This window comes from Culex pipiens, chromosome 1 (genome assembly GCF_016801865.2).
Source record: "Culex pipiens pallens isolate TS chromosome 1, TS_CPP_V2, whole genome shotgun sequence".
NCBI lineage: Eukaryota > Metazoa > Arthropoda > Insecta > Diptera > Culicidae > Culex > Culex pipiens.
The window spans coordinates 69,464,002-69,608,180 of record NC_068937.1 but is presented as its reverse complement, the minus strand read 5'-3'; the positions used below and the strand labels follow the sequence as shown (position 1 = coordinate 69,608,180).

The 144,179-nt window shown below is 38.2% G+C and overlaps 1 protein-coding gene, 3 long non-coding RNA genes and 1 pseudogene across 4 annotated transcripts; 3 read left to right on the top strand and 2 right to left on the bottom strand.

Moving 5' to 3' along the window:
• The first annotated feature begins 30,312 nt into the window (after positions 1–30,312).
• Positions 30,313–30,935, top strand: LOC120426957 (uncharacterized). The gene is made up of 3 exons (XR_005606783.2): positions 30,313–30,443; positions 30,505–30,576; positions 30,637–30,935. It is a non-coding gene; the product is annotated as an uncharacterized LOC120426957 (long non-coding RNA).
• Positions 30,936–37,811: 6,876 nt separating this feature from the next.
• Positions 37,812–55,708, bottom strand: LOC120426956 (receptor-mediated endocytosis protein 6 homolog). Its single transcript, XM_039591780.2, has 8 exons — positions 55,410–55,708; positions 52,107–55,350; positions 43,851–44,217; positions 43,612–43,729; positions 42,980–43,551; positions 38,284–38,451; positions 38,129–38,225; positions 37,812–38,064 (listed from the first exon to the last, which is right to left on the bottom strand). The coding sequence occupies exons 1-8, from the start codon at positions 55,554–55,556 to the stop codon at positions 37,924–37,926; spliced, it is 4,854 nt and encodes a 1,617-aa protein (XP_039447714.1). The 5' UTR covers positions 55,557–55,708; the 3' UTR covers positions 37,812–37,923.
• Positions 55,709–67,947: 12,239 nt separating this feature from the next.
• On the bottom strand, positions 67,948–68,346 carry LOC128093561 (uncharacterized). Its single transcript, XR_008212589.1, has 2 exons — positions 68,206–68,346; positions 67,948–68,099 (listed from the first exon to the last, which is right to left on the bottom strand). It is a non-coding gene; the product is annotated as an uncharacterized LOC128093561 (long non-coding RNA).
• A 1,186-nt stretch (positions 68,347–69,532) lies between these two features.
• Positions 69,533–71,468, top strand: LOC120426973 (uncharacterized). Its single transcript, XR_005606792.2, has 4 exons — positions 69,533–69,657; positions 69,968–70,377; positions 70,451–70,829; positions 70,895–71,468. It is a non-coding gene; the product is annotated as an uncharacterized LOC120426973 (long non-coding RNA).
• Positions 71,469–90,008: 18,540 nt separating this feature from the next.
• Positions 90,009–97,183, top strand: LOC120426953 (uncharacterized; annotated as a pseudogene).
• Positions 97,184–144,179: the final 46,996 nt, after the last annotated feature.

The following is a 144,179-nucleotide window of genomic DNA, read 5'->3' as shown; positions in this document are numbered from 1 at the left end:
GGATTTTCCCAATGGAATATCAAATTAATAACAGTACCTGTTATTATACAATTAAATGGAAAACATAACTTAAACTGTTATTATCATCTTATTTCACATTTCCAATGGAATATCAAACCAATAACAGTTCCTGTTATTATGAAATTAAATGGAAAAACATAACTTAAACAATTATTATTATCTTATTCCACATTTCCAATTGAATATTATCCCAATAACATTATTTGTTAAAATAACAGAAACTGTTATTATTTTTTCTTTCAAAATTTATTTTCAAGAATATTCAATAACAGTTTCTGTTATTTTAACAAAATCTGTTATTGAAATGACATGAATTTTGTTATTACCGTCTGCCCGGGGTACTTCGTTTTAAAGATATTTTAGTAAATTTAATTTGAAAAATATCAGTAATATTGGGATGGTTGAATCGTAAAATCCTGTAATAAAAAGTTTGCAAAATTTTACGAAATTGAGCTCACAATTTTTTTACTGTCTAAAATACTTTGTGTCAGGGAATAATATTTGTATCTTAAACAAATGCTTACTTTTTCAGTAACTTTCCTGTACACAACTACTCGCAAATAACACAATTTTACGTTAATTTTAGGCAGATTTTTGAGTACCGCGAAATTGCCGTAAAATTGCAATGTTTTGAAATTGGCATGCCGCGTAATTTAAATTTTTTCGCCGTGAAAAATCACTAGCCCTAGTTATGTTTTATGGATGGTCTTAAATATTATTTTTTTTGTGAAAATATCAAGTGAATTCAGGTGTTCCAGAATTGTGGGACACACAATTACAATTATGGAAGAGTCTCGCCGTTGCTCTTTGCGAGGCAAAACCTGCTTCGATCGTGTTTGGCCTGCGTCGTTGTTTCGCACGGGAGAAAAAGAAGAAAAAAGTGATTTTGAAAGAAGCTGACCAGTCTCGCCGTTGCTCGTTGCGAGGCAAGGCTTGCTCCGATCGTGTTTGGCCTGCGTCGTTGTTTCGCGCGGGAAAAGAGGAAGAAAAAAAGTGGCATTTGGGCATATACGTGCTGATCCCTGTTTTGCCTGATGGGATTGGAAGTTTAAAGATAGTGCGAGATCCGTCTGGTTCTTGTTCTATGTTTAGGCGGGGCCAGACAATGCCCAATGACCTCGGAATTGGGCCGCTAGGATCTCTGCCATTCTGAAATGGGTCATTGGAAGCAGCGCGAAGGCTGTCACCACCTAATACCCGGGACTGAGAATTTTCGTAATTAAAAGACGCAACTTTTGGTACCCAGATATGTATAGGTCATCGCTGAAATTTTAAAGTTATCGCAGTTTTAGTGAAAAAAGTTGATTTTTTGCCGATTTTGTCATTTTCCGGTTTTTGCGCGCGGCGCGTCGAAAAACACGGATTTTATTTTCAAAAAATCATATCTCGGAACCCTGTTAATGAACTCCTCCCATTTTGTAGTATGTTATGTAAAAATGTCCGGGGAATCCGATAAAAATATTTCCAGACATGATCTCTTTGGTCCAGACACCGTCAAAACGGCATTTTAATGTTTCATACGCCTTTTTCATATGCTAGGCTAGATTTTTGAAACTTCTTATTATTTTTCTTTGAAAGGCCAACTATATACTCAAAAATCTGCCTAAAATTAACGTAAAATTGTGTTATTTGCGAGTAGTTGTGTACAGGAAAGTTACTGAAAAAGTAAGCATTTGTTTAAGATACAAATATTATTCCCTGACACAAAGTATTTTAGACAGTAAAAAAATTGTGAGCTCAATTTCGTAAAATTTTTCAAACTTTTTATTACAGGATTTTACGATTCAACCATCCCAATATTACTGATATTTTTCAAATTAAATTTACTAAAATATCTTTAAAACGAAGTACCCCGGGCAGACGGTAATAACAAAATTCATGTCATTTCAATAACAGATTTTGTTAAAATAACAGAAACTGTTATTGAATATTCTTGAAAATAAATTTTGAAAGAAAAAATAATAACAGTTTCTGTTATTTTAACAAATAATGTTATTGAGATCTTAAACCCGAAAAAAGGGGAATGTAAAGAAAATAGCTTACAGCTAAATTTGGTTTTGATTTTCGTAAAAATAGTAAAAAAAGAAAGAACTGTAGGCTATACGGTATCCTTATGGCCAAAGCTTGATGCGATCTTATCAAGTACGATAAAGATATAACTCGTTAAGTAAACGGCCCACCCCCACAATGATAAATGGTAGGTTCTAGCCAAAGTCAAAGACAATGCAGATATAAACCGAAATGCTAGTGCAACCTGTCCAAGTCTCTTGTGACAAAGGATCTAGGAGATGAACAAGGTCGACGTTTTACTCTTTCAGACATATGATTGGGAAGTTTGTCATACCCCTGAGTTTAAGTTCTGTGCTATCGATGCCACGTATCATCTACATTCCCAGAATGCACCTTCAATACATGCCAACCCTGGTATACCGATATCATATAGGAGCGACACTAACCATGATCTATGTCCGACTGGCAATCTAAGATATGGTGATTATTACTGTGGATTTTGTGTGACATAGATTGTAGATCGTTGTCGATGACTCCTTATGGCTTAAATGCAAAGATGATCATTTGGTATTATGTAATGAAGAAATTATCTGTCTGTAGAAAAAACGAGATGTGGTGATCGAATAGAAGTACAATATTCTGATCGGGTAATCTCTGCAGCATCCTGGTCGGGTAGTCACGGGGATGTCAGTGACGGGTAGTTGGGAGAACGAGAGAGGACTGTCAATCGTGGCAGAAGAGTAGAGTGAGTAGGTAGCAACAGAGTGGAGAAACCGGAACGGACATCCCGGGAGATTCGGTGTGGCTTGGCCCAACAAGGGTGCCACACTCTTTATACCCCAAGGAACCTTCCTGTACTTATGGCACTTAACTGACTTAACGGCCTAACAACAACCAAGGTCGGGACCGACGGTTACTTTCTCATCCGATAGAAGGTTGGAGCAGATGGGAATCGACGCTGTACATCACTGAATCCCAAACTTTTTTGGCCAGGCCCCACCTTCCATACATCAATGGTGGGGCCCACGTCCACTCCAGGAACTTGTCCGGCCTTATTAGTGGGGCCCAGTACCCACTTCGGAAAACACTGCTGTACATCATTGGTTATCGCAAATATGACGAACGTGATTAATTTTCAGCATCACCAAGAACGGGTTGGACTGCGCTAGGTGGCTTGATGATGACACTTTCTATTCCTTAACCACATGCAGTTCTCACATTATTAAAACACTAATCATACGAATTGTCCTCGACAAGACGTACTTCCAGACACGAACGAAACTGATGTGTCGCTGGTTAAGATCTGCTAGTAACACCGTTGTTGCTGCTCCTTTTTTCATCGTTATTACACCGATCATTATAATTGTCCTTTATCACTAAATAATTCAAGCAAAACAATGTGATTGGGCTAATGTGAGTTTTTACATCAGTGAAGTGAGCAGGATACACTGTTTGTTTAAAAACTTACATTGGATTTTCCCAATGGAATATCAAATTAATAACAGTACCTGTTATTATACAATTAAATGGAAAACATAACTTAAACTGTTATTATCATCTTATTTCACATTTCCAATGGAATATCAAACCAATAACAGTTCCTGTTATTATGAAATTAAATGGAAAAACATAACTTAAACAATTATTATTATCTTATTCCACATTTCCAATTGAATATTATCCCAATAACATTATTTGTTAAAATAACAGAAACTGTTATTATTTTTTCTTTCAAAATTTATTTTCAAGAATATTCAATAACAGTTTCTGTTATTTTAACAAAATCTGTTATTGAAATGACATGAATTTTGTTATTACCGTCTGCCCGGGGTACTTCGTTTTAAAGATATTTTAGTAAATTTAATTTGAAAAATATCAGTAATATTGGGATGGTTGAATCGTAAAATCCTGTAATAAAAAGTTTGCAAAATTTTACGAAATTGAGCTCACAATTTTTTTACTGTCTAAAATACTTTGTGTCAGGGAATAATATTTGTATCTTAAACAAATGCTTACTTTTTCAGTAACTTTCCTGTACACAACTACTCGCAAATAACACAATTTTACGTTAATTTTAGGCAGATTTTTGAGTACCGCGAAATTGCCGTAAAATTGCAATGTTTTGAAATTGGCATGCCGCGTAATTTAAATTTTTTCGCCGTGAAAAATCACTAGCCCTAGTTATGTTTTATGGATGGTCTTAAATATTATTTTTTTTGTGAAAATATCAAGTGAATTCAGGTGTTCCAGAATTGTGGGACACACAATTACAATTATGGAAGAGTCTCGCCGTTGCTCTTTGCGAGGCAAAACCTGCTTCGATCGTGTTTGGCCTGCGTCGTTGTTTCGCACGGGAGAAAAAGAAGAAAAAAGTGATTTTGAAAGAAGCTGACCAGTCTCGCCGTTGCTCGTTGCGAGGCAAGGCTTGCTCCGATCGTGTTTGGCCTGCGTCGTTGTTTCGCGCGGGAAAAGAGGAAGAAAAAAAGTGGCATTTGGGCATATACGTGCTGATCCCTGTTTTGCCTGATGGGATTGGAAGTTTAAAGATAGTGCGAGATCCGTCTGGTTCTTGTTCTATGTTTAGGCGGGGCCAGACAATGCCCAATGACCTCGGAATTGGGCCGCTAGGATCTCTGCCATTCTGAAATGGGTCATTGGAAGCAGCGCGAAGGCTGTCACCACCTAATACCCGGGACTGAGAATTTTCGTAATTAAAAGACGCAACTTTTGGTACCCAGATATGTATAGGTCATCGCTGAAATTTTAAAGTTATCGCAGTTTTAGTGAAAAAAGTTGATTTTTTGCCGATTTTGTCATTTTCCGGTTTTTGCGCGCGGCGCGTCGAAAAACACGGATTTTATTTTCAAAAAATCATATCTCGGAACCCTGTTAATGAACTCCTCCCATTTTGTAGTATGTTATGTAAAAATGTCCGGGGAATCCGATAAAAATATTTCCAGACATGGGCTCTTTGGTCCAGACACCGTCAAAACGGCATTTTAATGTTTCATACGCCTTTTTCATATGCTAGGCTAGATTTTTGAAACTTCTTATTATTTTTCTTTGAAAGGCCAACTATATACTCAAAAATCTGCCTAAAATTAACGTAAAATTGTGTTATTTGCGAGTAGTTGTGTACAGGAAAGTTACTGAAAAAGTAAGCATTTGTTTAAGATACAAATATTATTCCCTGACACAAAGTATTTTAGACAGTAAAAAAATTGTGAGCTCAATTTCGTAAAATTTTGCAAACTTTTTATTACAGGATTTTACGATTCAACCATCCCAATATTACTGATATTTTTCAAATTAAATTTACTAAAATATCTTTAAAACGAAGTACCCCGGGCAGACGGTAATAACAAAATTCATGTCATTTCAATAACAGATTTTGTTAAAATAACAGAAACTGTTATTGAATATTCTTGAAAATAAATTTTGAAAGAAAAAATAATAACAGTTTCTGTTATTTTAACAAATAATGTTATTGGGATGATATTCAATTGGAAATGTGGAATAAGATAATAATAATTGTTTAAGTTATGTTTTTCCATTTAATTTCATAATAACAGGAACTGTTATTGGTTTGATATTCCATTGGAAATGTGAAATAAGATGATAATAACAGTTTAAGTTATGTTTTCCATTTAATTGTATAATAACAGGTACTGTTATTAATTTGATATTCCATTGGGAAAATCCAATGTAAGTTTTTAAACAAACAGTGTATCCTGCTCACTTCACTGATGTAAAAACTCACATTAGCCCAATCACATTGTTTTGCTTGAATTTTTTTTTTTTTTTTGTTTTTTTTTTTTTTTTTATTTTTTTTTTTTTTTTTTTTTTTGTCCTTTATCACTAAATAATTCAAGCAAAACAATGTGATTGGGCTAATGTGAGTTTTTACATCAGTGAAGTGAGCAGGATACACTGTTTGTTTAAAAACTTACATTGGATTTTCCCAATGGAATATCAAATTAATAACAGTACCTGTTATTATACAATTAAATGGAAAACATAACTTAAACTGTTATTATCATCTTATTTCACATTTCCAATGGAATATCAAACCAATAACAGTTCCTGTTATTATGAAATTAAATGGAAAAACATAACTTAAACAATTATTATTATCTTATTCCACATTTCCAATTGAATATCATCCCAATAACATTATTTGTTAAAATAACAGAAACTGTTATTATTTTTTCTTTCAAAATTTATTTTCAAGAATATTCAATAACAGTTTCTGTTATTTTAACAAAATCTGTTATTGAAATGACATGAATTTTGTTATTACCGTCTGCCCGGGGTACTTCGTTTTAAAGATATTTTAGTAAATTTAATTTGAAAAATATCAGTAATATTGGGATGGTTGAATCGTAAAATCCTGTAATAAAAAGTTTGCAAAATTTTACGAAATTGAGCTCACAATTTTTTTACTGTCTAAAATACTTTGTGTCAGGGAATAATATTTGTATCTTAAACAAATGCTTACTTTTTCAGTAACTTTCCTGTACACAACTACTCGCAAATAACACAATTTTACGTTAATTTTAGGCAGATTTTTGAGTATATAGTTGGCCTTTCAAAGAAAAATAATAAGAAGTTTCAAAAATCTAGCCTAGCATATGAAAAAGGCGTATGAAACATTAAAATGCCGTTTTGACGGTGTCTGGACCAAAGAGCCCATGTCTGGAAATATTTTTATCGGATTCCCCGGACATTTTTACATAACATACTACAAAATGGGAGGAGTTCATTAACAGGGTTCCGAGATATGATTTTTTGAAAATAAAATCCGTGTTTTTCGACGCGCCGCGCGCAAAAACCGGAAAATGACAAAATCGGCAAAAAATCAACTTTTTTCACTAAAACTGCGATAACTTTAAAATTTCAGCGATGACCTATACATATCTGGGTACCAAAAGTTGCGTCTTTTAATTACGAAAATTCTCAGTCCCGGGTATTAGGTGGTGACAGCCTTCGCGCTGCTTCCAATGACCCATTTCAGAATGGCAGAGATCCTAGCGGCCCAATTCCGAGGTCATTGGGCATTGTCTGGCCCCGCCTAAACATAGAACAAGAACCAGACGGATCTCGCACTATCTTTAAACTTCCAATCCCATCAGGCAAAACAGGGATCAGCACGTATATGCCCAAATGCCACTTTTTTTCTTCCTCTTTTCCCGCGCGAAACAACGACGCAGGCCAAACACGATCGGAGCAAGCCTTGCCTCGCAACGAGCAACGGCGAGACTGGTCAGCTTCTTTCAAAATCACTTTTTTCTTCTTTTTCTCCCGTGCGAAACAACGACGCAGGCCAAACACGATCGAAGCAGGTTTTGCCTCGCAAAGAGCAACGGCGAGACTCTTCCATAATTGTAATTGTGTGTCCCACAATTCTGGAACACCTGAATTCACTTGATATTTTCACAAAAAAAATAATATTTAAGACCATCCATAAAACATAACTAGGGCTAGTGATTTTTCACGGCGAAAAAATTTAAATTACGCGGCATGCCAATTTCAAAACATTGCAATTTTACGGCAATTTCGCGGTACTCAAAAATCTGCCTAAAATTAACGTAAAATTGTGTTATTTGCGAGTAGTTGTGTACAGGAAAGTTACTGAAAAAGTAAGCATTTGTTTAAGATACAAATATTATTCCCTGACACAAAGTATTTTAGACAGTAAAAAAATTGTGAGCTCAATTTCGTAAAATTTTGCAAACTTTTTATTACAGGATTTTACGATTCAACCATCCCAATATTACTGATATTTTTCAAATTAAATTTACTAAAATATCTTTAAAACGAAGTACCCCGGGCAGACGGTAATAACAAAATTCATGTCATTTCAATAACAGATTTTGTTAAAATAACAGAAACTGTTATTGAATATTCTTGAAAATAAATTTTGAAAGAAAAAATAATAACAGTTTCTGTTATTTTAACAAATAATGTTATTGGGATAATATTCAATTGGAAATGTGGAATAAGATAATAATAATTGTTTAAGTTATGTTTTTCCATTTAATTTCATAATAACAGGAACTGTTATTGGTTTGATATTCCATTGGAAATGTGAAATAAGATGATAATAACAGTTTAAGTTATGTTTTCCATTTAATTGTATAATAACAGGTACTGTTATTAATTTGATATTCCATTGGGAAAATCCAATGTAAGTTTTTAAACAAACAGTGTATCCTGCTCACTTCACTGATGTAAAAACTCACATTAGCCCAATCACATTGTTTTGCTTGAATTATTTAGTGATAAAGGACAATTATAATGATCGGTGTAATAACGATGAAAAAAGGAGCAGCAACAACGGTGTTACTAGCAGATCTTAACCAGCGACACATCAGTTTCGTTCGTGTCTGGAAGTACGTCTTGTCGAGGACAATTCGTATGATTAGTGTTTTAATAATGTGAGAACTGCATGTGGTTAAGGAATAGAAAGTGTCATCATCAAGCCACCTAGCGCAGTCCAACCCGTTCTTGGTGATGCTGAAAATTAATCACGTTCGTCATATTTGCGATAACCAATGATGTACAGCAGTGTTTTCCGAAGTGGGTACTGGGCCCCACTAATAAGGCCGGACAAGTTCCTGGAGTGGACGTGGGCCCCACCATTGATGTATGGAAGGTGGGGCCTGGCCAAAAAAGTTTGGGATTCAGTGATGTACAGCGTCGATTCCCATCTGCTCCAACCTTCTATCGGATGAGAAAGTAACCGTCGGTCCCGACCTTGGTTGTTGTTAGGCCGTTAAGTCAGTTAAGTGCCATAAGTACAGGAAGGTTCCTTGGGGTATAAAGAGTGTGGCACCCTTGTTGGGCCAAGCCACACCGAATCTCCCGGGATGTCCGTTCCGGTTTCTCCACTCTGTTGCTACCTACTCACTCTACTCTTCTGCCACGATTGACAGTCCTCTCTCGTTCTCCCAACTACCCGTCACTGACATCCCCGTGACTACCCGACCAGGATGCTGCAGAGATTACCCGATCAGAATATTGTACTTCTATTCGATCACCACATCTCGTTTTTTCTACAGACAGATAATTTCTTCATTACATAATACCAAATGATCATCTTTGCATTTAAGCCATAAGGAGTCATCGACAACGATCTACAATCTATGTCACACAAAATCCACAGTAATAATCACCATATCTTAGATTGCCAGTCGGACATAGATCATGGTTAGTGTCGCTCCTATATGATATCGGTATACCAGGGTTGGCATGTATTGAAGGTGCATTCTGGGAATGTAGATGATACGTGGCATCGATAGCACAGAACTTAAACTCAGGGGTATGACAAACTTCCCAATCATATGTCTGAAAGAGTAAAACGTCGACCTTGTTCATCTCCTAGATCCTTTGTCACAAGAGACTTGGACAGGTTGCACTAGCATTTCGGTTTATATCTGCATTGTCTTTGACTTTGGCTAGAACCTACCATTTATCATTGTGGGGGTGGGCCGTTTACTTAACGAGTTATATCTTTATCGTACTTGATAAGATCGCATCAAGCTTTGGCCATAAGGATACCGTATAGCCTACAGTTCTTTCTTTTTTTACTATTTTTACGAAAATCAAAACCAAATTTAGCTGTAAGCTATTTTCTTTACATTCCCCTTTTTTCGGGTTTAAGACTCAGACGCTTGAAGTCTCTTTTTTTATTTTGACTTTATTTTGAATACTGAAAAGCTCTCTTTTAAATATTTGAATGCGAGCTCTAGGATTGTAGAAAGTTTATCGAGCTTCAAGCTCTGTCCTTTTTAATGAGCTCGAAGCTAAAAGCATGTACAGTTGTATCGAGTTTGGAGCTTATGGTTCCGAGCTCTTGACCCGGAGCATTACGCTTATATCTGAGCTCGTAGCTCAATAAGTTATTTGTTATTTATTGTACTCGCTTCAAACTCGACTTGTTCTCTTTTTTTAGAGGTCTCGTGGCTAAATTTTTTTCGAGCTCGAGGCTCAGTCTCACGGAGAGCTCGAAGCTCGGAGTGTTGTTTTTTTTTAACAAGCTCGATGCTCAGACTCCTGAAGAGCTTGAAGCTCGGAGTTTTGTTTATTTAACGAGCTCGAAGCTCAGACTCCTAAAGAGCTCGAAACTCGGAGCATTGAATTTTTTTACGAGCTCTAAGCTCTGTCTCCTGAAGAGCTCGAAGCTCGGAGATTTGTTTTTTTTAACGAGCTCGAAGCTGGAAGATTTTTTTTAACGAGCTCGAAGCTCAGTCTCCTGAAAAGCTCGAAGCTCGGAGATTTTTTTTTCAACGAGCTCGAAGCTCAGTCTCCTGAAGAGCTCGAAGCTCAGTCTCCTGAAGAGCTCGAAGCTCGGAGATTTGTTTTTTTTTAACGAGCTCGAAGCTCAGTCTCCTGAAGAGCTCGAAGCTCGGAGTTTTTTTTTTAACGAGCTCGAAGCTCTATCCCGAGCTCGAAGCTCTAACCCGAGCTCGAAGCTCTATCCCGAGCTCGAAGCTCTATCCCGAGCTCGAAGCTCTATCCCGAGCTCGAAGCTCATCCCGAGCTCGAAGCTCTATCCCGAGCTCGAAGCTCAACCCCGAGCTCGAAGCTCATCCCCGAGCTCGAAGCTCATCCCCGGGCTCGAAGCCCAATACCCGAGCTCGAAGCTCAATTCCGGGCTCGAAGCCCAATCCCGAGCTCGAAGCTCATCCCCGAGCTCGAAGCTCATCCCCGGGCTCGAAGCCCAATACCCGAGCTCGAAGCTCAATTCCGGGCTCGAAGCCCAATCCCGAGCTCGAAGCTCAGTCCCGAGCTCGAAGCTCCATCTCCGGGCTCGAAGCCCAATACCGAGCTCGAGGCTCTCAGACACGCTATTAGTCCCCCAACTAATTGTGTTGTTTTTGTTTACACTTTCGTCGTCGATGCTGTTCGGCGATCGTCTTAAAACGCCATGGAAGTCACTATTTTTTTTATTTTTCCAATACCAACTAAGACGTAGTGCCGTCATTTTTTTTCACTTCTTTTGTCCTTTCTTTTACTGCGCTATTCTGTTTTTTTTTTTCAAAACACTTTTTGTCACTGATTTGAGGATAACCGGAACGGACCTGATTGATTCGGAACCATTGGAGGATCCCATCCTCGTCGCCACTTGTGGCACCCTTGTTGGGCCAAGCCACACCGAATCTCCCGGGATGTCCGTTCCGGTTTCTCCACTCTGTTGCTACCTACTCACTCTACTCTTCTGCCACGATTGACAGTCCTCTCTCGTTCTCCCAACTACCCGTCACTGACATCCCCGTGACTACCCGACCAGGATGCTGCAGAGATTACCCGATCAGAATATTGTACTTCTATTCGATCACCACAAAGAGGTTTGGGTGCTCTCCCCATTCAAGCCTTCGGACTCCTTGGTTCGAGCAGAAACTTGCAATAGAGACCACGAAAGACCCGGAGCTCCCGCAATCAGAAACGGCTCAGGGCAGCACGCTGTTTCCGGCCGCGGTTGATCTACATCAATTTCCCGAAAAGACCTCAAAGAGTTTGTCAGTTGAACTTTCTTTCTTCACAACCGTATGGAGCTAGTTAAGGATTGACATCAAATTGACCTTTCATCAACGAGCCACAGTCCATGTTCGGCTCAACCGTGCTTTGGGACACCCAATTTTATCAACAGTTTGTCACTAAATTCGGTGCATTATAAATCAGGAGCTGAAAACACTTCTTACTTGTTAGTCCTACCAGTAGTACTGAAACAACTAGCGACTTCCGTTTGCTGCCGGTGGCGGAAGCTGGAAAAACGACACAGCGTCCTGAAGCTAGAGTTTGACGTCCTCATCCATGATTTACGGAACCGTTGTAGGGACTTCAAGCCGTCTAGAAAGAACAAAACGATTTTTGTAATAAACTACGAAAGAGCCTACTCGCCAAACTTACTTTTCTTTTCCTCAGAATCGGCGATCATCAATAGAAAACGATTATTAAATAGAAAACTGCTAGAGAAACGCTTAGAAATTGTTTTTTTTTTCCTATCGCAGGGGCTGGAAATCTACCCGTCGTGATGTAAACAAAGTAGAAAACACTGTGTCGATTTTATGATGATTAATGTCAAGGTCAAGGCACTTTGCATCTGTCAAGTCAGGGCTGACACCGACACAACGGAACTGTCATTATTCCTTTACAGATTTGAGCATTTCTGTACAAATATTTTACAGATTTCGAGTTTTTTACCCAAGAATGAGAAATTTACTCATTTTTGCCTAATGTAATGTAAAGTAAAAAGAGTAGATTTCCATAATCTTATTTTCCGTGTAGTACAATCCAGAGTTCAAACGTCAATAATTTCGCTTTGTTTTCCTTTCGAGTCGAGCACCGCAAGTGAAAGTCGAAATCAATAGAGCTTTATGACGTTTCGCGTACGCACACTAGCGCACCATTTGATTTTGCTGGCTGACAAAATTTAACCTCACTTTCTTTTCGTGTACGTATACGCTATACATACGCACGTAGATTACTCTATCGAGAAATTAAAAGTGAGAGTGTGTGCAACATGGAGTTAAACTTTCTGTAAAGTTGCTGTGAAGATTACCATGGCACTTTGAAAAGTTTAACTCCATGTTGCACGCACACACTCTCACTTTTAATTTCTCGATATTAAATGTTTAAACTTTTGTGGGTTAATCTTCAAACCACAGCGGGTAAACTCATTTCAGAGTGTAATGTTTACATTTCAGTCGGTTCGTCAAGGTTCATTTTGGCTCGCGGAAAAAAAATCGTTTCTGTAAAATTATTAAACTAGGTATAAGTGTGAGAGTGTTTTTATTGCGAAAAAGATAAGAAATCCATGTAAATTCGTTATCAGGTGGTCGTTTGTAGATTGAATGTGATTTTTAATGGTTTTTGCCAATGTTTTTGCTGATTTTTTGAGCGTGTTTGTTTTGATCCACTTTTTAAACATTCGCAGTGGCAACCGCAGGTTTGGCGATTTCAGAACCGCATTTGGAGGTGATAATGACCTCTCAACCGTGGCAAGGAGAAACATTTCGACGAATCTGCGGCTTGGTGGTGAATTTGCTGCGGTAGTTTGTTGGTTAGTGTTGTGTTTGGAGTTGGCGTGAAATCAAAAGCCGGATCGAGTGGCCTTGCAAACCGAAGGCAGCAGGGAACCGGTCTTCCATCGACTCCGACTGCTCCACCAGACACCGCGTTGCGAGGAGCGAGACGCTCGCCGTTCCGTAAGTCACAGTGTTCAGCTCAGACACTCGCAAGCGCTCGTTCGGGTTCTTCCTCCACGTCGGCGGTGGATGCGACCGGATGGCGACGGAAACGTAGAATTATAGAGAACAGGTCGTTCTGAACGGTCGGTCCCACCTTCAACACATCGATCAAGGAGTACTTGCCGGCTTCGGAGTCGCCGCTTTGTGGACGAACTGGAAGGTTTGAGCACAGCGTGATGCGGTAAGTAGTACTTACGCACTTCTGGTGGATCTTCTCGCTCATCAATTTCTTTGCAGTGACCCAGCGCCTCGTTCTCTTTGACTAACTCCGTGTACTGCTCCCGTAATTCCGGGTTGCACGACGGACGGCGCTTCAGACGGTTGAATCTCCTCAACGCTTGGACTCGGTTGTCGCCCAGCTCAAGAACCGCGTCCTTGAACGGCAACTGGAGGAGGAAGCGGCCACTGTCGTCACGGGCGTGGGTGCCGTGAAAGTGCTCTTCCACTTCTTGCTCTTCATTGGTTTGCAGTTGTCTGCTAGTTCTTCAACCAGCCAGAACTTCTCGATGACGTTGTTCAGCTGATCCTTCAGCGTGGTATTCGAGTGGACGACTTGGCTGCTGGAACGGGTCGTACACGCCGGTCACGATACAGCCCAGATCGGTTTAACGCAGAGTCACGGTGCCGTTTGCCAGTTTCACTCGATCCGTTCGCAGCAAGTAGTTCGATGCCATAACCAGGTCGATCTCGTGCGGCTCGCTGAACGTCGGGTCTGCCAGGAACACGTCGCTCGGGATGTGCCAAGCAGCAGTCTCGATTCTTGCCGACGGGATCCGTCCAGTATGCATGTCCGCAAGCTCGTTCAACATTGGTAAAGCTACACAAACGTTCAGATAAGTATTTTTTTAAAGTGTTATATACTTTTGAATAGATACTTTGTTTTTTTCTTTTTATTCCAGAGTTTCTTCAATGGATCCAATTAAATATTTTAGAAACATTTGTGCCATTGATCAGCCACTAAATTTGATAGGCAATGCAATACGTCTATCGGTAAGTCACTTAAAAATTATTCTAAAGTGAAGCTATCACGTGATAACCCGGAAACCATTTGTGGTTACCTGCTTTTTTCCTCAATTTTTGAATTTATATTTACCGTTCAAACATTGATCATTAAATTTATCAAAATGGATAAAAACTTTGGTTTTTAGATAAAGATTATATCGAAAAAACTAGACCTTGCTAAATGTGACTGAATTCAGTTTAGTCCTTGAATAGTTACGATAACAAGCAATTTTGGTGTTGCAATGAATCAATTAATAAGAAAAAGGGACTCTGAAATTTATATCATTTTTATTTTGTCAATTAGGAATTTATTTCATTTGGAAAATTCTCTTAAAAGCACAACTAATCTAATTTTTTAACTTTCACATGTCCTCAAAATACACCGCGCTTTGAAAATTTGCTAAAATTATCAAAAAAGTTGTTTTAATCAGAGAAAAATCTTGTTTTGATACCTATTTATTATTGCGATTTTCTGTAAATATATGGCCCAAAGGAGTGAAAGAGGTGGAAAGAGGGTCCTGAACCGGGAGGGTGTATCTTAAACGAATAACATAATTTTTTGGATCGAAATCTAATTTACGGCCGGGATAGCTTTCCATGTGATAAAATAATAACACTTTTTGTTATGCAATCAATCCATATAAATAACAGTTTTTGTTATTTGGGTGCCCCCCATTCATCGCTCAGAATAACTAACCTTGTTATTCTATTGTTCTGGATTCTATGTTATTAGTATGTTATTGCAATAACAGAGCAATAACAATTTGAGTTATTTTTCGAACAATTTTTTGTTATTGAAATTTGTTATTTTAACAACTAATCCGATCATCCCAATAACGGATTTTGATCTTCTCACAATATCAAAAACTGACCTTCCCAAGTTATTTCCGTCTGCTCGGGACATCCTTCAATATAAATAAAAAATAATCACAACTATAAATCCACCAAAAGTAGAATTAGTAGAATAAGAGATATTACATTTTGTTTGCATATGGTTTTCAGGAATAGTGAAATTTGAGTATTTAGCCAAAATTTCATTTAAAATAGGTTTGTTTTCCATTTCGTCGCTTGTGTGCTATATTGTGACGCGGCTGCTGTAAAAAGATAGGACGTGTCACAAGATAGCACACAAGTGACGATTTGTTATTGATAAGTCCAGATAATTAGAAAATGTTGCAAAGTGCTTAAAACATTTTCTAAAAACATAAACAACTTTATTTTTGTACAAAATTTCCTTTTTACAGAGATTCAAAAATTAATAGCAAAACTGCTCTGCAGTTTCTTTCTTTGCAGTTTTGAAAATCGTCCTTTCACTTTTTTTGTGAAATGTTAAACAAATCCAGAGTTTTTTTTTTGAAAAAAAGGTCCTATAAGCTATTGTCTTTCATATGTTTATAGGACCTATTAAAAAAACTCTATTAACCATGCTTTGAACTAGAGGTGGGCAAAACCGCTCTTTTTAGGAGCCGCTCATTTTCGTTCGCTCATTAAAAAGAGCCGCTCTTTTGAACGGCTCTTTCGCTCTTTTTCAAAATGTTGATGAAAAGATTTTTCTAAAATCGTATGATTTTATAAGTTATTTCACATTGGACTTTTACAAATAATTTGAAACTGAAAACGAGAAGATGCCCTTTAAAACCATAGGTCTTGGCGGTCTCTAGGTCAAGATTTCTTCTCGAACCTAAACATTTAAGTAATTGAATGACATCCAAACTTAAATCTAGGATGTTGGAAAATTGCTTTTAATTCTAAAATTGCGTTTATTTTTGCAAGAATTGAACTAGTGCTGATATTTTATTTGGAGAAAACATTCTGCGAACTCTTTTCTACATTCTTATTTAATCAATAAAGTCTGTAATTGCTAAAAGGATTTTTTTTCCAAAATCTCTAAATTATCCTGGAAATTTTTGGTAATATTTTACAAATTATGCAATTTGAAATTCTCAAATTTGTATTCCGGTAATACTTTAATGTACAATAGTTTTTTTCATAATGTTCAATAACTCATTTACTTTTGGAATTGATTTTCATTAGCATTGAAAAATTTGAAATTTTATTTTCAATTCTCAAAAACAAATTCAATACTATTTTTTTTGAAGTTCAATAAATTATATTTATAACAAAAATCATGCCATTTCGAGCCGGATTTTTCAAAAGACGGAAATTTAAAAAAGAACCGCGGTTCTTTTTTTGTGAGCCACGATTCTTTCGTTCTTTTTAGTGAACTGGCTCTTTGAGCGGCTCGCTCTTTTTTTGCCCACCTCTACTTTGAACGTCAAATTGTATTATCCAAGGCATGTTACAACCAAAGCTTATTTCGCTGGAACTTTTCGTAAAACATTGTTATAAACAATATTTTTGAAAATGAGATTCAAAATGCCTGTTAAAATGTTTGTGGATTGCTTGAATAAAAAAAAAACTCTTGAACAGCGAGGGACAATTGGTTAGATCGTGGAAGTTATCCCGGGGAAGTTATCCTGGACGCCATAATAATGGCGGCCGTAGGCCGTAGGAGAACTTCCCATTTTCTCAAAAAATCAGAGTTAAAAATTTGCACTTTTCCCCAAATTTTCCTTGAAAAAGGGTAATGAAATTCTGATTTTTGATTGATGGAAATTCATACATCAAAAATTTATGCACAATTTAAACAAAAACTAACAAAACAGCCATTAAGGTCAAAACGAGTAGGATCAATAAATGGCTTGACTGCTTGTTAAAAATCATACAACTAAAAAAAATACAACAATTCCATTTGAAAAGAGACTAAACCGAAAAAAAGTTCTCCGATCGGGCTCAATATTTTTCTGGGGGTTCCTTGGTCAAAATAATTAGACTCGTATTTTTTTGTTTGGCTACATCGTGCTAAGGTGGTTTAAAAAATGGCAATTTTCATCATTTTTCGCAAAACCCAAAAAATCATATCTCCGCGTCATTTCATCCGATTTCAGCTGTCTTAGACGCAAAAGAAAGGTGATTAGTTTTGCTATTTGAGAAAAATAGTAAGAAGTTTCAAAAATCGAGTTAAACTTTGGAAAAGTCGTATGAAAACTTAAAAAGGCGTTTTGACCGTGTCTGGGCCAAAGAGCCTATGTCTGAAAATAGTTTTATCGGATTCCTCGGAAAATTTCACATATCGTATCAAAAAATTGGCGATGTCAAACCGTACGTTTCCGAGATATGATTTTTTCAAAATCAAAACTAAGTTTTTCGACGCGCCACGTGCAAAAACAGGAAAATGACGAAATCGGCAAAAAAAAAACAATTTTTTTCCCTAAAACTGCGATAACTTAAAAAGTTCAGCCCATAGGGTAGACCTATAGGGGAGTAATATGATTTTCAAAGTCAAAACATGAAACATTCGTGAAATTTTCCAATCTTTTCGAAAAAACAACATTTTTAAAAAATTTGAGTCAGGACTAACAATTTTAAAAGGCCAATAATTCAATATTAAGCCCCTTTTTTAAAAAAAATACTGTTTTCGAAAAGATCGGAAAATTTCACTAATGTTTCATGTTTTAACATTGAAAATCGGACCATTAGTTGCTGCGATATCGACATTAGAAAATGGTGGGTTGTTTGGGTGAGACTTAGAAAACTTAAATTTTCCTGTTTCTTTTTCTTTAAGCCGCTGTATCTCAGCAACCAGAGGTCCAATCTTCAATGTCTCTTATCATATATCATAGCAAATTTTCTGAACTCTAAATTTTTTTTTTTTTTTGGAAATGATCACTAGTGGTCACTATTTTAAAAAAATCTAAAAACTGTAGGGGAGAGTGGGGAGACTTGATCCCCGGGGACACTTGATCCCAAGCCTGTATCTCGTCAGCATGTGGGTAAAACAATTAGCTTTGTTCTAGAAAGTTGTGCGAAATTAACTAAAACTTATTGTAGAAAACAAAGAAAAACATTAAAAAATGTTTAGATTCAGTTACACACATTTTTCTAAAACGAGCTGCAAAAAACTTCCAAGAGATCTTTTTTTCTTTGTATTGATATGTATAGAAAACACTCAAAAATTATTCAAAAAAATATTTTTTATACATGAATTGTTTGATAAATTTATCAACTCCAAAACCCTTACGCATTTGATGTTAAATTTATCGTCATACTATTTTTACAATCAATTGTTTAAAAAAGTGTGTTTAGGGAGACTTGATCCCTGCATTTTTACAGTCACTGGAATCAGCCTCAAGATTAATTAATTGGGCTGGGTTTTCGTACATAGTTTCCTTTAGTATAGTTGTACATAACTTACTGCAGTTTGAACCATTTTTCAAAAGTTTCGTAAACAAAAATTTCCAGCTTTTGTAAACATGCTTAATTTTGGTCTAAAAAATAATATTTTAAGTTTTTAAATATTTAACATAATAAACTTGTTATATTTTGAACACAAACGTACAGGTTTTATGTGAAATTACTGTAACTAATAGAAAATTAAAAGTTTGGATGAATAAGAAACATTTTGCTTAAGATTTCTTCAAAATGTTGAAAGGGGGATCAAGTTACCCCTAACATTTTTAAAATGCCGGTTTAAAATATTTTTTTAAAACGCTTGGCATGATTCGAAGAGTTTATCTGATGAAATATCCTTATTAGCCAAACACAGATGAATGTTTAAGCTTTCAATTCATGCAAAAAGTTTATAGTTTTGTGAGAAATTGACAGAGTTATGTGCGATACAAAAAAAGGGGATCAAGTCTCCCCACTCTCCCCTATATTTCGATAAAGTCAAACTTTCTGTGGCTCTATCTGAAAACGGAGCCCTTTATCAAAAATTCTGTAAAGTACTTTTCGATAGCAGATTCAATTGAACATAAAAAATAGGTCAAAATTTGTTTTGTTTTTTTTTCCAAAAATCACTATTTAAAAAAATATTATGACTCGGCGGGTTTTTGTTCCCTTGAACACCAAAAAAACTCGAAAATAATAAAAAATGTATTTTGGAAATCTGAGTTTAAAAATAAATAAAAAATCGGCAATTTTTTATCCGTGTACCAATATTTTTTCTCAATAGCCCTCAACAATACCTACAACTTTGCCGAAGACACCAAATTGATCAGAATATTCACTCGAAAGTTACAGCTGTTTCAATATTTCGTCAGTTGTGTGCTATCTTGTGACATAGACCATTTTGGTCTAAAATGAGTTAATGATGACGTTTTTCTGTACTTAACAAACACAACAAGATGCCTTAACCCGATTTTGGAAACTTGCTTCCGTTTCCCGGAAATCGCAATACACAATTTATCATCAAAATGATCGTGCACACTTGTGACACGTCATACATGTTGTTGGAAAATGTTTTTTTGTTGATACACATTTTCTAAAAGCAATGCAATCTTTTGTTTTTGAAAATATGAGCAGTTCTCTAGGATTTCGGTCATTCGATTTTTTTTGTATTTTTTAATCCGAATGAAACTTTTTTGGTGGCTTCGGTATGCCCAAAGAAGCCATTTTGCATCATTAGTTTGTCCATATAATTTTCCATACAAATTTGGCAGCTGTCCATACAAAAATAATGTTTGAAAATTCAAAAATCTGTATCTTTTGAAGGAATTTTTTGATCGATTTGGTGTCTTCGGCAAAGTTGTAGGTATAGATATGGACTACACTGGAAAAAAATGATACACGGTAAAAAAATTTGGTGATTTTTTTATTTAACTTTTTATCACTAAAACTTGATTTGCAAAAAAACACTATTTTTATTTATTTTTTATTATTTGATATGTTTTAGAGGACATAAAATGCCAACTTTTCAAAAATTTCCAGGTTGTGCAAAAAATCTTTGAGCGAGTTATGATTTTGTTAATCAATACTATTTTTTTCAAAAAATCGAAATATTGGTCGCAAAATTTTTTCAACTTCATTTTCCGATGTAAAATTAAATTTGCAATCGAAAAGTACTTTATTAAAATTTTGATAAAGTGCACCGTTTTCAAGATAAATCCATATTTAGGTGACTTTTTTGAAAATAGTCGCAGTTTTTCATTTTTTAAAATTAGTGCACATGTTTGCACACTTTTGAAAAAAAATTTTTTGAAAAGCTGAGAAAATTCTCTATATTTTGCATCTTCGGACTTTGTTGATACGATCTTTATTTGCTGAGATATTTCAATGCAAAGGTTTAAAAACACGAAAATTGATGTTTTCTAAGTCTCACCCAAACAGCCCACCATTTTTAAATGTCGATATGTCAGCAACTAAGAGTCCGATTTTCAATGTTAATATATGAAACATTTGTGAAATTTTTCGATCTTTTCAAAAAAAATATTTTCAAAATTTTTAAACCAAGACTAACATTTTAAAAGGGCGTAATATTGAATGTTTGGCCCTTTTGAAATGTTAGTCTTGGTTTAAAATTTTTGAAAATATTGTTTTCGAAAAGATCGAAAAATTTCACAAATGTTTCATATATTAACATTGGAAATCGAACTTTTAGCTGCTGACATATCGACATTTAAAAATGATGGGCTGTTTGGGTGAGACTTAGAAAACATCAATTTTCGTGTTTTTAAACCTTTGCATTGCAATATCTCAGCAACTAAAGATCGTATCAACAAAGTCCGAAGATGCAAAATATAGAGAATTTTCTCGGCTTTTCAAAAATATTTTTTCCAAAAGTGTGCAAACATGTGCACTAATTTTAAAAAATGAAAAACTGCGGCTATTTTCAAAAAAGTCACCTAAATATGGATTTATCTTGAAAACGGTGCACTTTATCAAAATTTTAATAAAGTACTTTTCGATTGCAAATTTGATTTTACATCGAAAAATGAAGTTGAAAAATTTTTGCGACCAATATTTCGATTTTTTGAAAAAATTAGTATTGATTAAAAAAATCATAACTCGCTCAAAGATTTTTTGCACAACCTGGAAATTTCTGAAAAGTTGGCATTTTATGTCCTCTAAAACATATCAAAAAATAAAAAAAAATAAAAATAGTGTTTTTTTGCAAATCAAGTTTTAGTGATAAAAAGTTAAATAAAAAAATCACCAAATTTTTTTTACCGTGTATCATTTTTTTCCAGTGTAGTCCATATCTATACCTACAACTTTGCCGAAGACACCAAATCGATCAAAAAATTCCTTCAAAAGATACAGATTTTTGAATTTTCAAACATCATTTTTGTATGGACAGCTAACAAATTTGTATGGAAAATTATATGGACAAACTAATGATGCAAAATGGCTTCTTTGGGCATACCGAAGCCACCAAAAAAGTTTCAGTCGGATTAAAAAATACAAAAATTAAAATTGAAGAAAAAAGACCGATTTCGTAGAGAATTGCTCATATACTGATTAAGTCGGTTAAACTATTGATTTATGTCTATTTTAGTTTGTATAGGAATTCTGTGCACACTTGTGACACGTAGTACAATTTTACTTTCGAAACACACTTGTGACACGTGCTTTTCACATTTTTGGTTACATTAATCAGTCCAAAAATGATTGGATGGTTAATTCAATCATAAAATATAAATGCAGTTTTGTTGTGAAAATGCTAGTGGCCAAGGCTGATTTAAGATGTCGAACTCAAAACACTTATTTTGGTAAAAAGGACAATTCAGTGTCAGTCAACATTGTTTTAAATGATGCTGAACATGCCAAATAAAAGATTTGTAGACAACAACACGCTTATAATTGTGATTTTATTGAATTTTTCATTAAAAACCCTTCAGAGGGTCCACTATAGGAAAGGGGTCCACTAATGGATAACGTACCCTATTTAAAGCTACTCGTTTCCGCTACCAGTTGATTCCTTACGATGAGTTCTGGATAGGGCTGGATATTTCTACTGGATAGACGGAAGATCATCATCTTAGTTTTACCGATGTTGAGAGCCAGTAGATTGTTCTGCCAGGGCAGGTAGTCGAGCACCAGTTCCAGGTCCTCCTGCATGCTTGCTACTACCTGAGCAGGTGAAGAGCCAGCGTACGTAATCGCTGTATCTTCAGCAAACAGTCGTGGTTTTCCTCTCAAAGGCAGCTTGGGTAAGTCGTTCACGTACAGCAAAAACAGCAACGGACCAAGAACACTGCCTTGTGGAACCCCACAGATGACAGCGCTGTCGTAGCTACATGTTCCGGCTACAACCAATTCTCGATTTTTCGATTTTCTCGAATAGTACTAAATGGTCGTTGTCACAAGATAGCACACAGCTGACAATTTACGTAACATTTTTGTATGGACAGCTGTCAAAATTGTATGGAGACTTGTATGCTGCTCATCATAGAAATAATGGCTAATATGCCATTTGGCCGAAATTGCGTTTATCACACTAGCTTGTTCTTTGGAGACTAAATAATCCCCTGAAACTTGTTTTTTTTTTCAAAGAAAATGTTTAGAGCGAGTTGTGGCGCTATAATCACGGCAAATAGTGTCCAGGGCATTCGTGGAAATACAATGTCCCATCCCAGAGGGTACCGGAATACCAAACCTTCTTAGCATGGTGCTCCCAACGAATACAACCAAATCTCGGAGCGTATGGTGGTGTGTCCCCACGCTTCTTCCTCTCCTGTCGATTCAGAATTGTGTTGTTGTTCGAACACTCAGTGCTCAAACTCAACCCAATTACGAGTCATCTCTGCGCAGTAGGCTTGGCCGCTTTAACGCTTGTGATGTTTCAATGCATTCCGATGCAATGGCGCACTACAAATGTTAATAAATGACAAGAAGAGTGCTAGGCGACATCTAACCTAAGGCACTCTCCAGGATCCCTTCGAAAGATTGGCTGCGCTAGGGTCTGATTAGATTAGATTAGATGCGGATCAAAAAAACAAAATGGCTATTATGCCAAATAAATGAAAAATTGGCTAGTATCGATTTACTGCAGTTTTTCAATGTTTTGAACCATAATTTCATGTATATTTTGACTTGGGATTGTGAATAATTACTAATTGTCATCTGACACAAATAAGGATACATAGGGCAAATAGCGACAGATGCTTTGGTCATGTTAAAAAACTTTTGCTGGGCAACACAAAACAACATAATAAGTGCACAATCTGATATCACCATTTAAGCTATTGTCCCGATTCACCCCAGTTGAGGTAGTGTTCAAAGCTGAACATCGTTTTTAAGATGCAAATTTTAGTTATAAATAAAATGGTTTAATTAAAAACAAGGTTTCAGTGAAATTGATTATTAAAGCATATTAAGAGTCAAAATACAGTTTTTGTGATTAATTTATTTTAGATGTCATTCCTCGTGTCAATCAGTTTATTTAGTTAACTGTAGTTCGGACAAAATATGTGGAGTTTTTTTGTAAAGGTCCAATAAACCAAATTGTCAGTTTTTGCTTTTTGATTGTTTTTTAATTCCCCTGGCTCAAGGCGGTTTCAAAACACCCAAAAAGCAAAATCTGGAAATTTGGTTTTTTTGACCTTTACAAAAAAAAACTCCAGATATGTATTTTTTGTTGATTGCAGTTGTGTAAATTCGATTCCACAGAGTGTAAAATGGAAAGGAATGTCTCCAAATAAATTCGGTAACGTTGCCGTTCGTTGCTGATTAGGAGCTACCGGTTACAGTGACTTCTGGAAAAGAAGCTCCTCAAAAATCGTCTCCACCGACTCCAACTTCACATCCCTGTTTACAGCTTGAAGTTTTTCTTACGATTCTCAGACAAACTTGGAGCATAAATGTTATGGTGCCAGTGCTATCCGCACGGCAACCGCGTCCTGTTGGGTAATATTGAAGTAAACAAAAATTCCTACATCGCCCTCGTATTCTGAATCTCGATAAGCTTATTCCGCATCCTTGCGGTTCCGTTGTCACCAGGGGGTAGCGAGGAAGACGCCATCTTGTAAGTTCATAAAACAAACACTGAGAATCGGTATTATACATATTAGTTTGGTTACACGAAGTGTGTTATCCTGGTTGAACTCAAAAGTCCCATGCAAATGTGTAAAAGCAAACTGGAAAATGTGTAATGCCGATTCTCAGTATACGGGCGCACTGTTTTGTCGACCAAAAGAAAAAAAAAGCAGATAAAGGTAAACAGAAAAATCACTTTCTTCGATATGAATTTTCAGCCATTATTGGGATGGAATCTACAAGAATATGATAGAATTTGCCATCAGCAACACAATTCACTTGTTTTTTTCAGGAATTTATCGTTTAAATTGCGGAAAATTTGAAAATCAAAAACCCAAACAATGATCTGTTATGGGCTACCATTTGACAGCTAGTGCTTTTGTTGTAGGCTCTCTTTTGACAACCATCGACTGTCGTCAATTTGCTTTGGTCGGAATTCTTTATGTAAACTAATGTCAAATACATAAACAATGACTTTTAAATCCCGCCGTTTGACATGCATGATTTTTAAAACCCGCCAAACAAATCGCAGCAAACCTAGGGGTTGCTGGGGGAAAATCGGAAAAGTACTTGTCAAAAGTTTTCTGTTTACTTTTGAAACGGTGGTGCTTTTTATGGGACCGTTTTTTTTAACAGGATCGGATTAAGCCGGAACAAACTGGCCACGTTATTTTATGAATCCCGATCTCTGATATTTCATCAAGCTCAAAAAATGGATTTCATGGTTCCGGATGTAGATCGGATGATGAAAAAGAAAGTGAACCCGCTAACCGCTTTTCGAGGACCGTGGAGTGTTCGTCAAAATGTTTGAAGTGAAGTTGCAGCAGAAGATTTTTCATGTGTTATTTGTTATTTACAAATTTGCAAGTGAAATAAATATTTTTTAGGGGGGTGCATTTTGTTGTTGAAGGGAGTTTTTGAATACGAAATAGTAGCGAATTTGATTAGCCATATTATTATTTTTTTTTTTTTATTGTCGATCCTGGAAAATTATTATACACGAACTAAAAGGGGTTTGGGATAAAACTTGAAATAAAAGAATAAGAGAACATAGTTGCATTTTTTACTTCCTTAGATTGTCAAAAGCACTTTTTTTGTTGTTCGTTATCATTTTTCGCTCAAATCAAGACAGTAAGCAAAATATTCGCTTGCATTGATATCGTTTACTCCGAGGCAAGAATAACAAAAAACAAACAAGTCATAAGAAAAAACAGTTTTTTTCTGGCGTACAGTCTTTCCTCAACATTTTTTTAAGCAACCCAAACCGCCAACCAGAATTGCCGTCATGTTTTCTAATGAAACGGGGTGCAACATAATTACTGAGAATTTTAGCAACACAAATCACGTGTCCAGAACAACTAAAGATCATTTCAGCCCTCTTATCGGAATTATTGGAACTAGGGATTCGGATTCCTAAAATAATTTGGCCACTTTTCTCCGGACCTCGAAAAAACACCACCGTTTCAAAAGAAAACAGAAAACTTTTGACAAGTACTTTTCCGATTTTTCCCCAGCAACCCCCAGTTTACTGCGATTTGTTTGGCGGGTTTTAAAAATCATGCATGTCAAACAGCGGGATTTAAAAGTCATTGTTTATGTATTTGACATTAGTTTACATAAAGAATAGGGTTGCCATCCCCCGGTTGTCACAGTGTGGCGTTTCAGCTTTCCTTTAGTCAGCTGTCACCTTCGAGAAACCTTTTCTTCAGATTCCGTATCAGATCTGCTGTGTTATCCATTACTCACAAATGTCACACATTAGCCAAAATATTTCGCCAGATTTGAACTGAAAAATAAACGAAAAAATTGCTACTTTGATTAAATAGTGATTTTAACAACGCACACCTCAAACAAACAATTTCTTTGTTATCGGTCGAACATATGAGTAGGAGAAATTCTCGTATGTTTGGAAGCTCTCGCTCCTAGCTCCATCCAATTAGCTGATTTTCACTATTTATACAACTTATTGTGTGAAACTGTTTATAGAAACTTGCTTGCTCACTTCCAATGGAACTATTTATAACTCGATTTCCGTTGAAAACGCGTTTTATGAGCTGTAATTAAACCTCAAAGGGAGCGTTCTTTTATTTAAAAAAAAACTAACTTAATCCACCTATGTGGTTGATGCCTTCCTCACTTTTTACTAACAATGGGTAATATGAGTAGTTTGGACACAAATTTCAGCTATTTTTTTAGATCCAGAAAAATGTACATAGATAAAACTTAAGTGGTAATAACTCAAGACAGGGTTGCCAGATCTTCAATTATTTGGACTAGTTGAAAAGGTCTTTCAATTACCTAACCAACGATGGGTTGGATGATGGATCCGGACATTGATTACTTACATTTAAGTGATATCCGGCATCAAAAAGGTACATAAATATCACTTAAGTGATCATAACTCGAGACAGGGTTGCCAGATCTTCAATGTTTTGGATTCGTTGGAAAGATCTTTCAATTACCTATCCAACGATGAGTTGGATGATGGATCTGGACATCGATTACATACATTTAAGTGAGATCCGGCTTTAGAAAAGTACATAAATACCATAACTCGAGACAGGGTTGCCAGATCTTCAATGTTTTGATCTCATTGGAAAGGTCTTTTGATTACCTAACCAACGATGGGTTGGATGATGGATCCGGACATGGATTTCATACACATAAGTGAGATCCGGCTTTGAAAAAGTACATAAATATCACTTAAGTGGTCATAACTCTAGACAGGGTTGCCAGATCTTCAATGTGTTGTCTTTTGATTACCTAACCAACGATGGGTTAGATTAAGAATCTGGATATCGTTTACATGCATATAATTGAGATCCGGATATGTGTGAAAACACATTTTTATACATAACTTTTGAACTACTTATCGAAACTTCAAACAATTCAATAGCGATGTATGCGACCCTAAAGCAAGTCAAATGCAACTGGTTCGATCAAAATCGGTTCAGCCAGTGCTGAGAAAACTTGGCTAGAATTTTGGACACACACACACACACACACACACACACACACACACACACACACACACACACACACACACACAGCGGAGATGGAGAGACGACCAGAGGAGGAACGACTAGAAGCCTAGTCGAAAACCCACGAGTGTGGCTGTGAAGGAGAGCACGTTATGATGGTCGGCTCTACCAAATCGGTACACGTCTCGATGGTCACAGGAGTTGAGAACCCACGAGTGTGGCTGTGAAGGAGAGCACGTTATGACGGTTGGCTCTACCAAATCGGTACACGTCTCGATGGTCCAAGGAGAGGGCTGCATATGACTAACCGATCAAAAGCAACGCGATTCTTGGGCGCGGTTAAACCCTCGCATGGACTCATATGTATGTGGAACAGGAAATGGTTCTAGCACCCGGCATGGATCCTGTAAGTAGACTAGTGCAGAAAATGCAACGCCTCCCCCCGAAGTTATACCGAAAGGTGGTCCCGGGGGGAAAAGGGCACGGCGTTCAAGGACTGGTTTAGTGGGTCGGGAAAACTCTTTTTGTTTTCCCAACCCCACACTACCTGAGAAATTAATTCTCAGGTGTCTGATAGCAGATTCCGACCTTGTAAAAAAAAAAAAAACACACACACACACACACACACACATACACACACACACGCACACACACACACACACATTTGTTCAGTTTTCGATTCTGAGTCGATATGTATATATGAAGGTGGGTCTTCGAGCTTTTAATAAAAAGTTCATTTTTAGAGCAGGATTATAGCCTTACCTCAGTGAGGAAGGCAAAACGAAGTTGACTTTATAGCTGTCGGCCACCATTGCTAATACCAACCACTAGTGTCTTCCTTTTTATCTACAAGGACTTCGCCGCCCGGGGCTCCTAAGTGTACGAAAGTATGGCACGGAGCGACGGCGCCGAATACCCATAATTACACAAAGAATTTTAGAGCGCGTTCTTTTATTACGTAACGCAAAAAATCGGATTTTTAGACCCTCTCCCCCACCCTCGTAACAAAATTTCCATATAAATTTAAAAAAAATTGCATGGAGCGTAACACGGCCTCCAACCCCCCCTCCCCCCTACTGCGTTACGTAGGAAAAGAACGCTCCCTAAGTGCTGATATGGCAACATTAGAGGCACGCTGGAATAAGATGCTGTTTCCCTACTACAAGAATGGTTTTACGAGTTTACTTTTTATTAAATAAAATTTTTATAGTGAATTTCAAATAACATATAGCCCGGGTAAAAAAAAATAAGGTAGCACAAATCAAAAATTATATGAGATTGCTCAAAAAAGTACTCAAAATGGAGGCTCAGTCCAAAATTTCAGCCCATTTGGTTGAAAACTGGCTTGCCTTGAGCAGGAACAAGTTTAAATGGGAGTTAACCCGTAACACTAAATTATTTAGCTAAATTGCTCTGTACAAGTCAGCCGTTAACAAATTACGACTTTTGCTTACCATGGGGTTCTAGAGGATGGTCTGGGGAACAATTCCCGCGAAGGGTGCAAGACGATCCGAGGCCCCGGATTGAACCGGATTCATTCCGGCGTCGCAGAGATTCTCATGGTCTCAGCAAAATATATAGGGAAAAATCAAAGCACACTAAGAAGGCTGCCTCGATCAGAGGACGCCACATGGCAATCAGCCACCACGTGGCTGGAGAGTATCATCAATTTTTGCTTTTAAAGTGGGTTTATTATTCCTAGGATACTTTATTCAACCAGATATTTGATCAAAACACCTTAACAACATTAAATGTAATTTTGAAGTCGAATTTGAAGTTATTTTCCGGCCAATATATACTTATAAGTCTCCGGCCTGTAAAATAGGGGGATTGCGTCGCTATTTTTAGACCACGTTTTCCACTTTTTCTCATCGAAACCGACTACTTTATCGACTTCATTTTGCTGGGCGAGATAGGACGCCGTCTATTTTTAGACGATGACTCAGCACTGTTACACTCTTGCACTTTAAAAAACCAGATGGCAGCACGATGTAACGCCACGTCCCTATGGGAGAAGCAAAAATATTTTCTCTCTCTCCTTTTCTTCGCTCTATCCGTTCTATTTTGGGTTTGTTTACTACACTCAGAAAAAAGTACTGGCAAAATCCATAAGAACGTCTTATGACCTTTCGACATCAGGATTTTATTCGGATGTCATAAGATTTTCTTATGGCTGGGAGGGGAAATTTGACAAAGCCGTCAATTAAGATTACCATTGAGTTATCTTATGACATTCATAGATGGAATTGTGTACAGAATATATGGCAATGCTCATGGAGATTATATTAATAAACATTGTTTTTTATACCCATTTTTTCTTATTTTTAATTGAATGAAAACAAAAAAAATATTTAAATTTTCAATGTATATATATTTTTAAATTATGGTAATATAACCAAAACTTCATTTCCTTCCGCTGCTCGTCGTCCCGTTGGTTTCCGCAACCTCCGGTTTAATCGTCTTTTGCTGGTGATTCGGCATGTTCTGCCGGATGGCCACCACCTTCGGCATGACCGCGTCAATCAAACTTAAACCTTCGACCGCTGCTCGGAACTGTCCTCACCGATGCTATTCTCCGGATCCTTCTGGAGGATGCTGGGGAGGGCCGTTGGCGGAACCAACGGCCATTGATATTACCTAAAATACCAAAACAAAATATTCAACTTCGAGCCAAAACCCACGGAACACCCGACACAGAACTTACCTGTGTCTTGGCGGTCGCGATAAAACTCATAGCGGCGGCGGCCTTGGCGGTGGCAGCTTTGTGAAGTAGTTACCGGAACGAACTACGGGGCGATTTGGAGCAGCGAGCGTTTAAAATTGTCTGCTCGATCCGTTCTTTTGCCATCTCGAAATGTCAAAAAATTTCACACTAGCATCATACGCGAAAACCATTGAAAAATTACAGATGAATTCCATAAGAATTTCTTATGAAGTCCATAGTCTATCAACAGTGGACCAAATACATAAGTAAAGTTTAGATATAACCATATGAATTTATAGTGACGGTCATAAGATTGTCTATGAAAATCGCGAGAGCCTAGTGGATACTCAAATCAGGCAGCACATAAGATGTAGTCTTATGAAAATCTTACATTCTTTTTCCTCAGTGTATAACAACTTTACCGATTCTCAGCTGACCGAAGGGGAATCCGATTTATTTCACGCAAAATCCACGTAACACAGATCTGTGTAAGACAAATTACACAGATTCTTCACCAGTACTAGCTGTCAAATCTGTGTAATTTTATTGCTCAGATCTGTGTAAAAAGCTACACAGATTTTCGATCAGCTTCTCTTCCAAATCTGGGTAAAAAAGTGTTGGTGATTTTTCAGCAGTCATGCAGTCATAGAAAACTTGGTGAGTTTTTTTCTTCAAATAATTTCTTGCTTTTATTGTTAAAATAAGTATATTTTTCCAGGAATTGGAATCCCGTTGAACTAAAATCGGTACCCTCGAAGTCGATCAGATATTCTAGAGCCAACAGATGACGGTAGGTCATAAAAAAACGAATAACATTCGAGCTCTAACCTCACTTATTATTTTCTTCTAGAAGTCTGGAATGGTACACCCGGACTTGTTGCAGATGCTGGGCATGATGGGCATTCCCGGATTGACGTATTGCTGGCCCTTGGCCGTCGCCTGGAGTTCACTAAGAAATAGGTCCAGTTTTCAACAAACAATCGCGATCGACCGGATGATATGTGCAATATTTTTGTCAATATCAGTTTCAATAATGATGATAGTGTTTATTGTAAATTAGGTTTAATTGCATTAATGAAAATATATAAATCTTGTTTTAATAAGTTAAAACCACGTTTGAAACATTAAAAATCTTATTTAAAATCACAATTTTTTTTTTAATTTTTTACCCAGATCTGTGTAAAATTCTACACAGATTGCTGGTTGAAAATTTACACAGATTTGACAGACAACGCCTGAACACAGATCTGTGTACAAGGCTTTTACACAGATTCTGTGTATTCCAGGTTTTGGGCGATCTGTGTCAAATTTTACACAGATCTGTGTTATATGGATTTTGCGTGTTGATTAATATTGTGTAGTTGGGGATTTGATGCTAGAATATTGGAAGTGATCGTCGATGTTTGCTGGTGGTTCCTGTGCCTTTGTCGTCACGCCTGTTGGTGCATTTTCTAACATAACACTCGAAATAAAACCCTTTTCTAAATTGCCTCCCTCGGAGTTTGGAGTCAGATTTAATTTTAAATTTCAAAAAAAAAACCATGCACCACACATAGATTTGACTTAAATATTTTTATTGCACTTCATGAATCATTTCTCAACCAACACTTCTTCAAAATAGCTCGAATTAAACAAAACATTCGAGTGCTAGAAATACACTTTACCGAATTTGCGAGCGTGGGAGCGTGTCCTTCCTGACCTGTACCTGCTGCCGGAGTACCGCAAGCCCATAGTTATTTTAGAGCTGATTTGCTTTAATCTTTGCTGTTGCTGTTTAGTAACTGATTTATGATTTTTATTAATGCTGGATGGTTACGTGGGCGGTCATGGCATAATAGCCAAATTTTCAATGATGGGCAGTATGGGTGAACCAATTACACAAAATGGTTTCTTTGGTCATAGTGAATGGCCCCACAAAGTTTGAGCCAAATCAAAAAATACAAAAAAAATGAAATGTTGAAACCATGGCTTGTTACTTCATTTTTTACATTTTTGTGTACCTCCCCACCTCCCTCCTCGACCTTGGACAGAGCCGAGGGACAACAATTTTTTTAATATTTGCATCGGCATTAGGAAGAAAAAATAATATTAATAATACATAATATTACATTTTGACAGTTAATTAAAAAGCAAATTTATGCCAACTGATGATCCGTTTTTGCTTTCTGGGTGTTGTTGATGTATTACAGTAAAGTTATATCACTTCTTAAGGTACCACTAAAACCGAAATCTGGTCAATTTTCATGATTTTTGCCAACACTTCCAAAAAAAAGTCGCGCAACATAAATTGATGTTGCAAGGTACCCAGTCAACACAATTCGAATTTTGAAACGGAATCTAACTAGAATCGTATACGAATTCCTTTTCAAACACAGCAAACGTGTTCGATCCGGATGTTGTAGATTTGTTGAGATATCCTAGGTCATCAAGAACCTCCAGAAGTTTAGGTCCGTGAGTCTACCACCGTAACAAGCAAGTGGTCGATAGATTTCGACCCAGGATCATATGCCAATAACTTCAGTGGTTATGGTAGACTACTTTGTTGATATGTTGGGATATCCAAGATCATCTAGAACTCCCTGAAGTTGGTTCTTGCGGGTCTACCACCGTAACAAGCAAGTGGTCGATAGATTTCGACTCCGGATCACATGTCAATAGCTTCAGTGGGTATGGTAGACTACTTTGTTGATATGTTGGGATATCCAAGATCATCTAGAACTCCCTGAAGTTGGTTCCTGCGGGTCTACCACCGTAACAAGCAAGTGGTCGATAGATTTCGACCCAGGATCATATGCCAATAACTTCAGTGGGTATGGTAGACTACTTTGTTGATATGTTGGGATATCCAAGATCATCTAGAACTCCCTGAAGTTGGTTCTTGCGGGTCTACCACCGTAACAAGCAAGTGGTCGATAGATTTCGACTCCGGATCACATGTCAATAGCTTCAGTGGGTATGGTAGACTACTTTGTTGATATGTTGGGATATCCAAGATCATCTAGAACTCCCTGAAGTTGGTTCCTGCGGGTCTACCACCGTAACAAGCAAGTGGTCGATAGATTTCGACCCAGGATCATATGCCAATAACTTCAGTGGGTATGGTAGACTACTTTGTTGATATGTTGGGATATCCAAGATCATCTAGAACTCCCTGAAGTTGGTTCTTGCGGGTCTACCACCGTAACAAGCAAGTGGTCGATAGATTTCGACTCCGGATCACATGTCAATAGCTTCAGTGGGTATGGTAGACTACTTTGTTGATATGTTGGGATATCCAAGATCATCTAGGAACTCCCTGAAGTTGGTTCCTGCGGGTCTACCACCGTAATAAGCTAGAGGTCGATAGGTTTCGACCCAGGATCATATGCCAATAACTTCAGTGGGTATGGTAGACTACTATGTTGATATGTTGGGATATCAAAGATCATTTAGAACTCCCTGAAGTTGGTTCCTGCGGGTCTACCACCGTAATAAGCTAGAGGTCGATAGGTTTCGACCCAGGATCATATGCCAATAACTTCAGTGGGTATGGTAGACAACTATGTTGATATGTTGGGATATCAAAGATCATTTAGAACTCCCTGAAGTTGGTTCTTGCGGGTCTACCACCGTAATAAGCGAGAGGTCGATAGGTTTCGACTCCAGATCATATTCTGGTATTATATGGTAGACTAGTTTTTTGATATGTTAGGATGATCATGGATATCCCGGATGTTGAATTTTGTAATTTTGTAATTTTGTAATTTTGTAAATTTGTAATTTTGTAATTTTGTAATTTTGTAATTTTGTAATTTTGTAATTTTGTAATTTTGTAATTTTGTAATTTTGTAATTTTGTAATTTTGTAATTTTGTAATTTTGTAATTTTGTAATTTTGTAATTTTGTAATTTTGTAATTTTGTAATTTTGTAATTTTGTAATTTTGTAATTTTGTAATTTTGTAATTTTGTAATTTTGAAATTTTGTAATTTTGTAATTTTGTAATTTTGTAATTTTGTAATTTTGTAATTTTGTAATTTTGTAATTTTGTAATTTTGTAATTTTGTAATTTTGTAATTTTGCAATTTTGTAATTTTGTAATTTTGTAATTTTGTAATTTTGTAATTTTGTAATTTTGTAATTTTGTAATTTTGTAATTTTGTAATTTTGTAATTGTATGTATTTTCTTATTTTCTTATTTTCTTATTTTCTTATTTTCTTATTTTCTTATTTTCTTATTTTCTTATTTTCTTATTTTCTTATTTTCTTATTTTCTTATTTTCTTATTTTCTTATTTTCTTATTTTCTTATTTTCTTATTTTCTTATTTTCTTATTTTCTTATTTTCTTATTTTCTTATTTTCTTATTTTCTTATTTTCTTATTTTCTTATTTTCTTATTTTCTTATTTTCTTATTTTCTTATTTTCTTATTTTCTTATTTTCTTATTTTCTTATTTTCTTATTTTCTTATTTTCTTCTTATTTTCTTATTTTCTTATTTTCTTATTTTCTTATTTTCTTATTTTCTTATTTTCTTATTTTCTTATTTTCTTATTTTCTTATTTTCTTATTTTCTTATTTTCTTATTTTCTTATTTTCTTATTTTCTTATTTTCTTATTTTCTTATTTTTCTTATTTTCTTATTTTCTTATTTTCTTATTTTCTTATTTTCTTATTTTCTTATTTTCTTATTTTCTTATTTTCTTATTTTCTTATTTTCTTATTTTCTTATTTTCTTATTTTCTTATTTTCTTATTTTCTTATTTTCTTATTTTCTTATTTTCTTATTTTCTTATTTTCTTATTTTCTTATTTTCTTATTTTCTTATTTTCTTATTTTCTTATTTTCTTATTTTCTTATTTTCTTATTTTCTTATTTTCTTATTTTCTTATTTTCTTATTTTTCTTATTTTCTTATTTTCTTATTTTCTTATTTTTCTTATTTTCTTATTTTCTTATTTTCTTATTTTCTTATTTTCTTATTTTCTTATTTTCTTATTTTCTTATTTTCTTATTTTCTTATTTTCTTATTTTCTTATTTTCTTATTTTCTTATTTTCTTATTTTCTTATTTTCTTATTTTCTTATTTTCTTATTTTCTTATTTTCTTATTTTCTTATTTTCTTATTTTCTTATTTTCTTATTTTCTTATTTTCTTATTTTCTTATTTTCTTATTTTCTTATTTTCTTATTTTCTTATTTTCTTATTTTCTTATTTTCTTATTTTCTTATTTTCTTATTTTCTTATTTTCTTATTTTCTTATTTTCTTATTTTCTTATTTTCTTATTTTCTTATTTTCTTATTTTCTTATTTTCTTATTTTCTTATTTTCTTATTTTCTTATTTTCTTATTTTCTTATTTTGTTATTTTCTTATTTTATTATTTACTTATTTGCTTATTTTCTTATTTGCTTATTTTCTTATTTTCCAATTTTTTGGAACAATTTTAGAATTTTAGAATTTCAGAATTTTAGAATTTTATAATTTTATAATTTTATAATTTTATAATTTTATAATTTTAGAATTTTAGAATTTTAGAATTTTAGAATTTTAGAATTTTAGAATTTTAGAATTTTAGAATTTTAGAATTTTAGAATTTTAGAATTTTAGAATTTTAGAATTTTAGAATTTTAGAATTTTAGAATTTTAGAATTTTAGAATTTTAGAATTTTAGAATTTTAGAATTTTAGAACTTTAGAATTTTAGAATTTTAGAATTTTAGAATTTTAGAATTTTAGAATTATAGAATTTTAGAATTTTTGAATTTTAGAATTTTAGCAATTTAGAATTTTAGATTTTTTTTTCTTAGATAAAAAGTGTAAGAAGTTTACAAAATTACTTTCTAATAATTTATTTATAAAAGATGCATACATTTATTTACAAATAACTTACCGAACCGCGGGTTCAGACAAGCGTCAGAAATTTGCGATATCTCATTATTTTTTTAATCCTTTCGACTGAGATGCTTTTCCGTGCCTTGTTGGGTTGATGCCGTGCCATCGTGAGATGTACTTCCTTTTGAGCGGGCAACATGTGTTTCCATCCGTCTTTCCAGATCTTCTTCTGTCCTCCCGTTCTTGGTCATGACGCGGCAAACTCGGGTTTCTTCGTCTTCCCGGAACAACACACACTCCGCTGAACCAGCTTACCTCCACCCGCCAACCCGGGGTTCTTCCGTCTTCCCGGGACAGCACACACGCCGCTGGTCCAGATAATTTCCTTCGACAAACCTGGATTTTTTTCGTCCTCCCGGGACAACACACACAAACCGCTTCTCCGACAAACCCGGGTTTATTTTCCATCCTCACACAAACACACCGCTGGACCTGTTTACCTTCACCCGCCAACCCGGGTTTATTCCGTCCTCCTGGGACAACACACAAGCTGCTGGTCCAGCTAGCCTCCTCCAATAAACCCTGGGGTTTTCCGTCCTCCAGGACAACACACAAACGCCAACCCGTGTTTCTTCCGTCCTCCCGCCGCTGGTTCAGCTAATCTCCTCCGACAAACCCGGGTTTCTTCCGTCTTCACACACCGCTGGACCAGCTTACCTTCATCCGCCAACCCGGGTTGCTGGACCAGCTTACCTCCAACGTTCACGGTGGGACGCGGCAAACCCGGGTTTCTTCCCGGGACATCACACACAAACTGCTGGACCAGCGGTAGTTGGACACTCCCCCAAACATTCCACTCGCGGAGCGACCGACCGACCGACCTGTAATCGCGGAATTTGAACCGACATCCGACCGTAATCGCGAAACAAACAGCTGTTACCAAAACAAACATATGCAACAAATCAAACTGCGTGCAACAAAACAATCGGCGTGCAACAAAACATATTTAGAAAAGATGCACAGTAGAAACGGTTTTTTGTTTTAGGAATTTCAAATCGTTCAATGCAAATTTGCAAAAAATATTGTAATATTGTGTGTAATGTTATCAAAACCTATAGATTTCATTATCATTGACTAGAAAGCATTTTTGCAAAAAGTTGTTGGTGATAAAGTTGAAGTATTGGACTGTTTTTTATTTTTTGACCATCTTTTTTTCAGCTTTTTATACTGTGCATGCAACAAACGCCGTGCCAGGCATGGATGCCGGTACGCCCGGGACTGTCCGGAATCAGACTTTCAACTTCCTTCTTACTTTTGGCCACTTTGGGAGGAATTTCCGGGGAAATCCGGATACCAATCGATTCCTTGAAATGTCCCCAAGTGATTCAATATGTTTTGAGCGTGGTTTATGCAGTGTACATGGTGGTGCGAAGCATCGAAAATAATTTTTTTTTCGGTTTCCATACAAACAGCAGTTTTTCATTCAAACATCTTGAGTTCTGCTTATTTTTTGAAAAAACTATTTGATAAATTTCATCAATTTTGGTCTCATTAGCTTCGTGAATCATTTTTCAACAAAATGAGTCAATATGGAAGTTCTAGATGTAACCGGGTTGAAGATATATCAATTTCGGTAAAAAAAAACCAGGGGGGGGAAATACGATTTAGGTGGTACCTTAACCCCTTCCCGCCAAGACCAAAATCGAGATTTTTTTTGGTTTTTCTACATTACTCGCAATTGGATCAACCGAATTTGATGAAAATTTTATGTTGATAAGATAACATTCTATTTAAACTAATGCAGGTTGAACCAGGTTAAACTAATGCATGGTTGCAGAGAAATTTGATTTTGAAGACAAAAATAAGTGCTCTCTGAGCGTTAGGGGGTTAATATTATATTCCTTTGAAATTATTGGCAACATATCAATAAATTACCTAAAATCCTCGGGTAGTTGCAATTCAACTATCGATTCCCGGGAAATTGAAAATCTCGAAGTACGAAGTTAATCTCACGCGTGTTCCCAAATCCCTAAAAATGTAAAATATTCAAAATATGCATCCAAAATCTCCTATTTGCCCTGGTGTCTTAATGGGCAAAAGTCGATCATTTTACCCCAACGGTAGCAGTGTAAGCAGTGTAAGGCTCCATGGTGGATGCAATGTGGATGTGGATGTGGATGCAAGATTTAAACCAAGGAAAGTGAAGAAGACTTGAATTGAATTTTCAATGAATTAATAATATATATATTTCCTTGAATTATAAAATAATCAATAACATCTTTGTTCATAAAATTAAATACAAAAAAACTGTTGAAACTGGTTCAACATTTATTCACAGTAATCCAACGTTTTGATAAATGTAACTGCTGAGCAAAACTGCGTCCACCAGTATTGGTTTTCTCCTTGTAACATTTCGTCGACAAAACAATTAACATACTCGATTGTAGATAACAAATTCGGCGGATTTGTCTGAAATATATAAATGTAATTTATTCATATTCTGTTACCTGAATGTAAACATTGTCAAAATTACTTGTATAATAACATAAATCAATACAGGTATTATGTCGTCAGCAGCAACGGGTTTATCGGATCCCATGGACAAAAGACTTATCAAGCTTTTTATACACCTACGATCAAATTTAATAGTAAACGAAAGTGCAGCAAATATCATGTTTGATTGCTTACTTGATAACGCATGCCACTTTTTCTTGTGGCGTTTTGTAGGCCGAAATGTACGAAAGTTGTCGCTGAGCAAATGGCCAAGGAGCTTCATTCAAATAAACAGCAGATATGCGAAGCTGAACATGTGACGGCGTTATATTTGTCAGTCTGTTAATGTGCTCCGATAAAACTCTATGAAAAGAAAATAATCAAAATACATTAAATTCAACGAGAAACGAAAAATTCCGTGCATTGTTTTCACTCTTCATATGAAAGAGATTTCAATCTTGTCGTGCTACCTTGACACACCCTGAAAATTATTGTAATTGCGACAAAGGGCAAAGGGATTTCAGGTCAGAACGCGTTTGATACACGCACATGCCCGTCTACCGTAAACATTTGTACCGTAAACTGGGGTCAATCGGGACACATGGTGCGAATTAGGACAGCATTTTTAACCATGTTGGAGCACAATATTTTGATTTTTCTGGTTGGTTTCGGTTAGAACAGACACAGGCCAACATAATGTGTACGTTCATTTCCAAATTTAAAAGCTTTAAGTGCTCTAAAAACTGCTGTCCCTATTCAGACTAGTCCCGATTCACCCCAGATTAAGGCAATTATAACTCGGGACTCCGGCAACCAAATTAAACCAAACTTCGGGACAATGCACAGAATGGTTAACCAAACAATACGTGTTTGGTATTGTTTACATTGAGTGCCTTATTTTTTGTTTATTCAAGGTCAAACATTATAACGCCACGGCGTGTTTTCTAGAACAAACTTATCAGAAAAAGATAGTCATCGCTACTTTCAAATGTGTCTTAAAGGAAATTTTCTCAGCTTTCCAATGCTTCTAAGAGCGAAATGTTTCATCGGGAAATTTCTAAGATATCTCTATTTTAAGTTTTTTGGTTTTAAATTCCTTGATTATTTATTGGAAATTTTATACTACCAGTTCAGAAAACTTATCAAATGATGTGTTTCATGTGTCATTTACTCATCAAAATGTGCAAAATAAGACAAGAAACAACTTTGTAGAAGGTTGCAAACCGCTAAACATTTTGAAAATTATGTTTTTACCGAATTTTTGAATATGTGGGATTTATTTAGAAATTAAAATCATAAAACAATGTAAAAATATATATTTTACAAGAATTATTAGATTATTACATATTTTTTGTGTACAAAAATCACGTGTCTGCTCTGATTTAGCTTGTTCAACCGAAACTTTGGCAGGTTTGTGATTGTTAATGGTATTATTGAATTTTAATGAATAAATTTGATATTTTGTTATGCAAACATTAACCAGGAACATAAATACAAATATGATTTAAAATCGAAAATGTACTACATATTACTGTTGCAAGCTTCAAAAGTCATATTTTCATGAGTTTAAAATAAAGAAAAAAAAATAAAATGTTTTCTGTTGAACATGCACTTAAAAGTAGCAATAATACTCGAGTCTTCCAATTCAGAATGCTGAAAACACCGTCACAAACTTTTTTTTAAATATTATTTTAACAAAAAAAAATCAAACAGAAACTTTCTTTCGCAACTATTTAAACAAAAATCAATAAATATTTTTTTAAAGATGAGATCGAAGATGAGAGTCTTATAAACTTCTAAAATATCTTGGGAGTCTTGCGGGAGCCTCACAGAGGGAGAGCGAAAGAAAAAACGTGCGTGTCGTTTCGAGTCAACGTTAAGAATGAAATTTATTAAACTATGGTTTTGACAGGTGGTAGGGCTGTCATTTCTCTCTGTGTGTAAGTGATGTTGAACTGCAGGGCTGTGCCCATTTGAACACTCCTCCTCAACTTCACTACACTTCCCTTAACTTAAAAAATAAATAAAACTGTAATGTACTGTCGTTCGATTGAATTCTTCGTCATGGCCTCACGTTCCTACTTCACCGGACTTTTCCCGAACATTTTCTCCTACATCTCCTCCAGAATCATCATTTATCTCCTCCTGAATCGTCACTGATTTCTGAGATCCTCGTCAAAAAACACTTATTCCTTCGAACCACTCAACCGTACAAGCACCTCCTCGGGCGGAGAATCCGCCCATTTCATCGAAGCGGTCGATCCGGCTGATCTTCTTGGGCTCTGCTTCTGGTTGCTGAACGGCAGCCGATGATTCTGCCCTTCAAAAACATCGCGCCTGCCTCTGATCTTACCGAGTCGATACAGACCGCTGATTCTTGCCGCGCTAGCAATCACCCTATCGCCGTACGTCAGCTCACAATTTCCACCGTTGAAGGTCGTCATAACTCCTTTGGTCGACAGCTTTCCGACTGAGATCAAACTTCCTTGCAGCTCCGGCACAAACATCACATCGGTCAGCGTAATGTTCACCGTTTTCCCACGATCATCGATGCTCTCGATCGGACAGTCTCCGATTCCTGCGGTGCGCAATTTTCGACCGTCAGCAGTTGTTATCACTGAACGCGCACTTCCGTCAAATCTTACAAACGCATTCCTATCACTTGTCATGTGTGATGATGCACCTGAATCGACAATCCACGACTTGGAGCCGATTCCTCCGCTGGCCACAAGAAGAGTGATTTCTTCAGATCTGGTTTCGGTTGCCTTCAAAGCCTTCTGTGTGTGCTTCTTCCTTCTGTCCTCTTCCTCATCTTCCGTCGAATATTCCTCACAATCTACCTTCCGATGGCCCGGTTTGCCGCAGTGGTAACAGATCAACACTTTCCGGCGAGCGACACGCACCTTCAGCGCCTTCTCCTCCGCTTCGTAGGTTGACTTGTAGTTGGCTGCTTCGTCGATCAACTTCTCCTTCACCAAAGCGAGCGTAAGGTCTTTCTCGTCGCGGGCACCGAGTGCCATGATCAACGGCCGGAAAGTTGACGGAAGTCCACGCAGCATCAGCGCCACCTTGACGCACTCATCCATCTTTATTCCAGCATTGTCCAGCCGGCCGTACAACTTCTCGAACTCCCCGATGTACGTCTCCATGTTGTCGCCGTCCTGGAAGCTCTGGTTGGCGATCTGGATGATGGTGGTGACCTTCTGCTCAAGAGACAGTTTGCTGTGATGCCTCTTGAGTGCATCCCACGTCTCCTTCGCCGTCAGCTTATCTTCGATGACAGAACGTTGGTTTTTCTCCACCAGCAACTGGATCGTGGTAAGGGCCTTTTCATCTCCAGCCGTCCACGCTTCCGACACCGGATTTGGGGCTTCTCCCGGATCCACGTATTTCCACAATTTCTCGCGTCGCAAAAAAGCCTTCACTTCAAACGCCCAATCCTTGTAGTTCGAACTACCGAGCTTTTCAATCCGTGCAAACTCCATCGCGATCTCCAGCAACACTTTTCACGAGCAAAATCTTTGCCTCCACGCGATTCTACGTTCAAACTTTCCGCGAAAAACGATCACCACCGAAATTCTAACCTCAATTCCGCTCGGGGGCTCGGCCTGGGCCCATAACCTCTTGGGAGTCTTGCGGGAGCCTCACAGAGGGAGAGCGAAAGAAAAAACGTGCGTGTCGTTTCGAGTCAACGTTAAGAATGAAATTTATTAAACTATGGTTTTGACAGGTGGTAGGGCTGTCATTTCTCTCTGTGTGTAAGTGATGTTGAACTGCAGGGCTGTGCCCATTTGAACAAAATATTGGTAAATCCTTGATCATTTAATACATAAAAACTAAAACAATCATTTCATACTAATGAAAAGTATTTCTCCTTAAGCTTGCAACGGTAGTTTGCAGTTTAATTTCGAGTATTAAACATGTTTTGTATCTATGCAACTGGTTAATGTTTGATTGAGGAAATATGATATTTATTCATAAAAATCTTGTAATATCCTATCAATCTCCAACCTGTAAAAAATTCGGTTGTAGCAGCAAATTTCAAGCTGAATCAGAGCAGACCGGGTCCGGTGGCGCAGTGGTTAGCGTGGTAGCCTCTCACCCCAGTATGGCCTGGGTTCAATCCCAGACGGACCCGGTGGCATTTTTCGAGATGAGATTTGCCTGATCACGCCTTCTATCGGATGGGGAAGTAAAACGTCGGTCCATTAGCGTAAAAGAGGTTTTGAGTGACTCACCACACATAACCTTCGGACGCCTAGAAATGAGTAGAAACTTGCAACAGAGCCCACAAAAGACCCGGGGGTCGTTAAAGTGGATTGCTTTGCTTTTGCGGTGTTATTTTTACACAACAATTATGTAATAATCTATTTGTTCTTGTGAAAATAATATTTTAATGCGGTTTTATGATTTCAATTTCTAAATAAATTCCACATATTCAAAAATTCTGGTTAAACTTCATTTTCAAAATGTTTAGCGGTTTGCAACCTTCTACAAAGTTGTTTCTTGTCTTATTTTGCACATTTTGATGAGTAAATGACACATGAAACACATCATTTGTTTCCTGGACTGTTATTTAAAAGTTTCCAATAAATGATGAAGGATTTTAAAACAAATAACTTAAAATAGAGATATCTCAGAAATTTCCCGATGAAACATTTCGCTCTTAGAAGCATTGAAAAGCTGAGAAAATTTTCTATAAGACACTTTTGAAAGTAGTGATGACTATTTTTTCTCCTTAAGGTTGCCCAGAAAACACGCCGTGAACGCGTTTTTCTCGGAACGTCAAAAAGCGTCGTTCGACAAATTAGCACGACATCGTCGACTTGTGTATGTTCTACTCATATAAGCTTTAAAGTTAAACGATTAATAGTAATCTTTAAAAACATACCTGTCTCGGGAAAGGTCGCCATCTTCATTGGGAAACATAACCGAATAATAGAGTCTATGTAGTAAAATGCACTCCATACACCTTCTTGCTTCAATTGTTTGCCAATCTGTAAGGCAACTCAGAACTGCATCACATTCTAGGTTTAGCATCATAGTGTTCATGAATTCATGCAAAAGATCTATTTTTTCATCGACAATCGTGAGTTTTATGAATTCTTCGCAGAATTGGCTCACAATCTGTTCTTTTTTTTCCAGGAACATCTTCACGCTGACCATTAGAATGTGATGCACCGAAATGTGACTTTCTGTTTCAAGCTGTCTGTTGAACGATTCTAGTACATCTATTGTCGACAGCATTGCTTGCCGGCAGTTCATAAGATATTGCGTATATGCTTGTCGGATAAGCATATCATTCTGCAATTGCTTCAACAGGTGCTCCTGAGATTCAAAATCAAACGAATCCATGCACCGAAACAGTTCGGAAATACACGTCAATTGCTGTAGGTTGTGATTGCTCAATGCTTGACTTTGTAGAACTCTAAGATACATCAGTAAAGGTGAAACAGAATCATCCTAAAAGTAAAACCATTACAATTATAGATAGGTAAACAATAAAATTACTCCAATCATTACGCTGTACGGTTCAAAGCTGCAAGAAAAAATCTCAGTACTCGAAAGTACGACTCGAAGCTTCTTTTTTGCAGCAGAAAAAGTTGTTGAATATCCAGAAACAACCTGCTCTTCATTTTTTCTGAAATCGAAAACAAAGTATGTAGGACTACCGAATCCACCGCTGAGCTTTTTAAAATAGGGCTGCGGAGTCGAAGCCGGAATCGATGAAGTCGGCACTTTTGAGAACTCGGAGTGCTCACCTGAGGTCGATTTCTCCATTTTTGCTTTTCGATGAACTGGAATTGTTGCTTGTGGAATCGGACGTAGCTGTTTCTGAGGAGGAGGATGTTTTCCGCCGATACTTGGAAAGAATGTCCTCTGTAGTATCAGTAGGTATTAAAACCTCATTCGAGTTATTAGCCATCGAAGTACACGAGCTTGAAGGGTAAGCATCACAGTTTGTCATTGAAATAAAGTGTCCATTATTGTTGTAACTAAACCGCAACTTATTGTTCACATTGACACTGCGACGATTTTTGAATCCAAGTTTTATTTTGGTAAAAAAACCGTTGGTCGTCTTAAAGCCGTCTGATGATCGGTTTATTTCCAATGCAGAGCTTGTATTAGCTGGAATAAAATATATGGATGACGTTAGTAAAAAAGCAAAACCCCGCTAGTTTGGCTCTTTGAGCTGCCTAATTTTCCGGGTGGTATTGGTTAAAACGTATCCAGATTTACGGACAGTACCCACTGAGAATTTTGGCTCGAGCCTCGAGTCGATCTGGCTCGAGATCGAGCCTGAATCGAGTCGAGGCTCGAGCCAAAATTCTCAGTAGGTACTTGAGCGCAAGAAGGCCCCAAAGTTCTAACACTGAGTATAACACTCGGATAGTACGTATTACAGCAAATATTGATAGAGCAGTTCCAATTCAAACCCGGAATTTTTCTGGAAGTTTTGTACCCGACCCTCTCCGATTTCAATGAAACTTTGAAAACATGTAATGCTATTCTTATATAAGGAATTTCATTCTGTAATTTAAAAATTACTGTTTCTCGAAGCCGTTGCATCGTATCAAAAAGTGGTCAAAGACAAACCGAGAACGCCGAGTTACCCAGAGCGCTGTAAAATGTAAACTGCTTAATCTCGAACTTCTTACAGTAAGACGTGACGTTGCCAAGGCGACTTCGGTTCAGCTCTCCTTCGTTTGTCCATCCATCGATTGTCCTGCCGTTTTGCAAATGGTCAACATAAGGTCTATTCCCGTGCTGCAGAATTCTGCAATTCTGCACGAAATCGGCAGCAGTGCGTTCCCTTACTTTTCTGCAACAAAAGTTACAGTATGGCCCATAAAAAATGCGACATTGTTATTAGGTGGGAATCGGGCCTATTTTCACTATTTACGATGTAGGATCCAAACAAACAAATAATGCATTGAAAACCTTTTCCTTAACTTTAAAAAATGTCACAGAACATTTAAACTTAAAATTCTCAAATTTGCTCCCAGCCCAGGTCATATAAAGGAAAAATGACTTTTCTTTGTTGGTCGATCTGAAGAGCCACTTGTGAGGGAGCGGTCGTGGCTGAATGGTTACGATGTTCGCTTTATAAGCGAATGGTTCTGGGTTCGATACCCATCTGCTCCCAACGAGAAAGTTCTGGACTCATTGAATTTGGAATTAATGGAAAATCATGAAAAAGCTCACGGCGGGGTTCGATCCCCTGTCCTTAGGATTGGCAAGCAAAATGCTTTCCACTTAACCGTGGAGCATTGGTAGCTTGAGGAGGAATTAGACTGGTATAGTTGAATCCAAGAATCGGACAAAAAATCAAATTGAATGCAAGTTGAACATCAGAACTCAAACAAGATTGCATGCAAGATTGCAAGCGCAGTTGAAATTGAATCTAAAAATACCTCGCTATAAATAGCCTGGGCGACTGATAGAATTCATCCAATAAGCGATGAGAAGAATTGAAAGCTTTCCCATTAGAAATGAGAACACACGAAGAATTCGAACAACAATGCAAACGGTCGTTACCACTCGCCTAGGGTGGCTCCTCAGACCATTCACCTTCCCAAAAACCGTCCAACTCCAAGCGAAACTTACTTGAGGATACCGTGGAGATTTTCCCTTAATACTCTGAAAAAAGTGGAGCATCAACACTTCCCGTCTTCCAAATCCCCTATCCTTGTCCCTGGTGTGCGGTGGAGATGGGAGCGGCCGGCAATGGACGGCTGCCATGGTGGTGAGAATCTGGTTCAGGTGGAATTGGTTCTATTCCCAATTATCGATTCCTAGGCAACTTGGACTTAGACAATCATCACATCACATGGCGAAAATCCAGTCTGCAATCCGCTAAAATCACCGTCTCCTAGCGAAGCGAAGCGATCTGAAGAGCCACTTGTGAATTTTTGTATGGATTAAAAAGTAAACAGCCTCCAAGGTTATTATTTTTGAGACGTGTAAAAATTAATTTCATCGAATTTTTCGCATTTTTTTAACTACTTCTACTAAAACAGTGAAGTTTTGAAAAATATCCCGATACTGAAAATGCTTTAATTTTAGGAGTTTTTGGAGCCTAGGAAAAAAAATAATGCAACAAATGATGGCAATTGACTTTAACAGATGCCCTGATATGACTTTTAACAGTATCCAGGTTTTTAAGCGAAGATGGCGTTCGAATCGAGGGGCAGTTCACTCCGCGTTAGAAAAAAAAAATGCACCAGAACAAGCTCGAAATTCTAAAACGCTACGCAAGGCGATGATTTTTTTCACAACGCCGCGAGAAGGCAAGATAAGGCCAGCTAAGGCGCGTTAGCGCTCGTAGGGCGGCTTGCTTCTGCTCGAATGAAGTGCTGCGAGAAATCGATCTTGCAACCTTGCCATCACAGATCGAGCAGTTTTTCCTCGATTTTGGCAACACGGTGTTTGTTTTTATTTTTTCAAGCAGTTTGATTGTCAAAAGTAAAAAATCAAAAACAAAAAAACAAGCAGAATTATTTTTTGTGTTTTTTTCTGCCCGGAGCTTTGACCACTGCCGGAGGTACTGGAGCAAGTGTCAGGAAAGCAGTCGAGGTTGCAGCAGCCGCCGGATGTTTGCATTCGGCTGAAGAATTGTGTTTCGCCAAGGTGCGGAAACTGAGACGTTCGGACGGACATTGGATGCGCACACAGAAGTCGGGGGATTTGTTGTCAGCAAGTTGCCGTTGATGGAAAAGGGTGATGCCACCCGGTAGATGTTGGGCCGGAAGAGAGGAGGAAGGCAGGACGATGAGAGCTGAAAGCGGTTGATTGTGCAGCGGCACTTCGTGACGAGATTTTCGATTCCTTTGGAGAAACTGTTCCCAGAGCAAACGGCGTTGACCAGGGCGTCACATTACAACGCGAATTCTGTTATTTGGTGGAGGTGGATAAAGGGTACGAAAAGAAAAGCTTTACCTCTATAAGACCTAACATTATTCTTTTTTGCAGTTCTGATCTGATGAACTTGAAACCTTTCTCGAAGGCACAAACAGAACAACAAATTTTCCAACCGTCTTTCCACGTTTCTTGTCCATCGCGGCTACGTCAACTCTACCTGTGCCATCAAGTATCGCGGCACACCCAGGCGGAGAGTGACGAAAAACACAAAGATGTCGAATTCATGCCGGTAAGGTGCGGGTTCCGGCGCAGAACTTGGTTTGCGGTCGTCGGCGTTTGATGACCTGGGTGATAACAGGCAGTGTGGGTGCTCATCGCGTTTGGCTTAGTTCAGTAGGATCCGGTTGGGCAGATCAACAAGGATTAGCTCGTTCCGCCCCGGTCCCGGCGCTGATCCGCTTCGAGTCGGAAGCAGCTGCGAAATTCAGAAACTAAAATTAATTTTGAAACACGTATAGTAAATTGTAAAAAAATATTATAATGAATAAAATATACAAGGGGAAGGGTTTGGGAAAGGCTGCTTAAATAGGAAACGGTTCTGAAAGGAGGGGTTTTCCCTCCTCCCGGTATGATGACCGTTGCTAGTATCTACGCGAAGATCTTCCACACCAACGTTATGATTTGGTCACTCTTCATGTGTTCGCTAGCATTTTCAGCATCGTCCGGAATGGCGAGAAGTAACGTAACAGATGTGACAGACGATCTCCATGATGTGGTCCATGGCGAAGAAATGAGTGTGCCGTTTCAGATCGGTCCATAAATGGCAGCTGCGAACATTCTTACTGGGCCGTTTCGGGAAGGATTATTTGACACCGCTACCAGACATTGAGAAAACGAACTGCCGAAAGATCTGGTGCATCAGGAAGTTATGCTTGAGCATTCAGGATTGAGTAGGTGGGATCAAGTGTAGGGCTTGTTTTCCTCGTGGGTTAGCAGGTTCCGGTTGAGGTTCGTCCGGGTGGGGAAGATGTCGTTAACTTTTTCAAGTTCGAGCCGGGTGTTTTTCGGTGTGCGACGTTTTGGTATAGTTTGGGCAACTTCCAGAATGTCGGATTGGGAGCAATGAATCTTGTACTCTTCGTCACTTTCGTGACCGATTCGTCCATCGGCGCAACCGGCTCTCTTCTCTAGCTTGACCAAACAATGTACCTCCTGGATGACCGCGACGACCCATCACTTTTCCAACTACCATCATCAGGGGTGTTATTGGGCCGGGGGTGAGATTGGGTAATACAAATTTAAGCATTTTTGTATGACCCAATCTCAGACAAAATGTCACCCATGATGACGGTACTGTTTCAGCTCCGGATTTCCTAATCGCTGTTCAACCTACTGCTTGCCCGGAATCGTACACATCGACACGGATTCGGAGAATGGACCACGGTCTTGCGCTAGGTCGGAAGGAACGAGATTCTGCCGAGAGATATTCTGCTGTGAAAATCAACAACTTGATAACCGGTTTCGGAAAGTGGGTTCTGGCAAGGCTATTGTGTAAATTTAGTCGGTTTCTTCAGATAACCATCTAAATATTTATTTTTATTCAAAATTTAAAACAGCCCGATTAAATTTACAGCTAGAACTGTCAGTTGCACTTGACAGTTCTCGTTGTCAAAAAAATCGAGCAGTTTGACGTGCAACCGCTTCGGAAGGCTAACCAAAAGGAGTGCTAACGCGCGTTAAGGCTTGAAAAGGAACACAAAAGGAGGACAGTCTTTAAAAAGGAAGTAGCGAACCCAGAAAGGTGCAAAAAGAAACTTAAACGCTCGACAAAGGCGGAAGTGAGCTACCCCTCGGTTCGAATGTTGAACGTCCGAAATGTCAAAATCGCGCAGTAGCACCAACATTAGAAAAAAAATGCGGCTGTCATGCCATGGCACACTTTTTTCGTAATGTTGGTACCACTGCGTGATTTTGACATTTCGGGCGTTCACCATTCGAACGCCAGTTTCGCTTAAAAAGCTGGATAGAGCCGTTGGGCACATTTCAGAGCCATCGACATAGGTTTTAAGTTATTAATTTATTTAGACCGAATCACTCAAGATGATAACCCAAATTGCATTTTCCTCTAAAATGACTAATTCTATCAAAATTTGAGCACGAGAGGTGTGTGAAGAAGGGAGTAACTGTGTTGCTGGAAGCATGAGAAGGATGCGGCTGGCCAGGCGAAAGGTGAAACATGCTGGACGGCGATTCTGTGCCACCTCGTCGCTCGATGACCCTGACCCGGGTGAGACCGTTCTATTTTATGTTGTATGTTTTGACACTCTCCTTGAGTGGTGTTGGTGGAGAGATTGAGGCAGGTGTGTGTAGTGTTTGTATGTGTTTGAGTAATGTGGCAAGAAAAGAGATGCTAGTCGTTTTTGTTTTTTGTTTACACCGAGGAAATTTGTTGGTTGTAATGCTTCACAGCAAAAAATCCGATGGTAAAATCGCATGCAAAAAGCATGCACATCACCTTTGTGAGCAAACGCATGTAATATTGTATGAGAAAACGTGTACACAAAAAAGCATGTACAAAAGAAAAATAAATAAATTTTGCACACTCCAAAAATAACATCAATCTGTTGAGAGTCATATCGAGATTACCAAGTCCGCGCCCCAACCGTCTCGGCTATCTCACCGCCTTGTAAATGATATGTCCAACGCCGATGTAGCAGTAGGTTTCCCGTACGTCGTATACTGAATTAACTGTATACGTTGTATGGGGAACGTACAGCTACATCGGTGTTGATCCAGCTAATTTCATAGCGGCGAGATAGCCGAGACGGTTGGGGCGCGGACTTGGTAATATCTGGATGTGACTCTCAACAGATTGATGTTATTTTTGGGCTGTGCAAAATTTATTTATTTTTCTTTTGTACATGCTTTTTGTGTACACGTTTTCTCATACAATATTACATGCTTTTGCTCACAAAGGTGATGTGCATGCTTTTGCATGCGATTTTACACAGATTTTTTTTACTGTGTACACAAAAATGGTTTCTATAGGCCTAGGATAACATGTCTACAAAGTTTCATTGAAATCGGAGAGGGTCGGGGACAAAAGTACCAGAAAAATACCTGATTTGAGCTGAAATTGCTCTCATTCAAAACAATAAAATCTTGCCTTAGAAACTAACTGCTTTTTACAGTAGATGCTAATGAATAATCATCTATTCAAAACTGATTTTGTCATTTGATTTTCTGATCTCAGCTGTCAAAATCAAATAAAGGAAAAAAAATGTCAGCTTAAACAATTCGTCATTTAAACTAACTGAAATATACTGACCTACCGGTTTCGTTTATCAGTTGTTTCAAATGACGTAAAAATTTTCAAAAACCGATGATGGGAGTCGATTCTCCAGACAATTTTACATAAAAGGTTCATATTGACCAATGTTCTAAGTCCAATCCTTGTGAAGATACAGTGGCTTTAAAAATAAAAATGTTGAAAAAACAGGGGTTTTCGAATTTTTTTTGGGACATTTCTACAGTATGTAAAAAAAGTATTTACACCCCTTGGGCACTATGTACATATTGTGATGAAACATCTAAACAATTTAATGTTGACAGAAACCTAGTACTACGTTTTGTTCAGAAACTCATGCCAGACATTTTGCTACAAAAAGCTCATGAAAAGATGATTTCTATAAAAAGTTATATAACAAATACTATTACGAAAATAAAAAAGGTGCAAAAAAAGTTTGTACACCTTTCGAAAAATTAACATAAATAATGTTATTTGTTGACAAATCACCATAAATCCAGTCTCCCAACTCCAAATAGGCATCTTTGACTGATTAAAAAAATAATTTGGATTGAATATAAAGTTTACTAACTACTTAGTATAAAAGTTTATATAACTCTGGAAATTCTATATAAAACTTATCTTAACTTAATTTTGAAATCTTCTAATTCAACTAAATGTCAATATATTACCATAGAATTGCTAAATAAACATTTTGGAGTGAGTAGAACACCGTTTTGGGGGTATTTGTATCGATAGAATAGATTTTTCGTTGGAATTTCGTACCAACCCGGAATTACGTCGTCGGAAAATCCGCCGGCATCTGAACCGGTCCACAATTCACAAGTCAACCTATGTGGCATCAGAAAGGGCATAAAATTTCCGATCTTTTGATACCCATACATCCAGGTTTTCTATAAAACCCACGTTTTTAAATACCTAAGCAAAAACGTTGTTATGGTTTCGTTTGAGCAACCTGTCAAAAATGTATGGAATTTCGTAATTTTTGTTCTCGTGGATCAAACTTACTTTTTGCCCAGGTATTTTAAAACGTAGGTTTTAAAGAAAACCTAGATGTTTGGGTATCAAAAGATCGGAAATTTTATGCCCTTTCCGATTCCACATAGGTTGACTTGTGAATTGTGGACCGGTTCGGATGCCGGCGGATTTTCCGACGACGTAATTCCGGGTTGGTACGAAATTCCAACGAAAAATCTATTCTAGCGATACAAAGACCCCCAAAACGGTGTTATACCCACTCCAAAATGTTTATTTAGCAATTCTATGGTAATATATTGACATTTAGTTGAATTAGAAGATTTCAAAATTAAGTTAAGATAAGTTTTATATAGAATTTCCAGAGTTATATAAACTTTTATACTAAGTAGTTAGTAAACTTTATATTCAATCCAAATTATTTTTTTAATCAGTCAAAGATGCCTATTTGGAGTTGGGAGACTGGATTTATGGTGATTTGTCAACAAATAACATTATTTATGTAAATTTTTCGAAAGGTGTACAAACTTTTTTTGCACCTTTTTTATTTTCGTAATAGTATTTGTTATATAACTTTTTATAGAAATCATCTTTTCATGAGCTTTTTGTAGCAAAATGTCTGGCATGAGTTTCTGAACAAAACGTAGTACTAGGTTTCTGTCAACATTAAATTGTTTAGATGTTTCATCACAATATGTACATAGTGCCCAAGGGGTGTAAATACTTTTTTTACATACTGTATATGCTTATGATAACATGTCTTCAAAGTTTCATTGAAATCGGAGAGGGTCGGGCACAAAAGTACCAGAAAAAAATCCTGATTTAAGCTGGAATTGCTCGATACTGATATTGATAAATGGTACTGTTGTCATACCTGCACCGCTCCGACTGTTTTTATCTGCAGAAGAATCGAAACTTATACTTTTAGTAATGGTTCCGGGCATGGCTTTTCCATTGAATCTGGTTACCGAGGAGTTTAAACTTGTTGGATTCAAAGTGTCCATTCTGTTTTGTTGTTCTCCGCTTTGAGATGAAGAATCATTTTCGAAATGTAACAGCGGCTCATTTACCGCTGACTGGCCCATTTTGGCGTGACTTGATGAAGCCGCTTCCAATTCAGAATCTGCGCTCTTGCGGTAATTTGTGTTGTTTTCGTGCAGACCATTGTTGGAACGAAATGATAAATCTTTTCCAAGAAATTCATCCTCATAATTGAATGAGCTGGAAAAGTTTCCCAAATAGTCCATCATTCCGTTTCGCCGGGAGTCAAACTTGGCATTCCGATGCTCTGACGATAGTCTTCGATGCTCAACGGATGACAATTCATCATCCATACTATTAGTTAAAATATCAGCATTGTTTTGAAGAGTAACATCACAGTGAGTGTTGTTGTTTAGATTGTTGTGTACATTGGAAGATGAAAAGCTATAATCGGCGACATCGGAGAAGGGATTGATTAATTTTACATTAGTGCGAACAACATCGTTTGTTGCTCCTCCTCGATTTTTGGACTTTGTATCATCACTTAAAGCGTTATAATCATTTGGATCATTACTCTTTGAGTTGTTGAAGTTTTTATCTCTAACCATGAGTAACTTGGAATTAATCGTTTTATCAATACTGTGTGATCGTAAGGTGATTTCGTTTACATAACTCTTAACTGTGCGAGCTTTGTTTTCTTTGTTACTGCTGGAAGTAGATGGTTTTTGACGATTATGTGGAACAGATGACTGAATGCAGTTCAAATACTGCGACGATTCTTCGTGGGTGTGATTGTCTCGTGCGTTTAGCGTTAAATCCAGACTGGATCCTCGTTCACTTGATGTTCTTGGTGTGTGCACAACTGTAGGCTCGAGTTTGTTCGATGTAGACGGAATATCATCTCGCGCAATGGAATCTGTTGTATCCGAACGAGTTGTCACGCTTTGGCTGTCTTCAGTATCCATAACAGCGTCGGTGCTCCATGCTGATTCCGATTGAGTTTCCAAATCAACGGTGCTCAAGCGAAGCTGTCCAAAAGAGTTTGTTAATGGTGTGTAGTTTTGATCTCCAGGTATGATGGGAGTAGTTGGGATGAGAGGAGTTGAAAAGTTACGATCGTTTGCCTCAAGTGCTTCAGAATCCGATGCAAGAACGTCGGTACTCCACGTGTCAGAAATGATGGAAATTGTTTCATCTCCTTCGATGAGTTTTTTTATTTCAAATTTACAGAATTTATCTTCTATATCCGAGCGAGTTTTGTTTAAAATTTTGGTCATCTGAGGTGTAGCAAACTGTTGCACTTCATTACCACCTTCGGTTACTTGAGACGATGGTGTATCACGGCCAGATATATTTGGTGTTCCTCTGCCGGACACGTTTGCAGATATCATATCCGATAGATTGTCGTTGTAGTTCTGGTCGGCCTCCTCGAGCTCTAGTGAACTGGCCACTGAATGATTACTGTGAGCTTCACTCACGGCTTCTAAATTATCCGACGTATTCCCTATTGATGCATCGTCCTGATGCAATGCGAAATTTTTATGTTTTTCTCTGTTAGTACGTTCGTTGTTATCCGTCTTGTTTTGGTTGCTTTGAAGGCTCATTTGTTCGACAAACGGCTCTGCGAATCCATCATTCAACATTTTCCCCGGAATATTGTTGAGTAATTCCTCTTCAGACAACAATTTTCCATCGTCATCATCAGTTATCGGCATTATAAATACTGTTCCTTTATCATCGAAGCTATTGATTGTAGTTTCCTTTTTGCTGTTCTCGCTCGATGAATGCAGCGGTGAATTACTCAAACTTCTCGTTTTCGAGACGCGTCCCTTGAGTTTTGCTTTAGGTTTGACTCCGTTAGAGCTGGTGGAAAACATATCGAGGGAAATATTTTGCTGTTCCTGGATTGTTTCTGCTAGATTGGGTAGCTGGTCGAGTATGGGTTTTAGCTTGCTTATTTCTTCGGATGGAAGTTTTAAATGTTCTCCTTCTGTGCCGTATTTTAACAAATCCCTGAAATTAATCAACTCTCCGAGTGTTGCAAGAACCATTTTGTTTCCAACCATGTTTTGATGTTGCATCATGTTTTCAAAGTTTCCTGAGTACTCTTGCTGGTAGAGTTTTTTCAGCAAATTATTAACGCATTGTTTATCCAACTTATCAATCAAATCTCCTAGTTTTGCATCTATTGGTTGAAATTCAATGAGCGCAAGTGATTGTAGAATTTGTCCAATTTGAATGAGATTAAATCGAGTATTTTCCGATATTGGCGCATCAATAATTCCGTACATATGTGGACTGAGAATAGCCGGGCATATAAAGTTAGTGAAAATCATGTCAGTTAAAATTATGTGAACATCAACGTTTGGTATTTTTGCCTCAGTTAAAAAGTGATACATAGATTGAATTAACGTGCGAAACGGAAACATGTACCAGCCTTCCTTCATAGATTGAATAAACTTGGATATTAGAATACTCAGTTTGTCAACTATCTCTGAAGTGTACTTTTGCAAATTTTCCGAAAATTCGATGGACGATTTTGCTCCAAACATTTTTACACTATCTGACATTTTTTGCATAGCTAAAATCTTCTCTGCATCAACTTCTAGTTTGATTTCGTCATGCATCAGCACCGACATGATCGGTTCGAACAGGATGGTCTTAAGAAAAAGCTTCGCAGAAAAAGATGACTCGTGGTATTTTTGATAAAGCCTAGCAAAAGAAGACGATCCTGCTCGTAGTAATCTTCGTGGATTGTCACTGGTGACGATCTGCATTTCTATCAGTGCCTGGAGCAATTTGATCATTAACTCAGCATCTTTGGGATGGATTATGCTACCGTAAAGACCATTGACAATAAACGCAGTTAATGTATCCATGTCAAACATTGTATCCTCAACACGATCGGCTAATGTCAAGCAGTGTGCCAATGCTCTAGGAGACTCGTATACTAATTTGATCAGTTCAACAAATCCCATGATATGCGCATATTTTATGACCTTGCACTGGTGTATATCGACGAATTTGGTATGTTTTAACATATTCACCCGCTGACATGATACTGTAGGGCCACAATCTGACTTGGCTACAATTAAATTATTTAAAATTTGACGCTGATGGGCGCATATCCATGTAATCTGAAAAGTGAATGAGAAGTATTATTGTAATTATCAATAAAGCACTGCACATCACAAACCTGTAAGATTTCGCTGGAAGCTTTTTTATATGTTTCGTGTAAAGCGAGAAAGCTTCTTTGTTCATTTGCGATGAATAAATTCTCCCGACGTAGCGATTTGGCTAGCTCTGCTATCGTCCAAAAACCATCTATAATCCTCGGCTGCATTTCCGAACCGTGATAATGTTATTTTGTTTTCTGATCGATAATAATTTCTTTTAAGAGATGATTCTTTATCGCTCATGCACACTCGCTTAGATGTGCTATTACACACTTAAAAAGACTAGCTCTTCTCGCTTCCTCATTGACGTTTTAAACTCAGTTTACACATCCATTCAGAAACGTTTGTGAATACCCATATTGACTGGGCAGCCCGCCGGCGGTTCGCGCCAAACCGCTCTGGCGATCCGCCTGCGTTTATTTTGGCGGACCACGGGCGACCCGCAGGCGGATAAAATTTTCAACAATCATTTTTTGTGTGGTTTGGTTGAGCGTTTACTATGAATACAAAGAGACGAGTTGTTCCTTTTAATTCTGCTATATATTTTTAATATCTTGACAGATACGTATTTCGTCTACTACTTGCAGACTTCATCAGTGTTCTGTTTTCGACTGAAGGTTCATCGCTGGTGTATCCGTATTTGTAGTTACCCACATTGACTGGGCAGCCCGCCGGCGGACCGCCAAACCGCTCTGGCGATCCGTCAGCGTTTGATTTGGCGGACCACGGGCGACCCGCTGCACAGCAAAAAATCCGATGGTAAAATCGCATGCAAAAGCATGCACATCACCTTCGTCAACATAAACACTTAATATTACACACTGCATGTACATTTTTTGCAAACACAAAAAAAGTTGCAACCAACGGGATTCAAACCCAGCAACAATATTAAGGACTGGCGCCTTAGCCCACTCGGCCATCAGACCGATGAATAGCTGTAAGGATAAACACATGTATGAGCTTGACATTTTGGTCAAGTAGGTTTCCCATACTGATGGGCTACATATTTCAGGGTGTAAAATTACATAAAATTGTATAAAATGATGCAATATTTATTTTACACCCAGGCCTTTTACACGCAGCTGGATCACTACTTTTTTAGCTGTGGATACTTAGCAGTTCCCCAGAAATGAAATCTAAAGTTTTTTACAATTATTTTTATTTATTATTTCTAAGAGGGAAAGCTTTTTCAAAATAAGTTCAATTTTCATATCCTCTATCGAGCATAGCAACTCTCATAATCTGTTTTTTTAAGTCCCTAGGGTAATTTCGCTGTATCAAGCTAATTTTCTTTTTTGATGTCAATAAGTCATTTTGTGTTTCACGTCATCCTCAATATTCAATTATATTTTAAGAAAAAACACTCTGTCAATCATTGTAAAGTTAAGGTCCACCAATTGAGAACATTCTGATTTTCCTGATAACTGTAAATATTTCTTCAATGAATATTAACAGTTGACCTTAAAAAGGAAAAAAAACAAGCTTAAATTGTTGTTTTGAGTCGTTGTTTATCGTATTGCAAATATCCCGATACTGGGAAATTATATGGGTCATTCCTTCCCAAGTGACCACGCGTCCAACATCGACCTTCACCAATTCTGCTCATATTTGGCATGGGGGTTGTTTTTGCCCCAAAAACAAAGAATCCAAAGTTTGGTGACATTTGGTCTACCCCCGCGCCCGTGGCACCCCCCTCTTTTTCTGAGATTTTTGAAAAACCTCATTTTTAAAATGCATTTTGCTAAGAGAAAAGTTTACAAAACGTGAACTTTTGGGTATGCATATTTGAAGATTTTTTGACGTAGAATCGAATGGCGTACTCAAAATTTACGTACAGTGTTGCCAGATATGAAAATTTTGAGCTTTAAGTTTTAAAATGTTTTTTTTAACCCTTTGGACGAGCACTTACGGAAAAACTGACAATTGCATTCGATTACTGAGAGTTTTTACATTAAATTCAATCAAAACCTCAGGGTCAGGGATGGAATAATCGCAAAAAAATCAATTTCGCTTGCGAACTTTCTTCACCCGCGAAAGAGAGAGGAGGCAAATCACGCAAAAGAAAATCGCTACCGAACTTCTCCAAGAAAATCAATCTGCTGATGATTTTTGGTGAATTTCCTTGTCAGCACCACTTAAAAGTATTTATTTCACTTTGTTTACACACATTGCCCATCTACAAAATGTGACAGGTCATTTTTCGACGTGTGACGTTACACTTGCAAGTGTAGTAGTGATAAAGATGATCCGCCGAATAATCAAGATGATGATTTTTTTAGATTTATTCTACCGATCTTTCGTGCGCGAGAGAGGAGAGCCAAGCTCCCTTCGGATTTTTTCTCTTGATGAACGTCCAATGATTTTCTTTTGATGATGATTATTCCATCGCTGCTCAGGGTAAAATGAATATTTCTTGAGATATCACATATTTAAGTTGGAAAGCTCTGTATTGCACAGCAAATGTTTTACTTACCCAAGTAACCAAACAGCACTAAAACAAATCACTGTTCAGCACTAAAAGCGCTTTTACAGCTGCGAGCTAATGCTAAAGAGTTTTGACATCTGCATGAAAAGCGCTTTTGCAGCTGATTTGCAGCTAATTTTGGACTTTATATTTCTGATTTCCAGCTGGCCCCTACTGTTGTTGTTCCACCCCTGCAAAATGTCAACAAAGTTGAGAGAGGCAAAAATATTGCTCTCTCACACTCTTCTCTAAATTCTATTTTTAGTTTGTTTACCATGTTACCAACTCAGCTGACCGAGCGAAGAAGCCGATTTATTTGATTGAACTTGCTTTGTTGGGGATGTGATGCCAGATTCCAGAAGTGGTTTACTGATGGTTCCTGCGCCCGTGTCGTCACGCCTGTTTGGGGAATGTTCAAACGTTGTGATTGGACTGTTTCAATTACTGCTACTTATCATAAGTAACTCTCGTAATCATGATAGCAAAGTCTTTGTCTAAATTTGTGTCACTCGAAGCCATGAGTAATTATGTTTCTTTGAGAGATAAGAACATTAAACAATTTGATCAGGCTCAAACACATTTATTCATGAATTGTATTCAAGTATTGCACAGTTATCCAAGCTGTTCAGAACACTTTATCTTGAACCTGCAGCAGGAGCACCACGACCACGCCATGACCGCTTCCAAAGTCGGATGAATCAGCTTAGAAATTGTTAATTTTTAAAACACCTTTCCAGCCAATGTCCGAAGAATGAATGATATTCCCTCACCCTCAGCGTAGATCCCACTTTGAAGTTCCAATCCTTGATTTTGATGATGATGATGAAATTACGAACGAGCGAGCGAGAGTTGTGCATCATTTTGTTTCTCTTCTCGCTCACTCTCGCACTCGCTCCCAAAATTCTATCAGTGGTGCCAGTTTTTCAAAGAAAAATCAGAACAGTGTTGCCAGCGTTTGCTTCAAATCAGCTCTATTCCAGCTTTTATTAGAGCAGTTGTTTTAGAGCTGATTTGCTATCACCTTAGCTGTTTTATAGCTGATTAGCTGGTGCATGCCGTTTACCAACTAATTTATGATTTCTTTTAGTGCAGGATGGTTACTTGGGTAACCATCAATTTTCAACAATACATTGCGTGAGAGCATAGTAGGCCTTGAAAAATGAATATTCTTTTTGCCTTTCTTACTAAAGAAAGGTATAGGTTTTACTTTAAGCCAGGACGTCATTTCCATCGTCGTAAATATGTCGATTCAGCATGAATTTTAATCGGAAAAATCGTCAAAAAATCACACTGCATCGATTTTTGACGCTCTATCGATTCACCTTGACAGAACTCGTCTATCTTCAACCCTCGAATTTTGAGAAAATAAATTCCGTGGAGTTCGAGTGATGTCCGTGTGTGGTAAAATTTTTGCCAAATTTTGTGTCACGTAATCCTCGGCTCTCCTATTTTCGATTCTGATTGTTAAAAGTGCATTTGAAAGCTGGTGTGCTGAACAAGGGTCATTTTGAGACCGAATTTCGAAATATCCATCTGTTTTCGGATGCGGCCAGACTTTTCAACAAAATACACAGTTTTCAAATGAAAATATGGTCAAAATTTTTCATTTTCATATATTTTATTTATCTCAAAACTTGCATTTTTCTAGCTCTACAACCTCCCAAATTTTCATCCAGATCCATAATCTGGTTCTGGAGTTAGAGCCGTTTGATTAACCTACCAAAAGAAAAAAAATCCCTAAAAAAAGGTAAAAGCCCACCTGGTGACCTTCGCCAACACTTTTTATTTCTGATTTTATCCGAAATTTTTTTCTACATTCATTGTACAGACCATGAGTGAGCATCTGAAACAAATTTGACATCTATCGGCAATCCGGATCAATTTTTAGAGCGATTTACTTTTTGCCTTTCTTACTAAAGAAAGGTATAGGTTTTACTTTAAGCCAGGACGTCATTTCCATCGTCGTAAATATGTCGATTCAGCATGAATTTTAATCGGAAAAATCGTCAAAAAATCACACTGCATCGATTTTTGACGCTCTATCGATTCACCTTGACAGAACTCGTCTATCTTCAACCCTCGAATTTTGAGAAAATAAATTCCGTGGAGTTCGAGTGATGTCCTCGTGTGGTAAAATTTTTGCCAAATTTTGTGTCACGTAATCCTCGGCTCTCCTATTTTCGATTCTGATTGTTAAAAGTGCATTTGAAAGCTGGTGTGCTGAACAAGGGTCATTTTGAGACCGAATTTCGAAATATCCATCTGTTTTCGGATGCGGCCAGACTTTTCAACAAAATACACAGTTTTCAAATGAAAATATGGTCAAAATTTTTCATTTTCATATATTTTATTTATCTCAAAACTTGCATTTTTCTAGCTCTACAACCTCCCAAATTTTCATCCAGATCCATAATCTGGTTCTGGAGTTAGAGCCGTTTGATTAACCTACCAAAAGAAAAAAAATCCCTAAAAAAAGGTAAAAGCCCACCTGGTGACCTTCGCCAACACTTTTTATTTCTGATTTTATCCGAAATTTTTTTCTACATTCATTGTACAGACCATGAGTGAGCATCTGAAACAAATTTGACATCTATCGGCAATCCGGATCAATTTTTAGAGCGATTTACTTTTTGCCTTTCTTACTAAAGAAAGGTATAGGTTTTACTTTAAGCCAGGACGTCATTTCCATCGTCGTAAATATGTCGATTCAGCATGAATTTTAATCGGAAAAATCGTCAAAAAATCACACTGCATCGATTTTTGACGCTCTATCGATTCACCTTGACAGAACTCGTCTATCTTCAACCCTCGAATTTTGAGAAAATAAATTCCGTGGAGTTCGAGTGATGTCCGTGTGTGGTAAAATTTCTGCCAAATTTTGTGTCACGTAATCCTCGGCTCCCCTATTTTCGATTCTGATTGTTAAAAGTGCATTTGAAAGCTGGTGTGCTGAACAAGGGTCATTTTGAGACCGAATTTCGAAATATCCATCTGTTTTCGGATGCGGCCAGACTTTTCAACAAAATACACAGTTTTCAAATGAAAATATGGTCAAAATTTTTCATTTTCATATATTTTATTTATCTCAAAAATTGCATTTTTCTAGCTCTACAACCTCCCAAATTTTCATCCAGATCCATAATCTGGTTCTGGAGTTAGAGCCGTTTGATTAACCTACCAAAAGAAAAAAAATCCCTAAAAAAAGGTAAAAGCCCACCTGGTGACCTTCGCCAACACTTTTTATTTCTGATTTTATCCGAAATTTTTTTCTACATTCATTGTACAGACCATGAGTGAGCATCTGAAACAAATTTGACATCTATCGGCAATCCGGATCAATTTTTAGAGCGATTTACTTTTTGCCTTTCTTACTAAAGAAAGGTATAGGTTTTACTTTAAGCCAGGACGTCATTTCCATCGTCGTAAATATGTCGATTCAGCATGAATTTTAATCGGAAAAATCGTCAAAAAATCACACTGCATCGATTTTTGACGCTCTATCGATTCACCTTGACAGAACTCGTCTATCTTCAACCCTCGAATTTTGAGAAAATAAATTCCGTGGAGTTCGAGTGATGTCCGTGTGTGGTAAAATTTTTGCCAAATTTTGTGTCACGTAATCCTCGGCTCTCCTATTTTCGATTCTGATTGTTAAAAGTGCATTTGAAAGCTGGTGTGCTGAACAAGGGTCATTTTGAGACCGAATTTCGAAATATCCATCTGTTTTCGGATGCGGCCAGACTTTTCAACAAAATACACAGTTTTCAAATGAAAATATGGTCAAAATTTTTCATTTTCATATATTTTATTTATCTCAAAACTTGCATTTTTCTAGCTCTACAACCTCCCAAATTTTCATCCAGATCCATAATCTGGTTCTGGAGTTAGAGCCGTTTGATTAACCTACCAAAAGAAAAAAAAAATCCCTAAAAAAAGGTAAAAGCCCACCTGGTGACCTTCGCCAACACTTTTTATTTCTGATTTTATCCGAAATTTTTTTCTACATTCATTGTACAGACCATGAGTGAGCATCTGAAACAAATTTGACATCTATCGGCAATCCGGATCAATTTTTAGAGCGATTTACTTTTTGCCTTTCTTACTAAAGAAAGGTATAGGTTTTACTTTAAGCCAGGACGTCATTTCCATCGTCGTAAATATGTCGATTCAGCATGAATTTTAATCGGAAAAATCGTCAAAAAATCACACTGCATCGATTTTTGACGCTCTATCGATTCACCTTGACAGAACTCGTCTATCTTCAACCCTCGAATTTTGAGAAAATAAATTCCGTGGAGTTCGAGTGATGTCCGTGTGTGGTAAAATTTCTGCCAAATTTTGTGTCACGTAATCCTCGGCTCTCCTATTTTCGATTCTGATTGTTAAAAGTGCATTTGAAAGCTGGTGTGCTGAACAAGGGTCATTTTGAGACCGAATTTCGAAATATCCATCTGTTTTCGGATGCGGCCAGACTTTTCAACAAAATACACAGTTTTCAAATGAAAATATGGTCAAAATTTTTCATTTTCATATATTTTATTTATCTCAAAACTTGCATTTTTCTAGCTCTACAACCTCCCAAATTTTCATCCAGATCCATAATCTGGTTCTGGAGTTAGAGCCGTTTGATTAACCTACCAAAAGAAAAAAAATCCCTAAAAAAAGGTAAAAGCCCACCTGGTGACCTTCGCCAACACTTTTTATTTCTGATTTTATCCGAAATTTTTTTCTACATTCATTGTACAGACCATGAGTGAGCATCTGAAACAAATTTGACATCTATCGGCAATCCGGATCAATTTTTAGAGCGATTTACTTTTTGCCTTTCTTACTAAAGAAAGGTATAGGTTTTACTTTAAGCCAGGACGTCATTTCCATCGTCGTAAATATGTCGATTCAGCATGAATTTTAATCGGAAAAATCGTCAAAAAATCACACTGCATCGATTTTTGACGCTTCGTCGCCAAGTCGACAAGTTGTCAAGTTGAGCTTCGAATACTGGCGCAAGAATGCTGGCGCATCTATTTTGTGGCTCGACTTATACTCGTTTTGTAGTAGCTTGTCTACCGATGTTTCCTACAACGTGTAAGATATCGTAGCTTTTCGTTTTCTTTTGCCCTATGCGTTTTTGCATAACTTTCCAATGTTTATGCAAAAACTTTTGTGACATAGGACATTCATCCGGCTACAATCAATTTTTTTCCCGTGCGCTCCTAAAATCGCCTAAATGTAGACTTCATTTGTCGTAAGTTTATTTAACAGGGTTCATTGGATTCCAATAGGAGCTTTCTAAGCTTTTCATCGTTTATATCGTTTTCAAAGTTTTCAATGCTGGTGACGCCAATGGCTTTCTACTTAAGGTAGTCGCGATTGTGTGTGTTGTGGTGCGGTTTTAAAAATAGCAATTTCTGACACTCTCACTTATGTAGAAGCTGAATGGCGAGCTTCTCTGCACCGTGCGGCACACGCGGTTCACTTGTAGGGGAAATATACCCATTTTAATCACTCTAAGCCGTTCGACCAATTATCATCACTTTTGCCGTTTTCCGCTATTAAATCAACTTTTTCAAGTGTATCAACAATGGAGAGTTGTTTACTCACTTTTATTTGAGCTATTTATTACTTTGGACAAGTCATGAGCAAAATGCTGATAGGCCGATAATATAAATAGGCTGAAAAAGGGAATAGTTCCCCTACCTCGGTTTTTCTTTACGCCTGCTTTGTTCGGTACGATGGTACGATGAACCAAAATACCAACACACAAAAGGGCTCGACCGAAGCTAGAAAACCAAAACCGCGGTGTGCGTTGTCACTGGCGCATGGGAAGCTGGCTATGCTCGCGTTTGTCATAAACTCTTGTTTGATTAAGAATATGTACGATTACAAATATTCTTTTGGTGAAAATAGCGTTTTTTATTTCTTTTCGAAAGCATATCATTTATAATACTTTGCTTTCATCATTAGACTTTCTTTTCTGACGTTATAAATAAACAAAGTCGTGGTTATGAATTTAAAGAAGAAGTTCTACTAATGTTATATTCTTTAGTAAGAAAGGCTCTATCTCACCCCAGGTGGGATTAAATCGGGTTTTTTCAATTTCTTTACGGAAGCAAGTGAATGTCCCAAAATTGAATTTATGTATGTATGTATTGTATACATTGTATTTGTGTATTGTATACATTGTATACAATACATACATACATAAATTCAATTTTGGGACATTCACTTGCTTCCGTTAAGAAATTGAAAAAAAGAATATTCAATTTTCAAGGCCTACTATGCTCTCACGCAATGTACTGTTGAAAATTGATGGTTAAGTAAAACATTTGCTGTGCAATACAGAGCTTTCCAACTTAAAAATGTGATATCTCAAGAAATATTCATTTTACCCTGAGTTTTTGATTGAATTTAATGTAAAAAACTCTCAGCAATCGAATGCAATTGTCAGTTTTCCCGTAAGTGCTCGTCCAAAGGATTTTAAAACCTAAAGCGCAAAATTTTCATTTCTGGCAACACTGTACGTAAATTTTGAGTACGCCATTCGATTCTACGTCAAAAAATCTTCAAATATGCATACCCAAAAGTTCACGTTTTGTAAACTTTTCTCTTAGCAAAATGCATTTTAAAAATGAGGTTTTTCAAAAATCTCAGAAAAAGAGGGGGGTGCCACGGGCGCGGGGGTGGACCAAATGTCACCAAACTTTGGATTCTTTGTTTTTGGGGCAAAAACAACCCCCATGCCAAATATGAGCAGAATTGGTGAAGGTCGATGTTGGACGCGTGGTCACTTAAGAAGGAATGACCCATATATTAGCTATTTTTTTTACTTCACAAAAAACTAATAAGAAGTTCATGTAACAAGCTTGTGGACCTTTGAAAAATCACTCAGTGCGAATAAATATTCGTTAACATTTTAAACTACAATTTTGAGTCCCAAAACGCACAAGAAACGATCTTGTATTTGCAGATTCAGAAAAAAAAATCAAATGGTCGATTTAGTTCCTCAGATAAAGAGGATACTGAAGTTAACGTTTCATAGTATAAGTATGAATTAAATGTAACTTAATTGATTGAAAAGAAACCATATTATTATATTTCCTTTTAAATAATTGCCACTATTGACATAGAAAAAAACTCCCGGGTCCCGGGAATTCCCGGGAAATGGCCAAATTCAACTCTCGATTCCCGAAAAATTGAAAATCTCGAGAATCGTCACCCTTTAGATAGGGGAAATATACCCATTTTAATCACACTTAGCCGTTCGACCAATTCTCATCGCTTTTGCAGTTTTCCGCTATTAAATAAACATTTTTGGATACGCCAATAATGGAAAGTTGCTTGCTCACTTTTATTTGAGCTTTTGTTACTTTGGAATAGTCAAAAACACTTTATGAAAGCTGTAATTCATGATCAAAGTGCTGATAGGCCGATAATAGAAATAGGCTGAGAAAGGGTATATTTCCCCTACTTTCGATAGGCAGAAACTGACGGCATCAAAAGATCCGTTTTTTCACCCGTCTTTGCCCACTGTGCAGCGGCTTAAATAAAAAGAAACAGGAAAGTTTAAGTTTTCTGAGTCTCATCTCGGAACTCGGTGCAAAATTAGATTTTTTCAGCACTCGTCGCGTTTATGTACGACTCGTGCTGAAAAAATCTACTGTTTGGACTGTCGTGAATTCAGCGTCTCTGAATCACGAAAATAAATTCAAATAAAAACGCTTGTAAAAACGCCACCTTGGGCAGCTCAAAAATGACATCCGTTCTCTTCGAATTATTTCAACGAACTGATGAACCACAGCTGGAAACAGCGCAACCAAAGCCGAACGTTCAATCTTCAATCTTCTATCTCTTTCATTCTCCCCCAAAATGAAATGTCAAACCCACTCAAGCGCCACAGTGTTGTCAGAATCACGTTAGACAATTAAAATGTCTGTACACTCAACATAAAATACCTTCTACAGTATTATTACAAATTACCTAAAAGTCCGTTTGAAGTTTATGTTACCAAATTATTATCAAATCAACTGTATTCTCCACAATATCCCTTTCCTCTACTCTTTCAACCTAACTACCTTGTTCAAACCCCTCGTCGTCTAATCAAATCTTAAAAATAAAAAAAAACTCTTATTGCCTTGACCTACAATGTATATCCGTTGTTCCTCTATTCTGTTCGATTTCACCTAGAAATTCAATCTCAAGCTCGAATCCAAGCGTGTAGATATCAAGCCTACCGTTTTTCAAATTATTGCTTCAAAATTAGCATAAAATTCTAAAACTCAGACCTCTACTAACGCTTTTCTACATCATCCAAATATCGAACATCAAATGAGCCTATGTATATATATTTTTTTTAATTCAATTTCAACCTCAAATCAGGACGAGTCTACCGTATCACCAACCATCGCTTCAAAAAAAGGCTGAAATTCTAAAACTTATCAGAACGAATTTCTACTAACACTATTATGCATGCATTAGATCTCCGCTATCGATTGAAAGAATTCAATCAAAAGCTCAAATGTAAGGCGTGTAGGTCTTGAATCTATCGTTTTTTTTTTTAGATTCTTGAAACAATACTGAATGAAACTGTTAATCCCTTTTCCAATCTCTCTTCTCACAAGATATTTCCTAACAATTCAATCAAAAGCTCAAATGTAAGGCGTGTAGGTCTTGAGTCTACCGTTTCTTAGATTCTTGCAACAATACTGACTGAAATTCTTAAACCCTTTTTCGATCTCTCTTCCCTTCTCGATCGTCTCACTCGACGTAATCTTTGTTCGATATTTCCCAAGAATTCAATCAAAAGCTCAAATGTAAGGCGTGTAGGTCTTGAGTCTACCGTTTCTTAGATTCTTGCAACAATACTGACTGAAATTCTTAAACCCTTTTTCGATCTCTCTTCCCTTCTCAATCGTCTCGCTTGACGTAATCTTTGTTCGATATTTCCCAAGAATTCAATCAAAAGCTCAAATGTAAGGCGTGTAGGTCTTGAGTCTACCGTTTCTTAGATTCTTGCAACAATACTGACTGAAACTCTTAAACCTTTTTTTGATCTCTCTTCTCTTCCCGATCGTCTCGCTAGACGTAATCTTTGTTCGATGTTTTCCCAAGAATTCAATCAAAAGCTCAAATGTAAGGCGTGTAGGTCTTGAGTCTACCGTTTCTTAGATTCTTGCATCAATACTGACTGAAACTCTTCAACCCTTAAACCTCTTGCTCTATTTATTTAACTTTTCCTAGAAGACCTCCTGCTTTTTTTTTTGTAGGGAGACCTCTCGCTCCACTTTTCTTCTTTTTTTTTTTTTAGGGAGACCACTCGCTCCATTTTTCTTTTCTTTTATTGGTTAGGAGACCTCTCGCTCCACTTTTTTTTTAAGGAGACCTCTCGCTCCACTTTTTTTTTAAGGAGACCTCTCGCTCCATTTTTTTTTTACATTTCCTGGGAGACCTCTCGCTCTATTTTTCTTCTTTCTTTTTTTTTTTTAGGGTGACTTCTCGCTCCATTTTTCTTTTCTTTTTTATTGGTTAGGAGACCTCTCGCTCCACTTATTTTTTTTTAAGGAGACCTCTCGCTCCATTTTTTTTTACATTTCCTGGGAGACCTCTCGCTCCATTTTTTTTTATAGGGAAACCTCTCGCTCCATTTTTCATCTTTTTTTTTTTAAATAGGAGATATATATTTTTTTTGTTTGGGTAACTATCGCTTCATTTTTTCCATTCACAACTTGGGAGGCATCTCTTGCAACTCCCTCGTCTTTTCCTGAGCCAGGTCAAATCGTTCACATCACTAAAATCACTGATTCTATTTTAGATCACCGAACCCAACTACAAGTCTGAACGCAATTCCACGTGATTCCGTGACCTCCACTTTTCCGTCAATCCCCAATTCTTACGCCCTTTATCGCACCAACACCAATGCAAATCTTTAAGCATTTCCTTGCAGTCCCGACCGCCATCTTACCTTCCTCTGAGCATTCCCATAGCAGCACTCAGCCTTGTCAATTTTCACAAAATTACACTTTCACTTTCACCATACCACTCTGTCGTGATCGGGGACTTTCTTTTATAATAAAAACACAGATATTTTGCAATTAACAAACAACACGTCTTATTCCACAGAAATTAACCACAAAACTGATTTGACAATCTTCATTCTCTCTTTCGCCGGCCGCGCGCATCTCGTTGTTTTCTCGCTCGTTGTTCTCTCTCGCAGCTCGCTAGCGCGCTCTCGCACTCAATCTACAATTAGCTAAAAAGGCAATATTCATGAAGGTGCGCACTTTTTGTTGCGCTCTTAACTCTTATTTATGAATTATATCAATCTTATAATAAATACTCATTTAATAATTTATTACATATTCAATCCTGCAACCCATAATCCCTACACACTCAAACTCAAATAACTACCAAACCGCGCCATTGTCGTGAATTCAGCGTCTCTGAATCACGAAAATAAATTCAAATAAAAACGCCACCTTGGGCAGCTCAAAAATGACATCCGTTCTCTTCGAATTATTTCAACGAACTGATGAACCACAGCTGGAAACAGCGCAACCAAAGCCGAACGTTCAATCTTCAATCTTCTATCTCTTTCATTCTCCCCCAAAATGAAATGTCAAACCCACTCAAGCGCCACAGTGTTGTCAGAATCACGTTAGACAATTAAAATGTCTGTACACTCAACATAAAATACCTTCTACAGTATTATTACAAATTACCTAAAAGTCCGTTTGAAGTTTATGTTACCAAATTATTATCAAATCAACTGTATTCTCCACATGGACTTTATTGCATAAACTACTACTTTGATTGTTTTTTGGAGACGCGTTGTTCCGCGATCGGGAAGGAAATCGTTCGATTTTCGGTGTAAAACCTGACCGATTCGGGTTTAATACGTGCTTGTCGACGCGCCGTGGAGTGTTCTTTCGAAATAGTGTCGAGTATTGCGTGAAATTAATAAAATAGGGTGTTTTTGGGCCATTTTAGTGTTGGCTGTGTTTAATTTTGTTGCTTTGGTCGGCCATTGTGCAAATGTTTTGGTGCTCAGCGGGTAGAGAGAGTGAGAGGGGACATTTGCCAAGAGAATGACTTCTCTGAGTGCTTTTTTTTGTGCTTATACTGGTTGTGGTGATAGTGGTTGTCTTTGGCCGGAGGATGACCGCGAATTGGCAGAGGAGGGAATCAAGAAGGAATGTTGACGTGACCCTGGTGCGGAGGAAAGCAGGAATGGCCTGCTGCCCTGGAGGAGATTTCAATCGGGTGAGTGCGTTCCTTGACGGAAAAAGTGACACTCTCGCCGCGAGAGATGTCATTTGGCTTATGTGTGTATGTGTAGGAACCCTGGTGGCAGATTTAACGTCTGGCATCTGACGTCTGACAGATTGGAGTAAGTGTTGCCAAAATACCAGCAAAAACATTGAATCTGCAGGCTTACAGACTTGTGGTGTTTAGGATTGTAGAGATGATAACGATAGTATTTAAATCCAACGTTGTTTATGTTTTGTTCTACGTTTGAATGACTTCAAATAAAGTGAAGAAAAATCAGGATTGTGCCTGCAAGAATGGTGGGTGAAGGGACGTGTTGGTTGGGGAAATTATTCAATTATGTTCCACCAGTGCAAGCGGATGGTTGTGTTTGTGTGCAAAGTGAAAAAAAAAGAAAAAAATGAAAGAAAAAACAAATCAGGATTGTGAGATGGACTTTTGCGGTGTTCGTTTTGTGCTGTTTTCGGGATCGTGAAAATCAGGAGTGAGTCGCGCTGTAGTTATAAAACAAAGTCGATCTTGAAAATTATTTATATTAATCGGTGAGTTATTTTGTGCTTCAAGCCCTTTCTTCATCATCGCTGATTGGATGGCAAGTTGACGATTGAGTTCGTTAGGTTTATCGTGTAACAAAATTATTTTGATTCATCAAGAACGTCGTGTGGTGCGCGAGTCTTTTTTTGTGTTGAAAAGACCTTCCCATAGCTCCGTAGCTCGGAGGGCTCGACGCACGGGGTGGTCACTATACATATATAGCATATTTCGCATGTATTTACTACGGTAAATCCGTATGTGCATCCATATTCACGAGATAGAAAAAAACACGAAATTCTACTTTACGATTTATTTCAGTGGTGCAGGTTGTCAGTTGTCGTCGTCGCGCGCTGCATATTGTTTACAAACAAGAAAAAAGGAAAACGCACACGAAAAGTAGCGATTGCGTTCCCGGTCCTGCTACAGACGGCGTTCAAGACAGCGCACCCGGTTCCATCACCGCCACTAGCATTCCAAGGAACCGGCAAATGAAACCGGGACCGAGTTCTTTATCAAGTATCAAGCTGGTTCGCAGTCCCAACAGACGGAAGTCACAATCACTTTCCGGTAAAATTAAGATGCACCCCAGGAAAATTTCCTGTAGCCGGAGTTGAACCTGCTTGAGTGGATTCCGGAACAGTGGCCCAGAAATGGTTCTTCGACAAGCAAGTGACTGCCGGATACAACCTATCTATGGAATGGGAGCTGCCACGGAACGGGACGTGTGGGTGAGTACAAGGAGAAACGAATAAAAGCTATAGGTTATGTTTTTCAAATTCTTTCTTTTCCGTGAATTTTCAGGGCCAAGGAACGAACAGGAATCTTTACTAAAGTAGATCCAGACCAAGGAAGAGTCAATTTTGTCGCAATAGGATGATTTAGGGTTTGCTATGGTGACAACAACGGTCAAGAAGTTCGATCCGGCCTCGATGCGCCGCGGAAACCAACCTGCAGGGAACATTTCGTCACCAGGTAGACTACGACTTAGTTTCAACGACGTAACAGTAGTCCCTGCTGCTGCTCGTGCAAGGATTATCAACCGCCGGGACGCTATCTACGCAGCCGCCGCCACCTAAGGAACAGCGCTCCCTGTCGCTGATGGCCCGCTTCTTGTCAATGCTGATCGAGCACCGGCGGCAAGACGTTAGCGACCAAGCCATGAAGAAGGCGGATGCTGGAAGTGAGTTTCACGATTGAGTTATTCAAATTAAGCTTAAAATAAAACTAAATTTGTAATGTTTGCAGAAAATGGATCGGGTCTGGGCCGGTGAATACGTCGTCATAAGCATCGCGAGAAGAACGAGCTAAGTACTGTGCGAAGTACTCGTACATTCTGACCCTAGTGATAACACCTGTGGCAATTTAATTCAATTTAACATGTATTAATCAGTACCAAATAAAAAGGCTGGTCAGGGTGTTTTTTTTGCTCGGAGAGTCCAACTCTTTTCGCTACGCCTCCAATCGACTGCACCTTTTTTGTCGGTGAACAGGTTATGGCGAAAACGATAAGACATCAGCATTCGCTTTAGAAAAATTAGTCCCCAGGTTGATGTTCTGCAACTTGATAATCGCGAGGCGGACATGATCTGACGGTTGTGCACGGATAACGTAACCGACAATACAAGAGTGCCAAGTCCCACAGACGCAAGCGTGGTGATTATTGCATTCGATCGTAATATTACGATCGTAATTTCTCGACTCACGAACGAGATTTCTCGATAGTAAGATTACGACTTACCATCGACAAATCTCGATCTACTATCGACAAATTACGACTTACCATCGAGAAATTACGATCGTCATTTGACTGTTGAGAAATCTCGATCGTGGATCGAGAAATTACGATCGTAATTTGTAATACCGTTTTTTTGAATATTTTTCTATTTAAACAAAATATTTAAAAAAAATCTAAGTTCAATTTTTTAATATGAAAAATAAGAAAAATTAAGAAAAATCAAATTTCAAAAATTTCAAAAATTTCATAAATTTCAAAAAATTCAAAATCTTTAAAAATTTCAAAAGTTTTAAAAATTTCAAAAATTTCAAAAATTTAAAAAATTTCGAAAATTTAAAAAATTTCGAAAATTTCAAAAATTTCAGAAATTTCAAAAATTTCAAAAATTTCAAAAATATCAAAAATTTCAAAAATTTTAAAAATTTCAAAAATTTTAAAAATTTCAAAAATTTCAAAAATTTCAGAAATTTCAGAAATTTTAAAAATTTCAAGAATTTTAAAAATTTTAATTTTTTTTTTAAATTTTTTTTTTAATTTTTAAATTTTTGAAATTTTTGAAATTTTTGAAATTTTTGAAATTTTTGAAATTTTTGAAATTTTTGAAATTTTTGAAATTTTTGAAATTTTTGAAATTTTTGAAATTTTTGAAATTTTTGAAATTTTTGAAATTTTTGAAATTTTTGAAATTTTTGAAATTTTTGAAATTTTTAAAATTTTTGAAATTTTTAAAGATTTTGAATTTTTTGAATTTTTTAATTTTTTGAAATTTTTGTTTTTTTTTTGAAAATCATGAATTAAATAAAAACATTTTCAAAACGAGCTTCGAACCCATATCGAGATTTTCTCGATCGTCGGTCGTAATTTGTCGATGGTAGATCGAGAAATTACGATCGAATGATCTCAATCTACTATCGACTAATTACGACTTACCATCGACAAATTACGACTTACCATTGACAAATTACGATCGTAATATTACGATCGAGAAATCTCGATCGTGAGTCGAGAAATTACGATCGAAATATTACGATCGAATGCAATAATCACCACGAAGGCCTTGTCCCAAGAGCCGGACAGGGCGTAGTTACCGCAAGAGCACTACGTCGCTGATGATGTGCGAAAGACCGTACAAGCGCTTCTTCGATACTTTAGTCGGGGTCGTCCCGGGTAAGCTTCGACACGATCAGCGGGGATGCTAGGTGCTACTTCGTGGGGGGAGGGGTTTGTTCCGGTTTTATAGGTGTCGAACACAGCATGCCAATTTTTTACCGTACACAACTGGATCAACGACAACCCAGTTCCATCACTAGGTAAACGACACCTTCGCCTTTGCCGCTCTATTCAGCAGGTGTTGTTTGACCAAAAATGATTTGGCCACATTCCTCAGCTTCCGGCTCCAGTCCGGGTAGTTCTAGTTTTTCTAGTTCCATCCGAATCTTCTTCGAAATACAAAACTAATCTAGGTGACAGTTGCCAATGACGTTTAGAAACGTCACAGCCCACACTGATCGAAATTTTCTCTCAAATGTTTAAGTTCATCCTCGTGAATCCGTATTTACCATTATTTACCATTATTTACTGGATTTGCTCCAAATGCCATACGGATCAAGCATGTGCCCAACCCCTTGGCTCGACGTCGGTTGTTTGTGTGCTAAGTCCTCTCCATAGCATCGTAGCTCGAGAGGCAACGAAAATCAATACCTTATCTAGCTAAAAGAAATAAGATCGGAAGGCACTTGATGGTTGAGTTCGTCGCGTCTATTCCGTAACAAATTTGTGAACTAAATGATTATATAATTAAAAATCAGACTACGCTATCATTGCAGCATTGCGTTTAACAACTCATTTTATAAATAAATATTATTTGGTTTTATCTTTCCACAGCCGGCTGTCTAAGATTAAACACATTTAATTAAAAAATTAACAACAGTTAAACGGGAAATGTCTCATCCGCAGCATCCGATTGTTTGCCTTGAGAATAATATATAACACCTTTTAACAAACACTATGATTTTGGGTCGCATCATAATCTTCTATGATGAATCCTGACCAAACACCCTATCCTACTACTCCATAGCATCGTAGCTCGAGAGGCAACGAAAATCAATACCTTATCTAGCTAAAAGAAATAAGATCGGAAGGCACTTGATGGTTGAGTTCGTTGCGTCTATTCCGTAACAAATTTGTGAACTAAATGATTATATAATTAAAAATCAGACTACGCTATCATTGCAGCATTGCGTTTAACAACTCATTTTATAAATAAATATTATTTGGTTTTATCTTTCCACAGCCGGCTGTCTAAGATTAAACACATTTAATTAAAAAATTAACAACAGTTAAACGGGAAATGTCTCATCCGCAGCATCCGATTGTTTGCCTTGAGAATAATATATAACACCTTTTAACAAACACTATGATTTTGGGTCGCATCATAATCTTCTATGATGAATCCTGACCAAACACCCTATCCTACTAACAAGTTTTCAGGCTCTACTGCGCACTGCGAATCATCGAGACCATGCCACCTGACCACTACTTCATCTTCACCGATAGCTTAGCTCTGTTGAGGCTATCCGGTCTCTGAAGCCGACCAGGGAGTCTGCGTTTTTCCTCACGGAAATACGCAAGACTTTAAACAACCTGGCGGCTCAGTCCTTCAGCATCACGGTGGTGTGGGTCCGCGCTCATTGCTCGATTCCGGGTAATGAGAAGGCGGACTTGCTCGCCAAGAAGGGTGCTGAGAGTGGAGACATTTTTGAAAGGCCAATTAGCCTACAAGAATGCTACGGTTTTCCGAGGCAGCGTGCGCTTCTGGATTGGCAAAAACAATGGGACGACGACACCAAGGGACGTTGGATGTATTCCATACGACCTAAGGTGCAAAGAAAAGCCTGGTTCAAGGGAATGGACTTGACGCGTGGATTCATCAGAACGATGTCCCGCCTTATGTCGAACCATTACTCGTCCAAGGCTCATCTGTACCGTATCAACATGAGTGATACAAACTTATGCGACTGTGGGCAGGGTTATCAGGACATCGACCATCTCGTATGGGCGTGTCCAGATCACCAGGCTCACAGAATTAAGTTGAAAGATACCCTCAGGGCCCGAGGAAGACCACCAGAAATTCCGATGCGAGACGCGTTATTTCAACAAGACCTTGATGTTCTCTATCCGATCTATCAGTTCCTCTTAGATTCCAATATATCTATTTAGTTTTTCTTCCAGTTAGTTTTCCTTCAGTTAGTTTTCCTTCAGTTAGTATAACTCGCCTTCACACAAAGCCGTCGTTTCTGGTTGCACCGGAAGCAAAGCAAGAACGCCCCAGCAGCTGGACACCGAGTTGCGGCTGAGGACCAAACGCAAAGGCCAGCAGAGCCAACCAAGACCCCTACACAATCCCCCTTCCCTTCCCACGCCTTGTCTTTAACATCAATCCCTTCCCTACTAACCCCGAGTAGGCCGCGGGTAATCGGCTCCCCTTCCACTAACATTTACACACAAGATCCTCTGTAATTATTAAGTCAAATGTAATTACAAAAGCCGACTCGGTCCTAACCAGGTCCCAGTACCGAAAAGGACCTAATAAAAATAATTTTATGAAAAAAAAAAAAAAAAGTTTTCAGGCTCCTGGCGCTTGTGGGGTGTAAGCACAGAGTAAATCAGCTGCCCTAGTAGCAACCTGCGCTAACTAACATTCCCGTCCCTTAAAATCGAGGTCTACAAACTGACATGGCGGGCGCCGTTGGTGGCCAATGACTGTTACCTATTCGCAACTGATCTTGTTTTGGCAATCATGGTGTTTTATCTTTTCAGCGCATTCATACATGCTGTTGATAAGGGAAACACCACTTGATAGTCGAAGCCTATGATCAGTAGTGCTGAAAGGATATTACGGTTCTGTTCAGCAACGGAGAAGGACAACCATGGGTGGTCTCTCATGCTCATGCTCATGCTAAACTACTACTTTGATTGTTTTTTGTTGATTTTTTTCTGTTTGAGTATTAGATGTTTATTGTTTAGATGTTTATTGTTTATTCGTCAAGCTTATGTAGACTACTTACAATTTTCTTACATACACTCAACCCCCGGTGGTTGGTCACTTTTTCGTTTGACACTTTTTTAGTTTGTACCCCGTTGGTTGGTCAAAGTCAAACTAAAAAGTGACGAACTGTCGCTTTTTACACAGCGCTCTCGCATACTATCAAAACAAACGTTTGGTAGTGTGTGTGAACTCCGTGTAAAAGGGGTGTCAAACTAAAAAGTGACCCCGTTCGTTTGACAACAGTTGGTGTCAAACCATCGGGGTTTGAGTGTACTAGATATTATTTCTATTGTACAGATTTTTTCGTAGTTCCGGTTTAGACATGTCGAAATGTATGTACTGTGAATTTTCATTTTAAAAGCGCATCATTTGATTTAATGGCGAATTTTTTAAATAATTTGTCGTGTATGCAGTTATTCTAAAAAGTTGTGAATGTCTAAGAGTACGGCTTGGTTCATGAATACTATTGCGTATTACTGAAAATAATGCTGCTGACTGTATGCGTTGAGAAATAATGTCGTTGATGAAAGAGAGCATGGCAAATTTACGACGTTCTTGTAATGATTGTATGTTTATGAGCATGCAGCGTGCTTCATACAATGGGAGAGGAAATGCAGTCCAGTTAAGTTTACGTAGTGCGTACAGTAAGAATTGTTTTTGGACAGATTCAATACGTGCTTGGTGTACGGCATTAAGACACGGAATCCTGATTACAAGGACTATTGTATCATGTTACCCATTTTTACTGTTATTAAGCATTTCCAGATCTATAACACAGTTCCTGAGAGGAAAAGTACTGTTCCATTTTTTTTTTTTCTTCACAACTTATTTTTATTAGGTCCTTTTAGGTGCTGCGACCAGGTTAGGACCGAGGATCAAAAGTACAACAAATAATAAATAATAAAAAAAAAACCGTAACTGAATTAGATGATCATTTTCTCGTGCCATGTGTCAGCAAGTGTGCGATCACGTCAATCTGTTCTTCGGGTGTCTTGCACTGCCTCAAGCGAACTCTGTATTCTCGGTAAATGGCCCACAACTCCGACTCGCTGTACAGTATCCGTTCACCTTGTTGCTCCTTCGGGGTTGCACCGGCGTCGGCGCCAGTATTTCCTTGACTTCTTCCGGGACGAGGATGTTTCTCTTCCGGTACCGCTCCAGGTAGCGGAGGAAAATCCGCCGCGGTAAACACAGCTCCTGCCGGAGTCTGTTTGTCCTTCTTCCATGCTGGCTGCTTCGGCTTGGACGCCTGCTGCCTCGACTGGATGAACTGCGCACGTTTGGGACAGCTGCGGTCCAGACCCTCGTGGGATCCAGAACAGTTGACACATTTCTTGGCTTGGGTTTCTTCTGCTTTGCACTTTTCTGTGTTGTGGGGACCCCCACAGCTGCTGCACCTGGGCTTGAGATGGCAGTTACTGGTTCCGTGACCGAACTGCAAGCAGTTCTTGCACTGGGTCACGTGCGGTTCTTTGTTCCGGTAGGCCACCCACCGGACGATGACTGGTCCCACTTTCTTCACCTTCATACTCAACTCCTTGATACTGGTGTGCCCCTTGGGGAAGAGCACGATGAAAGGCGTCTCATCGATGGCGGGAAGCTGCTGCTTCCGCCTGATGGCGTGTACTGCCAAGACGTCCAGCTGATGTTCCGTCTTGAGCAGCTCCTTGACGTAATCCGGTTCCACGTTCGGGAGACCTCGCATTACTACCCGGTGCGGTCTCGCACTGCGCATTCCGTGCGTGTAGAACTGCACCTTGTTCTTCTTCAGGTGAGCTTGCACCGTGTCGAAGTCGTCGCTCGAGAAGCACGTAATTTTTGTGCCGTACCGCGTCAGTTTGTGTTCCGGCTGGACATCACATGACGACATCACCTTCGCAAGGCGGGCGAAGCTCGTTTCTTTCACCACCAGCGGCGGCTGCTTCTTCTCCCCGGCCGACTTGCCGGTTGCTGGTACCACGGGGATGGTTTTTTCTGCTGCTGGGTTCGCATTGTTGTTGTTGTTGCTCTCCTCCGCTAGCGGGCTGAACTTGTTGTTGCTGAGCAGTTTCTCCACATCGCCGTCGTTGCCGCCATCGCCGACGTTGATCTCCTCCTTAGCCTTCCTGCGGCGAACCTTGACCACGGGACGAAATTCGCCCCCGTCCTCTTTTCCTCCTTCGGAGTCTTCCACCTCCATTCCCGTCGCCGCCTGCGTCTTGGGTTGAAACCCGTCCGGTTTCTCCCACACACTTTTCCTCAAGGCCGCGTTCCAGTAGAACGTCCTTCCATTCTCAGCCCTGTGCTCCGTCCACTCACTCTCCACCGTCGCGGCCGCCGCCATGGCCGTCGGCGAAAGTTAACAAAACACCGTCAAAAACGCGCTAAGCTAGCTCTAAAGACGACCAAACCCAACGAAAGTTGAACAGGGAGTGTGAAGTACTGTTCCATCCAGATGCTGTAAACTCCATTTCTTGTGCCTTGTGCGCTATGTATCGCTAGAACCGCGGTGACTATTTTTTATCGTCATTTTTCAAGCTCTTCCCAGCAGCTATTATTTGCCGCGCGGGGTCTTGTAAAGACAATTGTCTTTTTGCGGTGCTACTTTTGCGGTGTTCCCTTTGCTCTGATCTGGACAATGCAACTGGACTGCAGTGCAATACCGATCGGCTGGGCATTATTTACATGCGAAAACACGAGGAAAGTATTTTGGGAAAGAGGCGCAAAGGAATATCCCAAGATCGATCTTTGCCCTCTGATTTTTCAGACTATTTTTGAAAAGAAGGGCGACATAAACTATGAAACATATTTGCATCGACCTTTGTGATAGAATGTTAGCTAAAAAATAGGTAAATTTTATTTTGGAGTGTAACTATTTTTTCGTAATTGTCCTAACCAATTCGATTGATCAGAAATTTTCTTTAAAAGATACAGATTTTAGAAAATTTGCATACCATTTTTGAATGGATAGCTCCAGAAAATGTATGTGAATATCTCCATAACGTTTGAGCCAAATAAAAAAAATATTAATGAAATCGATTCCCAGTTCCTCTTGTGCTTTGGATGCATTCACTTTCTTGATGACAATCACGATGAACACTAGTATGCTTAGGAGTGAAGGAGGAGTGGTAAAATTTTACGTACATATGTAAAATATTATTTTCGTTTAGGTAAAATTTTATATACTTGCACGCAACAAAACGAAACTTGGACGCAAGATGTTACTCATGACACCTAAATGCTGGCGCAGTCGTGTTTTATTTCCAAAAAATAAATTGATTTAAAAAAATGTCAACGCAGTGCACGCGATTCAATAAATAAATTAAAAAAAATTGTAACTAACCTGACAAATATTGAACAATGAATATGTTCATAAATTATATAAAATATATTGATAACTCCGACTCCAGCTCCAACTCCGGGTCTATCAGAAATTTACGACTCCGGCTCCGACTCCGACTCCAGCTCATAAAATTTAGCCAGCTCCGACTCCGACTCCGACTCCAGCTATTCGAGTTTTGACGACTCCGACTCCGACTCCATAGCCCTGGTAAAATCAAATTTGCAATCAAAAAGTACTTTAGTGAAATTTTGATGAAGTGCACCGTTTTCAAGTTAAAGCCATTTTTACATATGTTTCATGTTTTAAAATTGTAAATTGGTTGCTGAGATATCGACATTAGAAAATGGTGGGTCATCAATTTTCCTGTTTCTAAACACAATTTTGTACAGCAGTATTGAATTATTTGTATTTATTTATTGCTACAAGAGGACAATTTTAAATTAATTCAAACAATTATGAAAAAACACGACTGCGCCAGCATTTAGGTGTCATGAGTAACATCTTGCGTCCAAGTTTCGTTTTGTTGCGTGCAAGTATATAAAATTTTACCTAAACGAAAATAATATTTTACATATGTACGTAAAATTTTACCACTCCTACATAAAATTTTACCGCGATCTTTCTTGATCTTTCTTAAGTGAGGAAAATTGCTCTGCCCAGTTTTTCTCACTCAATCACAGAAACATGTTTCTTTTAAGTTCAATCGTTTGTGTTATAACATTAATTTTTTGATTTGCTGTAATTAATTAACAAATTAAAACCGTTTGGACTTATTATATCCGTGCGATTATATACAATGGAAGAAACCCAAATCACGGAAACTTTTTCTACAAGTGACAATATTTTGCAGCATTATCCCGTTATGCCAATTTCATTATTTTATCCAGATGGACTTTATACACCAGAAAGTAATCTTCATATAAGTGGAAATAGTCAGTACGCCGATAGAAGTGATTGTGGATCAAAGAATGAAACAGTTTTTCCAAGTTGCTGTGAAGAAAACATAACTAATTCTGATCAAAATGCAAAATGCTCGGCAACAAAAAATACTGAAAACTTTAAACGCTTTTCTGTTGATAACATATTGCAAATAGCAGATCTAAGCAGCGGAAAAAAATCAACAGGTAAGTTTTGCACTAGAGAAAGCTATCCGATAAAAAAATTACGATTACCCGAAACTGTGTAATCTCATTAACTTTATGGCGCATTTTGCACTTTACTACAGTCTTGCGCAATTATTTTCATCACAGTGATTTTTCATCACATTCATGACGAAGAACCCAGTTACCGAGGCAGGCTGTTTGTTTATTTATTTTGCGAAAGTTTTAAAAACGAATGGATTCTACAGTGCAGAGATAGTGACTCGGTCCGGTTAGTCCCAGGACTGGCAAGATACTAGGGTTTTTTTTAAAATAAGACGACTGCTTGTTCCGGCTGTGGAATTTAGGTCTTCGTACCGGCATCATGGCTTACGGCGGTTCTTAGTTGTTCCTGTGGAGTTTTGCAACCACGCGGTGTTGTTGTCATCTCGATGAACACTGAAAAAATCTGACATAGAAAATTCAAATGCTTTTTCACGTGAGCTGCTCAAAAAATCATTACGATGATTTGCCATGTTTTTCTTTTGACATAGATGTGGTTTTCATGTGACATTTAAATGATAATCATTAGAAATCAGCTGATTAAAAGCGAGATTTTTTCATTCTTTTATCGCGTGGTATTCACTTTGGAGTCAATAGAATTTCACTCAGATTTGCCCCATTTGACTTCTCCTTTCATTTCGAAGTGAAAATCACATGACATTGAAATGTGTTGGTTTCAAAGGTGGTTGATGAAAAAATACTTATTCGTAAGATGGCGACGGACGAAGACAGTCCAATTAGCTTTTTCTTTATCGAATAAAGTATTTTATAGTAAAACTCATATTTTTGAGAGTAAAATAAATTGTGCTAGAACTTTTTGGTAAGTATTTGATAGAAAAAGAGTGAATATTGACAAATGTACAAAAATACTAACAATGTCAATGAATTGGCAGGATTTCAAACTCCGGTGAAGGGTTGACTCCTGAACTCGTTTTTCCCGGACCGACACTGTATTGGCCGATTAATCCGGCAACTTCGGCATCTGGCTGCAGTATGACTTGCGTTCCGGAACGAACAAAATGTGCACCCGGCGGCAGTTCCGTGATGCGGTGCTGGGCGACACTTCTTCCCATACCCGTCCGTGGCAACTCCAGATCCAGATCAAGGTTGAGTCGATGGAGGCCTCCAAGAACCGTTGTCAAGCAGTTTGACGACTTCAAGAACCGGTTCCCGTTACCGGAAGCTATTCTCGTTCCGTCGCCCAGACATCTACTAGCTGTAAAATGTGCCGTTGCCTCCGGGTCGGGAAAGTAAGAAGTGAAAAATATAAAAAAAGATCGTTGCCCGGTTGTTTTTGTGCGACAATTTGTATTTATTTCATGGGATACTTATAATAAAAAGTTCTTTTTCAATAAAATTGATTTTTAATATTAATAAAAAAATTGAGATAATCATAAAACTGTATGCAATATTCAGTACACATGAATATCGCTGGAAAACCTTCAATTTACACTACAAAACCATTTGGAATGCATGTGCACTCCATTCCAATGTCATGTGAGCTTTCACTCAAGATTAACGTGTTTTGCATTTGGATTTGCAGGGTCGCTCGATGGATTCTTTCAAGTGATTTACACGTGAAGTTCACATGCTAAGTCGTATAGGGCAGATTCATGTGTGAAACATGTGATATTGCTATGTTGGTTTCTTTCAGTGAAAATGTTCAGAAGTTCTTGTGGTCACTACTGCCTTCATCCGTTGATGCTGGTTGGTTTTCTCTCGGTTGCTGACTGAAGCCAGGAGATGTTGTATTCTCTGCATTTTTTGCCGCTGATTCAACGGCAATGGCTGCAGATTTGGAACCACTCGAACAGATCCCGCTCCTGGTGACACCAAAGCAAGAAAATCTACGTCCGTGAAAGCTGATGGCGTCTTACGACGATTTGTGTTGGTGCCTCGTCGTCGCTTGCTGTCGAATTTTTACAAACTCAGCCCGTTTTGGGCAGCTCCGATTCTTGGTCTAATGGTCGCCGCCGCAATTGAAGCATTTGGCTTCGATGTTCTCGTTGATTGTTTCGCATGCTTAAGTTTTGTGCTCACCTCCGCAGGTTGCACAACGACTCTTGATGAAACAGTTCCTTCCACCATGTCCAAACTGCAAATGCAAACAGTTCGAACATTGGGTCACGTCACGGTGCACTGGACGATAACGTTCCCAAAACACGATGATGTTGAAAATTGCCCGAACTGCTTTCAGCTCAGACAGCGTTGTTGGCGTTGTTCTCAAGATGAACTTCTTGAAGACTTCGATCACGTTCAACTTAAAAGTTTTGAGCACACTCACATCCATGTCGTACTGGCCGCGGAGGACCTAAAATTTTAACTTTTTGTACTAATTTGTTTTTTTTGCAAGTTATTAAATTACTGTTAAAAAGCATAAAAACTAACTTTTTTAAACTGTTATTATAAAACATGTTAAGTTTGATTAATGTTTTAAAAAATTATATTAAACAAAGCATATTACAAATTTTGTTAAACATATTTAAAAAAGATTTCTCGTGAATTCCTTAAAAATAGAAACTGATCAAAATGTTCACCAAATTTTAAGATTATATTTTTATTATGTTGTATAAAATTACTTACCATCACTGTGAGATCATCCGATAAGTCATCATCATCTACAACGGTCTCAGGTTTAGTTATTTTTCTTGTGGCTGGACACAGAATTTACACCAAAGCGAACCCTTTGCTTCAAAAAGACTTATGAAAATTATTAGTAATTTTATACAAAATTCTTAATTTCGGCTATAAACTGATAAAAGGAACGTAAATAAATGTAGTTATAATGAGGAAAGAAGAAATATCAATAATGTAGAGCAAGTTGTGGCGCTATAACCACGGCAAATAGTGTCCAGGGCATTTGTGGAAATACAATGTCCCATCCCCAAGGGTCCCTGAGCACCAAAACTCCTTAGCATGGTGCTTCCAACTAGAGGTGGGCAAAAAAAAGAGCGAGCCGCTCAAAGAGCCGGATCGTTTAAAAGAACGAACGAACCATGGCTCACAAAAAAAGAACCGCGGTTCTTTTTTAACTTCCGGTCTTTTGAAAGAATCGTTCCAAGATGAAATATTTTTTAAACTTGTTATAAATATAGTTTATTAAACCAACAAATTGTAATATTTAAATTGTTTTTGAGAATTTTAAATACAATTTCAAATATTTCAAAAAAAAAAAAAAAGCTAAGCAATCCACTTTAACGACCCCGGGTCTTTAATGGTCTCTGTTGCAAGTTTCTGCTCATTTCTAGGCGTCCGAAGGTAATGTGTAGTGAGTCACCCAAAACCTCTTTTACGCAAATATTTAAATGCTAGTTAAAAAAATACACCCAGCATTGGTCTCTTGGTGTACTTTCTCATCAATATACATTGAAAGACTCTCAAAAGCAATTGATGTTAATATTCGAAAACAACTTAATAGTTTTCAAGCTCATATTTTCAATTTCTTACTTTTTTAAATTCCAAAAGTAAATGATTTCCTAAACAAAGTGAAGGAACTTTTCAGTGTACTGACCTTGATGTACGGTTTTAACCGAATAAAAATTTTAGCATTTCAAATTGTTTGTGAGCAATTCTCTACCAAAACCGGAAATGGATTTTATTTGTATTTTTTGATTTGGCTCAAACTTTGTGGGGGCCTTCCCTATGACCAAATAAGCTATTTTGCGTCATTGGTTCACCCATACAAGTCTCCATACAATTTTGGCAGCTGTCCATACAAAAATGGTATGTAAATATTCAAACAGCTGTAACTTTTGAGTGAATTTTCTGATCAATTTGGTCTTCGGCAAAGTTGTAGGTATTGTTGAGGACTTTTGAGAAAAAAATAGGTACACGGTAAAAAAAATTGCAGATTTTTTTATCAACTTTTTTTTCACTAAAACTCAATTTCCCAAAATACGTATTTTTTGATTTTCGAGATTTTTTGATATGTTTTAGGGGACAAAATTCCGCAACTTTTGAGCCATAGAGAAACATGGTCAAAAAATCTGACGCCGAGTTATGATTTTTTGAAAAAATAGTGATTTTTGGAAAAAATCGAAGTTTTATGCAAAAACAAGTTTGACATTATTTTTGTTCTAGGGGACAAAAATCCGCAACTTTTGAGCCATAGAGAAACATGGTCAAAAAATCTGCCGCCGAGTTATGATTTTTTGAAAAAATAGTGATTTTTGGAAAAAATCGAAGTTTTATGCAAAAACAAGTTTGACATTATTTTTTAATGCAAAATTGAATTTGCAATCGAAAAGTACTTTACAGATTTTTTGATAAAGGGCTCCGTTTTCAAGATATAGCCACCGAAAGTTTAATTTTAGCGAAATATTTGCAGTTTTTCAATTTTTAAAAATAGTGACCATGAGTCTAAGAGACATTGAAGATTGGACCTCGGGTTGCTGAGATACAGCGGCTTAAAGAAAGAGAAACAGGAAAATTGAAGTTTTCTAAGTCTCACCCAAACAGCCCACCATTTTCTTATGACGATATCTCAGCAATCAAAGGTCCGATTTTCAATTTTAATACATTAAACATTCGTGAAATTTTTTGATCTTTTCGAAAAAATATTTTGAATTTTTTAAAATCAAGACTAACATTTTTAAAGGGCCAAACATTGAATATTACGCCAATTTAAAATGCTAGTTTTGATTTAAAAATTTTCAAGAGATTTTTTTTCGAAAAGATCGGAAAGTTTCACGAATGTTTCATGTATTAACATTGAAAATCGGATCATTAGTTGCTGAGATATCGTCATTAGAAAATGGTGTGTTTTTTTGGTGATATTAAGAAAACTTCAATTTTCGTGTTTCTTTTTCTTAAAGCGGCTCTATCTCAGCAACCCGAGGTCCAATCTTCAATGTCTCTTAAACAATTTTATAGCAAATTTTCTGAACCTTTCAAAAAAAAATATTTTTAGGAATGGTCATTCATGGTCACTATTTTTTAAAATTGAAAAACTGCAAATATTTCGCTAAAATCAAACTTTCGGTGGCTATATCTTGAGAACGGAGCCCTTTAACAAAAAATCTGTAAAGTACTTTTCGATTGCAAATTCAACTTTGCATTAAAAAGTAATGTCAAACTTGTTTTTGCATGAAACTTCGATTTTTTCCAAAAATCACTATTTTTTCAAAAATTCATAACTCGGCGGCAGATTTTTTGACCATGTTTCTCTATGGCTCAAAAGTTGCGGATTTTTGTCCCCTAGAACATATCAAAAAATCTCGAAAATCAGAAAATACGTATTTTGGGAAATTGAGTTTTAGTGAAAAAAAAGTTGATAAAAAAATCTGCAAATTTTTTTTACCGTGTACCTATTTTTTTCTCAAAAGTCCTCAACAATACCTACAACATTGCCAAAGACACCAAATTGATCAGAAAATTCACTCAAAAGTTACAGCTGTTTGAATATTTACATATCATTTTTGTATGGACAGCAGCCAAAATTGTATGGAGACTTGTATGGGTGAACCAATGACGCAAAATAGCTTATTTGGTCATAGGGAAGGCCCCCACAAAGTTTGAGTCAAATCAAAAAATACAAAAAATAAAAATGGTCGAAATCGGCCGATTTCGTAGAGAGTTGCTCATGTAAATTATTACCAAAAAGCTACTAAGTAGCTGAAAGACTTTGTAAAAAAATTAAATCCTCTGGCCCGAATAAATTTCAGCGTTTATAGACTTTATCGATAGAATCAGAATGTAGATAAGAGTTAACAGAATATTTTCTCTAGATAAAATATCAGCATAAGTACAATTTTGGCAGTAATAAACGCAATTTAAATATGGAGGACCCGATTCGAGTGGTAGAAAAGATAGTTCTCCCATAATGAATACATTGTAGAAAAAAGCAAAAACTGCTGGAATGGAAGTGCTCCATTAAAAGAAATTTATCCAAAATCCTAGATTAAAGTTTGGATGTCATTCAATTATTCGAACGTTTAGGCTCGAGTAGAAATGTTGACACAGAGACCGCCAAGACCTATGGTTTTCAGGGCATCTTCTCGTTTTTGGTAATTTTTTTCAAATAATTCATATCATTCCAATGCGAAATAGTTTTATTTTTAAAAAGAGCGAAAGAGCCGTTCAAAAGAGCGGCTCTTTTTAATGAGCGAACGAAAATGAGCGGCTCCTAAAAAAGAGCGATTTTGCCCACCTCTACTTCCAACGATTAATTGCCTAAACAAACAGGAACGTGAGCGGGGGATCCCCACGTTTCCTCCTCCCCTGTAGATTCAGAAATGTATTGTTGTTTGAACACTCGTGCTCAAACTCAATGCAATTCAACGAATCATCTTTGCGGTAAACTTTATGTTTGTGATGTTTCAATACAATTTATTGCATTGGGGCACTGCAATTGTTAATAATGACAAGAGGATGCTAGGCGTTAATCAACCTAAGGCATTATCCAGGATGCCCTCGAAAGACTGGCTGCGCTAGGGTTAGATTAGATTAGATTAGGAAAGAAGAAATATCAATAATGCTACTTACCAAGCTTGCATTAATTTAACAACTACTTTTGGCAACAAACTTTTATTGCATTTGATTCAATTTATTCAGCGTACTCCGATTCCTGAAAATCAATATTTTGAGTTTAACTTACCAGTTTATTGAGCAGTCTTCTTTAAACCGCATTTTTCAAATATTGATATATTCTTTTGTATATCTCTTATAAATTTTATTTATTGGATATATTCCATCATCGAATTTTTATGTTGATATTATGTGTACGCATATTCATGTATTTTATGGTTGATGATTCTGAAAAAATAATTGTTCATTAAAATTGTATCTATCGTAAGCACGAAGGTTTTTGATGATTCAGTTTTCTAATTAAAATCACAATAGATAAATTATTGTGCAAGAATAAACCCATACTTACTTAGATTAACCAACATTTTGTTAAATTTGCCCCCGTGCAAGTATTGTCGTGCAAGAGTTCGCCCGCATCTTCCTTTCACTGCCCTTCCCTTTCCTTCAAACATTGTCATGAAGTCCCCTCGCATCAGAGGTTCTCATTGCGAATGGCCTCGTCTTGCTCTTCATAGTTTATCACCTGCAAAGAAATCATCAACAAGCTTACTCACCAATTGCACTTCCACAGTTGCAACAGTGTGCACTTCGATTTGTCACCTCAACATTAGCCAAATAGTGTGATTTTCATCTTTCACACCCGCTCACTTCACAATTAACAACACAAACTCAACAAATCGACCGCTCTTGTTCGAATCCTGACTCCAAACGACAGACGTAAACAAACCCAAGTTCATCTTTTAAATATTCAACCAATTGTTAATTATATTCAACCAACAAAATTTTTGATTTTCCTAAAAACAAAGCTAACTGTCGAGCACGTTCATTCGAGTTCGGGAAATCTGTTAGCTTTTTGCCTTTAGCATTTTCAACAAACAGGTTATTAAATTAATACTGAATTTTGGTTAATTTTACTGAATATTGGCAGTAACAAGAACGTTTTTGTTAAAATTTACGAAAGTAAAATCAACAATTTTGATTTTAAAAATGTCTGGGCACAGTCTCTCCGTGCATTTGATTTTGTTGGGGTCAATTTTTCGAAAAAATGACAAACTTTGAAGGTCTGTATCATGCTCCAGAGTGTTCCAAATTTCAATGTTATATAAACCACAAAATTCGCAAAGATCTGGCCCACACGCCAATGATGTTGAAAATAAACGCTTCAGTGGCCAAAATGCCTCAAAAAGTGATTTTTTTTTGAAAAAATCTCTTTTTATGGGTTAACATCATTTAAAGTTCAAATGCAAAGCGCCAGCTCCGGTTACGTCCAATCAAGCTTATATTTTGGATTTGGGCTTAGTATGCCCACCGGAACAAACTGAGAGACCGGTTTGTGCTGTCATCGAGTGCGGTTCGTTGCGTCTCGCGCGCGCGTTTTTTGTTTGTTTTTACGAGTTTGTTGTTCCGTGTTTGGATGAATCGATCCGAGATTGATCGAGGATTGGTTTTCCGGTCGAGCTTTTAGGAAATTGTGTTTGATTCCAATAAGTTCGCCTTTAAAAAAAAAAAAAAAAAAAAATTGTCCATGTTGATGGTTTGCAAGGCGCTCGTTCTGTTCGGCTCGATATTGTTTGTGTTGGTGCCGGCGAAAAGGCACGCTGAATGCGTTCGGTTGTCTGAATGCGTGTGTGGTTCTCCGATGACACGGAGGTTACAGTGGGTTACAGCGTGTGTGGTTACGATGGTGTAAGTGCACACAGTTGTACCGACGACACGACAAGACACTCGGTGCAAAATCTGAGTAAAAAGAGGTCTCACCGTGAATCCCGTGAAATCGCCGTGATTGACAAAAGTCACGGTAAATTGAAAGACCCCTTGGGTTTTGCTTAAATTTAAATCAACACGCAACACTGTTTGAATGTAAATATTTACATTGGTCATAACCTCATTCATTCTTCTTTCGAAAATTCGCAGGTTTAGGATTCGTTCCCGGCGTTCCTAACGCCGGAATTCGGTCTCATTTGGGCATCGGCCGGTGCCCTGGCCAAGACGCGAAGAGGACGAAAATTCTGCATGGCAAATAACACGCATAGCGCAAAAAAGCATCCCTCCAGTGACTTTCACGGCCTCTTAAGAAACATTTCCGTTTTTAACAGCGACCACTCGGCTTGCAAGGAGGTGATTCCAGAAAACGTTGGAGGCCAAGGTACCAAAAAGCTTGGAGCAGCTCAGGCTGTACGAAGTTTCGGAACCTTTCCGAAGAAATATCAATTTTTGTCGTAATATTCTAGCTTTCTGCTGCCAGAACTAGAACTTATCAACAGCGTAACGGTTCGTTGAGGCTGGCGTAACCGGCTACGGGTACTGAAGCAGATCTAACACGAAAATCTGTACGGCGTTTATCGAGACTGGCCCTTGGAAGCTAGGAAGAGGAACGACTGTGGCGCGTCAGCTGTCGGAAGCCGTGGATAATTCACAGGATATTTGCTTCAGATAAACTAGCTATGCTACACCCAAACGAAAAATATATCTCAAAATCTGCAACAGTGGATTTGCTGCAGAAAATGTTATATTTTATTACATTTTTTGCAGCAAGCCCATCGATCATTTTTGCCCGCGTGTAAACACGTCAGCGATCTGCATTTCTCACCAACACATAGAATGCTAGCGCGTCCCCGAGCAACACTCTAGAGAGAACATTATGTTCGCGCTCTGTCCCTCACCATTCATCAAGCGTCCATGGCGCGGTGGTAGCGTGTCGGATCAGCATACTAGAAGTTGATGGTTCAATCCTCATTCTGTTAAGATTTTTTTTCTGCAATACAATCAATCTGCCGTCGGTAATGTCGATAATTGTCGGTAACGGGCAAAAATGTCATACCCCTATATCGCAAAAAATGCATGAGGACCTTGATGAGGACAGATTTCATGCAGATTCTGATATACTTTCATGCCGCCATGTATCACAATCATGCGACCGCCAGTTGGGTGTAGCAAAACTTTTTTCCCCGGAACGGTCAAGATTATGGGGGATTAGTTGATACTGCACCCAAACGAAAAATATATCTCAAAATCTGCAACAGTGGATTTGCTGCAGAAAATGTTATATTTTATTACATTTTTTGCAGCAAGCCCATAGATCATTTTTGCCCGCGTGTAAACACGTCAGCGATCTGCAGTTCTCACCAACACATCGAATGCTGGCGCGTCCCCGAGCAACACTCTAGAGAGAACATTATGTTCGCGCTCTGTCCCTCACCATTCATCAAGCGTCCATGGCGCGGTGGTAGCGTGTCGGATCAGCAACCTAGAAGTTGATGGTTCAATCCTCGTTCTGTTAAGATTTTATTTCTGCAATACAATCAATCTGCCGTCGGTAATGTCGATAATTGTCGGTAACGGGCAAAAATGTCATACCCCAATATCGCAAAAAATGCATGAGGACAGTTTTCATGCAGATTCTGATATACTTTCATGCTGCCATGCATCAAAATCATGCGACCGCCGGTTGGGTGTAGAGTCCTTTTGTCTATCACTCAGATTGCAGCTTCCATTTAGGGTATTGAGATCATTTGCTATCCCACACACATATGAGCACCAGTGGTGTCACGGTTCGCTCACTCGAATCGTGGTTCAAACGATACGTCATGACGCTCAAGTGTGGTTCGCTCATGATTGCGAACCAAGCACGAGCGAACCACGATCCGAACGCCTGCCGTGGTTCGCATGAACCCTTGCTCTCTCATCGCGAATGAGAGTGAGAGGGACCATCAATGAGCGGTTCGCAAGAAGAGCTAAAAAACAGCACTTAGAGAAAAACATTTCATGATTTTGGCAACAGAAGGTGACTATGGAGGGCTACAGAGCATGGCTTCAACAACTCATTGGGATGTCCTGGGTCTTCCAATGACTCCCTGGATTTATTATCCCTGGATTTATTATCGTAACAAGCAAGAGGTCTGCGGTTTATGACTGCAGATCATACCCGCATAGTGAGTATGGTAGACTTTTATTATATTCTGTTGTTATGTCCTGGATCAACAGAGGACTCCCTGGTTCCTTGGGGACCATCCACAAACGTGGACACTTTTTTGGAAATCTCAACACCCCGCCCCCCCCCCCTCCCCCGTCGTGGACAATTTCCATTCAAATTAATTTTTTTTCTATGGAGCGTGGTTAATCGCCATAGCCCCCCCTCCTCACCCCAAGGTTTCTACGTAGTTTATGGATGGTCCCTTGATAACTTTATCGTTAACAAATTTGAACAATTTTATGGGAGTGAAGAATAAAAACAAATAAGTTTTTCTATCAGTGCCTACATTCTCCGTTGGCGAACCGTTCGCTGAACGCTCTCTTTACTCCGTTCAGAGCGGAGCGGCAAGCGAGCAGAGAAATGATGATCGAAATTTTGGTTCGCGAACCGTTCAAACCCGCCGCTCTGAGCGTTCGATAAGCGCTCACCCGATAGGTTCGTCGATTGAGTGGCTATGATACGCTCAAAAGCGAACCGTGACACCACTGATGAGCACATAGGGTTAGAACCGCGCCCAGATTCGCGTTACTTTTGATCAAGCTTACATCATATGAGGCCCAAAGTGATCCCATGCGACATGTACACAGTAAAAAATCCGATGGTAAAATCGCATGCAAAAGCATGCACATCACCTTCGTCAAAATAAACACTTAATATTACACACTGCATGTACAATTTTTGCAAATACAAAAAAAAAGTTGCAACCGACGGGATTCAAACCCAGCACCAACAGTAAGGACTGGCGCCTTAGCCCACTCGGCCATCAGACCGATAAAAAGTTGTAAGGATAAACGCATATATGAACTTGACATTTCGGTCAAGTAGGTTTCCCATACTGATGGGCTACATATTTCAAGGTGTAAAATCACATAACATTGCATAAAATAATGCAATATTTATTTTACACCCTGTGTGTGCGTGTGTGTGTGTGTGTGGTCCAATCCAATACCCGCTAACCGGTAGCGATATTATGGGAAAGTATAGTTTGTATCAGACTTTGTATATGCCGAATGCTGATACAACTTATCTCAGTCCCGGGTATTAGGTGGTGATAGCCCTCGCGCTGCTTCCAACGACCCGTTTCAGAATGACAGAGCTCCTTGCGGTCCAATTCCGAGGTCGCTGGGCATTGTTCGGCCCCGCCTAAACATAGAAGCAAGCATCTGAAGGAAACTCGATCTATATTTAGACTTCCAATCCCGTCAGGCAAATCAGGGATCAGCGCGTATTTAATATGAGAAGATAACATGTTTCAACACTACGGATCATTTCACTGCTAGAGTGTAAACCTTCTGATGGCCGACTGCTTAGCGTCCCAGACCACCAATCCAAAGGCATGAGTTCGAATCCTACCTAATTCATTTTCGTTTTTGTTCATATTCAAAGTTCAAATTTCTGATTCCAAATTTCAAAGATACCGACCGGGATTTGATCCCTAAACCTTCTGCTTGTGAGGCAGAAGCCGTAACCATTAAGCCACGGAGTCGGTCAATATTTATTTTACACCCTGGCCTTTTACACGCAGCTGGATTACTACTTTTTTAGCTGTGTACCGATAATGAAGATGGCCGGCCGTCATAACATGCTCTTCCTCACAGTACCGTCGTGGTTCACTTTTACTCCATCGGTCGTTGACGCACGAAATTCTTACACAAGTTTTTGAACTCGTTGATGTTCCTTGTGTTCTTTGCTGCTTCCGGTATCTGGTTGTACATGCTGTATCCTTTGTAGAACAGTGAATTCTGCGTACACGCCTTCCTGCACATCTGCAATCTGATATTTTCAGCTCCTCTGGTGTCGTGCTGATGGATATCCCTCCCGTATACCACCGTACCTGTCAAGTATTTCGGCGCCATCCCTTTAGTTACACGAAACACAAAAATTAACGTATTGTACTCGATCCTTTGACGAACAGACATCCATTGTAAACAATCCAGCATATTTTGCCTTGGTGTTAAACGATCACATTTCAAAATTAGTCGCATCACTTTGCTCTGCAGGACCTGCATTCTTTTCAGTTGTTGACGAGTTGCTAAAAACAGGATAGAGGCACAGTAGTCGAAGTGAGGAGCAATCAGGGATTTGTACACGTCTATTTTGGCTTCAGTCGTCAGGTAACGGTTAATTCTGCAGAGTACTCCAAATTTTCGGGCTGCTTTCCGTATTGTGTAGTCAATGTGGTCATTAAAGTTCAATTTTTCGTCCAGCATCACTCCGAGGTATTTGATCGTCTCGACCCTTTCGATTTCCTCGCCATCTATCCGAACCGCTCTGCTTACGCCGTCGCTTGGTCGTGTGGTCACTATCATGCATTTTGTTTTGCTAACATTCAGCTGTAGTTTCTTCCATCTCAGCCATTCGGTAAAACTGGCAAGCTCAGTATTCATCACGTTAAAGCACTCTTCAAAGCTAGTTCCGGTCAGAAACAGTACAGTATCATCAGCGAAAAGGTTTACTTGAACTCGTCTCAGTGCTTGCTTCAGGTCGTTGATATATAAAATAAAGAGAAGCGGTCCAAGCACACTGCCTTGAGGAACTCCAAGATCTACTGCCGTGGCTGCTGACGTGGAGCCGTTGTAACGAGTCACCTGCGTTCTGCTGTCCAAGTAGCTGCTAAACCATTTGAGCGCTGAACCGCGAACACCGTAGCGACGCAGTACTGCTTTCAGTTTGGTTCGGTCAATGGTCTCGAAAGCTCGCTTCAGGTCTACGAACACCGATAGGACAATTTTCCCTTCTTCAATTGCTGGTTTCCATTTCAGCAGTAACAGGTTGAGCGCTGACTCACAGGAGTGATGCTTTCGGAAACCAGACTGCTCTTCGAGTAAAACTTTCGTCCGATCCACAAACGCCAGGAGCTGCCCCTTTACTATGGTTTCCAAAACCTTTTCATAGAGTGTCAAAATGTTGATTGGTCTGTGATCTTCCGGGCGCGTCGATTTCGGTACCTTATAGGTATCGGTATCACCAAAGTCCGCTTCCAAGGTTGTGGGAATTCTCCGCTTTCCAGGGATCTGTTGACAATCGCCAATAGCTGCTCTCCAACAACGTCAAATGAATCCGTCATGACCCGTTTTGTCACGCTATCAACACCAGCGCAGTCTTTTAACGAGTAGACTGTTTCTTTCAGTTTCGTCAAGGTGATTGGTTGAAGCTCCGTTAATAAGTCCTCGCTGCCATCTTCGTTTAGCCTTACTTCTGTTGGTACTACTGCTGGTTCCACCTGGGCTGGTGGGATGTTTCTATGGATTGTCTCTACACTTTTCACGAAGAACTGATTCAAGCGTTCCGCCGTTTCCCTATCGCTTCGCGCTCCCTCGAAAACAATTTCCATTGGAGGTTCTCCACCAGGCCGAATCAGCGATTTCAGGCTTCTCCAAAGCTTCTTGGGATTTCCGTGACAACTTCGAATTTCCTCTTCTACTGCCAGATTCTTTGATGATCTCAATCCTCGGACGTAGCGGTTTCGAAGCACTTTATAAAGGTTCCAATTATCCAGCCTTTTTGTATGTGTTCGAGCCTGACAAGGTCAGCTCGAAGAAAATTTTGGTTTGATTTTGGCAGCACTGTGCCTGCTGCGACGAGAACGGAAAAGAAAGTGGCAACCCAGCCTGCGTTGTTGCCAACAACAACAAGAAGCGCGCGCAACGACTTGCGCGAGTTAGCACGACGACGCCCGAAAGGGAGAAAGAAGCGCACAAACGATGTGCGCGGCAACATCGCGCTGTTGATGACGACGGTGCTAGAAAGAGAGCGACAACCCGAACGACGACGAAGAGTGGAGAGTTTTTTGGCGCGCAACGGACGAGTTTGCGCGATCGTTCGGAGAAGCAGCAAGTCTATCGCAAGCAGCCGAACCGGTCGGACATCAAGTCGAGCGCGTCGCGATCGTCGGAGGAGACACTAGTTTTATTCACTTAATTTAGTTATAGTTATTAAATAGAAAGTAGTGAGAGAAAATCTAGTGTTTTGTTTGCTTGCGGTAATTCCAACCCTCCCAACTGGTTCCCCAAGTCCGCCTGAAGTGAAATGAATTACAGTCCGCTCCGGACATGGTCCAAACGAGCCGGATCTGGTGAACCGGAAGTGTGGAGACAAAAAGGCGGAGGGTCGTTTCCATAGCGGCAAGTGGGCACAAGGCCCACAGAGTGAAAAGAGACGCCACGAAGGAAAAAGTGTGAAGTAGACGCCATCTTGGCTGAAAAAGTGTGCTCGTGGTGAACAAAAGGACGCCATTTGGGAAAAGTGCCCAGTGCAAAAAAGTCGACGCCATTTTGGAAACGTCCAGAATGCGTCCGAAGAACAAAGTGGAACGTTCCAGCAAGAGGAACGAGAAGTGAAGTTCCGGCCAAGAGGTCACAAAAGTTCCCCCAAGTACCGTGATTTCAGAACCCAAAAGTGTAGTGAAGGCGAACGGTTCCAGCAGCCGTTCCGAAACAGTGCCCTGTCACTGAAGCAACGGTGGTCGAAGAGCTTCGCCCGAAGAATTCACCGGAGAGGCTGGTGAACTCGGAGAAGGCGGCCACACCGAAGAAGACAAGTGAAGAAGACCGGCGGAAAAAGCCCTGTTGCTACGTGCACTGAGTGTTCCCCTGCGGAGCAAGCAGTGCAAAGGAGATGGCGGAGATAAAGCGGTTCAGCGACGTCGTCCACCAGCGTGAGCTGGCTCAAGGTAAGCTCGTTATCATTCTAGACAGCTTGAAAGATGCCACGACGCTCACATGGGCAGCGTTGAAGACGTGCCAGAAGGAGGTAGAAGCCGCGTACGATGCGTACCACACGGCGTACGGGCAGATCCTTGGCATGGTTCCGTCAACATCACGGGACGAGCAAGATGCCCTCTACGACGCCTTCGACGACCTGCACACAGAGGTCCTGACGGTCATCGAAGAGAAGCTGCTAGAAGTGAGCGAGCCCACACGACGAAGAAACGCGTACACGCCTGGTGTACCACAATGGGTGGACGAGACAACGAACCCAACAACCGCTAAGATCGTCGGATGCGCCAACGAGGCGGCCATCGACGAACCCCAGAAGCGTCCCGGGAAGCTGCTGGCAGAGCAGCTGGACACGGAAGATCGGGTACGACCGGAGTTTACCATCCCGCATGGTGAACGGTCCGAGAACAACCACAAGATTGAGAAGCCCAAGACCGTCATCGAGACGAACAAGAACGCTGACGAGAAAGACTCGTCACAACTTTCCGAGAAGACACCCGGACAAACCGCAACGGACAACCCGGGCCAGCAGCAAATGGCCATGACCGCCGGAAGAGAGCCGGCACAGACGTGCGACGTGTGCGTACTAGGCCAGCACAAGAGCTGGAAGTGTCCGCAGTTCCTAGCGATGACAGCCCCCAGCGGCTGATCAAGACGAAGGAGAAGCAACTCTGCTTCAATTGCCTCCGGACGGGACATACCTCGGCGCAGTGTGTCCACCGGAGCGTGCGCGACGTGCGAGGAGCGGCACCACACCCTGCTGCACGCCGAGTACCAGAGAAACTCAAAGCAATCGACAACACAAACGAAGGTGGAGCAACCTGGTGCTCCACAACAAGCCGACACGAGTACAGTGACGTCAGAGGCCAGCTCCTCTGGACAAGGACAACTAGCGCCCGACGCGCTGTTAGCCGTCGCGGACTTTCGGAATAAACCCTGCAGCCCACACCCCTGCCGTGGTTTATTAATAACAGCAACCAAGAATGAAGCACATTTGACGAAGGACACTCTGGACGGACACAACGCGAACGAGATGGCTGGCGTCGAGCAGATGCAGCCACGTTCCGACACATCGATGATTCCTGCTGGAGTTCAACTCGCCGTCAGAGTCAACTTGGTGGCTCTGCGCGAGACGAGCTTCAGCCAGGTCTTGGACGGCACGATTGGAAGTGGCGCAGCACACGAAGAAGCGGTCCTGATTCAAGGTACGGAGTTTGAGGATCGACCCAACTTGGAGCAGCACACCGAAGCCTGCGCACGAGAAGTTGGAATTTACAAGGAAGCAAGTGAGGTGAGTGATCCAGCGAATTTGAAGCAAGTTTACCTGCCGTTCCACGTGATACTGCGAACATTGGAAGACGACGCTGGCTTTTCAAGCCAAGCGATTCCTGACCAAGGACACAAGGTTCAAGGTCCCACGACGCAGCGCTCTGCTGCACTCAGCGTACTTGAGAAGACTACAAACCCATGTGGAGGAGTAACGGTGCGTATAAGGGCGGCCTCGGCGCCGCACAAGGCTGCTGCAGTTGACACACAGCTGAGCGATGAGCGATCGAAATATCCAGCAGCTGCAGCACCAGCATGGAAGAAGCAAAGGAGTGACACTGAAGGATTCGTTCCACACAAGCGGTCGGTAGACGCCGATCCACTAAAGCGAGCATCAGCTGGAGGCACTGGAGATGGTCCAAGTGGAAGCAGAACAAGATGCCGGTTTCCTACAATCGGCAAGCATCAACAAGCACTGGAGCACATCCCACGAGTCGGCCAGGCCTTTTGGCAGCCCCTGCGACTGTTAACTGCGCTGACCGGCGCATCCTGTAAGAACGCAACGAAGATTAGCCCGGTTCTGTACAACAGGGCGAAAGGGGTTCGCATCGACTTGCGGATCCCAAGAGCGCCCGGCGAAGAATTGAAAGAACACACACCTGGTCAAAGTACGGCCACACCTGGGAGGCGAAAGAATGACCTCTGGATCGCCTGGATATCAACGGCAGTTCTTCGCGGGTGGAGGATGTTCGAGCCTGACAAGGTCAGCTCGAAGAAAATTTTGGTTTGATTTTGGCAGCACTGTGCCTGCTGCGACGAGAACGGAAAAGAAGGTGGCAACCCAGCCTGCGTTGTTGCCAACAACAACAAGAAGCGCGCGCAACGACTTGCGCGAGTTAGCACGACGACGCCCGAAAGGGAGAAAGAAGCGCACAAACGATGTGCGCGGCAACAGCGCGCCGTTGATGACGACGGTGCTAGAAAGAGAGCGACAACCCGAACGACGACGAAGAGTGGAGAGTTTTTTGGCGCGCAACGGACGAGTTTGCGCGATCGTTCGGAGAAGCAGCAAGTTCATCGCAAGCAGCCGAACCGGTCGGACGTCAAGTCGAGCGCGTCGCGATCGTCGGAAGCAACACTAAATTATTCACTTAAGCTAAGTTTTAGTCGTAAAATAGAAAGTAGTGAGAGAAATTCTAGTGTTGTGTTTGTGTTTGCGATACTTCCGACCCTCCCAAACTGGTTCCCCAAGTCCGCCGGCAGTTAAGTGCAATAAATACAGTCCGCTCCGAACAGTATGTTTGAAGGTCCTGTAGGCATCATCCCGCTCGGTTTTCAGGTTTCTCAGCTGTTCTCCATACCACGCGTTTGAGACTTTCCGGTCATTGCTGCATAGATCGGTCAGCTCCGCAACCGCCGTCGCCAGTGTTGAGCCAAAAGTTTGTACAGCTTCTCCAACGGTCACTCCAGCGTCAACTCTCCTCAGTTTTGCTCGTAGCGCAGCTTGCAGTCGTTCCTTCGTATACCGTTTCCAGCTAACGTAACTCTTTTTCTGCTCCGGTAGGTTAATCGTGGTTTCTCCGACGTGAATACAGATGGTCTCGTGTTCAGTTATCTTAAGCTCTTCAGTGACGCGCGCCTCCACCCCCTCCAGGTTTGTAAAGACAAGGTCAATAATTGTACTGCTACTGGGACCCACACGCGTCGGTTCTGATACAATCTGCTTCATCCCTAAGGCTTCGGTAACGTTCTTCAGCTCACGTGCGTATCCCGGTTCGTTCCATCGGATGTTGAAGTCGCCAACGAGTAGATTTGTCCTGCAGTCCTGGTAGACCGTCCTCAGCCAACTCTCAAAGCTGTCTATGAAACCAACTTCACTGCTGCTGGGAGAATGGTAGATTCCTCCATAGATTCCATTGAGCGTTGTACTTTTCACGTCGATCGCCAAGAACCAGTTATCTCCTGCCACCGTATTCGAGACAATCTCATACTCCAAGCGGTCGTCTACATACACCATCACCCCACCCGTGTGTGCTGATCTGGACAGACAGCAACTGCATCGGTAATTCTGGATCTCAAATTAGTCTAGGTCGTGCTTTTCTGTCAAGTGTGTTTCCGTCAAAAATACTATTTTAGGTTTTGTGTTCTGCATCATCAGTTTCAGCTCGTCAAGATGTGATTTTATTCCAGCAATGTTCAGGTACAGTATTTCTCCGCGTTGTTTTGGTTGCTAGATTGTGAAATCCACCAATTTGTTCCGTTTTTCCTGCTCTTTGATGAATACTGGACATTCGCTGCTCCAAGCCGAGTGGTTGACATCAATGTTGAGTTTGCGTTGCACGCGTAGTTTCTCGCAGTTGGCACACTTCTCTGTTTCAGCGTTACAGTCCTTCCATTCGTGGTCTTCACTGCAGATTGGGCACACTAAAGTCTCGGCCTTGCAGTCCGCTCCCTTATGGCCGTATCCATTGCATTTGTAGCACCTTGTCGCTTGAATCCCGTCGAAAACACGACAACGATTCCAACCACAGTTGACTTTTCCCTGCTCCAAAACTTTGAAGAATGTCTCCGCGTCAAGCTCAACGAATGCAGCATGGTTGTTAAAGCGCCACTTCTCGATCTGGAAAGTTTTGCGCAACTTGAAGTGTTTCAGGTTCGCAAAGACGTCATTCTGCACGCACTAACTCTTCACGCACTATTTTTTTGACAGCCGAATCAAAGTTTTTCACGAAATCAATCACGCTCGTCATATTGTTCAATTTCGCGTCAATATCTTGCAACATTTTCTCACAGTGTCTGTCGTCATAGTCTTGCAAAGCCAGACACGTATCGCACACAAATACTGCGTTAGGCATCTGGCGAAATATTGCTATCCCTTCTGCTGGTGCCCTAGGCAAGCATCTCACATGAATAGAGAGTCTGCACTTCCCAAAACAATCGACAGACTCGTCACCGTCCGCGATCGGTGCTGCGCATTGTCCACACGGGTACGAGGATACGTTTCTCTCTCCCTCCTTCCCCTCGCCCGTGTCCATCGCCTCGGACATCGCGCCGGGGCAAAATAAACACACAATAGACGATCGTGATACTTAGCTTTGGGTTGCAGGTGAAAACTATTCGGCCAAGTAATCCACAGTATAGACCATTAGTCGATTAAACTCCGCCGTCCACTTGAAGCATTCACTTAATTCGTCACTTTGTACAAAAAATCTAGTCCTTCAGCGGAACAGAACACCCAGAAAATTATAATTAACGATCGGGCATTAAAACTGCAACTGTTGCTGAGTAACACAATGGCACAAAGTTTTCTTTTTCTGTTTCCGTTAACCGATTTAGCGTTCAAACGCTTCACCGACGTAACGACCAAATCTTCAGAAGATTTGCGTTTACCTTTGTTTTGACGCATTTTGCAAGCAAAGTTCTCTTAAAAAGATGGCTTCGTCTGTAAAATACAACAAAATTTCAGGTGGGGTTAGTCTTGAAAAGACTGTTTAGAATTTTGGAAAATAACACAGGTAGTCTTTAAAAAGACTGAATTTTGTTTGAAATAACTCTGAGCTTAGGTAGTAAATACCGCAGCTCTAGTGTCCGTTCACCCCGAAGGTTTGCAAGACACTGAGGAACAACGCAACGCAATAAATAATGTTCCAACAAATTCAACTGACAAACGAATTGCTCCAAATAAACAACAAGATTTTCCGCATTTATACCGGTTGTTGCGTTTGAAACGAAATTCGTATATGATGTGAATCGAACCAATTCAATTTTAGGTGATATACACAGAAAAAAAATATTTCTGTAAATTTACAGTATGGCCCATAAAAAAATGCGACATTGTTATTAGGTGAAAATGGGACCTTTTTTACAATTATGATGTATGTAATGCTTTTTTCTGCATTGATAATTATATTTCGCTTGTTTGGGCTCGTTTAAAGTTCAAAATATTTTTGATGAAATTACAATGTTAAGCACCGCTAAAACTTTTTTCTCACAAAAATAAAATTTATTTAGAAAGTTTGGCAACTTGTGATTGCAAAACAACTGGACAGGTGTATGATACATTTTAAAACACTTTTTGCCTTCCTCACCTTACTGAGGAAAGGCTTCTGGACATTCGGACCGCCACCATCGATGGCGGTGACATTTATTCTCGCTCCTTTTCTTATCAGCACCGCTAGCCCCCTTCGCTGGTTTCCTCGAGTCTTTCCCAAGTGCCACTGGTAATGTTCGGTGGACGTCCTAGAACAGCACAGGTTGACTTCCTGAAGGGCGGCAACGTGTATTCGGTTCGAGCTTAGGTAAAGGTCTATCGCATTGCGTTTAGCTGGCAACCGACAACCGTTGACGTTTAGGGTGGCAAAGCGCAGACCTGTTGTCTCCTCGATGGTAATCACTTCCGGTACAGGTTTTGGCGAAGAGTGGGTCTCGTTCTGGTGCACAGCTTGAGCAATGTCGTACGGATCAGGTTGGAGGGATTCTGGTTCTTCGATGAAGTTAATGCTTAGGTATCGGTAAGGGATCGTACTTTTGTCCTCAAGAATGTGAGCAAAAGATAGATGTCCACCTTGAGCAGGGTCGTAGCGCAGTGCGCTGCCGTCTATACTATGAGAGAATATCCGCACCTTGAGAAGCGCTGCAAGAGAGATGTAGGTCGCTGGGCCACCATCGATACGGCCAAGTCGCATCCGTAGCGTGTAATTATCCTGTTCGAGTTCATGAATGCCACAGTTGGTTAAGAATGAGGCTGGTCGTTTCTCGATATCTTCGGCGATGAGCCACCGCAGGATATTAACTTCGGTGGGGGAAGGTACGGATCCGGTTATTTGCTGGAGCACGGACTGAATCTGTGTAGTCTCCTCCTGGCCGGGATTCTGAGCGTAAAAGGTTCTGGAACTGGCTCGAATCGCTATGTAGTCACTGTGGTTTTGTGGCATAGCTGCCGGTCGAACACATATGATACTATCATAATGGTTTCGATTCTGGGTACTGCCGCGGTAAAAGATTCGGTAGACTGCGGTCGGTTCGATGTCGGGCACAATTGAAATTGTGCCGTTGGTCTGATGAATGTCTATTCGCACAGCAAACAGGTTGGAAATGGCAGTAAGGCATTCTTCGCCCCCCCAGTATCCGGAAGTTTCAAGGCGGTCCAGATACACTCCCACTTTGCCCTGGATAGGAATCTCACCTTCAACCAGTTCAGCGGCAAAGGCTTCAAGATGGTGATTAAACTGCTCCAGGTGGGTCCGTAAGTGGCGAACAGCTAGTTTCCGTAGACTAGTGTTGTAGGCGTCGAAAAGCGGATTTGACGGAGTCACCCCGTGTCTTTGGTGAGTCAAAGCTCCGAAAAGACAATTCCCATCGCGAGGTATGTTGAGAAGCCAGTGAAGGTTCCCAGCACTGTCCTGCACAGAATCCGTATGGGTCTAGAAAGAAATCCGTTAGATCTGCTCGTAAAAGAACCTGGTTAAGAAAACTCACGTCGGTCATCGTGGTCGGAAGAACGGGAAACGGTCGCACAAATCGGTCAGGAAATTTTGGTTCGCGTGAACAGTCGAGAAAAACGAATGGAATTCACCGGTCCGCGCAAGTAGAAGCTCGAAATCGATCCGGGAACGGCGGTCAGCGTCAAAACGCAGCGTTTTTTAACTTCGGCGTGGCGCGTTTTAAAAATGCGTGTGTTTGTAAAAATGATTGACTACAGAACGGGAGTGATGATTCAAAAACACACCAACACATGTCCAAGCACAAACGCTTTGTTTTAAATTGAACGTTACAGAAACGCATAGTTTAGTGAAGGTTGAAGTTTTAGTTTGGATCAGTTAAACGCTTGAATAAATGTTTCAAAAAAAAAGGAAATCTAATTCTTGTTTTGTTTTAAGTAAAACCTCACTCTATAAATAACCCTCACAATTACAGTATTGCTCATTAAAACTTAAAAACTTAATATCAAAGAATATAAAAATCTCTTTCTAAATACACACTATGTTGGTCTCATTTTTCCGCAGCCGGCTGTCTAAGATTGAACCATTTCATTATTAAACAAGCAACAGATAAACGGGAAATATCTCATCCGCAGCAACCGACTGCTTGCCTTGAGAATAAAATATAATACCTTTCAACAAACACTATGATTTTGGGTCGCATCATCATCTTCTATGATGAATCCTGACCAAACACCCTATCCTACTAACAAGTTTTCAGGTTCCTGGCGCTCGTGGGGTGTAAGCACAGAGTAAATCAGCTGCCCTAGTAGCAACCTGCGCTAACTAACATTCCCGTCCCTTAAAATCGAGGTCTACAAACTGACATGGCGAGCGCCGTTGGTGGCCAATGACTGTTACCTATTCGCAATTGATCTAGCTTTAGCAATCATGGTGTTTTATCTTTTCGGCGCATTCATACATGCTGTTGATAAGGGAAACACTACTAGATCGTCGAAGCTTATGATCAGTAGTGCTGAAAGGATATTACGGTTCTGTTCAGCAACGGAGGGGCAACCATGGGTGATCTCTCATGCTCATGCTCATGCTCATGCTCATGCTCATGCTCATGCTCATGCTCATGCTCATGCTCATGCTCCTCACCTTACTGAGGAAAGGCTATAAAATCACTCGAAAAATTAACTTCCTAGTCCAACCGTAGACCCACCTTCACGTATACCTATCAACTCAGAATCAAATTCTGAAAAAATGTCTGTGCGTGTGTCTGGATGAGTGTTCGTGTACAAAAAAATGCACTCGACTATCTCCGGACTGGCTGAACCGATTTGGACCGTTTTGGTCTCATTTGATTAGTCTTGGGGTCCCGTAAGACCCTAGTTAATATTATGAAGTTTAGAAAAGTTCTTCGAAAGTTATGCTAAAAAACGATTTTAACAAGAGTCAGGAAGATTGTAAAAAGGTTGGTTATACATGTTATACAGTTTTAGAAAGGCATTCAAAAGACCTTTCCAACGAGTTCAAAAGATTGAAAATCTGACAACCCTATCAAAAGTTATTAGCACTTATGTGTTGTTTATTCACTCGTTTGAAGCCGGATCTCAGATTTTTCGATGAAAATTACTTGGAAAATGATGTCCGGGTCCATCGTTTAACAGGTCGTTATTTAGATAATTGAAAGACCTTTCGAATAAGCCTAAAAAATCGAAGATCTGATATAACCCTATCAAAAGTTATGATCACTTAAGTGTTGTTTATACACTCTTTTTCAGATTTTTCGATGAAAGTGATGTCCGGATTAATCATGCGACCTATCGTTGGATGCGTAATCTAAATACCTATCCAACGAGTCCAAAAAGATTAAATATCTGACAGCCCTATAAGGATTTATTTAGAGAATTTGCATTTGCAGGTAGAAATTTTTATTTTAATAAAAATAAAAACTATACTAATGTGAGGCAGGCATCAACCACGGTGGATTAAGCAACGTTTTCATCCAAATATTGAAACCGTTGCCTGTAATTTCTTTATTTAAACTTTTAATTTTTTTATTTTTTGTAGAGAAAAGAATGTTTTTTCATCATGCGAGAATGACAGTAATAGTAATTAGTTTCAAAACGGAATTGCAAAACACAATTAACTCCTCCATTGAAATAAAATTTTGTTCATATTTACTTGATTTTTTCATCACATTGCTTCGATTTGATATGTGAGCAACTCTCTACGAAATCGGCCGATTTCGACCATTTTTATTTTTTTGTATTTTTTGATTTGGCTCAAACTTTGTGGGAGCCTTCCCCATGACCAAATAAGCTATTTTGCGTCATTGGTTAACCTATGCAAGTCTCCATACAATTTTGGCTGCTGTCCATACAAAAATGGTATGTAAATATTCAAACAGCTGTAACTTTTGAGTGAATTTTCTGATCAATTTGGTGTCTTCGGCAAAGTTGTAGGTATTGTTGAGGACTTTTGAGAAAAAAATAGGTACACGGAAAAAAAATTGCAAATTTTTAATCAACTTTTTTTTTACTAAAACTCAATTTCCCAAAATACGTATTTTTGGATTTTCAAGATTTTTTGATATGTTTAAGGGACAAAAATCCGCAACTTTTGAGCCATAGAGAAACATGGTCAAAAAATCTGCCGCCGAGTTATGATCTTTTGAAAAAATAGTGATTTTTGGAAAAAATCGAAGTTTTATGCAAAAACAAATTTGACATTATTTTTTAATGCAAAATTGAATTTGCAATCGAAAAGTACTTTACAGATTTCTTGATAAAGGGATCCGTTTTCAAGATATAGCCACCGAATGTTTGATTTTAGCGAAATATTTGCTGTTTTTAGATTTTTAAAAATAGTGACCATGAGTGACCATTTCTAAAAATATTGTTTTTGAAAAGTTCAGAAAATTTGCTATGAAATTGTCTAAGAGACATTGACATTTTTCCAAAAATCACTATTTTTTCAAAAGATCATAACTCGGCGGCAGATTTTTTGACCATGTTTCTCTATGGCTCAAAAGTTGCGGATTTTTGTCCCCTAAAACATATCAAAAAATCTTGAAAATCCAAAAATACGTATTTTGGGAAATTGAGTTTTAGTAAAAAAAAAGTTGATTAAAAAATTTGCAAAAAATTTTTCCGTGTACCTATTTTTTTCTCAAAAGTCCTCAACAATACCTACAACTTTGCCGAAGACACCAAATTGATCAGAAAATTCACTCTAAAGTTACAGCTGTTTGAATATTTACATACCATTTTTGTATGGACAGCAGCCAAAATTGTATGGAGACTTGTATGGGTGAACCAATGACGCAAAATAGCTTATTTGGTCATAAGAAAGGCCCTCACAAAGTTTGAGCCAAATCAAAAAATACAAATAAAATCCATTTCCGGTTTTGGTAGAGAATTGCTCATGTTTTAGTAACTGCCATGCGCTTCGACAATTAAGAGCATTGAAGTAAATTGTGGTATCATGTTTCAAACTGAAATCGATACAGTCAAGTGATTTTAAAACGTATTTGTTTCAACCACATGAGTTCAAAAGAAATGCAGAATGGAAGGGTTCATAAGAAAAGAGAGAATTCAAAGAACAAAACAGAAACGTAAAGAGAGAGATTTTTTTGGTTTGGATGACATACAACATAATTTATTCTTTTGTTGCTTTGGACACATCTGTCGGCACTAAGATTTGTTCAGCCAATTTTATAGAATTTCCAAGAAACTTGGAACGTTTTCTTGGCAAAGAATTTACCGATAATTGTGTAAATTGGAGTGGCGCTGACTAGTCCAAAATGTTGAAGGGGCACGGTTGTTTTCCGAAATCGATAGATAAGAGTGGCGATTAGATGTTTAAAAGTTTTTGTACGTCACGAATTTTGCCGATTTGAATATCACGATGTGATACGAATTTTTTTTTTCATGCGGAATCGGATAAGATGCGGAAAAGATAATTAGATAAAACATGATTTAGAATGTTATTCGGAAGGATTTTTTATATGTTTGGAAGGCGAATTCCTTCTAATTGGGTACTAAAATTAAGCTCTAATTTGTGATATTATAGTTCAAAACGGTTAAGCTCATTAAGAATTTAAGAGTTTAAGAATTTAAGAATTTAAGAATTTAAGAATTTAAGAATTTAAGAATTTAAGAATTTAAGAATTTAAGAATTTAAGAATTTAAGAATTTAAGAATTTAAGAATTTAAGAATTTAAGAATTTAAGAATTTAAGAATTTAAGAATTTAAGAATTTAAGAATTTAAGAATTTAAGAATTTAAGAATTTAAGAATTTAAGAATTTAAGAATTTAAGAATTTAAGAATTTAAGAATTTAAGAATTTAAGAATTTAAGAATTTAAGAATTTAAGAATTTAAGAATTTAAGAATTTAAGAATTTAAGAATTTAAGAATTTAAGAATTTAAGAATTTAAGAATTTAAGAATTTAAGAATTTAAGAATTTAAGAATTTAAGAATTTAAGAATTTAAGAATTTAAGAATTTAAGAATTTAAGAATTTAAGAATTTAAGGATTTAAGAATTTAAGAATTTAAGAATTTAAGAATTTAAGAATTTAAGAATTTAAGAATTTAAGAATTTAAGAATTTAAGAATTTAAGAATTTAAGAATTTAAGAATTTAAGAATTTAAGAATTTAAGAATTTAAGAATTTAAGAATTTAAGAATTTAAGAATTTAAGAATTTAAGAATTTAAGAATTTAAGAATTTAAGAATTTAAGAATTTAGGAATTTAAGAATTTAAGAATTTAAGAATTTAAGAATTTAAGAATTTAAGAATTTAAGAATTTAGGAATTTAAGAATTTAAGAATTTAAGAATTTAAGAATTTAAGAATTTAAGAATTTAAGAATTTAAGAATTTAAGAATTTAAGAATTTAAGAATTTAAGAATTTAAGAATTTAAGAATTTAAGAATTTAAGAATTTAAGAATTTAAGAATTTAAGAATTTAAGAATTTAAGAATTTAAGAATTTAAGAATCTAAGAATTTAAGAATTTAAGAATTTAAGAATTTAAGAATTTAAGAATTTAAGAATTTAAGAATTTAAGAATTTAAGAATTTAAGAATTTAAGAATTTAAGAATTTAAGAATTTAAGAATTTAAGAATTTAAGAATTTAAGAATTTAAGAATTTAAGAATTTAAGAATTTAAGAATTTAAGAATTTAAGAATTTAAGAATTTATGAATTTAAGAATTTAAGAATTTAAGAATTTAAGAATTTAAGAATTTAAGAATTTGGGTAATTCTCTACCAACTCACACGAAATCGGGAAAAGTTGCCCCGACCCCTCTTCGATTTGCGTGAAACTTTGTCCTAAGGGGTAACTTTTGTCCCTGATCACGAATCCGAGGTCCGTTTTTTGATATCTCGTGACGGAGGGGCGGTACGACCCCTTCCATTTTTGAACATGCGAAAAAAGAGGTGTTTTTCAATAATTTGCAGCCTGAAACGGTGATGAGATAGAAATTTGGTGTCAAAAGGACTTTTATGTAAAATTAGACGCCCGATTTGATGGCGTACTCAGAATTCCGAAAAAACGTATTTTTCATCGAAAAAAACACTAAAAAAGTTTAAAAAATTCTCCCATTTTCCGTTACTCGACTGTAAAAAAATTTGGAACATGTCATTTTATGGGAAATTTAATGTACTTTTCGAATCTACATTGTCCCAGAAGGGTCATTTTTTCATTTAGAACAAAATTTTTCATTTTAAAATTTCGTGTTTTTTCTAACTTTGCAGGGTTATTTTTTAGAGTGTTACAATGTTCTACAAAGTTGTAGAGCAGACAATTACAAAAATTTTAATATATAGACATGAGGGGTTTGCTTATAAACATCACGAGTTATCGCGATTTTACGAAAAAAAGTTTTGAAAAAGTTACTTTTTGCGTTTCTCTTTGTTTCGTCGTCCGTGTCTGTCGCGGGTGACCATGAACGGCCATGATCGATGACGACCAACTTTTTCAAAACTTTTTTTCGTAAAATCGCGATAACTCGTGATGTTTATAAGCAAACCCCTTATGTCTATATATCAAATTTTTTGTAATTGTCTGCTCTACAACTTTGTAAAACATTGTTACACTCTAAAAAATAACCCTGCAAAGTTAGAAAAAACACGAAATTTTAAAATGAAAAATTTTGTTCTAAATGAAAAAATGACCCTTCTGGGACAATGTAGATTCGAAAAGTACATGAAATTTCCCATAAAATGACATGTTCCAAAAATTTTTACAGTCGAGTAACGGAAAATGGGAGAATTTTTTAAACTTTTTTAGTGTTTTTTTCGATGAAAAATACGTTTTTTCGGAATTCTGAGTACGCCATCAAATCGGGCGTCTAATTTTACATAAAAGTCCCTTTGACACCAAATTTCTATCTCATCACCGTTTCAGGCTGCAAATTATTGAAAAACACCTCTTTTTTCGCATGTTCAAAAATGGAAGGGGTCGTACCGCCCCTCCGTCACGAGATATCAAAAAACGGACCTCGGATTCGTGATCAGGGACAAAAGTTACCCCTTAGGACAAAGTTTCACGCAAATCGAAGAGGGGTCGGGGCAACTGCTGTGTGAGTTGGCGGAGAATTACCCATTTAAGAATTTAAGAATTTAAGAATTTAAGAATTTAAGAATTTAAGAATTTAAGAATTTAAGAATTTAAGAATTTAAGAATTTAAGAATTTAAGAATTTAAGAATTTAAGAATTTAAGAATTTAAGAATTTAAGAATTTAAGAATTTAAGAATTTAAGAATTTAAGAATTTAAGAATTTAAGAATTTAAGAATTTAAGAATTTAAGAATTTAAGAATTTAAGAATTTAAGAATTTAAGAATTTAAGAATTTAAGAATTTAAGAATTTAAGAATTTAAGAATTTAAGAATTTAAGAATTTAAGAATTTAAGAATTTAAGAATTTAAGAATTTAAGAATTTAAGAATTTAAGAATTTAAGAATTTAAGAATTTAAGAATTTAAGAATTTAAGAATTTAAGAATTTAAGAATTTAAGAATTTAAGAATTTAAGAATTTAAGAATTTAAGAATTTAAGAATTTAAGAATTTAAGAATTTAAGAATTTAAGAATTTAAGAATTTAAGAATTTAAGAATTTAAGAATTTAAGAATTTAAGAATTTAAGAATTTAAGAATTTAAGAATTTAAGAATTTAAGAATTTAAGAATTTAAGAATTTAAGAATTTAAGAATTTAAGAATTTAAGAATTTAAGAATTTAAGAATTTAAGAATTTAAGAATTTAAGAATTTAAGAATTTAAGAATTTAAGAATTTAAGAATTTAAGAATTTAAGAATTTAAGAATTTAAGAATTTAAGAATTTAAGAATTTAAGAATTTAAGAATTTAAGAATTTAAGAATTTAAGAATTTAAGAATTTAAGAATTTAAGAATTTAAGAATTTAAGAATTTAAGAATTTAAGAATTTAAGAATTTAAGAATTTAAGAATTTAAGAATTTAAGAATTTAAGAATTTAAGAATTTAAGAATTTAAGAATTTAAGAATTTAAGAATTTAAGAATTTAAGAATTTAAGAATTTAAGAATTTAAGAATTTAAGAATTTAAGAATTTAAGAATTTAAGAATTTAAGAATTTAAGAATTTAAGAATTTAAGAATTTAAGAATTTAAGAATTTAAGAATTTAAGAATTTAAGAATTTAAGAATTTAAGAATTTAAGAATTTAAGAATTTAAGAATTTAAGAATTTAAGAATTTAAGAATTTAAGAATTTAAGAATTTAAGAATTTAAGAATTTAAGAATTTAAGAATTTAAGAATTTAAGAATTTAAGAATTTAAGAATTTAAGAATTTAAGAATTTAAGAATTTAAGAATTTAAGAATTTAAGAATTTAAGAATTTAAGAATTTAAGAATTTAAGAATTTAAGAATTTAAGAATTTAAGAATTTAAGAATTTAAGAATTTAAGAATTTAAGAATTTAAGAATTTAAGAATTTAAGAATTTAAGAATTTAAGAATTTAAGAATTTAAGAATTTAAGAATTTAAGAATTTAAGAATTTAAGAATTTAAGAATTTAAGAATTTAAGAATTTAAGAATTTAAGAATTTAAGAATTTAAGAATTTAAGAATTTAAGAATTTAAGAATTTAAGAATTTAAGAATTTAAGAATTTAAGAATTTAAGAATTTAAGAATTTAAGAATTTAAGAATTTAAGAATTTAAGAATTTAAGAATTTAAGAATTTAAGAATTTAAGAATTTAAGAATTTAAGAATTTAAGAATTTAAGAATTTAAGAATTTAAGAATTTAAGAATTTAAGAATTTAAGAATTTAAGAATTTAAGAATTTAAGAATTTAAGAATTTAAGAATTTAAGAATTTAAGAATTTAAGAATTTAAGAATTTAAGAATTTAAGAATTTAAGAATTTAAGAATTTAAGAATTTAAGAATTTAAGAATTTAAGAATTTAAGAATTTAAGAATTTAAGAATTTAAGAATTTAAGAATTTAAGAATTTAAGAATTTAAGAATTTAAGAATTTAAGAATTTAAGAATTTAAGAATTTAAGAATTTAAGAATTTAAGAATTTAAGAATTTAAGAATTTAAGAATTTAAGAATTTAAGAATTTAAGAATTTAAGAATTTAAGAATTTAAGAATTTAAGAATTTAAGAATTTAAGAATTTAAGAATTTAAGAATTTAAGAATTTAAGAATTTAAGAATTTAAGAATTTAAGAATTTAAGAATTTAAGAATTTAAGAATTTAAGAATTTAAGAATTTAAGAATTTAAGAATTTAAGAATTTAAGAATTTAAGAATTTAAGAATTTAAGAATTTAAGAATTTAAGAATTTAAGAATTTAAGAATTTAAGAATTTAAGAATTTAAGAATTTAAGAATTTAAGAATTTAAGAATTTAAGAATTTAAGAATTTAAGAATTTAAGAATTTAAGAATTTAAGAATTTAAGAATTTAAGAATTTAAGAATTTAAGAATTTAAGAATTTAAGAATTTAAGAATTTAAGAATTTAAGAATTTAAGAATTTAAGAATTTAAGAATTTAAGAATTTAAGAATTTAAGAATTTAAGAATTTAAGAATTTAAGAATTTAAGAATTTAAGAATTTAAGAATTTAAGAATTTAAGAATTTAAGAATTTAAGAATTTAAGAATTTAAGAATTTAAGAATTTAAGAATTTAAGAATTTAAGAATTTAAGAATTTAAGGGGTTACATACATGTAAATCATCAAAAATGTCAGAGGTTGGTATGAGCACACATTTAACCTATTTTTTAAATTTTTTTGCAGGGCATTCAAATATACCGTAAAACGGGGTGACTTTAATAGCCGGGGTGACTTTGATAGGTTTGCGATTTTTCCGCAAAATGAAGAGTACAATTAAAATTCGTACGGAATGATTTAGATTCATACTGACCGTGGTAGATAAGTGTTCAAAGTACCTCAAAAAGAACTTTTCATAAAATTTTTGAAAGTTTAAAAAGTTAGTTAACTATAGTTAAGAAAATGTTGATGAAAGTCATTATTTTAAACTTCTCAAAGTGTCATGATTTTCTCAATGAACATGATTTTGAATCGGAAAACGGAAAGCATTTTCGGATTCTTTGGACAATTTTCCACTAGGAGAAGGTTAAATAAGTTTGGAAATAATAAATAATATGTGTTTTTGAAACACAATTAACAAAAATTCTCTAAATTTATAGGCAATTTCGGTTAAACAAATTTCATGTAAAATTTAAAAACTTGTGATTCGTGCTTCGAATTCAGTATGAAATGCAATTTAAATCGATAGTGTTATAAACAAAACTAGTTTTAACAAATTTCTGGCAAAATTCCGACTTTTAAGCAATTTTACTTAAAATTTATATGTATTTTATTAAAAAGCTTATTAACTTAGTTAACTAAATATAAACATGTTTTTTTTTTCTTAAGACTATATCAGCTACTTTTGTGATGGTACATTTAACGTAAAAATAAAGTTTGAATATCTTTAATATGATTTTAATAAGAAAAACTATGACTATCAAAGTCACCCCGGAATTTAAACTAAGAATTTTTAACGTAACTATTTTTCTAAACACTATTGAAAAAAACTTTTTTCCAAAATAGTGCATGGACTTGGTGTGGCGTACCCCAGTACATGTTTTAGAAATAATAATCTTGAGAAAAACCTTTCCTGTTGGAAAACATTCCAAAAACAAATTGAAATCCTATCAAAGTCACCCCAGTTTACGGTACATTTTCATCTATTAACAAAATAAATATGAAGACATTTGGATATACCTTTGCCGAGATATAACTATTTTAAGTTAGCAGTTTCAAAAAACGGGTGCCACGATATCTCAACACTGCTTTGACCAAATCGGCTCTAAATTTTGGTGAATTTTGTTGAACCGGTCCTGTGTGCATGACGAAGACCGATTTTCAAAAACTTAATTCTAAAAAAAGATAAAAATATATAAATATATAATAAAATAAAATATATATAAAAAATCGTCAGTTTTGATTTTTGTATTTTTTAAAAAAGCAAGATTACAAAATCGGGATTCGTCATGCACACGGAATATGTCTCCAGAGTCTTCACCCCAAATTTCTTGCCTAGGTATTTAAAAACGTGGGTTTTATAGAAAACCTAGATGTATGGGTATCAAAAGATCGGAAATGTTATGCCCTTTCCGATGCCACATAGGTTGACTTGTGAATTGTGGACCGGTTCGGATGCCGGCGGATTTCCGACGACGAAATTCCGGGATGGTACGAAATTCCAACGAAAAATCTATTCTAGCGATACAAAGACCCCGAAAACGGTGTTATACCCACTCCAGAAGGTTTATTTAGCAATTCTATGGTAATATATTGACATTTAGCTAAATTGAAAGTTTGCAAAATTAAGTTTAGATAAGTTTTAGAATTCCCAGAGTTATATAAACTTTTATACGAAGTAATTAGTAAACTTTATATTCAATCCAATTTATATTTTTAATCAGTCAAGGATGCCTATTTGGAGTTGGAAGACTGGATTTATGGTGATTTGTCAACAAATAACTTTATTTATGTTAATTTTTCGAAAGGTGCACAATCTTTTTTTGCACCTTTTTTGATTTTGGTAATAGTATTTGTTATATAACTTTTTATACAAAACATCTTTTCATGAGCTTTTTGTAGCAAAATGTTGGCATGAGTTTCTGAACAAAACGTAGTACTAGGTTTCTGTCAATTTTTAAATTGTTACATGTTTCATCACAAAATGTGCATAGTGCTCAAGGGATGTAAATACTTTTTTTACATACTTTTTAGTATTTTTTCAAATTTCAAATGTTGGGACCAGATATCCAAAAAAGTGTATCCAAAAAAGGGTTCCCTCAACCAGGGCTGCGGAGTCGGGTCTTATTTCAGACGACTCCGACTTCAACTCCGACTCCGGCTTTCTGAGATTAGTAGACTCAGACTCCGACTCCGGCTCCGGCTCCGGCTTTCAGCTCCAACCGACTCCGTCTCCGACTCCAACTCTAGCTCACCAACTCTGGCCGACTCCGACTCCAGCTTTCAACAAATGATTGGCTCCGACTCCGACTCCATCTATTTTTAAATGTTTCAAAAGTTAGTTTACTATTATTTTGAAAACATTAATGGATAGGATTATTTAAATACTCTCTAAGCGGCATGTTTTTCTCAAGGGAAATAAGTTCGAATCACAAAACAGAAAAAAAGTTTCTAGGTTACAAGTTGTATACGTTATTGAAACAGAAATTTAAAAATATCTGTAGTTTTGAAAGCATTTTCAGAAGAACAGTTTTGTCAGTAAATTTGAATTTATTTACTTATCCGGGACCCGTGGTGTAGGAGTAAGCGTGATTGCCTCTCACCCAGTTGGCCTGCACGGAGAAAAATGAGTTCTCAAAATCGTGAACAAGCGTTCATAAAATTCGAAACCACGAACAAAGTGTTCAAATTTCATGGTACGTTTTTCAAAATCGTACCATGGAATTTGAACACTTTGTTCGTGGTTCCGAATTTCATGAACGCTTGTTCACGATTTTGGGAACTCTTTTTTCTCCGTGTGGGTTTGATCCCAGAAAGTCCCGGTGACATTTTTCGAGACGAGATTTGTCTGATCACGCCTTCCATCGAACGGGGAAGTAAATGTTGGCCCCGGACTAATCTTAAAAAAAAGGTTAGGTCGTTAGCTCAGTCCAGGTGTAGGAGTCGTCTCCCTGGGTCCTGTCTCGGTGGAGTCACTGGTAGGCAGTTGGACTCACAATCCAAAGGTCGTCAGTTCGAATCCCGGGGTGGATGGAAGCTTAGATGTAAAAAGAGGTTTGCAATTGCCTCAACAATCAAGGCTTCGGACATCTAAGTTCTCGCAATCGAGAACGCTATGCTGTAGAGCGAATAATTTGATTCGATTTTTTTTACTTAACCTCAAATTGAAATTTATTAAAATCTAATAAATTTAAATATCAAATTGTTTTTTTTTAATGAATCATTAAAAGAATCCTGGCCTTAAAGAACGATTTATAAATTCAAAAGACGAAGCTTTATGAATGATCGTGCGCCTCCATCAAAATATATGAAGAAACTTAAAATTGGATAATAAATCAAAATCCACAGGTAACATATTTTCTAGGCCACGGATATTTCAAAATCACCCTTAAGCTACCTTTCCAAGAATATTTTGTTTAGGTACATTGATTTGCAATGATAATCACCTTCCGCCATTTTGGCGTGAAACGTTAAGTATGAGAAAATTCTGACCGATTTATTTTGATTTTTTTTAATAATATTTGAAAAATAAATCTAAATAAATCTTTTTGGTACTGAAATCTTGAGATTATTTGAACGATAAGTTGCAACGATATCAAAATAATTTGCCTAAAGGTCAACATTCTCAGATTTTACTAGAGATATACAGCAATTCCCCACGAAAACAGCATGATTCGAAAAAAAAGTTCTCCGATCGAGCTGAAATTTTTTATGGGGATCCTTGGCCGAAATAATTAGACCCGTATTTTTTTGTTTGGCCATTAGGGTGACCAAAATTTTCGTAATTAAAAGACGCAACTTTTGGTACCATAACAACTATAGGTCATCGCTGAAATTTTAAAGTTATCGCAGTTTTAGTGAAAAAAGTCGATTTTTTCCCGTTTTCGTCTTTTTTCCATTTTTGCGCGTGGCGCGTCGAAAAATCCAGTTTTTATTTTCAAAAAATCGTATCTCAGAGAATCGAAAACATAACTTCACCATTTTTTGATATGTTATGTAAAATTTTCCGAGGAATCTGATAAAAATATTTTCAGACATAGGCTTTTTGGTCCCGAGACCTTCAAAACAGCATTTTAAGCTTTCATACGACCTTTTCAAATGATAAACTAGATTTTTGAAACTTCTTACTATTTTTTCCCAAATAGCCAAACTAATCACCTTTCTTTTGCGTCTAGGACAGCTAAAATCGGATGAAATGGTGCGGAGATATGATTTTTTGAAAAAGTGGTTTTTGTGAAAATCGACGAAAATTGCCTTTTTTCGAACCACCCTAACACGGCGTAGGTCACCCTAATGGCCAAACAAAAAAATACGGGTCTAATTATTTCGGCTAAGGATCCCCCAGAAAAATTTTGAGCCCGATCGGAGATCTTTTTTTCGAATCATGCTGTTTTCGTGGGGAATTGCTGTATAGTAATCTTTAAGATAATCGATATATTTAACATATTCAATGAATATTTAAAAATTAGTTGCACTTTTTTTTGTCCGATTCAATTATTTAAATTGCAACACTTTGATTTGCCAGTGATTATTATTTATAATCCTTTTATATACCTCGTAACTTTTTTTTTCTGAAAATGATTTACTTAAAACCTCCAAGACAGTCGCTATCAGGGTAAAAGATGACTGGGTGTTAGGGTGCAATTAAACAAATCGACATCAGGGATACCGTCTGTTTCGATTCCTTAGGCAAAAATAAGTATGTGTACCAATTTTGAGCAAAATCGGTTAAAGGTTAAGGGTAGCTTTTATCGTTGAAGTTTATAAGGGAAAATCGCAAATATGTATGCACAAAAACATAGTTTCAGTATTTTTCTGCCAGGTGGCGCGGGTCTCGCTCAAAATTGTCTAATTGTGAAATTCCTGTAGGAAATTCAATTCCCTACAACTTTGCCGAAGGGTGCAAAACGATTCGAGTTGATCCTGATTTTTGGTAATTCTTTTTAGTAAAAAGCAAATTTAATTTTAAATCTCAAAAAAATTACAACTTAGTGCATGTGACTTAAGAAACAATTGATAATATAAAAAAGTTTTGTAAATTAAGCTGTTTATAGCAAATACAGAACAAAAAAAAACAATATTTTTTGTTGAATTTAAGTTAGCTCCGACTCCGACTCCGGGTTACCAGAAATTTTCGGCTCCGACTCTGACTCCGACTCCAGCTCATAAAATTTAGCCGACTCCGGCTCCGACTCCGACTCCAGCTGTTCGAGTTTTGACGACTCCAACTCCAGGACCCCAAAAAGACCCGACTCCACCGACTCCGGCTCCGAATCCGACTCTACAGCCCTGCCTCAACATTAAAACTTTAAATTTCTTTTGCATTTTTCATTCATCAACAATGTACTGAATGCTGTGACTCATTTTCATTGCTAGGTACTTAAATTTAATTGAGTATTGATTTTTATGGAACTTCTTTCAATTTGGGAGATTTGTAACAAATTAAGATATTTTTAGTTATTTATGTTCGCAACCAATAATGTTGCAAATGAGTGATAGAAGAAGCGATCATTTGATAATCTCTGCATCAAAACATCAGAGAGTATAGCGACCGTCACTATTAGGGAAATGAAATGTTCTGAATATTGAATAAACATGTGTTTTGTATTCATCCGGATGTTTGATAAATTACCGTAAATCGACTCAAATATTATTATGTTAATTGTTATACATCGTTGGTAAGGTAATCAATTAGGGCTAATGATTTTTCGCGATTTCGCGGAAGCCGGAAAATGGCAGTGTTTTTAAAACTTTGTTAGTGTTTTTTTTTCGATGAAAAATACGTTTTTTTCGGAATTCTGAGTACGCCATCAAATCGGGCGTCTAATATTACAAAAAAGTCCCATTGACACTAAATTTCTATCTCCTCACAGTTTCAGGCTGCCAATTTTTGAAAAACACCTTTTTTTTCGCATGCTCAAAAATGAAAGGGGTCGTATCGCCCCTCCGTCACGAGATATCAAAAAACGGACCTCGGATTCGTGATCAGGGACAAAAGTTACCCCTTAGGACAACGTTTCACGCAAATTTAAGAGGGGTCGGGGCAACTACGTCTGCCTGTGTGGATCAATCGGACCGCGCACTGGACTCACAATCCAGAGGTCGCCGGTTCGAATCCCGAGGCAGACATAAAAATTCTAAGTGTTATTATAGGTATTCGGTGCCCTCTCCCCGTGCCATACCTTCACACTTCACACTTAGGAGAATCGGGAGGCGGAGTTTTGTCGCAAAAAGAACGATACACGCCTGTGGATCCGTTGACGAAACCGCAAGGTTTGAGAGGGCCACATTATAAGGTGTTACGTCGATTCCGTCGTCCGTCGGGGCAACTTTTCTCGATTTCGTGTGAGTTGGTAGAGAGTTACCCCTATACTAAATGAATATTTAGGTCATTAATGATTTTTTTCATTCAATTTGATTTTAAAAACAATACGTCCTGTAAGAAAAAAAAAGCAGTCTGTGCTAAAGCTGTTTGTTGAGTCGCGGGGGGATGCCGAACCGGGCACCGGTTCCGTGAGCGGAGTGGCGGAATAAAAACACTTATTTTCCACTCGCTACAGAACTGTAAGTGTTTATTCTATTAATTAATCACATTCACAGTTCACAATAATCTAAGACAACTTACAAATTCGGTGTTTTATCACAGCTGACCTGTCCAGCTGCGCCCGTGCTCCCGCTAACTCAATTTTATTTGTTCTGTTTTGACTTCTTAGCGACAGCACGGGCACCACATAAACAATAACAATCACTGACACTACGAAACCCAGGGGGTTGCTTCAGCGCCGTACGAGGGACGCGCTCCGTCGCAACACTCCCCCCCCTAAAACTACTGCTTTGCCGAAGCCGGAGTTTTACGCCCCGTCATCGCGGAGCGTCCCGATGATGCACCGCTGGTTCTGCTGCTGCTGACAACGTCTGCAACGTGAAGTGGATGAGCGCGTTTTGTCCAAAGTTTGTCTTTTGACCTCCGTCTCCCACCCGTGCCCGACCTCTTTAGGCTCGATTTATGGGCCACGGGTGGTCACATCGTCGCAACCTCCTTCGGACTTCTCTGCCTCACCGACTCCATTTTGTCGCACTCTTTCAGCCGCCATTGCACCAACTCCAAACGGTAGGTCACCGGAACTCGCTCCGGACGAAGATACGTCCTGCCACTTTCGCCGCGCCAGTTCCAGCCTACGGCCGTTGGCTCAGGACCCCGGACTTCGGCACACCGTGTCGAATTTTTCTGTAGTGTTGAGTCGCGGGGGGATGCCGAACCGGGCACCGGTTCCGTGAGCGGAGTGGCGGAATAAAAACACTTATTTTCCACTCGCTACAGAACTGTAAGTGTTTATTCTATTAATTAATCACATTCACAGTTCACAATAATCTAAGACAACTTACAAATTCGGTGTTTTATCACAGCTGACCTGTCCAGCTGCGCCCGTGCTCCCGCTAACTCAATTTTATTTGTTCTGTTTTGACTTCTTAGCGACAGCACGGGCACCACATAAACAATAACAATCACTGACACTACGAAACCCAGGGGGTTGCTTCAGCGCCGTACGAGGGACGCGCTCCGTCGCAACACTGTTCTAAAATGAAATTTTGCCTAATTTTTTTGAAATACTTAAATTTTGTATATTATTTTTATTTACAGCAAACAAAATTTTATTTCGCTTATTTTACTGATACTACTTTGGTGAATTCTTCGATTAAAATGTGCTTTGTTTAGAGATATTTTAACAAATTAAATTTCTAAAATCTAAATTTCACAAAAATGAGCTCATTTTTTTGTCAGAAATATTTTGTGTCAGGGGGTTATATTGTGTATCTTAAACTACTGTACCCTTAAATTACACATATTTGCGCTGATTTTGAGCAGATTTTGGAGAACCGAGAAATTACCGTGAAATTGTTTTGAAAATGGCATGCCGCGTAATTTCAATTATTTTGCCGTGAAAAATCACTAGCCCTGGTAATCCAGAAACCTTTCCAACGAGTCCAAAACATTGAAGATCTGGCAACCCTGTCTCAAGTTAAGACAACTTTTGTGATATGTACGTACTTTTTTGGAGCCGAATCTCTCTTAAATGTATTTAAACTATGTCCGGATCCATTTCCGACCCACCGTTGGTTATGTAAACGAAAGAGTTTGAAACATTGAAGATCTTGCCACCCTGTCTCGAGTTTTGACCTCTCAAGTGATATTTGTGTACATTTTTATTGCGGATTTAAAAAAATAGGTGCAATTTGTGTCTAAACCGATCGAATCATCAATTGTTGATAAAGAGTGAGGAAGGTACCAACCACATAGGTGGATTAAGTTAGTTTTTATTTTGTGTTTTTATAACAGCTAAGCTGGGTGTTTTAATAGCTAATTCTGACCTCCTGTCAATAACAGAATTTGACTTTCCATCTGCTTGGGTGATAAATTTGCCTCATGTGTCCCGATTAGGCCTAGTTAACGGCATGCAAACTGCAAAAATATTTATTTTGAATGAATTGTAAGCAGTTTTTTACACCAGTATATATAAACCGGATGTCTAGTCACCTAACATGCACTTGCTTCTAGATTGTCAATGTCTATTACAATTGAAATCAATCTGAAGTTTTACGCGTTCCCGATGCTCGTATGCCTTACTTACTGTGACATACGAAGTAAAAAAATACTTACGAAGAGCTAGACAATTCACAACATCTGGTGTCGTCTACGAGTTGTAAAATGGTCCTTCGCTTACAAATGAGATAATTTGAAATTTGAATTTTAGCTTGCATCAATGAGTAAGTTTTTCAGTCTGTAAAAATGTAATATTGCTGGAGCAACATTTGAAAAAGGCGCATAAGCATTTTGACAGCTGGAACTATTTTGCTAATTCTGGGACAATCGGTAACTATTTAACAAAACCCGCAATGTTGAAAGGTAGCTGAGGAGGCCCGCTATTGTTTTACACTTCAAGTTTTGTGGAAAAGTTACCGGTTGTCTAGGAATTCGCAAAATCGTTCCAGCTTTCAAAATGCTTATCCGCCCTTTTCAAATGATGCTCCAGATTTGAAATAAAAATTCATGGACTTTTTAATGATGCAGTCGCAGTCGGTAAAATACTAGTCGAAAATCATTAGTTAAATGGACCCACATACATTCCCACACTCAAGTAAGGCAGGAAGACTCATCTCGAAAAACGTTTAAAACAAATGAAAATCAAAGAGTAATTTAAAATTAACTCCCATGAAGCCTGTTGTGGTGAATTCTATGGAAATACATATTTACGCTTTTAATCTTTCTGTTGGTGATGTTACGTTTCTTTTTTGCGACTATCTAAAAACCACCTGGTCGGAAACGGCGGGCGCATTTCTCGCGTTCGCCTGGAGTCTAGAGCTATCTAAGCCCGATCTCACGCACACTAGTTTACCATTTGTTTTTGCTGGCGGGTACAAATTTCAACCTAAAAACCCTTCGTGTACAAACACGCAATAGATGCGCACGTAGATAACTCTCTTGCGCCTGCCATCTGGCAGAATTTCCTCCAGATTTGCCCAACATTTCTGGCGAATATGCAACAAACCGGTCGTGCACGGTTCAACCGTTTGAACCGATTGATTTGTTTCCAGACAGCTGCAAATTTTGAATGCTGATTTCTCTGTAATAAATAATTATTATTTGGCTTAGTGATTGTTCACACTAAAAAATGCAAATATTACGGGGACCTTAATTTCAAAACACCACATTTCACGGAAAAATCGCGGAACGTGAAAAATGTAGAAATAACTCTGAAAATCATATAATAAAATAACAGAAACTACAAGTCCAATTCTAAATAATGACACTAAATTTCCATACTGTTAATGAACACCTCCCATTTTCGAGTACACAGAAAAAAAATGATGGTAATATTCATCAGGAAATGGTGACAGATTTTGTGGTAAAAAAAAATGATAAATTTTACCCCAGAAAATGATGAATTTTCATCACATTTTGATGAATATTCATCAGGTTCACATTTTTACACATTTTTTATGTAATATTACTTAAAAATAGAGGTAATATTCAACCTACCAAATTTTCAACATTCCAAAATCCAACTTTTTTTTCTGTGTATGTAACGTGAAACTGTCCAAAAAACCCGATAAAAATATTTTCAGACATAGGCTCTTCGGTCCAGACACCGTCGAAACGGCATTTTAATGTTTCATTCGATCTTTTCAAATGTTAGGCTGGATTTTTAGGCCTTTAGACTAGAAAGAACAACTCATCATTTGCGTCCAAGACAACTGAAATCGGTTGACCTTCTGCAATTTCGGTTGACCTCCTGCAATTTGTTTGATTTTATCTTTGGATCTTTTATAACCTCCTGTTGTTTCTTCCTTGACTTGATATAAAGTGTTATGCTAACAAGTTGACGTGCCCAATAAAACAACAAATTACAATTGAAATGGCGTGGAGTTATGATTTTTTTTGAAAAATGTGGTATTTGCTAAAAATTACGAAAATGGCAATTTTTGGGACCACCAACAAAAAAAAACAAATTATTCGCTCTACAGCATTGCCTTGGCGATCTCGATTACGAGATTCTTACTCGAAACTAGGTGTCCGAAGGCTTGATTGTTGAGGCAATTGCAAACCTCTTTTTACACCTCTGCTTCCATCCACCCCGGGATTCGAACTGACGACCTTTGGATTGTTAGTCCACCTGCCTACCAGCGACTCCACCAAGACAGGACCCAGGGATACGACGACTCCTACACCTGGACTGAGCTATCGACCTAACCTCTAGGTTAGACCGGGGCCAACATTTACTTCCCTGTCCGACGGAAGGCGTGATCAGACAAATCTCGTCTCAAAATTTGCCACCGAGACCTTCTGGGATCAAACCCAGGCCGACTGGTTGAGAGGCAATCACGCTTACCCCTACACCACGGTCCCGGCATACCAAACAAAAAAATACGGGTTTAATTATTTTGGAACCACAAGAATTTTGTTTAGCCCGATCGGCAACTTTTTTTCCGGTTTAGGCTTTTTTCAAATGGAATTGCTGAAATTTAGTTAGTTTCCTAAGAAAACTTATAGGGGAGAGTGGGGAGACTTGATCCCCGGGGACACTTGATCCCAAGCCTGTATCTCGTCAGCATGTGGGTAAAACAATTAGCTTTGTTCTAGAAAGTCGTGCGAAATTAACTAAAACTCATTGTAGAAAACAAAGAAAAAAATTAAAAAATGTTTAGATTCAGTTACACACATTTTTCTAAAACGAGATGCAAAAAACTTCCAAGAGATCTTTTTTTCTTTGTGTTGATATGTATAGAAAACACTCAAAAATTATTCATAAAAATATTTTTTATACATGAATTGTTTGATAAACTTATCAACTCCAAAACCCTTACGCATTTGATGTTAAATTTATCGTCATACTATTTTTACAATCAATTGTTTAAAAAAAGTGCGTTTAGGGAGACTTGATCCCTGCATTTTTACAGTCACTGGAATCAGCCTCAAGATTAATTAATTGAGCTGGGTTTTCAAACATAGTTTCCTTTACTATAGTTGTACATAACTTACTGCAGTTTGAACCATTTTTCAAAAGTTTCGTAAACAAAAATTTCCAGCTTTTGTAAACATGCTTAATTTTGATCTAAAAAATAATATTTTAAGTTTTTAAATATTTAACATAATAAACTTGTTATATTTTGAACACAAACGTACAGGTTTTATGTAAAATTGCTGTAACTTAAAGAAAATTAAAAGTTTGGATGAATAAGAAACATTTTGCTTAAGATTTCTTCAAAATGTTGAAAGGGGGATCAAGTTACCCCTAACATTTTTAAAATGCCGGTTTAAAATATTTTTTTAAAACGCTTGGCATGATTCGAAGAGTTCATCTGATGAAATACCCTTATTAGCCAAACATAGATGAATGTTTAAGCTTTCATTTCATGCAAAAAGTTTATAGTTTTGTGAGAAATTGACAGAGTTATGTGCGATACAAAAAAAGGGGATCAAGTCTCCCCACTCTCCCCTAAACTATTATGGATACTCTAAATAGTCTAAATAGCAATCTATTTTTTCAATATTTTCTCTTTTTCAATGGAATTCATTTTTTCATTCTATCTTCTTATTGCTTACTCCTCCGATCAATGATACAGTGAAACCTCTTTTCACGCGGTGGCGTTACGCTCCAATTTCCCGGGGTTTCAAAATTCCCGGGAAACGGGAAATTTTCAACAAATTTCTCGGGAATTCCCGGGATATTTTAAATTTAACGAAAATTATTCTGATCCTGTTTCTGATTAATATTTTTCAACAGAATTGTCTAGAACAGCAACTTTAATGGTCAAAATGAGTGTGAGGATCAATTAATAACTTGACTGCTTGTAAAAAAATCATGCAACTTTGAGAAAATATATAAATTTTAAAATTTTTTGCTGTCTTTCAAATGTCCACGCGGACTGACGAGAAGCTGGTAAATTTTTTAACATAAAAAAATCGAACAATTTAAAAAAAACTTGCGTCTCCTCCCAACTATATGAGCCATTAGGGTGTAATATCAAAATCGATTTTCCAGCACAGCAATTTTTCAGTTCCTTTTGGGGTCCTAAACAACTCCCCAAAGTTTGGGAACGATTGGTTTAGTCCTCACTTTGCGCAAAGCGATTCAATTTTCCATATAAATTTGTATGGGAAAAACAATTTTTTTGGATTTTAATATTTATAAAATTCACGTTTCACGCTGTACTAAAACCGGATTCATATTCGGATGCTCTAGAATGTGCTCTACAACTTTCCCGAAGAGAGTATGGTGCTAGCTTGTCCCTGAAAGAAGATACAGCGTCCTCAAAACTCGTCTAAAACGTGTTTTTTGCTCGAAAATCACGTTTTAGACGAGTTTTGAGGACACTGTATCTTCTTTCAGGGACAAGCTAGCACCATACTCTCTTCGGGAAAGTTGTAGAGCACATTCTAGAGCATCCGAATATGAATCCGGTTTTAGTACAGCGTGAAACGTGGATTTTATAAATATCAAAATCCAAAAAAATGGGTTTTCCCATACAAATTTATATGGAAAATTGAATCGTTTTGCGCAAAGTGAGGACTAAACCAATCGTTCCCAAACTTTGGGGGGTTGTTTAGGACCCCAAAAGGAACTGAAAAATGGTTGTGCTCGCTAAATTTGGACAACTTTATTTTTTTCCATACAACCATATTACACCCTAATGAGCCATCTACAAAAATATGGAGGCGCCTGGTGCATAGCCATTTCCTTTAAGCACAACGGAAACAACCAATACAAATGTATAAAAAAGTTGTCAAGTTCGGGGGGTCCACAGCTAGCATTTTTTGTACGATTATAAAAATAAATATTAAAAGTTTAAAATTAAAATATTTGAAAAACATTTTTTTTAAATATATTTGTTTACTAAAATTTTATGTTTCTCAAAGGTCTATGGGTACTTCGGGATGTCCATGGTAATCCAAGGACTCCCTGGAGTTAAGATCTACGAGTCTACCGCCGTAACAAGCAAGAGGTCGTCGGATTTTGACCCCGGATCATGTGCGTATAGCACCAGTGGATATGGTAGACTACTATATGAATGTAATGGGATGTCCATGGTCATCCAAGGACTCCCTGGAGTTAAGATCTATGAGTCTACCGCCGTAACAAGCAAGAGGTCGTCGGATTTTGACCCCGGATCATGTGCGTATAGCATCAGTGGATATGGTAGACTACTATATGAATGTAATGGGATGTACATGGTCATCCAAGGACTCCCTGGAGTTAAGATCTACGAGTCTACCGCCGTAACAAGCAAGAGGTCGTCGGATTTTGACCCCGGATCATGTGCGTATAGCACCAGTGGATATGGTAGACTACTATATGAATGTAATGGGATGTCCATGGTCATCCAAGGACTCCCTGGAGTTAAGATCTATGAGTCTACCGCCGTAACAAGCAAGAGGTCGTCGGATTTTGACCCCGGATTATGTGCGTATAGCATCAGTGGATATGGTAGACTACTATATGAATGTAATGGGATGTCCATGGTCATCTAAGGACTCCCTGGAGTTAAGATCTACGAGTCTACCGCCGTAACAAGCAAGAGGTCGTCGGATTTTGACCCCGGATCATGTGCGTATAGCACCAGTGGATATGGTAGACTACTATATGAATGTAATGGGATGTCCATGGTCACCCAAGGACTCCCTGGAGTTAAGATCTATGAGTCTACCGCCGTAACAAGCAAGAGGTCGTCGGATTTTGACCCCGGATCATGTGCGTATAGCATCAGTGGATATGGTAGACTACTATATGAATGTAATGGGATGTCCATGGTCACCCAAGGACTCCCTGGAGTTAAGATCTACGAGTCTACCGCCGTAACAAGCAAGAGGTCGTCGGATTTTGACCCCGGATCATGTGCGTATAGCATCAGTGGATATGGTAGACTACTATATGAATGTAATGTACATGGTCATCCAAGGACTCCCTGGAGTTAAGATCTACAATCGATGTAAAGTTATCGAAATATTTAAGTTTTAACGATGAACAAAAGTCCTTGCTTACCACTTTAGCCAAACGGCGACCTCTTTTTTGTTACGGCGGTAGACTCGTAGATCTTAACTCCAGGGAGCCCAACACATTTATATAGTAGTCTACCATATCCACTGATGCTATACGCACATGATCCGGGGTCAAAAGCCGATGACCTCTTGTTTGTTACGGCTGTAGACTCGTAGATCTTAACTCCAGGGAGTCCTTGGATGACCATGGACATCCCATTACATTCATATAGTAGTCTACCATATCCACTGATGCTATACGCACATAATCCGGGGTCAAAATCCGACGACCTATTGCTTGTTACGCCGGTAGACTCGTAGATCTTAACTCCAGGGAGTCCTTATATGACCATGTACATCCCATTACATTCATATAGTAGTCTACCATATCCACTGATGCTATACGCACATGATCCGGGGTCAAAATCCGACGACCTCTTGCTTGTTACGGCGGTAGACTCGTAGATCTTAACTCCAGGGAGTCCTTGGATGACCATGGACATCCCATTACATTCATATAGTAGTCTACCATATCCACTGGTGCTATATGCACATGATCCGGGGTCAAAATCCGACGACCTCTTGCTTGTTACGGCGGTAGACTCGTAGATCTTAACTCCAGGGAGTCCTTGGATGACCATGTACATCCCATTACATTCATATAGTAGTCTACCATATCCACTGATGCTATACGCACGTAATCCGGGGTCAAAATCCGACGACTTCGTGCTTGTTACGGCGGTAGACTCGTAGATCTTAACTCCAGGGAGTGCTTAGATGACCATGGACATCCCATTACATTCATATAGTAGTCTACCATATCCACTGGTGCTATACGCACATGATCCGGGGTCAAAATCCGACGACCTCTTGCTTGTTACGGCGGTAGGCTCGTAGATCTTAACTCCAGGGAGTCCTTGGATGACCATGTACATCCCATTACATTCATATAGTAGTCTACCATATCCACTGATGCTATACGCACATGATCCGGGGTCAAAATCCGACGACCTCTTGCTTGTTACGGCGGTAGACTTATAGATCTTAACTCCAGGGAGTCCTTGGATGACCATGGACATCCCATTACATTCATATAGTAGTCTACCATATCCATTGGTGCTATATGCACATGATCCGGGGTCAAAATCCGACGACCTCTTGCTTGTTACGGCGGTAGACTCATAGATCTTAACTCCAGGGAGTGCTTAGATGACCATAGACATCCCATTACATTCATATAGTAGTCTACCATATACACTGGTGCTATACGCACATGATCCGGGGTCAAAATCCGACGACCTCTTGCTTGTTACGGCGGTAGACTCGTAGATCTTAACTCCAGGGAGTCCTTGGATGACCATGTACATCCCCAAGTAGCACTCATAACTTGTCGACTGTTGAATAATAGTTAGACAATTGTTTTTGATAAACATACGAGAAAAAATCTGAACAAAACTTAAATAACAGTTTGTTTCACTGCTTGTATAACTGACTTATGTAACTATCGTGTTTTGTGCCACAAAAGTGTTAAAACACAGTCAACTTCACTCTTTACCAACAAAACACAACATAGGAAAAATTGTCACCTGTTTGGAGGGTTCCATCCAATTTGCTGATTTACACTGTTTAAACAACTTATTTTGGAACACCTTCGATAAAAACTTGCTTGCTCACTTCCGTTTGAGGTATTTATCACTTGATTTCAGTCGAAAGCGCTTTTTATGAGCTGTAATTAAACGTCAAAATCCTGAAATGCCATGATGCTGTTCCCTCATCAGCATTGTTTTCCTCAAAAACAGTGAGTTGAATAATAATAATATTGCACTGTTTGTTTCACTGCTTATCTAACATTGTCATGTGATGGCATCTTCTGAAAAATGGGCGTGGCCAACCATTCTTTAAATAACCTTAGGTTTTCTCGCTTTGTTACACAAATTTTATCGGAGAATAGGTTATATAACTGATATTCAACTAACATATTCAACTTGACATTGCGTGTTGTTAGGTGGTGTGAATTTGTACGTGAGGTATTTAGAGTTTCAATAATGTTTATTTATCGAAGATTGCAATAATTTTAATTGTTGACCGATTATTTATAAAAATATCGCCGATAAAAGCTACAAAAAATATCAGCTAACGGAGTTCATGATAGAGAAAACAACAAAATAAAATCACACCATTTTTCAATGTTACTCCGTGGTACGGTAATCGAAATGACAGTTCAAACGGTTTGTTATAACAAAGTTACATAATGGAGTTGTAACAACTGACTTGAAACAAACTTATATAACTTTATTTCCAATGACAGCCTTTTCTGGAGTTAAGTTGTATAGCTCACTGCAGTATAACAAAGCTGACAGCAGCCTTCTTATTGACGTTTAGGCCAGCTTGTTTACTATGAAGCCTCGTGGAAAGATGTGGAAGCGCGCCTGGACCTGCCGTGGAGATAACAACAAGTCGTCTAAGTCATCGGATCGAATCTTGGGAAAGACAAAGTTCATCAAAAAAATGAAAATCTAAAAGTTGGCCATGAAAAGAGGGTTTTACAAGAATCACAGTTAGAGAGCGCGAAATTATTATTTTATTTATTTCATACAATTTCAATTTTTTTTCTAAATACATCGGGCAGAAAAAAGCGTACCAAAATAGTCAGAGATAATATTCTTATTGGCTTCGTCGTTGATTGAAATTCTAATAAGAACTGTTTGTTTACATGTAAGTTGGGTAACGGTTAGACAACTGTTTTCAATCTATCTTTCCTTTTCAGTGTGCGCTTTGATTTGACAGCACAGCCGTTAACCACGCCCCCTTTTTTCGTTGAATCTCTTGTTAGCTAGCACAGTGTTGTCAGATACATTTGTACAACTTACTCTGATAACTTGCATCTTATTCTGGCAAGTTGTACAACAGAAAAAAGTGCGCTTTTTCCAATGCACAGGAGTTGTAGAACAAGTTGTGGTAACGAGGCCGTTCGGTTATACAACCAGTTGGGAAATACGTTTATCTGACAAAGTGTGTTGCTTGGGATCCCATTACATTCATATAGTAGTCTACCATATCCACTGATGCTATACGCACATGATCCGGGGTCAAAATCCGACGACCTCTTGCTTGTTACGGCGGTAGACTCATAGATCTTAACTCCAGGGAGTCCTTGGATGACCATGGACATCCCATTACATTCATATAGTAGTCTACCATATCCACTGGTGCTATACGCACATGATCCGGGGTCAAAATCCGACGACCTCTTGCTTGTTACGGCGGTAGACTCGTAGATCTTAACTCCAGGGAGTCCTTGGATTACCATGGACATCCCGAAGTACCCATAGACCTTTGAGAAACATAAAATTTTAGTAAACAAATATATTTAAAAAAAATGTTTTTCAAATATTTTAATTTTAAACTTTTAATATTTATTTTTATAATCGTACAAAAAATGCTAGCTGTGGACCCCCCGAACTTGACAACTTTTTTATACAGTTGTATTGGTTGTTTCCGTTGTGCTTAAAGGAAATGGCTATGCACCAGGCGCCTCCATATTTTTGTAGATGGCTCATATAGTTGGGAGGAGACGCAAGTTTTTTTTAAATTGTTCGATTTTTTTATGTTAAAAAATTTACCAGCTTCTCGTCAGTCCGCGTGGACATAAAATCAAATTCTGTCGATTGCATCGGATTCGGGGATGCCTTTTCTCTGAGGAACCGATGAGATATCGTCAATCCCTTGACACAAGTTTTGTTTTGTCGAGTAGTGTAGTAAATGAAAGATAGTAATTTATGAAGTAGATAAAGAAATTAAAAATGGTTAATAAATAGAGGTAACAAACAAGCTTAGATTGTATTCAGGGTGAAAAGGCACATGATAAACAAAATTGACGAAAACGAAACGAAACTATTGGCACTACGCCCCCCGGGGCATGGCCTTCCTCTAACGTGGGATTTCTGCTCCAGCGCCTCTGACGAGACAGGAGAAACCGGGACCGACGTTTTACTTCACCATCCGATAGAAGCTCAGTGGATAAGGCGGGAATCGAACCCGCGTCTCATAGCATCATCGGGATCGGCTATGAGACGCGGGTTGACAATCGCTGCCAAATTAAGGGAAAGCAGACAGTTTGTTACAGCAGCATCAATTGGTAAAATAGAGTGGAAAAGCGTTGAGAAATAAGAGAATCAAATAAGTAAAATCGAAATCAAATAGAGGATAGTAAACAGAAGCCGTTTTAGAAAATCAGTGAAACAAAAATAAACCGAAAATAGCTGTTAGCTGAAATGGAAAGAAGAGAAACCCCGTTCTGCGATGCTCAGGTACATCCACAGCAGTTGACTCAACATACTGCGAATCAAAACAATACCGTCTACAATCACAAATTACTTCCCTTTCCCACATTGTCGCGCCCCTTTCTTTTAGCCGTCTCTACTCTGACCCTCGCTGGTCAAAGGTTTACGAGTCGTTTCCACAGGCCACCAGCTAGGTTACACCTTGTCATCATGATGACTAAACCAAGCCAACGTGGAGGTAAGAAAATAGGACACTTGCAAGGAACCAGAGCCATGCTGTTTTGTCCAAACAGCACTACGGATGTAGTTGGGCTCCTTACGGGATGTTCCTCGCCTAGGTGTGTCAACCGACGAGTATCATCAGTATCATGCACCCTTGGCCTGCATTTACCTCAGTGACCATAAAATTGAAATGGAAAAAAATCATGCAGAAATAATGTTTTTCATGACAAATAACTTATTCCAGAACAAGTATTTTCAACTAGTGAAAAAATAGATAATCATTGAATTTGCCTTAAAATCTAATTTCAATCGCTATTTAACTTGAAACACTATTTCATGAAATCACAACTCAAAGTTTTCAAATATTTGAAGCGAGTTTTGAAATATGGTTGCATTCATTGGGTAAATTTCATATGATACGAAGTTGTTTTTTAATGATTTTTCATGATTCCATTTATGGTATGATTTAAGTTAATTGGTTATATGGCCAAATAAATTGATTAGATTGAAATAATTTTCATAGTGTTAAAGTGGTTCAAAATAAACAATATTTTTCCATATTTAGCTCTCTTACGCCCTTGGTAGCTCACGTGCTTCATAAATTTATAACTTCAAGCAGTAATTTCTCGAACTCTTCTCGAACAACCCTTTTTGAAAAAAATCATTATATTAATTCAATTTTCATCCAATTTAGATAAAGTAAACAACAATGTTCAAATCTCAATTTTGATCTTGACCGGAAGATGTGAATATTTTATTTTCAAATGAAAAAAATCGTTCAACAGGTAGTCGAAAACAAAATAGTTAACATTAATTGCATAATAGCGTAATTTTTGTTGCCCAACATATAAGCAAACAATACTCCTAGTTGTGAATGCTTCAGAAATAAAAATTATCTGAATTAAACCCTGGGTGCAGAATAGTTGTCCGCAAAGCGGCCTCAATTTAGAACTGTCAAAGCGGAACCAATTTACTGTTCGCATAATTATACCAAGAAGTGGCAGGTATTGTGATCGATCTAAAATTTATTTAGTCAGGAATAAAAAAAAATCGATGGCTATTGAGGTATTCGAAGTCAAAACCTCTTAATAAGAGGGTTGAAATCGAGATTGGCATAATTCGTCGCTAAAATTTTATAATCGCTATGTCTCACGCAAAACCTATGTTTATGACGCTTTTTTAAATGTTAGCGACGAATTATCAATAACTATGAATAGTACTTTCCAAATAATATTGGATAATCTTACTCCGATATTATCACTACACATCAAAGATACATAATCTCGGAACTTCCATTCGGTTGCTCTTCTGATTCACGAAATTCCACCCACTTTTGACACAATTTTTCATCTCGTGGAAAACAAAAAAGGCCTCTTTTGGCCGCCCATCGTTTAGTCTACAAAGAAAAAAGTGCGAAGCACCTTATTTTTCATCGAAAACATCAACATCAACAGATCCAAAATGTTTCATAATAATTCACTTCAGCAGCAAAAAATATGTCACGCTTGAGCTTGAACATAGCCTTCTACTTTGTTTATGTTTATAGCTGTAGTGCAGTTGTATTAGTGGGGAGCAGTGGGGAGCTTTCGAAAATCACGTTACGCATTCTGTCTTTTCAGCACCCAGATTAAACCTTGACATTTACAGAAAAGCTAATTAGTTCAATATGAACAGTACAGTCATCCCACATATTCGGAACACCCACAAATTCGGAACACTTTTGTGATAATTTGTCAATAGCAGCTTTTCTCTCGACCCTACTATTTTTAGTACTTTTATTTGGACATTTTCTTGCTATTTCACTAGTAAAAGTAGTACTATTTGAACAAAAAACTTCACTTAAAGACTTTTTTATCCAGAGCAGCAAAACACTGCCTCCAAATTGCCTGTTCCATGATTGTGGATAACATCCCACAATTGCCTCCCACAATTGTGGAACACCTGAATTTAACTGATATTTTCACAAAAAAAGTTATCAGACCATGGATAAAACATCACTAAGCTTGAGTTTCACTGGTTGCAGTGTGTGAAGTCATTATTTTGTTACAAATATGTACTCCTGGAGAGATCCAAAGTTTGTTTACATCCGTAAGAAAAAAGTGTTCCGAATTTGTGGATTTCAAGGGTCAAAGTTTTTCTTCAAAGACTTGATATAAATGTAAAAATTGCGGTTATTCGATACAGCATTCGAAAGTTCGCATGAAAGGCTTTCAAATGATGGTAAATCATTAAGTTCAATTACCGATTTGCTATGATTTTTTGAACATTGGCCGATCTGTAAACTGTTCCGAATATGAGGGATGACTGTAGATTGAAATGAATAAAATCAAATCAGTTTCTCTAATTATTATTTTTTGTATAATTTCAAAACATTGGTGCCAAAAAGGTAGGGAAATGTATACTTCCCACGGCGTCTTTTTCAGGGGGGTAGTATTTTTTGAGAAATAGCAAGAAAACTGTCATATACATATGAAAGTGTGGAACATCCCCGTTCATTTGCGGGGTGAACGAAAATCTTTGGTCGGGAAAAAACAAAGTTATCCTCATTTGAAGTTTTTGAACTTTTTTCCTATGGGGCGAAATTTCGTCTATTTCAATTTAGTATTGTTATATTGTGGATTTAGCTCGTAGCTGGATTTTCTGGCATCTTCTCACGGTCATTGGAAACGGTCGTGAATAGACCTAGGGGCTCCCAGTTGGAGTGAAAAAAATCAATTTATAGAAAAATTATGGATCAACATTTTGCTTTTTTATCACTTCTCCGACATCAGGAATAATTGTTTGAACATGCTCGCAATTTTTTTATTCGGTCGGAAAAATATTATTTTTCTTTAAAAAACTTTCATTTTTAATCACATGATCACCCCTAATTCTGGCTCGATGCCGCCATCATGCGACCGCGTGCTCCGTTTGTTTGTCAACAAATCTGCAGCTGGATGGTGAGACGAAGTGAGGGGGGAAGAGATTTTGACATTTTTATGCCCGCATCTGGCCCGCCGACTACTTCGTCGGTCACTGAGTCGCCGGTCGTTTCCAGTGACCGAGTCCAGCTAGGTACTGATCGCACAATAAGTCTACATGGGCATGATTTATGGTTCAGATCATATAATTTCTTATGGGAAATGATGCAAGGAACATTTTTCCAGAAGCACGCAAAGTGATTGAAAATAAGGGAAAAAAGTTATAAAGGTTTTATTGGAAATTTGGGAGATTTTCTGATAAAATGGCACACCCCTTTCCCAAAAACCGCTATGTTTTTGATATTCAGATCATTATTTTGATGAATTCTTTTTTGCGAAATATTTCTGTGCCCATTGAGTATATAAATCACTACAGAAAAGTGTAATTGGTTGGGTTTATGCTCAACTGTAAGTCACATTTATGAATTTTGGATTTCAACCGAATCAACATATTTTTGTGTGTTTTGGTTACACTCAAAAAAATGAGTTCGCGTAAACGTGAACAGCATTCATGACAACGGGAACCAGGAAGAAAACTGTTCACTTTCATGGTGCAATGCACTATACAACTTGATCAGTTTTCTTCCTGGTTCCCGGTGACATACACGCTGTTCACGTTTACGCGAACTCATTTTTTTGAGTGTATGAAATGTACCGTTTACAATAAATTGTCACTTTGTGAGTACATGGCCACAAAAAAAAAAAAAAAAAAAACCATCCACATTAACGACCCCCGGGTTTTTTGTGGTCTCTATTGCAAGTTTCTGCTCGAACCTAGGAGTCCGAAGGCTTGAATGGGGAGAGCACCCAAACCTCTTTCTACTCCAAGGAACCTTCCACCCCAGTGTTTGAACTGACGACCTTTGGATTGCGAGTCCAACCGCCGCCAGCGATTCCACCGGAGTAGGCTTGGTTTGGTGTGTTGTTTGTACTTATGGTATGGAGACGACTCCTACACCTGGATTGACTTAACGGCCTAACAACCGAGGCCGGGACCGACATTTTACTTCGTCATCCGATAGAAGGTTGGAGCAGATGGGAATCGAACCCAGAATCATCCGCTTACAGAGAGTACATGGCCACATGATTTTTTTTTATCTAATTGAGACATGCAGTGTAAATATAATCCCAGGGTTTCTATTTCTATGCCTTTTGTTAATTTGTATATCCGAAACGAAACTATTGGCACTACGCCCCCCGGGGCATGGCCTTCCTCTAACGTGGGATTTCTGCTCCAGCGCCTCTGACGAGACAGGAGAAACCGGGACCGACGTTTTACTTCACCATCCGATAGAAGCTCAGTGGATAAGGCGGGAATCGAACCCGCGTCTCATAGCATCATCGGGATCGGCAGCCGAAGCCGCTACCCCTGCGCCACGAGACCCACAATCCATTTCCATTTGGGCTATATTATTTGTATTGAAACTACAGTGTTGAACTTGCAATTATTGGTAATAACATAAACATTGCGTAAAAATCATTAAAAAGTTAAAATGTATGTAAATCTATTAATTTAATCTCAAATAATTGAGCTTAACATACTAAACAAGCACGGGACCGTGGTGTAGGGGTAAGCGTGGTTGCCTCTCACCCAGTCGGCCTGGGTTTGATCCCAGAAGGTCCCGGTGGCAAATTTTGAGACGAGATTTGTCTGATCACGCCTTCCGTCGGACAGGGAAGTAAATGTTGGCCCTGGACTAACCAAGAGGTTAGGTCGTTAGCTCAGTCCAGGTGTAGGAGTCGTCTCCCTGGGTCCTGCCTCAGGGTAGGAGTCGTCTCCCTGGGTCCTGCCTCAGGGGAGTCGCTGGTAGACAGTTGGACTCACAATCCAAAGGTTGTCAGTTCGAATCCCGGGGTGGATGGAAGCTTAGGTGTAAAAAGAGGTTTGCAATTGCCTCAACAATCAAGCCTTCGGACATCTATACAACAATTAAATTGTTTTGCTAAAAAACATACAAATAATTGATCTTTTTATTTACAGTGGCAGTGCGTGGCCGAATGGTTACGCTGACCGCTTTGTAAGCGGATGATTCTGGGTTCGATTCCCATCTGCTCCAACCTTCGATCGGATGAGGAAGTAAAATGCCGGCCTTGGTTGTTAGGCCGTTAAGTCATTCCAGGTGTAGGAGTCGTCTCCATGCCATAAGTACAAACAACACACCAAACCAAGCCTACTCCGGTGGAATCGCTGGCGGCGGTTGGACTCGCAATCCAAAGGTCGTCAGTTCAAACACTGGGGTGGAAGGTTCCTTGGAGTAAAAAGAGGTTTAGGTCCCAAGTAACATTTTTTGTTGCGGATCCTTAAATGCAACTATTTCGTAACACCCAAAATGTGCTATCACAACATAATTAGAACACTCGTGGTGCCCTAAAAAGCGCACGAAAATGTGATATTGGCAACATTTAGTCGCTTGTTTCAACTTTGTTACGACGAAGTTCCAGAAACAATTTGTTTGTCTAAATATGTCGGTAAAGCAGTTTGTTGTGCTGTCATGATGTTGCCATAGGGGGATGGCGTCGCTATTTTTAGACCACGTTTTCCACTTTTTCTCATCGAAACCGACTACTTTATCGACTTCATTTTGCTGGGCGAGATAGGACGCCGTCTATTTTTAGACGATGACTCAGCACTTTTACACTCTTGCGCTTTAAAAAACCAGGTGGCAGCACGATGTAACGCCACGTCCCTATTATGTTGTCGTTTAATTTGCGCGAAACAAAAAAAAACTATTTAAAAAAACTAAAGTGCCCCTGTTCGGGATTCTGGACTGGTACCTTCAGATCATCACACCTTACCTCTACCACTGAGTCACGGATGAATTGATGAAAGGGCAAACGGTTGGGCTGAACTGTATCTAAGGATTTTTGATTTCAATATTATTCTTACCACACAAATCGGGCTAAGTCTCATGTTGCAACAATGGAACCAATAAGTTTTCAATATGTTTCGATTACAAAACGAAATGGATTGTTGCAAAGTTGTTTTCAATTCGAAACGTTTGCAACATTGCAACGTATTGTTTCTAAAATGTCATTTATATGTTTCTACAGCAAAACAAAACAAAAACTGGACTTAGTCAAATTTATCATGTTGCCAAATGCTACTTGGGGTGCTCTCCCATTCAAGCCTTCGGACTCCTAGGTTCGAGCAGAAACTTGCAATAGAGACCACAAAAGACCCGGGGGTCGTTAATGTGGATGGTTTGATTTGATTTACAATATTATCACCTGACCTCAAAATAAGTACGAGATCTCTTGTGAGTTTTAATATTTTTTTAAATTCATAAAAGTGATTTACAGTTGAGCATAAACCCAACAAATTACACTTTTCTGTAGTGATTTGTATACTCAATGGGCCCAGAAACATTTCTCAAAAAAGAATTCATCAAAATAATGATCTGAATATCAAAAACATTGCGGTTTTTGGGAAAGGGGTGTCCCATTATATCAGAAAATCTCCCAAATTTCCAATAAAACCTTTATAACTTTTTTCCCTTATTTTCAATCACTTTGCGTGCTTCTGGAAAAATGTTCCTTGCATCATTTCTCATTAGAAATTATATGATCTGAACCATAAATCATGCCCATGTAGACTTATAACAATACTAAATTGAAATAGACGAAATTTCGCCCCATAGGAAAAAAGTTCAAAAACTTCAAATGAGGATAACTTTCATTTGTTTTCCGTTTAATGTAAAAGTTGGGAAGTGTTCGCGTGTCAAGTGTTTTGTCTCCGGTAAACGACCCAGCAAGTGACGTCCACCAAGAACGCAGCCAGCAGAAGCTTCCGAAACCGACCACCAGAGGACCTCGTCGGCAGTGGGCGGTAGAGAGGTGACATGACGGTAGGTTGGAAGGTCAGGGAAAAGGCGCGGAAAGAGGAGGGGAAAGACGAAGACCGTCAACCGCCAAGGACTCCTCAAGACTCGTCCAATTGCCCGGAAAGAGTCATAGCGAACAGTTGGACCGCTACAACTCCACTGTTTCGCCAAGAAGTGTCAGTGCACGGCCACGGCCGTGAGTGATAGTGCCAGCGGGAACCAGGAGTGTTTGGGACCGCTGAAGGACATCAGGTATGTCCACAAAACCCGCCAGTTTGCCAACCCGACCCCATCCGCCTAACCAACAAATCTAACCGTCATGGCTCACCTAACCTCAACCATCACCTCCAGGACCCCTCGTACCTTACGTTATGTGCCAGTTCGACACCGCCTCGTAACAACCGTGTCGAGAACACCAACCGGGGACTCGCCGCAACCATCGAGTCACCCCCAGAATCAAGTCCGCCGCCGGACGTAGACTAAGACCTGCGCCTCGTCCGGGTATTCCGGACACCCTAGATGGTGCTCCGAAGGTCGTAGGACGCAACCAACCACGACAGAGGGCAGGACGACAAGAACCGGAACGACCCTTGTACGACCGCAACCGGTCGAGTACGCCACGAAGACCACAACTAGGAGGCTGCGCCGTGATTCGGCGAGTACCAGAACAACAACAAGCAGTTGCACCGCGTAGCGGCGAGTAGCTGAAGCAACAGGAGAGGAGGTAGCGACGTCACCGGAAGCCGTGTCGGAGTACGGGGCCCGAGAAGAAGGAAGAGCAGAGAGAAGGTCAGATAGCTTTAAGAAAGTGGGAGGAAATAGAGAAGAGTTCGATCGAAGTTGTGGAGTTTTCACTGGATTCCGACGCATTTCCCAGCTTACCGCGATTCAGGACCGCAAGCATGCCGACCCTGAGGCTACATGAGGGAGTCTCGGTAGCGCTCGTGAGCCGGTGGTAACCCGATAGTTACAGAACTTTTCATTTCGCAGGAGAGTGAATCTGTGGTCAATAACCTTTTGCAAATCTTTTTGAATTCGCTTCAGTGCAGGATCACGAGAACGTTGATACTGTCTTCGGCGAACATTTTTCAGACGAATCAGAAGCTGAAGATCGTCATCAATAATGGGAGAATCAAATTTGACTTGGACTTTAGGAATAGCAATATTCCTAGCATCCAAAATTGCATTAGTTAAAGATTCCAAGGCTGAATCAATATCAACTTTGGTTTCTAAAACAAAATCATGATTTAAATTATTCTCAATATGATGCTGATACCTGTCCCAATTAGCTTTGTGATAATTAAACACAGAACTATTGGGTCTGGTAACTGCTTCATGAGAAAGTGAAAAAGTTACTGGAGAAGATGACAGTGAGTTTTGCAAAAAAGTCCTTTTTTCAAACGTAACATCGCCGAGATCAGAAGATCCCAAAGCGTTGCCAGCAGAAAAATTTTCAAATGAAATTTGAGGTACCTGCCCAATTTGAAGATTGGTAGAGGATTTAAAATTCGTGGATGAACCCGAACCCGAAACGACGTTGGCATAAGAAATACCATTGCTGTTACCTAACTTTTCCATGGTAGGGGTATTGTTCGAGTGAGACAGCACGAACGTTTGATTTAAAGATGCAGGTACAACCTGACTTTGAGAAAATTTCGGTTTGGTTTTCGGCTGATGCTTAGCACGAGAATCCAAAACCTTTTTTCTGATGGGGCAATCCCAGAAATTTGATTTGTGATTTCCACCACAATTTGCACATTTAAATTGGGTGACTTCTTTCACGGGACAATTGTCCTTGTCGTGAGAAGAATCCCCGCAAACCATGCATTTTGGAACCATGGAGCAATGATCAGTACCGTGACCGAATGCCTGGCAACGCCGGCACTGGGTCAGATTCTGGCCATTACCGCCATGTTTCTTAAAATGCTCCCACTTTACCCGTACATGGAACAAAAACTGAACTTTGTCCAAAAGTTTCAAATTGTTGATTTCATTTCTGTTGAAATGAATCAGATAAAATTGTGAAGTCAAACCAAAGCGAGAAATATTCCCGTTTGATTTTTTCTTCATTGGTATTACTTGGGATGGGGCAAAGCCAAGCAACACCTTAAGTTCGTTTTTGATCTCATCAACCGACATGTCGTTCGAGAGACCTTTCAGGACCGCCTTGAATGGACGAGCATTCTTGGTCTCATACGTGTAGAAAGTGTGTTTGTGGTTTTTCAAATAACCAACAAAAGTTTGGGGATCTTGTAAAGATTCCGTCAACAAGCGACATTCTCCTCTTCGACCAAGCTGGAACGAAACCTTCAAATTGCAAGTTTCCTTGCAATTCTTCAGTTGCGTTCGAAAGCTGGCCAAATCGGAGACGGAAGTCACTACAATTGGCGGAGCCTTTACTCGTTTCTCGACGGCAGAAGGCTCAGTACGAGGAGAAGGATCCTTGTCCACAGTTTCGGATAAAACACCGAAACCGTTTGCCAATGGAATTGGAGAATTGACCTCACTTTCAGAATCAGAATCAGACCTCGGATGAGGCTGTTTTCTTTTTCTGTTTCCGTTAGCCGATTTAGCGTTCAAACGCTTCACCGACGTAACGACCAAATCTTCAGAAGATTTGCGTTTACCTTTGTTTTGACGCATTTTGCAAGCAAAGTTCTCTTAAAAAGATGGCTTCGTTTGTAAAATACAACAAAATTTCAGGTGGGGTTAGTCTTGAAAAGACTGTTTAGAATTTTGGAATGTAACTCAGGTAGTCTTTAAAAAGACTGTGAATTTTGTTTGAAATAACTCTGAGCTTAGGTAGTAAAAAATACCGCAGCTCTAGTGTCCGTTCACCACGAAGGTTCGCAAGACACTTGACGGCGGACGAGATGAGGCCCTTAATCGTGAGCGTTCTTGATAGGGTGTCCAGGGCCTGCCACAGGACAAAACGAAACCCTCCTCTCCCTTTTTCGGTGGTTTATCAATAAAAAGCGGAAACACAACTATATTTACAACAAAAAAAAACGCAAATTAAAGAATTATACAAAAAAATTAAAACAAAGAGTTTGAGTTCTTTGTTGGCATGTATCCCGCGAACCGTTTGAAGGTCTGGTTGAAAAAGTGCAGCAACTGGGACGAAACGATTTAGCACCTCCGCGTTCCGCTTATAAGCGGAAGTTCTATAGAACTTCCGCAATCAAGTGCCGAAACAATGTAAATTGTGTTGTTGGTTCCCAGAATCTTCCGACCGCCGCCGCTGGATTGAATCTGGTACCGTAAAACGGGGTGACTTTGATAGCCGGGGTGACTTTGATAGGTTTGCGATTTTTCCGCAAAATGAAGAGAACAATTAAAATACGTACGGAATTGTTGAGAATCATACTAACCGTGGTAGAGAAGTGTTCAAAGTACCTCAAAAAGCACTTTTCATAAAATTTTGAAAAGTTGAAAAATAAGTTAATTATAGTTAAGAAAATGTTGATGATAGTCATTATTTTAAACTTCTCAAAGTGTCATGATTTTCTCAATGAACATGATTTTGAATCGGAAAACGGAATGCATTTTCGGATTCTTTGGACAATTTTCCATTAGGAGAAGGTTAAATAAGTTTGCAAACAATAAAAAATATGTGTTTTTGAAACTCAATTTAAAAAAATCTCCAAATTTATAGGCAATTTCAGTTGAACAAATTTTATGTAAAATGTGAAAACTTGTGATTAATGCTTCGAATTTAGTTTAAAACGCAATATAAATCGATAATTTTATAAACAAAACTTGTTTTAACAAATTTCAGGCAAAATTCCTACTTTTAAACAATTTTACCTGGAATTTATATGTATTTTGTTAAAAAGCTTATAAACTTAGTTAACTAAATATAAACATTGATTTTTTTCCTAAAAACTTTATCAACTACTTTAGTGATGATATATTTAACGTACAAAAAAAGTTTGAACATCTTAAATATGATTTTAGCAAGAAAAACTATGGGTAATTCTCTACCAACTCACACGAAATCGGGAAAAGTTGCCCCGACCCCTCTTCGATTTGCGTGAAACTTTGTCCTAAGGGGTAACTTTTGTCCCTGATCACGAATCCGAGGTCCGTTTTTTGATATCTCGTGACGGAGGGGCGGTACGACCCCTTCCATTTTTGAACATGCGAAAAAAGAGGTGTTTTTCAATAATTTGCAGCCTGAAACGGTGATGAGATAGAAATTTGGTGTCAAAGGGACTTTTATGTAAAATTAGACGCCCGATTTGATGGCGTACTCAGAATTCCGAAAAAAAAAACGTATTTTTCATCGAAAAAAACACTAAAAAAGTTTAAAAAATTCTCGTGATTTTACGAAAAAAAGTTTTGAAAAAGTTACTTTTTGCGTTTCTCTTTGTTTCGTCGTCCGTGTCTGTCGCGGGTGACCATGAACGGCCATGATCGATGACGACCAACTTTTTCAAAACTTTTTTTCGTAAAATCGCGATAACTCGTGATGTTTATAAGCAAACCCCTTATGTCTATATATTAAAATTTTTGTAATTGTCTGCTCTACAACTTTGTAGAACATTGTTACACTCTAAAAAATAACCCTGCAAAGTTAGAAAAAACACGAAATTTTAAAATGAAAAATTTTGTTCTAAATGAAAAAATGACCCTTCCGGGTCAATGTAGATTCGAAAAGTACATTAAATTTCCCATAATATGACATGTTCCAAAAATTTTTACAGTCGAGTAACGGAAAATGGGAGAATTTTTAAAACTTTTTCAGTGTTTTTTTCGATGATGTTTGGGACTAAGACAAGGGATATTTGGGTCCAATTTAGGTCACATTACCCTACCCTAGGAATTGGTGCGTATTGGTCATTGCAGCACTGTCCACTGTGCTGGTGATCTTTAACCCCTTTAAACCAACACAATCTACACAGCCTATACGGAATGTAATGGAAGAGATACTACAATTAGGGAGAGTGAGAACTCTCGGGAGAAGGGCTCGGGATGAACCTTCTTGAGGGTCATCTCCAAATGGAGGCAACATTTTACTATTTTGACCCACTTTTAGTTTAGTTAGGTCCAGGGGACCGGCCTGGAAGGCCACGGGCTCTGCCCGTACACTTTTGTATATTTGTACAGCAATAAATGTTAAGTGTTAAATACAGTTCGTTTCAACCTTAACCGCGAGTTTTACTGTGCACCGGGATATTCTGGAGTAATCCCATACCGGCCGGGTAGGCCGTCGAGGCGATGCATGGCGTAATCTGGACCTGAGGCAGCTTCCATCCGGGTCTCTACCCTGGCGTGTTGGAGGTGGCTGCCGTCTTACAGTCCACGGCATCGAAGACGACCCAGGTTCGAAGCCATCCCCCAACAGATGGAAAATACGTTTTTTCGGAATTCTGAGTACGCCATCAAATCGGGCGTTTAATTTTACATAAAATTCCCTTTGACACCAAATTTCTATCTCATCACCGTTTCAGGCTGCAAATTATTGAAAAACACCTCTTTTTTCGCATGTTCAAAAATGGAAGGGGTCGTACCGCCCCTCCGTCACGAGATATCAAAAAACGGACCTCGGATTCGTGATCAGGGACAAAAGTTACCCCTTAGGACAAAGTTTCACGCAAATCGAAGAGGGGTCGGGGCAACTGCTGTGTGAGTTGGCGGAGAATTACCCCTATGACTATCAAAGTCACCCCGGAATTTAAACTAAGAATAACGTAACTATTTTTCTTAACACTATTGAAAAAACTTTTTTTTCCAAAATAGTGCATGGACTTTGTGTGGCCTACCCCAGTACATGTTTTAAAAATAATGATCTTGAGAAAAACCTTACCTGTTCGAAAATATTCCAAAAACAAATTGAAATCCTATCAAAGTCAACCCCGGATTACGGTAATGGCGATCGTACCGGATGCGCTTGAACGAGCAAAGCTCGCCGAGGTTGTTTAGAACCGGAAAAGAATCTGAGGGAGGAAGTCGATTGGATTTTTTGATGTTAAACCATCCAGCTTACTAACCTCCTCAATCGCTTCAGTTCAACCCTTCCTCGCTCCTGTCCCGCTTCTTCAACAACATTCGATCGGACCGGACCGAAATCTGCACGTCCAACTTCCACTGGCATCCGCTCACTCGAACCCGCTCAAACACGTCCATCGGCTCGACTCCGCATCAGTTGATCTGGTTCACCGTAACGAGACTATGTCCTATGATTTCGAGCCGATTTGGGGTGAAAACAGGTCGCCACTTTCCATGTAGAACAGCGCCGAAACGCTTGGTTTTCTGGAACGACGTCGGGACTGTAACCGAAACCGGTGAAATTTGTTTTGTTTTGATTTGAATATGACATTTCAACTCACCAAGGTTCCTATAGGCATGGTGGGAATTCGTTAATATATTGACGAAATGTCGATATGCTGACCAATTATTTTAATGCGTTGATAATGTATTGACCGATCTGTCGGACCCCTAGGATTTTCTTAAATTTTATGCATTTTTTTTATCAATTACAATTACCTGAATGCTAAGAATCAGTTCTAAAGTAAACAGTACACACCAAACAACACCGAAGTAGCAGTTTCTAGTAGTAGGCAGTGAAAAATTGAAAATTTGTGCTTGAGATTATTTTAGATTTCTTCCAAACTATCAAAATCTGTGCAATGTGATTGGCAAAAATGCAGCCGCCGTTGACTCACGCCAAGTTGCCCAAAAAATCTGGCCAAGAGACTTCCGGCGGATGCTCCAGTCCGTTCTCGGGATGTTGGCCAACTTTTCATCGTATTCCTCGGCCAATTTCACATAAGAATAACTTATCGACAGAAAGGAATATGTTTCCACGGTGCTCAAAATACCTGTTTGGGACTAAGGCAAGGATATTGGGTCCAATTTAGGTCACTTAACCCTACCCTAGGAATAGGCGCGTATTGGTCACTGTAGCACTGTTGACCACTGTGCTGGTGATCTTTAACCCCATCAAACCAACACAATCTACACAGCCTTTACGGTATGGAATGGAAGAGATGACACGATTAGGGAGAGTGAGTACTCTCGGGAGATGGATTTGGGATGAACCTTCTTAAGGGTCATCTCCAAATGGAGGTATTATTTTACTATTTGACCCACTCTAGATTTAGTTAGGTCCAGGGGACCGGCCTGGAAGGCCACGGGCGCTGCCCGTACACTTGTGTATATTTGTTGTACAGTAGAATAAACGTTGTTAAATATATCTAGTTGGTTTCAACACTTTAACCGCGAGTTTGATTGTGCGACGGAGAAATCCCATACCGGCCAGGTAGGCCGTCGGGCGATG

Coding starts and splice junctions, on each gene's coding strand:
- LOC120426956 (XM_039591780.2), bottom strand. CDS start 55,556: ATGCAGCCGAGGATTATAGATGGTTTTTGGACGATAGCAGAGCTAGCC. Junction 44,218..52,106: donor AAACAGTCGGAGCGGTGCAG/GTATGACAACAG, acceptor ATTTTATTCCAG/CTAATACAAGCTCTGCATTG. Junction 43,730..43,850: donor AATGGAGAAATCGACCTCAG/GTGAGCACTCCG, acceptor TTTCGATTTCAG/AAAAAATGAAGAGCAGGTTG.